Source organism: Vigna unguiculata, chromosome 4 (assembly GCF_004118075.2).
Source record: "Vigna unguiculata cultivar IT97K-499-35 chromosome 4, ASM411807v1, whole genome shotgun sequence".
NCBI lineage: Eukaryota > Viridiplantae > Streptophyta > Magnoliopsida > Fabales > Fabaceae > Vigna > Vigna unguiculata.
In genome coordinates this window covers 28,014,856-28,159,034 of record NC_040282.1, presented here as the reverse complement: position 1 = coordinate 28,159,034, position 144,179 = coordinate 28,014,856, and the positions used below count along the sequence as shown (strand labels likewise).

Genomic DNA, 144,179 nt, shown 5'->3' with positions numbered 1-144,179 from the left:
GGATGGAGAGGTGTTGGTATTGGTGCTGCCGGAGATGTTGGACTGTTCCAACGAGCCCGAATGGTGCAACCATGGAGGTTTCGGCAGCGGGACGAGTGGAGAAGAAGGAGGCACGACGGAGGTGCGGTGAAGGAGACGCGGTGGCTGGTTCATGGTGGCATGGGAGATGCAGGTTCGAACCGCTGGCAGTGCGACGGTGGCGGTGTTTTCCGAGGATGGTGCGTCGGGGGCTGTGTCTGGCGAGCTGCAGCGGCAGTCGGACGTGGACCGGTGGCGATGGAAGACGACGGCTGTGGAGTGTGGTGGCTGCGGAGTGGGTTGGTGCGGAAGAGAGAAAAGGAAAATTAGGGTTAGGGTTTTGGTTGTGGGAAGGAAAGAGAGTGATGAGGTGTCACGTTTTGATTGGTGATTTGAGTTAGTGGAGGATTGATGATGTGGCAAACTATGAGTGGTTATTTTAGTAAGTGGAGGATTGCCTCGTGGCGAAATCTGGTAGACTAGATTTTAAGTGACATTAGGGGTGCAGCTTAGTAAAAAGGAGGGGTGCAGAACAGAAATTGAAAGTCCAATTACAGAAGGGGTATGAACCTGAAAACAGGGGGTGCAGTTAGCTCCAGAAATGTCCTTGTTTAGAAATATATAATCCAATTGGGAAAAAGAGGTGTAAACATGAGAATTCGGGGTGTATTTAGTACCTGAACTATTCCTCTCCAAAATTCTTATTTTGGGACTTAATTTATGAATTAAAATATTCATTATTTACACTCTTAAGGACCTAAATTAAATTACAGTTGCATTATTAAACTCAAGAATATCCAATAATATAGTATGCAACTAAATACAATTTTTAAGCACAAAAATAATATTAAATTCCCAAAATTTAATTATTGAATGTGAGACAAGGTTCGACTCATCATACCTTCCAGGCGGTTTGGAAGCGGGCAGCGCCTGGCAGTACGTGTCCCCCACCAGGTGATTTTACTGCAGCAGTATTGGTGTTGTTGATTCTGTATGCGTGATCTACGAGGCTTTTGCTGGTGTTCCTTGAGTTGTGGCTCGGAACGTATCCCTTGAGTTATGACTCGGGATAGGGGTTAAGCACGTGGCATTCCTTGAGTTGTGGCTCGGGATGGCGGATGAACACGAGGAACTCTTGAGTTGTGGCTCGGGTTGGCGAGTGTTGCCGGTGTGAGTGTGCTGGTTGTGGCCAGTACAGATGGGTCCAGATAGATTGCCCTCCTCAGTACTTAGCTGACGAGTTTGGTAGTCTTGGGACGTTGCAAACTATTTCGCATTTGGGAACTCCACCTGGCGTTACAGTGTATGATCCTTAGCAATGGTTTCCCGCACGTGCTCTATCGGTTGTGGCCAATAGGTATGGCAGCAAGTCATCTCGAAGTACTCACTAGAAGATGTAGAACATGAATAACCTGGTTGTGGCCAGGTGGTATGAATTAAAAGGGATGGAATTCATTTGGGATGGATGTGTTGCCTATATATAAATTTGTTATATATGTGTATGCCATTTTATATGCTTTATCTGTTAAGCTCACCCTATCTGCTTGTGATTGGCGATGATGGTGTACGTGGTACACGTGAGCAGATGATGTTGATGCAGGTGGTTCTGGTGGAGCTTAGCTGTAGAGAGGGGATAGCTCGGGAATCTTTTATTTTTATTTTTATTCGTTTTGAAATAAGTTGTAAACCCATACGGGTATCTGTTTTATAACATTCTAGTTTTGAGAATTATGGATTTGAGTACTCTTTATTTATTTAATAAAGTTTAACTTTTCCCGCGTTTTGGGAAAAGAGGTATTATTAAATGCGACGTGTTTATTTATTTTCTTTATTTTATTAAAAATTAGTAATATCCTAGCGGGATGTTACAACAAACACGAGAAAAAGCACCTTTTAAGACTCTATAGAAAATACTTGAACATTTAACACCAAGTCTTAAATCATGCATACACCAAGAAAGATATTACCAAATTTAGGCATGGAAGTAATTAACTAATATCACCCAATACCCAAATATGAAAACTAGTAGCATTGTTTTTGTGAGAAAGATAAGTTGATTTTGGACCATTCAAAGATGGCTACAACAAAACAAGGATAGCACATGAAAAACACCATATTCCAGGACAACCAAAGCTCTAGATACTAAATGATGTAGGATTATCTTGATTCCTTTGAAGATGAGTGAATATGGTGTGAGTTAATTAAGAAAGCTACATGAAAATTCTCCTTGGACATTAAGATAGAAATGGAATGCACATAGAATATAAAAGTCGAGACCAAAATAAGAAGAAAGAAAGCATAAAAGATGGAAAGACTACAAAGGGATGAATGTGAAAAGCACACCACTACAAGGCTAGGCTATAAGCCATGGCAAACTTGAAGATGAATGGATGGTGCCGCCAATTGCCATGTGAATTGAGTTTGTTGCACTAGTGTTCTCAAAGCACGACTTTGCCCACAATTTCCTTTCAATCCTACCCACACTACTTCTCTACGAATGTTGATTCTATAAGGATCAAGTTACTTCCAACGCATCACAAGAAATTGGCACCTAAAATTCACAAAAGTGACTCAGAAAGTTCGCCACTGCTATATAAGACACGGGCTACAGTTGCCTAAACAAGTAGCAAGTTGCACCAAAATTTCCTACCTCCACTGCCTGAAATTTCTTTTTCTACACTGCACCACAAAAAGCCACCTCCAGCTTGGTTTTGCACCGCTATGGCTAATGAAAACAACACTTCAAGCACCACATTTCAAATAACCAACAACTTCACATTCCAACTGCTCCACACAAGACAAATCATCTAAAGTGCACCAACAATGCGTGACTACTATGAAGACGTGTTCCACTGCTTCAAGCAACAACACCACAATATGCTTCAACCAATTCACCATGTTGTGTTCACCAATTTAGTGGTCAAATCCAACCATGTCAATGAACATTATAGGTGTCAATCGTTTGCAGGTTCACCAATTGAATACTAGACAAATTTCTTCACTGAGTCAATGACTCAAACACTTGGGTTGCATCATTTCAAACACAAACTAACCAGGCCAAATTTATTGCAGCACCAACTTTGAACAAGTTACTAACATAGACAAAGAATATAGAAAGCAAACCACACATCAAACGTGAACGCAATACATACCACATTCACTCCATCTTAACGAGCCAACCAACGAAGAAAAGCGGAACCTACTTCAACTGCACCCTTTAAGCTATGGAGAAATCGAACCCTTGAATCAACCTTTTGCGGTGGTTTGCCTTTCCAAGTCAACATTTCATGGACAAATCAAAACCCTTACAACCTGTGCACGAATGATGAAGGAGAACATAACACTAGAACCAAACGTGAAACAAATGGAGGACAAGAATCCAAAAGAATTTGAAAGAGAATCAACCGAACTCTAATTACCAAATGACCTAGGATAGTCTCAGATACGGGGTTAATTTGGGCTTTGAACGTAAAAGGGGGTAATTGGGTATAAACCCCAAAACGAATGGGGAAAATTGGAGGATGTCGATTTAGGGAAAATTGGAGCACGTCACTTGGGAAAATTGAATGACAAAAGTAGTGATATAATAATCCAATAATATTCATCAAACATAATATTCATCAAACAAAGTAGACAATTTTCTTAATATTCAGGGTTTGGCTTTATTAATTCCTTTAGTTATGATATCCTTTCATATCTACACATAAAAAAATGACATGTTTTACTTTTTATTAGTTTTTTGCAAAAATTCTGCATTGTTGCATTGCAGACTTTGCATTCCTTGTCCCCTACCATTCTTTTCAAAAATAGTTATAGCAAGATCCAATAATATTCATCAAACATAATATCATCAAAGAAAGTAGACAACTTTTTTAATATCCAAGATTTGACTTTTTTAGTTTCTTTGATTATGAAAATATATGACAATATAAAAATATGTTTGACAATTTGAAACCTATTTTTATAAAAGAATAATATTCATCAAAGTAGACAATTTTTATGGTACCAAGATTGGATTTTATTAATTATGAAAAATTGAGAATAGATTGACAATTTGAAACCTATTTTTATAAAGAAATAATAAATTAATTTCTTTGGTTATGAAAATATATGTTAACAATTTGAAACCTATTTTTATAAGAAAATAACAAATTAATTTCTTAGTTATGAAAATAAATGTTAACAATTTCAAACCTATGTTTATAAAGAAATAATAAATTCTAAGTTGCATAGAATTGTACAATATATTTGAATTTTTATATTGTCAAACAATTCATAAAATTTAATTGATTGTATTAATATCAATAATTAATTAATAATTGATAATCAATAATTAATTAATAATGAATTAAATATAATTTTGAATTATTAATCAAGAAGTAAATTATTTCTATTATGATTTGAAATCTATTTATATAAAAATAATAAATTAATCTTTTAGTTATGAAAATCAAAATATGTTGACAATTTAAAACACATTTTTATAAGGAAATATTAAATTCTAAATAACATAGGATTGCAGACTATATTTTAATATTAATATTATAGTCAAATTATAAAATTTATAATTTTATTGTATTGATTGTATTAATAATTTATACACTATTAAACATTCTCATATTATATGGAGATTTTTTATGTAAATTTGTTAAAAAAACTTGCAAGAAAATATTTTTTTCTGTCATTTTTTCTAAGAATCTTAATTAGCAGGTAATTCTTTTGTGGGTAATTATTTTCTACAAAATTATAAAATTTGCAAGTATTTCCTACAAAATTTGTTGTGAAAAGTGTTTTATACAAAATGTTTTGCAAAAAAAAATTGTAGCAATTTTTGCATTTTTTTCACAACAAAATTTGTAAGTATTTCCTACGAAAAAAATTTCAAAACAAAATTGACAAGAAATATGAGTTTTTTAGTAGTGATAATGAATATTGAATTAAATATAATTTTGCATTACTAAATATATGAAGTAAATGACCTCTGTTATGATATCATATCATAACTTTTGTTAATTCATTAAATTAATATATGACTAAGTATATTTTGATTTAATTCAAAAACTGATTTTGCATTATTGAATAATAGGTACGATACATAAAGCAAACATGACTTTATTTAATGTTTTCATACAATATATCTCAAAAGTTAGAATAAGAGGGAGAAGTGACAATAATATTTTATTCTTCAAATCACATGTCAGTCCAATCCATTTTATTATTTTCAGTCCATTTGCAGCAAAATTTACAAATTCTAAAAAGTTTTACACATAGGAAGGATTGTTCATGCTTCAAAATTAACGATAATTTTTCATGCTTCTCGTTATTAGAAGCACTACCCAAAGTCAATGATACAAACCATATAGCAATGATTATTCATGCTTCAAACTTAAAGGTATTGTTCACGCTTCTAGTTATTAGAAGCATTACCAAAAATTAATGATACAAACCACATAGCAAGGATTGTTCATGCTTCAACTTAAAAGAAGTAGTACCCATAATTGGGACTACACAAAACAAAGTAAGAAAAGTACAATCTTAATCAGCAAATGACTCCATAACATTTACTTTGACATTAATATCTATCTTTTCCTTTTGAGCTTGAAATAGAATGATATTGCCCTCCTTGAATTAATTGAAGGTACAAAAGTCTTTCCACTCTTTGCCAATCTTGGTTGCCTTCTTAGAAGAATTTCTTATTAGCAACCTGCATTTGATGGTCTTTTGGCATCCACGAAGTATCAAATGCTGAAATCTACGTTTACGAACGAATTTTGCAAACTCTACAGTTATGCCCTAAACAAATTTAAATTTAACAATGAAAAGAATTCATTTTAAGAAAACTAAATTAAATTCATTAAAAGGAAACAATTTACCAGATGGCTTGCTTGGCTTTTATACTTAGTCAAAATCACACAAAAAATGACCCTTCTTTAAAGCTAAAATAGTTTGGTAAAGAAATTCTAGGAACCTAATCCTGTAGAAATACCTCTAAACACAATTGTTTGGATATTAGAATTCCCCACGTATCTCAACAATATGTCATGGTCAGCTTCCAAATTAAAGAAATCCCTATAAATAGTCCAATCTTATGTCTATCTAGGGTTCTCCAAATTCATATTATATGTGTCAATGTGATTATTCCCTTTCGTGGATTCCAAATACCATTGAGGACCTAATTCTTCGACAAACCACTACACCATTTTTCACTTTAACCAACAACTACAAAAGTGTGGTTAGAAGTTAAAAAAGTGTGGCCTAAACTATAGGCAACACTTTGGCAACATTTTTGTCGGCATGGAGGATATGGTTGTGAACTTAGATTATAGGCAACAGTTTTGTGTACTAAGGCCACACAATTTACAAAAATGTTTCCTTATAATGTTAGAATAAGCCACACATTTTAAATGTTGCTTATTGTTTATAGACAACACTTTTTGTATGTTGCTTGTGGTTTATATGCAACATATTTTGAAATGTTACTTATTATTTTTAGACAACATATTTAAAATGAATGTTTTGAAATGTTGTCATACCTCTTTAATTGTTGTCTATTCTTTATAGAATACTTTTTTAATGTGGTCAAAAAATATATATTATACATCATAACACTTTTGACAACATTTTAAAATGGATTTAGAAGATAAATGTACATTTAGATTGATAGTTTTAAAATTATAATTTTTCATTCAAGCAATTCTTATATTATTTTGCGTTATTTATTTATTTAACATGTTAATTATAACATATTACAAATATAATGATTACAAAACATGTAATATATGTAAGAATTGAATAAAAATGATAAGAGTTCGTAAACATTAAAACTAAGAGTTAAGAGTGACATATATGTAGTCCAATGTATATTGAAATGAAAATGTTATAAGCATTACAACTAAAAGACTTAAAAGATAACAAAAAAGTTATAACCTTTGCTTTATAAAATCTAAATGTTCTTCAATAAATTATACTTCCATTTGTCATGCAGTATTATCTTGAGGTTCAACCTGAAAAAAGTAAACAAAAATTGAACAAGATTAATCCTTGGAAATTTAGTCCACTCATTAACCATCACCTTTAATATAATACATAACAAATTATAGTTTCATTAACCAATTAATAATTGAAATGCTTAATTAAGTTTTACATGAATTAAAATTATAGTTCCATAAAGCAATTAATAATCTATAACATAAAAGTTAAACAACATAGAATTTAAACTGTGGCTCACTTATGATTTAAAACAAAATTAAAATGCATTTCACAACAAAAATAAAACTAACATGCTGCTTGAGACAAAAAAGAGATGTCTCACAATGTGTAACGTCCCATTTAAAATATAACCTAATTAAATGAAAAATTACGCAAAATAGTAATAGAAGCAAGGTCCTGCAGTATAGACACTACTCCTTATAATTAGTCAGATTCAGCGGATGCTTGCACTTGTGGTGGCCTTTACTACTCTATCGAGCTGCTCTACAAAGCTAATTGTTATAATGTTTCATCCCCCACACACAAGGTTAGCCCTTAAAGTGTTCCAGGCCTCCTGCTACTCTTACCACTCGACTCAGTACGCTCTATGTGAAACTAACTGACTCTTTAGAGTGTCAGAATGCAATCCTTACCTTGAATCCTTACTAAATTATGTAAATGAGGCACCATCATGAACTCCCACTAACAGAGGTCATGGAATTACGTCTTGACCAATTGAGGCACCACCATGAGGTCTCACCTCGAGACTCATGGAATTACGCCTTGACCAAACCAAAATCATGTTTCTCCAACCAACATAGATCCATTACACATACCAATTCCATGTCATAGTTATAACCAACCATCCCATTCATGTTTCATGCAAAGATCATACCAAAACTCATTACTTCAGCCCATACAATCAAACCTTACATGCATATTCATATACGTCATACTTTAAATAAGGTAATCTAAACCAAGCTCACAATTAACAACCAAAAGCATGAAAAGAACAACCATGGAGCAATACCTGCGCCAGTCTCGCTCAAGCTAGGGACCCTCGCACAGGGAAAAGAGGCCTTTCGCTCAAGCTACAGGTCCTCGCTTAGGTGAGACTGTCAATAGAGAGCCCTGCAAGACTCACGAGTTCTCGCTTAGGTGAGCCCTCCTCGCCTGAGCGAGGCCACCCCTCGCCCAAATGTGAGCTTCCTCGCTTGAGCTATAACTGCAATGACGTGCCTCAAGCTCTCACGCGTTCTCGCTTAGGCGAGCCCCTCTCGCTTGAGCGAGATAGTACCTCGCTCAAAACGAGAGCTCTCCGCCTGACCGAGAGCTCGAGTGCGAACCTGGGCTCTTTTCAGCTAGTCTCGCCTAGGCGAGACAGGCCCGCATGGGCAAAAACATAAGATCTCGTCATTGTTCTCCTTGCAACAGCCATACATACGTATCCAAACAGCATAACCAGGAATTCCACATGTCCACAGTAGCATACAATCCATACAAAACATGAAACAAGGCTGAAAATTGGTAGATTTACGGAAAGTACTAAAGACCCTAGCTTCCCTTACCTGGAAATAGCTAGCAAAATACTCTGACGCTAAACCGTGCGAACATCAGCTCTAGGAACAGACTGAGAAGCTGGAAAATAGAGGAATAGAAGGAAATAGAGTTACCTAGAGGAACCTTAGCTAGAACTAAGACAACTGTGTTAATAATAGGCAAGTACAAGGTGAGGGACAACTTACATGGAGAAAGAACTGAGTTCAAACTTGCTTGATCAAGGTGGTACCAAACCTTAGCAGAGAGTTCGCAGTTGCTCTAGGAGAGAATGAAGAGGGCTGATTTTTGAAAGTGAAAGGAATGAGTGGAGTTAGGGCAGTTTAGGGTCCTTATCTCCCTATAGGCCAACCCTAGCCCCAACTGATTTGGGGCAGCCCTTAAACATTGGGGCAGAAATAATAAGTTGGCCTTACATTCTCCCCAACAAGAAAAATTTTCAACCTCGAAAATAAAGACTCACCAGGAAAACAGATGTTGATGTGACTTCCTCATATCCTCCTCTAACTCCCAAGTAGAGTCACCTGTCCGCTGGTCCCAAATGACTTTGACAAGACTGACTGGTTTTCCTTGACGTTCCTCTACTCGGTTATCCTCTAAAGCCACTGGTGGTACTTCCATAGTGAGATCCTCCCTGATAAGGGCCAAGGAACTTAGGAGAAAGCTTCCTTGAGCGGAGAGCCCTTCCCACACCAGTGGTTCGGGTCACCCTCAAAAATACATGATCTTCAGCCATGAATTCCAAGGGTCTCCTTCTGCGATATGCATATGCCTTATGCCTACTCTGTGAAGCCTGCATCCTATCCCTCATTATTTTCACTTTCTTAGTGGTCTGCTCCAACAACTCTGGCCCAACCAATATTGTTTCCCCATCCTGATACCAACATAACGGAGTCCTACACTTCCTGCCATATGGCACCATGTCAATGCTTGCATGAAAATTGTTGTTGTAGGTGAACTCTATCAGAGGTAAAACGTCATCCCACGCACCCAAGTGATCCAGTATACACGTTTTCAACAAGTCCTCAAGCGATTGAATCGTTCTCTCAAATTGGCCATCGGTCTGAGGATGATAGGTTGAACTCATAGCTTGCTACCTAAAGCACTCTACAAAGTCTGCCAAAACCACGAAGTGAACCGCGGATCCTTGTCTGATACAATGCTCAAAGGTACTCCATGTAGCCTCACAATCTCCTTAATGTACAGTTGATCCAACTTGGCCATAGACATTCTCATATTCATTGCTAAGAAGTGATCACTCTTGGTTAATCGGTCCACAATAACCCAGATCGTATTGGGGCCTCTAAAGGTCCGTGGCAAATGGGTTACAAAGTCCATGGCTATGCTATCCCATTTCCACATTGGTATTTCCAAAGGTTGTAGAATTCCACCAGGTCTCTGATGCTCCACCTTTGCCTTCTGACATGTCAAACAGGCGGATACAAACTAAGCTACATCCCTCTTCATACCTTGCCACCAAAAGGTCTCCTTGAGATGAGATCTTGGTACATCTTAGTCATGCCAGGATGCAAACTAAGATGACTCTTATGCCCTTCCTCAAGGATCAAACTCTTCACCTCAGCATCATCTAGTATACACACCCTACCATGGAACCTCAGTATACCATCACTTCCCAAGGCAAAATCCTTTGCCTCCTCTGATCCAAGTTATTCTCTAACTTTGTTCAAACCGGCATCCAACAACTGTCTTTCCTTGACTGAGTTCAAGAAGTCACTAGATATAGTCAGGGTACTACACCTAATGAACTCTTATCCTAACTCCACTTGCAGCTTCATGTCTCTCAATTTCTCTAGTAGTTCTACTTTCTTGATCATAAGGTGTGCAGTATGTACTGTCTTCCTACTCAAGGCATCTGCCACTACGTTTGCTTTCCCCAAATGATATAGCAGCTCAAAGTCATAATCTTTCAAGAATTTCATCCACCTCCTTTGTCTCATGTTTAGCTACTTCTGATCAAATAAATACTTGAGACTCTTGTGATCGCTGAATACCTGGAACTAAGCACCATAGAGATAGTGTCTCCAGATCTTCAAGGCAAACACTATGGCTACCAATTCCAGGTCATGAGTGGGGTAGTTTATATCATGCACCTTAAGCTTCCTCGAAGCATATGCCACCGCCTTCTTCTCTTACATCAACACACAGCCCAAACCTAGATGAGAGGCATCACAGTAAACCTCAAACGGTTTACCAACATCTGGGATAACCAATATCGGAGCACTCGTCAACCTTTGCTTTAGCTCCTGAAAGCTCCCCTCACACTTATCCGTCCAAGTGAAAGGTAGGTCCTTCCGGGTAAGCTGTGTCAGAGGCGCCACTATCTTAGAGAATCCTTCTATGAATCTCCTATAGTAGCCAGCTAGACCCATGAAGCCCATGATCTTTGTTGTTGAGTTGGGACTCTCCCACTTAACCAGTGCATCAACCTTCGCTGGATCCACCGCTATCCCCTGGGCGGATATCACATGTCCTAAAAATTATACTTCCTCCATCCAGAATTCACACTTGGACAACTTGGCATACAATTGTTTCTTTCTCAGAAAACTAAGCACCAACCTCAGGTGTTCTGCATGTTCCTCTTGAGTCTTGGAATAAATGAGTATGTCATCTATGAAGACTACGACAAATTTATCCAAGAATGGCTTGAAGATCCTGTTCATGTAGTCCATGAACACTGTCGGAGCATTGGTCACACCAAAAGGCATAACCATGTACTCTTAGTGTTCATATCGGGACCTGAAGGCCATCTTCTGTACATCATCATCCTTCACCAATATCTGGTGATATCCCGACCGTAAATCAATCTTCGGGAATATCGATGATCCATGCAACTAATCCATCAAGTCATCAATTCTCGGGAAGGGATACTTATTCTTCATCATCTTGTTCAGTTGCCTGTAGTCCACACACAAACGTGAACTCCTATCCTTCTTCTTCACCAACAACACTAGTGCTCCCCAAGGCGAAGTACTGGGTCGTATGAACTATTTCCCCAGTAACTCCTCTATCTGACTCTTGAGTTCCACCAATTCTGCTGGAGCCATACGATATGGAGTCATCGACACTGGACCGGTTCCAGGCACCAGGTCAATCGAGAACTCCACCTTTCTACTGGGAGGCAATCCTGACACTTCCTCCAAGAACACATCTCCAAACTCGTGCACCACAAGTATAACTGTCGTCTTTTCCTCCGTCCCACTTTTTCCATATGGGTGAAAATAATAAAGCACTACGCGCCGCCTTGAATCTTCTTCATCACCCCTTGAGACGACACAAACTCAGGCTCCTCTAATGTCGGGAACAACAACCTCTTCTCTCAGAAATCTATAAGAATGTGATTGGTAGAGAGTCAATCCATCCCCAAGATCACCTTCAACTCTTGTAGAGGTAGGCATATCAGATTCACCTTGTATATGCGCCCTTCCACCTCCACTAGACACCTAGCGCACAAGGCCGACGTCGTGACCAAACTCGATGCTGGAGTAGATACCACAAGTTCACACTACAACTCACACACCGGCAGACCTAACCGTCTCACACATGCATCTAACACAAAGGAGTGTGTCGCTTCAGAATCATACAACACACAACAATCTTTTCTAACTATCACGCAATGACCCAAAATAAGGTTACCTAAGTTTGTGGCCTCTGCTCCTGTCATAGCGTAGACTTTGCCTGTCGCCTGAGGTTTGTTGCCTCTGTTCCTCTACTAGTGTTGAGTCGGGGCTTGAGCCGGGGTACACGTCACTACTCTGGCAAAAGTGGGACAATCTTAGCCAAAATGGCCTTCCTTGCCATAGTTATTACATCTGCGGTAACCTTCCATATGTGGGAAAACACTCCTCAGATGAGGGCCTCCACAACTAAAGCATTGGACCTTGTTTTGCTGGAGAGAAAAACCCCTAGACCCTTGAGACTGATGGTGGGACCTATCATAAGGTTTCCTCCTCTCCTCATGCCTCGGTTTGGACCCAGATGGTCCACCAATCCTCTAATGTTGTTGTGGGCGCTGAGTCTCTACCTCATTCTTCATTTTCTCCATCACTCTGGCCTTCTCCACTAGGGCAGCAAAATCCTTGATGGACAGTGGAGCTACCATCAAGCGAATATCTCCACAAAGACCATTCTCAAACTTTCGGCATCTTCATTCCTCAACAAGTGGAAGTGTATAGAAGCGGCTGAAATGCTTGAACTTCTCAGCATACTCTGTCACTAACTTGCCTCCTTGAGTCAACTGGAGGAACTCCACCTCCTTGGCGTACCTCACAATGTCGGGAAAGTATTCAGAGAGGAACTTCTCCCTAAAGGCCTCACAAGTAACTAGTTCCTCCCTTTTCTTCCTTGATGGATTTCATGTTGATCCACCAATCCTCTGCCTCACCGATGAGCATGTACACCACGAACGACAATCTACTCTCTATAGGGCACATCTTCGCATCAAATATTCTATCCATGTCCTTTAGCCATTAGTCTGCGGCATCCAGACTAGTCTTGTCATTGAATTTCACCGGGTGGTGATTCAAAAAGTCCTCCAAACTGCACTCCCATATTGGAGGTCGAGGCTCAAGGCCGAAGACAAGGGCAGTTGTCCTGTTCTCCAATTGGCATAGAGCCTCCATATGCTGTTTGTGGGCATCCTCAGCAACTACTCTAATAACCTCCATCTGCTGCATCACCAGTTGTTACTGTTCCAACAATGTTGTCTATCGATGCATTGATGCTTCATGTTGTTGCATCATGGCAGTACTTTGCTAAGTCATGGTTGCCACCATTGCTTTTATCCCCTTGGCGATATCTGGTACATCGCCCTGACAAGATTGAGGAGTTCTATGCAGAGGTGCCATAATCATTGGCACATAGGAAAACCATTAGTCAGACTTGATAAGACAAAAACTTAACTAAAGACACTTAGAAAGACACAAGGAAAGCTAAGTAGACACCCAAGTCCACAGACTCTATGGAATGACCGCTCTAATACACTAAATGTAACGTCCCATTTAAAATATAACATAATTAAATGAAAAATTACACAAAATAGTAATAGAAGCAAGCTCCTGGAGTATAGACATTACTCCTTAAAGTTATCCAAAAGAAACCAGAATAGAAATTTTGGCACACCACAATACTAGTAACCAAAATAGTGTAAGGGGTCGACAGTGTACAAAATAAAGTGCAAGAGCAAGATAATACATGGGCCATAGCTAAAAGAAAGCTTGAATCCAACCCAGAGAGGCTACGCAGTGAAATCATTGTTTCCCTGTTGACCACAGGGAGTTCTCGCATCTGCTCACATCAATAAATTGATGATCATCACAAAAAGAGAAAACCACGCGCATAACAATCAAACAAGAAAAGGGTAAGCTAGAATAAAACATGATTCATCATACAGTCACTTACAATTTCATAGTCCAAGATGCACACATCAATTGATCATGTTATAACTTGCAAACATTACACTAAGACTCATGACACGACTCATCCGGATACATATAATTAGTCAAATTTAGCAGATGTTTGCACTTGTGGTGGCCTTTACTACTCTATCGACCTGCTCTACCGAACTAATTATTATAGTGTTTCATCCCCCACACACAAGGTTAACCCTTAAAGTGTTCTAAACCTCCTACTACTCTCACTACTTGAGTCAGTACGCTCTATGTGAGACTAACTGACTCTTTAGAGTGTCAGAATGCAATCCTTACCTTGAATCCTTACTAAATTATAAATGAAGCACCACCATGAACTCCCACTACCAAGGGTCATGGAATTACGTGCTGACCAACTAAGGCACCATCATGAAATCTCACCTAGAGACTCATGGAATTACGTCCTGACCAATGAGGCACCAACACGAAACTATCGTGGAATTACGTCCTAACCAAACCAACATCATGTTTATCTAACCAACATAGAGCCATTACACATACCAATTCCATGCCACAGTTATAACCAACCATCCCATTCATGTTTCATGCCAAGATCATACCAAAACTCATTACTCCAGCCCATACAATCAGACCTTACATGCATATTCATATACGTCATACTTTAAATAAGGTAATCTAAACCAAGCTCACAATTAAGAACCAAAAGCATGAAAAGAACAACTATGGAGAACATCTCGTGCTAGTCTCGTTCAAGCTAGGGACCCTCGCTCAAGCAAAAGAGGTCTTTCGCACAAGCTACAAGTTCTTGCTTAGGCGAGACTGTCAACAGAGAGCCCTGCAAGACTCACGAGTTCTCGCTAAAGCGAGCCCTCCTCGCTTGAGAGAGGCCACCCTTCGCCCAAAGGTGAGGTTCCTCGCCTAGGCTTCAACAGCAGCAACGTGCCTGAATCTCCCACGTGTTCTCGCTTAGGCGAGCCCCTCTCGTAAGAGCAAGATAGTACCTCACTCAAAACGAGAGCTCTCCGCTTGAGCGAGAGCTCGAGTGCGAACCTGGGTCTGTTTCTACTAGTCTCGCCTAGATGACACAGGCCCGCTTGGGCAAAAAATCAGATCTCGCCATTGTTTTCCCTGCAATAACCGTACATACATATCCAAACAACATAACCAAGCATTCCACATGTCCACAGTAGCATACAATCCATACAAAACATGAAACAAGGCTTAAAACAGGTAGATTTACGGAAAGTACGAAAGACCCTAGCTTCCCTTACGTGGAACTAAGACAACTATGCTAGAAATAGGCAAGTACAGGGTGAAGGACAATCCAATTATACTACTCTTTCCATTTGATAATAGCAAATTACCCAAATTTAAAATTTCACCTAAATCGGACGGTTAACGAACCTGGAAATGCGGTTTTACGAAAACTGCGCAAACTAGAAAAAAATGGTGGCGCCTAGCGCCCAGAAGTGGAAGGTGGCACCTGGCGACCAGCCCCGTGCCGTCAGGCGGTGCATACTGTTCTGAGCAGTTTTTCCCCGATTTTTAGCACCAGCACAGCTCTTCTCTCTAACAATTCCTCCAATACAATTTCGCCCACACTTCCCATTATTTAACAATCCAATTATACTACTCTTTCCATTTGATAATAGCAAATTACCCAAATTCAATTTCCGCTAATTGATTCCCTAAGCAACAATTCACAATTCATCAATCCTAGAGCCTCCTTACACTGTTTCATTCGACTATGCTCGAAAAATACATTAATATCCCCACTGTTTGACATCACACCCAACCTTTAGAGAGTAAGGTTAACTTTCCCTCCTATCAGATTCGACCCAACACCCAAAAAATACCAAAAACGACCAATTAGCTCGCGTCGCTTGGCGGTTCAGTTAATACCGCCAGGCCTTCCATCCAAAAACCCAGAATTGGGTAAAAATTCTATGCATCGCCTGGCAGTCGGGAATGTACCGCCAGGCGGTTCCTCACACAGGAACCCAAAAACACGAAAATCAGATGAGTCGCCTGGCGGCTATGCATAGCCCACCAAGCGGTTTCTGGAATTTTTCTAGAAACACAACAGTTCATGAAGAAAGAGATAATACTCATGCAATTCATACTACAGATCATGCCATTATTCACCCAGAATACAAATAACGAGAAAAACTCCCCTAACCTGGAATTTCCTTTACTTAAAGTTTGAATTGTGAGTCTTCCCTTGAGCACCAATGCCCTCCCTTTGATTCCTTCCAAAAAAACTCTTCTGTTCACACCAGAATCACAATTTTCTCTCTGGAATTTCACTCCTCACAAGGTCCTCTCTAATGGCAGCCTCAGAAACCATCTTTCTCTCCCTTAATTCACTTTTTAATTAGGTATTGAGGGTGATTAATGGCCAAAACGAAAATTATCTCATTGATGGTGGTAAGTGCCATTCAAGCACAATTATAAGATGGTTTTTCAGCCCTTACTTGGCTGCCCATTCAGCTAGGATTTCCTCTGCCCTTTCACTTTCAAGCCAAAACTAATTTTAGCAAAAAGAAAGTTTACTTTGGTTCTACCAAAGTTTGAGCTCATAGTCAAACCAATGTCATCCTAATGCACAACCACTCAACCAATTCATGTTTCATGATAATTCTTGTAATTATAAGGTTTTATTATCACTCAACATGGTCATGCACATAATTAAAATAATAACAATTAAATAACACGTAAATGGCACTCGAACCTAAGTCCTCTCACATAATCAAAGTACTCTCAACCACTTGAGCTAGTACCTTTCCACATCATAACAATCTCCATTAAATACCATAAAGGCTCCCCTACCCGTATTTATTAAATAATTATTTATTTAATTATTTAAATTTCACGAGTCTTACATTCTCGCTTAGGCGAGCCCCTCTCGCTTGAGAGAGATAATACCTCGCTCAAAACGAGAGCTCTTCGCTTGAGCGAGAGCTCGAGTGCGAACTTGGGCCTGTTTCTGCTAGTCTCGCCTAGGCGAAACAGGCCCACTTGGGCGAAAACATCATATCTCGCCATTGTTCTCCCTGCAACAGCCATACATACATATCCAAACAACATAACCATGCATTCCACATGTCCATAGTAGCATACAATCTATACAAAACATGAAACAAGGTTGAAAATAGGAAGATTTACGGAAAGTACTAAAGACCCTAGCTTCCCTTACGTGGAAATAGTTAGCAAAATACCCTGACGCTAAACCGTGAGCACAACAGCTCTATGAACGGACTGAGAAGCTGGAAAATAGAGGAATAGAATGAAACAGAGTTACCCAAAGAAACCTTAGTTGGAACTAAGACAACTATGCTAGAAATAGGTAAGTAAAGGGTGAGGGACAACTTACATAGAGAAATAACTGAGTTCAAACTTGCTTGACCAAGGTGGTACTAAACCCTAATAGAGAGTTCGCAGCTGCTCTAGAAGAGAATGAAGAGGATTGATTTTTGAAAGTGAAAGGAATGAGTGGGGTTAGGGTAGTTTAGGGTCCTTGGCTCCCTATGGGCCAGCCCTAGACCCAACTGATTTGGGACAGTCCTTAAACATTGGGGCATAAATAATAAGGGAGCCTTACACAGTGCATGCATGGTTCTTCTGATCTCACTTTCTATCATATTACAACTAGAAAACCAAAAGGGTGATTTTCTTTATGAATAATCCAATTAAAAATTGGCATAGGTAACAAACTTTAGCACAATGATGATCACTATGTGATCCACATACGTCTTTATTAAGCACAAATAAACTATCAAAAAGGTTTGTGGCTTACTTGAATAACTTCATCATATAGATCAATGTTCAGAACACCAAGGATGAAGCAATATGAAACACAAATATACTCGAACAACTTCCTCATGTACAGGCAAAACCCTCACCAATAAATTATGCATAATTCAAGGTTCCAAATATGAAATTTCTCAAACCACAAATATATAGGTTATTAGGATATATCTGTATATGTATTTCAAGAATCAGTTGATAAAAAGACTTGGAGAAGTTCAAAATTTGACAAACCTGGAGAACCCAATGTGCACAACTCAAGAACCCTGCAACTCCCAGTACAAAATCATAGTGTGCTGTGAATGGTTCAACGATCTGAAAGATGAATTTAAGAATTAAATCCAACGTTATTTAGAAAGACTAACAGGCAAAATTGGGTGATCCGATCGCTATATATTTAAGAAGACTAATGGGCAAAAGAAGTAATTCAATCAGCAGAAGCAGCAACATCATTTCAAACAAATGATGGATGAAGTTATAATAAAAGGATTTGGAAAGAATAACTTTTTTTTTATAAAGTTAACTAATTCAAGAGCATGTTATTATGGAAATTGTTTCTCTCCTTCAAAACAATTTTGAGAGTGGATAATTTTCAATTTCTGATAGACAACATGCTAAAGTTGCATAGAAAGAGGATTTCATAAATTAAGTATGTATCTCATCATTTACTTTTTCTGAGATATAATATTAGCTTTAGAAAATACAAAGTAAAAGAACAAAGGGTGGGTGAAATTAATAGGCAAAAGCAAAATTAGATACAATTACGTATATTAAATAGCTAGATCTTTATCAAATGACTTGCACCTTATTCTTTCTACAAGCTTTGAATTCCTCCTAGCATTCCAAATAAAATGGTCCTTCAAAAGTTCCTTAGCACTTGGCCTTTGGGATTGAATCCATTAAAAGGGGGAAATAAGAACCTGCCAGATTAAGTACACCAATTCGACTCCAAGCTAGTCTAAAAAGCTTCTAATTAGGAACAAATAAATGATACATCATATCAAGTTGATACCAACAAATTTAATAAGGAAAATATAAACAAATAGTTCTATTATCCCTTTTACCGTTAGTCCAATATAAACAAATTTAAATAGGAAAAATATAAACAAATAAAGTTTGACTAGATTGATACTAAAGAACACAACCTGTGGAAGATTCTCTCGGGGCATCCTTTCAAGAACTCTCGAATAAAATCAAGGTGAAGAATAGAACCAAAGAGAAAAATTACAGAAAATATATAAAATAAATATATTACAACATTCTCGTTATATCCATTACTTTCTCAACAACCTCAGACGCCATCCAAAATGGCGTTCCTACAAATGTATGTTATGATAAAAGAAATATCAGCATATCTTGCCTAAGATGAAGAGTAATAATTTAGAAATTCAAGTGGTTTTTCAACTACACAAAGCCATAATTTAAACCAATTAATTAAGCTATATGTAAATGGAAAGAGGATCTGCACAATTTGAAGACCATTGCTAAGAAAAAGAAAAGCAAACTAAAGTTGCAATTAGAGGAAAGATAAAACAGTGAATCGATTAGGCAAATGAAAATGTAGAACACCAGCAAAATTATAAAATTAGGTAAATTGAGAAACTGAATTGCTAAAGTCATCGTACCTGCAATGAACACGATATATTCTATCAAAATTGAGATAAGTGATCTTGGAATTGGATCCAACAATAGTGAGAGAATCCAACCACTCGAAATTCAAGCCTATGATATCCATGGAAATTGATAAAGGGAAACTGAGAAGAAAGAATTTGATAAACAACAAAAATATGGTCTATATAACTAAAATCCAACAATTTGATAAACAAAGATATATAATTATGGTTAAGAAAAAAATTTCAGAGTTCATTAGTTAAACAATATGAGGAATAAAATTTCACAAACGTGTATGATCTAAGAAAAATAAATGCATTTTGGTCACGAAAATAATTTTTTTATTTCAACATTATTTGAATACCAAAAGTAGATTTCTTAGTTGATTATTGACACATACATGTGTGTAAAAAAAATCTTGATTATTGCCACATATATAAATATAGTTTAGAAATTAAAAAGAAAATAAAAAATTGAGTTCATTAGTTTATGACGACTAAAATTTCACAAACACTCTTTGTCTGTGATGTAAGAAAAATACATGCATATTGGCCACAAAAATAATTTTGTTATTTCATCATTATTTGAACAACAAAAATAAATTTCCTAGTTGATGATTGACACATACATATGTGTAAAAAACACAAAACTTGATTGCTAACATAAACATAGTTATGCTTCAGAAAAAAAAAAATCTGACTTCATTAGTCATACAAGGAATAAAATTTCATAAACATTGTCTGTATGTGATGTAAGAAAAATATATGCGTGTTAGCCACGAAAATAATTTTGTTATTTCATCGTTATTTGAACATCAAAGTAGATTTCTTAATTGATTATTGAAACGCACATAAATTATTATTTCAAAAACCTAAATAAATAAACATAAAAATAAAATACAGTTAATTTCTAATTTCAAAAATTAACAAAAAAATAAACATAAAAATAAAATGCAATTAATTTCTAATTTCAAAAACCAAAATAAAATAAACATAAAAGTAAAATACAGTTAATTGGTAGAACACGAAATAGAAATTTGACCCATTTATTGGTTACACTATCAACCAAATAATGTTTTAGGTTTCAAACAAAAAATTACTTCCCAAAAAAAAATCATTTTTATTTAAAGGTTTTTTTATTAAAAAAATGCGGGATTATACGATAAATTATTTAAAAATGTAGGTGGGATAATATTCTTTAAAGTTTAACCTTGAAAAAATGATGAATTAATTGTTCTTAACTTTAAAGTTTAATTTTAAAAATAATTGATTTAGCTAGCATAGATTTAGTGTTGACAACTATGATGCACCGATACTTCAACTTGAATCACGTATCGTGTCCGATACTTTATGATATTTTAACGATACTTATCAATGAAGTATCTAATTTATAAAGTAGTAGTACACTACAATAAAATCTTTGAATAGTCCCCAAAATTAGTAACAAAAAATAATTAGTCACTATATAGTGACCAAATTGACAACTAAAATAGTTCCAACAAAGTATAATCAGTCTCTAAATTGATAATTAAAATAGTTTTAATGATGAATTGGTTTTTAAATTGGTCATTAACATTAGCTACAAGGTTTTGACTACAAAATAATTGGTCTCTAATTGGAAAATTTGGATTCATACATTAACAATCACATATTTATTATGTTTGTAAAAATTATTGTACACTTTTCATTATTCATATATGACGTATCTATCACGTATCGTATCCTATTATTTTAAAAATTAACGTATCGACGTATCGGATACGTGTCGTATCCGATACACATATCGTATTTGTGCATCATAGGTTGACAACATCAAATTATATCAATACTTATGCAACCAAGAATTTCTAATTTCAAAAAGCTAAACAAAATAAACATAAAAGTAAAATGAAAATTTGAAATAGAAATAGGAATATAATATAAAATGCCCAATAAATATAACAAACAAAAACATAAATATATTAAAATGTTTTGTTAATCACAACATAGTACATAATAGTACATAAGTTCACACTTTTTCTCAACATACAACCACATAAGTTAGTTTTCAATGTTAATATTTCTTTAAGGACAAATTATGTTTTTTTTTCTTTTTTTTTGAAAAAAAAAAAGAGTAACACAATAGATTTATACTTCAATGTTTTAGTTTCTCCAAGTGTACACTTTCAAAGTCTTAGAACACCTAAAAAGGAATCACTTAAAAACAATATCAACAATTGCTTATTCAAATAATAATATTAAATATAATTAAATTATTTTACAAATAAAAGGAACAATAGAAATAGAAATACAATAACACATAACAATTGACAAAAGTTCAACCCACTACATATGACAAACACCAATGGAAAACAGAAAAGTTGTCTTAATGAAAATAGATAACACGATTGAACACAAATTTTATCTGAGATTACAGAACTAACTATTCAATCTTCTCAATCTTAACATTTCTTGTCAACATCTTTGTTGGTTCTCAAGTGGGTATTCACCAAAGTCCCACATCGAGTAATATGAAGAAGAGAGTAGCAGAAAAATACTATAAAAGTAAAGAGTTGGTTTTGGAGTTGTCACCACAACTCAATAGGTCTCTTTGATGTATGGGGGACTTAGGTAGTTGTGTGTCATGGGAAGGTTTGCAATTTTTGCCAGAAAAATTAAACTAGGAAGGGTTTGCAATTTTGGTCCACAAAAATTGCACTATGAAGGGTTTGCAGTTTTGGTCCATAAAAAATTGTATGAAGGTTTGCAATTTTTGCCTAAAAAATTGCACTTGGGTGATAATATTTCTTGTTGAGTGTTTGTCGATGTAGGTCTTGAGGTGTCGAACCACATTAAATTTTCTGTGTGCTTTTATTTATTTTTTTTGCTCTTATTTATGGGTGTGCTTTCGCTTGAAGAGATTATTTTTAGTGCGCGTGATTTCCCAACAGTGGTATCAGAGCTGAGGTTCTGACCAAGGTTTTCTAATCAAGGGAGGAAGAGGAGCAGTTTAGCATACCAACCAGAATCAACGTCCTTTGAAGAGAGTGGAGTTCATGATGCTCCCAGATCTTCGGAGGAGGTTGCAAATGGAGCTCTCAAGATTTCCAATGGTGATGATTTGCATGGCTATCGTGATGCTTTGTCAACAATGTTGCGTCGTTGTGTTGTGGGGCTTGACCAAGGTGGCGCTATGATGGATTCTCCTTGAATATCAGTGAATTGTTAGGGACAGAGATGTGAAAGTTGTCGACAACAAGTCTGATGTGCAAGGCGGTGAGGGTCGTTGATTCGAAAGGTTGTCATAGTCAAAGAGTCCATGCAAATCACTAGTAGGAAGAGCAGTTCAAGCAAATTTGTTGACAGTGTGTCAAATGTTAGTTTCATAGCATGTGAGACTTTTGGTGAAGGGAGGATATGTTGATTCTCAAGTGGGTATTCACCAAAGTCCCACATTGAGTAATATGAAGAAGAGAGTAGCAGAAAAATACTATAAAAGTAAAGAGTTGGTTTTAGAGTTGTCACCACAACTCAATAGGTCTCTTTGGTGTATGGGGGACTTAGGTAGTTGTGTGTCATGGGAAGGTTTGCAATTTTTTCCAGAAAAATTAAACTAGGAAGGGTTTGCAATTTTGGTCCACAAAAATTGCCTTATGAAGGGTTTGCAGTTTTGGTCCATAAAAAATTGTATGAAGGTTTGCAATTTTTGCCTGAAAAATTGCACTTGGGTGATAATATTTCTTGTTGAGTGTTTGTCGATGTAGGTCTTGAGGTGCTGAACCACATTAAATTTTCTGTGTGCTTTTATTTATTTTTTTGCTCTTATTTATGGGTGTGCTTTCGCTTGAAGAGATTATTTTTAGTGCACGTGATTTCCCAATAGTGGTATCAGAGTTGAGGTTCTGACCAAGGTTTTCTAATAGGAAGAGCAGTTCAAGCAAATTTGTTGACAGTGTGTCAAATGTTAGTTTCATAGCATGTGAGACTTTTGGTGAAGGGAGGATATGTTGGTTCTCAAGTGGGTATTCACCAAAGTCCCACATCGAGTAATATGAAGAAGAGAGTAGTAGAAAAATACTATAAAAGTAAAGAGTTGGTTTTGGAGTTGTCACCACAACTCAATAGGTCTCTTTGGTGTATGGGGGACTTAGGTAGTTGTGTGTCATAGGAAGGTTTGCAATTTTTGCCAGAAAAATTAAACTAGGAAGGGTTTGCAATTTTGGTCCACAAAAATTGCACTATGAAGGGTTTGCAGTTTTGGTCCATAAAAAATTGTATGAAGGTTTGCAATTTTTGCCTGAAAAATTGCACTTGGGTGATAATATTTCTTGTTGTGTTTGTCGATGTAGGTCTTGAGGTGCCGAACCACATTAAATTTTTTGTGTGCTTTTATTTATTTTTTTGCTATTATTTATGGGTGTGCTTTCGCTTGAAGAGATTATTTTTAGTGCGCGTGATTTCCCAACAGTGGTATCAAAGCTGAGGTTCTGACCAAGGTTTTCTAATAGGAAGAGCAGTTCAAGCAAATTTGTTGACAGTGTGTCAAATGTTAGTTTCATAGCATGTGAGACTTTTGGTGAAGGGAGGATATGTTGGTTCTCAAGTGGGTATTCACCAAAGTCCCACATCGAGTAATATGAAGAAGAAAGTAGCAGAAAAATACTATAAAAGTAAAGAGTTGGTTTTGGAGTTGTCACCACAACTCAATAGGTCTCTTTGGTGTATGGGGGACTTAGGTAGTTGTGTGTCATAAGAAGGTTTGCAAATTTTGCCAGAAAAATTAAACTAGGAAGGGTTTGCAATTTTGGTCCACAAAAATTGCACTATGAAGGGTTTGCAGTTTTGGTCCATAAAAAATTGTATAAAGGTTTGCAATTTTTGCCTGAAAAATTGCACTTGGGTGATAATATTTCTTGTTGAGTGTTTTTGGATGTAGGCCTTGAGGTGCCGAACCACGTTAAATTTTCTATGTGCTTTTATTTATTTTTTTGCTTTTATTTGTGGGTGTGCTTCCGCTTGAAGAGATTATTTTTAGTGCGCGTGATTTCTCAACAATTTTCTTATGCAATTTACAATTTTCTGGCAACAGAGAAGTTTCACCATCTATTTTAAGTATAACAACATTGAAATTGGAAGTCAACTTAATGGTTAGACTCTCGAGATGAGTTGATTCATTAGTAAACTTGGTCATCAAATCCTGAAAAATAACATTCCAATTTTGTGAATTCAGTATTTATAAAGTTTTGCAAACTATAATTCCATAATGTTGAAATACGTCTACAATTTTATCACAGGAGATATCATTAGTTGAATCCTCGAGTTTCTCTAATTCTATACTCTTAGGGTATTGATCGTTCAATATTAACATTAACATTGAATAACAATAAACAACTTCTTCAGAATAAAAAACATATCTAAGAGTTTAAAAGTAATAAACATCTTACCACACACTTCAATAGGCCTTCCCTAAAGCTTTCAATGGTTTATTGTCCATGCACAGCTTTTCAACTCTGTGAGATTGATCAAATTGGAACTATGGTCAATCTTGCACTCAACTTTCAAAATATAAGTCTTATCAATGAGGTCTTCGAACTCTTTAGGCATATTTCCATAGACAGTGTTCTAAATAACAAAAGTTATTTAACTAACTCAGATGGCAGTAAAACATGTTTTAATTAATTCAAAATGCAATAAAAGATTTTTAATGTAAAACTGTGTTTTATAAAACATAAAATGTAATGGATTTAAAATTAAAGATCATAAAAGAAACCTTATCATGAGAGTCAATTATCATAACAATCAAACATCACAAAATTTGTAGAATCAGTATCATCAATTACACGAAGTTTGACTTTATACATGAAAAAAAAAACATTCCAAAAAATAAATATTCATGTTGATATTCAAATTCATTCATATATAATATAAAAATGTAAAAAGTGGAATAATCAAGTTTTGGGCAGTATTTTAATTACCTGGGTGTAACCTTAATAATATGCTTATTACACTTCTCACATAAAAAAAAATTGGAATCGGGGTTACAGACACTAGTCATATACCACCAATCATCCTAATCCAAAATGTGTTTAATTGTGGCCATTACAACAAAAGTATTTTCTTGTAACATGGATAAAAAACACAATGAAACAAATTTTGATTCATTTAACTGAAAGAAACAAAACAATAACATTATACCTCTTTACAATCTTTAAGCCCTTCAATGGAGCTTTGACAATTGAGTTGCATGAATTCATCTTCAAGGCTTGCTTTTGAAGACACAAACAACAGTGTGAGAACTTGTGAAGGAGACTCAATATTATCCTACATTGTAACATGGATAAAAAACACGATGAAGGAAATTTTAATCCATTTAACTGAAAGAAACAAAACAATAACATTATACCCTTTTACAATCTTTAAGCCCTTCAATGGAGCTTTGACAATTGAGTTGCATGAATTCATCTTCAAGGCTTGCTTTTGAAGACTTAGACAATAGTGTGAAAACTTGTGAATGAGACTCGATATTATCCCACATCCTATAATGTACAAAATTTATTAGAAAATCTATGAAACTATGAAACAATAACCATACTATAATAAAAAAAATCATCAAAAGTTTAGTTACCTTTTTTTCAACTTGGTGGCATCTTCACCATCATAGTTAAATATTATCTTCGTACAGTTCATACAACTTCGAAGATAAACATTATCTATAAAATAGTAACAAAATAATATTAACTCATAAATACATCAATTTATGTCTATACTTATTGAGTTACATACCTTGGAAGACCTTTACTTTGCAATAGTGTAGAGCAATAACAACATGTTGATCCTCTCCAGATCCAAGAAATTCATTTAACTCTTCAACATATTGAAAACATAAAGTACATTTCATTTAAAACTGTTATACAAAAAAATGGGGTTTAATAAAAAGTTGCAATAACTGATAACAAATTTACATGAAATAATAGATCTGAATGACAAATAACAAATAATCATGTTACCCACTAGCTTCAGTAAAAATAACATTTATCTTCATCTTCCGACCACCTTTTAACAACTTTCTTTCAATTCCAACACTAGTCAAAATTCCAATTTTATCTACATAAAACAGTAAAAAATTGCTTATTTCATATTTCATATTGTATATCATTTAAAGAAAGCAGTAAACATAATCTTAAACTTACCAAATAAATAGTCTGTATCAAAGCCATGAGCATTGATGGTAGAGAAAGAAATATATTTAGTGTTCTTTTGGGCACTAAGTTACACCCAATTAAAACAACTTTCATACTAAATTGAAAGTTTATTTAATAGTTGCGATTGATTGTTTTATAAAACCACATTTACAAGAAGCATTGAATGATTGTATACAGTAGACCTTATTCTCACTGATATTTTATTGGAATTTGTATATCAGTGTGCATCTTACCGAGGCATGGATCATGACACTGCATTAAAAATTTTATATATGAGATTGTAAGTTATAATAGTGTTGAAAAGTAAAATATTTGTGAACGATTTGTATTGCATTACTTCTTTGTTATTGAGGACAATCTTCATTGAAAATGGATATTTGCTTTTAGTATAATCTTGAATAAACCATAACCTGAGAACTCTTGCAATAATATTCCAATTTTCCTTCTCTAAGTTCACTTTTGCTATGGAGTGAGATTGTTTCTGCACAATAGACGTAATGAATAGACAATAGTCAATTAGTGAATGGAAGACGCTAAAGTGAAAAATAGAAGATGCCCACAAATGTATATATAGAGATAGTGGTATTGAATATATTAATGTAGGCAGCAACAATAGTCTTGTCCTTTCAATTTAGTTTTTGAATTCATATACGTCTCAACTCTTTCACTAAACAGTTTGCCAAAAATGTGACAAAAGCAAGCATCCCAATGATATATTAATAGCATTTTGAATATCTATATATTAGTTAAAATTGGAAAATACAACATAGAACTCAAAATACAAATAGGAATTAGACAATGCAGACAACACAAAAAAGCAACCATTGCCACAATATAAACCAAAGAACACACAATGCAACGAGATATGCAAAGTAGTTTCTTCAAAATGGAAACAATATGCATAAATTAATAAAGTGAAAACACATATGTGAACCAAAAAAAAGAGAAAAATTACATATTGTGTAGAAAAAAAAGGTAAAAATTGTAAACATCGGCCTAAACCCAAAACCTAAGAAACGTATAATTAACAAAAAACAAATTCCCCCTCAAAGAAACATGATAGATTTAAAACCCAAATATGAGTTTAAATATAAGCGGAAATACAAATATCACGTTAATCGAACGGATCAAAATGAAGGAATTTTCAAAGATGAAAAAGTAAAATATGTAGCTAAACCATAACAAAAAATTGATATGCGAAAACCTGAAAAAAAATAAAGTAGAGATTGGAACACAAATTTGTAAATGTGAAAGGAAGAACTCAAAATGTTGCATTGATTGGCAGTTTGAAGGTGAAAGCAATCACCATTTGTGAGAGAGAATCAAACCTAAATGAGAGCATTAGACTATCACGTGAGAAAGAAAAGGCTTCATTTGTAGACTACATCTCTTTTGTCTCTTGACTTTGTAGAAGATGATTGACACGTGTAAGAACTAAATGTTGTCAATGTTAAAATGTAGGGTGTGTATCAAATTGATCCACACTAAAACTTATAAGAGAAATAGAGTGACAAATGTCCCCATTTTAAGTGTGTTCTAATTAATACTTTTAGTTAATTTTTTGAATTTTTTTGTTTAACCTTTAAAACTTTACTTTTTATTTTTGCTTAAAGTGTACTTACTATTCATACATACCACGGGCTTCTCTTTCAAAATAATATATTTGTATTATTCATGAAAAATTTGATTCATGGTTGTTTAATTTTAAATTCATTATTTAATTGTCGTTCTTTTATCCTACTTCTTATCTTAGATTTTTTTCATAATTCTTTATCATTAGTTACATTGTTTAAAACTATTAGAGATTATATATATATATATATATATATATATATATATATATATATATATATATGTGTGTGTGTGTGTGTGTGTGTGTGTGTGTGTGTATGTATGTGCGTGTGTAAACCTATGCATTTAATAAAACCATTCCCTAATTAAATACTTTTACCACAAAATGGCTATGCGTTTTATTCAAAAGATTGTGATCTTATTATATATGTTATTCTAATGGTAGGTCCTTCATATATGAATTGGGGATAATAGATACAAATAGAAAACTTTATATCATGAACTATTTCACTTTGTGGGAGAATAATTTTATCTTCCAATAGGTGGAAATGGAAACTAAACAATGTTGTGTTTTTGGGATAGTGGTAAGGAAAACCAATTTTTTTAGCATAAATCTTATTATGTTATGATTTGTATTGCAGTTTTCACTATGCATATAAAAAACCTTCGATTAGTGATTAGTTAATCACTAAGAACCTGGGTCTCCTTGATTAAGGAATTACAATCATAAAGATAATTGTACCGTATGGGCAAATCAGCCAGCTAAACGTCGATCGACATCCAAAGTAATTTGCATGACGTCGATCGACAAACAATAGCTTCCCTATAACCCAACTAGTCCTAAACACGTACAAGCCTGTAGAACAGATCTTGTTCAACAGAGGGTTGCGACAAGATGACAAATGACCAACTTCCCCTTAACATGAAAACCATTTCGCAAATTATGGAAATAAGTGTCAATTAGCAGTTAGTCGCCAACAGCCCCGAGTGGATGATTCGTTGGTCACTAGAGCGCCAATTGTTGGTCATATGAAATTAAGCATCAATGAGCTGGCAGTCGCCAACGACACTGGGTGGATGATTCGTTGGTCGCCAGAGCGCCAACTGCTGATCATATTGAATTATGCGCTAACGAGCGGCCAGTTGCCTCAACGGCGACAACTGAATGGGACGTCGATCGTTTAAGTTGCGATGTTGGACATATGTAAATATCTATTAGAAAAAACAACATTGGATATATGTAAGACAGCGTTGCACAGCCAACAATGCCAAACGATTATTGAGATAAACAAGTTAGTTGGTGGTTAAGGATAAATAGGTTAGTAATCAAGTTTTTAAAGCAATTGGGCCATGATTAGGACAACCCTAATCAAAGGCCCACATAGAAAACTATAAACAAAGGTCAAAGGTAAGGTTGTTGGAACTTTTCTCTTGCATTTATTACATCCAATTGTTGTTGACTTAAGCATTAAAGACTTTTTAGCAGGTACATCGATCGATAGGAGAACTGAGCGAACAATAGGAGTGCTGAACGAATGACTAGAGTGAAGACTTGAAGACTGGACAAATCATTTAAGTAACTGTTAGGCCCCTACACCTGAAACAATAATCAAGCCAATAACTTAAGTGGTTGGTGTCTTCTCTTAATTCTAGATTAAGAAGTTGGAATAGGTCATCAAGTACAACTTAATTCATCAATGAATTTTAGAGGCACAACATTGTATTCTATAAGTACAATGTAAAATTCTCCTATGTTATCCTTTGTATACTTTGAGAGTAAAGGACTTGCTTGGTTTTACTGTCTTTGTGTAGTGGCCTCAGTAGTCTAAATCTTGTCATGGCTATAGAAGTTGGAGTTAAGTACTTAGTACATTGAAAAAAATTCTCTTCAAACAAAAGTTTATAATTTCTCTAAAATAAAAAGCTAGTCCTAGCATCTTATAAACTTCCTCAAGCTTATAAAATTCTTCCTTTTACTTTTTTCTTACAAATCTTGCACTATATACTTAAAAAATATTGACAAATAATGATATTATTTTCACTTACCTTTGTGCCTCTTATACCTCGTCTTGCACGAAGGTGAACTTGAGTGGACTAAGTTTCGAGAGTCTATAATATCCCTCCAGTATAGTGAGTAAAAACCCAAGATGTGAGATTAAAATACAGAGAAAAAATTCAATTTCCTCAACCTAAAAATAAGAGGGAAGTGGTTTAAAGTAAATTGTAAAATAAGAGGTCTAGACAAGTGAAAGGGAAAATGAGAATAGAATATTGAGATTTATTGAAAAAAGACAGTTACAAACATCACATTTTACAAGTAAAAGATCGCAGTTCAAAGAATGGGAATTCAACAAATGATAATTAAAATCACCATATTTTACATCGTCCTTCACTCATTTGAATTCAACCATTTTTGTTCAAGCAATAAAATTACTCAAAATCAAAGGAATTAGACCAACGTAATAACAAATTTTTGGCATGAACTTAACCAAGTTGAGAGGATCACTTTGCTCCACTAATCCAACCAAAATTGATGATAAATTCATAAAAGGGAGAAAACAAAGAGCCTTTAAAGTAAACATAAACTTACTATATTTAAAAATATGATTGATTAAAAATAATTCCTAGTTCTTCAACTACTCCAATGTGTGATTAGATTATGAAATAAATTTGGAATGATGGAAATGGAAAAAAGTTAAAGGAAAAGAAAAGAATTTGATAAGAAGAGAAAGATATAAAAAAAAAGGAAATGTTAAAGAAAAACAAATTGTAAAAAAAGAGTGAGAAATATTAGAAAGAAGAAAACAAAAAGAGAGAAAAGTAATAGGAAACAAAAATATACATTACATCTAAGTCCCCACATTATTTCCTTGCCTTCCCCTCTAATTCTAGGTAGATTCACCTAACTCATTAAGTTATTGGTACTTGTTGGTGTTAAACCATTTTTTTTTTTTTTTGCTTTGACACCTTTCTCAATAGTTTATCTTATTAAAACAATAAATGTTATCATAATGTCAACTAAAAGTGTTGTCATTTTTGTGACAATTCAATTAGCATGGTACTATTGTAATAAATTGTACCTTTTACGTGTGTTGTGCATGTTAGTGTGAGAAACACGATGACCATTTGTACTACATTGCCGACCAAATTGAAAAACAAAGAACTCTCCTCTTCTTTTGCAAATATCATGTTTTTTTTAAGTTTCGTGGTTATTTTTTCTGTCTCCCATTTGACTATCATGATGCCAAATGCCAAATAAGGCAACATGAACTGTTATTCATTATTACACTTTAGTACGTTTATTTGCTTAGTATTAATTATCTCGTTTGATTAATCCTTTTACTTTTCAAAGAGATTGTCTTTGACGTGATATTTTAACATTTTTAGATTTAAATAATTGGAACTTCAACTCCATTTTAACTTTACCACTTAAATTATTGACACCTTTGAACCCAAATATTTTGTGATGTTAGCCCTTAAGAAAATCCCTACACTAATTCAAATCCATTAAAAATACTTATTAAAATAAGGTATTAATATATATATATATATTTCTTAATTATGTTGTTACAACTTTTAGCTCCTAATATCCTGAAATATCTTTAAGACTTAATTACTTATTCAATTTTTTAATTTGTAAGTTTAATTTATTTTGATCTTCTTATTATTTTTAAGTTTAAAATAATTAAAAGACTAAATTGAACTAAAATATAATAAGAGATCAAAATGAACGAAACCAATAAATTAGATAAATAAATCACTAATTAAGTCTATTTTTAAATATGTTTGTAAGGAATTTTTTTCATTGTTAAGAAATACTAATTTTTGTTAATTACGAATACTAGAAATTATGATTTGTTTCAAGTTATGGTTTTATATATGTAAAATTATACTTTAACTCTCATAATTTTCTTTCTTATTGTAATTTAGTGTGAGTCATTGATTCTTTCAAAGGAATATATAGTACTATATTAATCAAATTAATTACTCACACTAAGTCACGTAAGAGAGTAAAGAGATAGAAGTCAAAAAATGAGAGTCATAATATTATTATTGTTTATATATTTGGAACATAATTCACAGTAATAGGAAAGTCATTTCTTCACAAGTTTTAAAATATGTTTGGTTAATTTTTTATATTCCTAAGAATGTCTTTGAAATTACATATTAATTAAAATAAAAAAGGAATCGGAGTTAGAAAATATATTAATTTATTCCTATGAGACTATAACTTACCCACCCTTAATGTGAGAATAAAATATGCACATGGAGATCTAACTTTCTTAGAATAAAATATATTAAAAAGTGTTTTGTATAATTTTTTAATAAACATAAGGATAAACAGTCCCATGGTAAAAAAAAAAGCAAAAGATTATGTGAAATAAACGTAAGCTTGGGAATAACATAAAACGTAAAGAAATATTACTAAAAATATTCTCACAATTTTTCATAAAATCTAATAGTAATTTTTTATTTAAAAATATGATTTAACATTAAATTATTTAAAAATATCAATATGTCCCTTTTTTCAATAATATTTTTTATTTTAACTTTTAATTTTTTTTAATGCTTGGACAAAAATTACTTTTAAAAAGTTTGTTTCCTAAAAATATTATTATTTTATATTTAATTAAGTTTTAATTTTATCCTAAATTTAAATATTTTTAATTGAGTTTTTATTAAAAAAAATATCTTTTTATTCAATCAAAATATCATTTTGATTTTGATATTAGTTAGAGTGACATGGTTGTTAGTTTATATTGTTATTGCTTAAGTATCTTTGTAGAAAAAATAATTATTAAAATTTAATTCCTCTTAAATTTGAGTATTTTTAATAAAGTTTCTATTAAAAAATTATTTTATTAAGCGTAAAAAATATTGTATATTTTTCAATTGAATTGATTGTTAATTAGAGTGTCGTGACTATTAGATTTTCAGTTTTAATTATAATACTACGAACCTGGACAATGAGATAAATAAAATGTTAAAAGCCTAATTTTATTTAAAAATGACATTGTTTGATTTTAAAAATTAAAATCAAGTCAACTATCTGGAGACACATAACAATGATATTTAGTACAAAGAAGTAGGGTTTCACAATTTCATATAGTGTTTTCATTAAGATTGAAAATTAAATGGTTTTAATGATTTAATTAAAAAATATAAAAAAATGAACACTTTATAAAAAATTATAATAATAACTCAATAAAAATTACTTAAATTTAATTATTTACATGTACAAACATGTAATCAGTGACCATCAAATTTTGTAAAATAATAATTAGGATTAAATATGTTTTTGTCCTAAAGGTTCAGGTTAAGTAAAATTTCGAATTAGTTTCTATTTAAAACATTTGACTAATTTTCATATTTAGAAATATGTAGATTTAGTCATTCTAACCAGATTTTGTTAAATTATATAATGTTCCAAGCGTATCATATTATTTGAATTGTTTATACCGTTTGATCCATTTTTGCTTGAATGTTAATTCAAATATTATTCTAAAATGTGTTTCAAATGTCAAATAAATTTAACAAAAAAATTGATTAAAATGACTAAATCTACGCATTTCTAAAGATGAATGATTGCACTGATCAAATTTTTTGAAGAGGAATTAATTCCAAATTTTACGACTAAAAACCTATTTAACTCTAATAATTATATCATTATATTTAATGAAAAAATTAAATAAAAAATCAATTAAAAAGTATAAAAATTTTAATATTAAATTAAAATCATTTTTTAATAAAAATTAATTAAAAGTATCAAAATTTACAAAAATTAAATTTAATTAAAAATATTTTTAGAAAGTAAGTCAAGCATACGTACCTTCTGAACACTTTTCAAATAAAAAAAATTGAATATGTTTTGGTCGTTTAATTTTAATTAAAAGTTGGAATTAATTTATTTTGGAAATTTTATTTTAATTTAGTCTCCAAATTTTATAAATATTTAGATTTAATTATTTTAATCAAATTTTATTAAATTTATTTAAAATTTTAAACGTGTTTTATGATAGTATTTTAATTGTTTATACTATTTGATATATATTTGTTTTAATATTTGTTAAAAAATTTGATAAAAAATTTACGTATTTTTAAAAATAAAAAATTAAATTAGTCTAAAATTTAAAAATAATAATAATTTTTACTTAAAATTAAGAGAGAGAAAAATCGTAAAACACGCACCCTAACATTCTTTAGTCCTATCAAATAAACCGAGTTTGAAATCAAATAAATAAATATAAAAAAAGCATTTAAGAAGCAAGATTGAAAAGAAAATGTTCTGTAAAAGGATTAACACGTGGATCTAATTCTTTGAAATTGGGCCACATGCCTTTATATTGAGCCCACCAGTTTTGAATTATAACTTCGATGATTTAATGACGAAAGCACTCTTTTTCACCATTATGATGAATGCACTCACGTTTGCCATTGTGACCGGAGTCGTTTTCAAAGAAAATAAATATATCACCATTCTTATGCATATTTAATTGGTATACTATTTTTATTTCATTTTCATTTTCATATATAATTTCTTACTATTTTTAATATCTATTAACTAAGTTTTACAAAAAAAATTATGGTAAAAAAATTGATATTATCAAATATTTTCAATTAGATAATATTAGGTATCATTGTCATGAAGATTTTATTAAAAAGAAAAAAAAAAACATAGGAGATCATACCAAACTCATGATAAAAATATGTTGTACACATAGATAAAAAATAGCTATGATATAAGAAACTCAATGCAACACTAATAGAAAACTAAAGTTCAATAATCAAATTCCTTATCATATTAAACCCTCCCACAAACCACAAAAGACCTCTAAAACTTATTATAATTTTTTAGAAACTTTTGCTTTAGACGATATAGTATTAACTTTCCTTGGCCTATTCTAAAGAAGAATTGGCAATGTAATTCTTGAGTCTTTATTGTTGTTCCTAGAGATGGCAAAGAAACTCGTCCCTATGAGTATTGCTCAAACTCATCTTCGTTTTGACGGAAAATCCCCGCATTGATTGGGTATAGATATGAGTATGGAGAATCTCCGACTTTTTCAATTGGGTATGGGGATGTAAATTTCAGCCTCGTCCTCGTCCTCATACCCACTATAATACTTATTCCTGCCGTATCCTCATCCTCGTTTAAATTATTAAAATATTCATAATCAAACTTAGTAACCTTATATATATATATATATATATATATATATATATATATATATATATATATATATATATATATATATATATATATTACTGCACATTTTTTATATTTTAATTCTTCTAATTATTTGTTTTTCATGAAATTCATTCACATCTCCAATATATTTTTCATCTTATCATAATCTTTATCCAATTATGTTCAATTGATGTATGTTAATTAAATATTTTTTATGCTTCACATTTGAATATTTTTATTCATTTCTTTTTTAATATTCTTTTTATTGTATATTTTCTTTTCACATGAAAATGTTTAACACTCTCAATTCAAGTGTTTAATAACATAAACTTTTCATTTAGTAGGTAACACAAAAAGTTTATCTTCTTTACTTTATTATTATTAATTTTTGTTTCATTTAAAGAACTTTTTGGTTTGCTAAAACAATTTTCATTATTTTTCAACCATTGACTATGTTGATATTTGAAAAATTTTCTTAAATCTCTAAGGTATTTTTCATCTTATCATACTATAATTATATATTTATTTTCCTTTATGTTGTTTCATTTAATAATCTCTCAAATTGTTTTTAAGACACATATTTGAAATTTTTTTAATATTTTTATTTGTTGTTTACTTTTATCATGTAGAATACTATTTTGATATATTTTATATAACTATTTTTTTATTTTCTAACTTATTACCAAACTGTAATTTTGTCACTATAATTCTATAAATAATTTTTATTTACTATAATATAAAAATTTAATATAATTACTATGATTTTTTCATCACCGTCTAACATATATTAAAATTCAAAAGATATAAGATCTATATTAAATTTTTATTATTATTATTAGTTTAATCTTTATTCTTTGCATGATTTTGATTAAGTAATGTATGACAATTTTTATTAGTGTATAAAGAAGAGATTCATTATAACTTAAAATATTGAAGTAAACAGACATTTAAAATATATTTTAATTTGAATATTTGTTTTCCTTTTATATTTTTTTAAAAATATTTTTAAATTTTATCAATTAGGTTTCATTAATATTTGCAAATTTAATAAATGTTTTGATTCTCATGAAATCTTATTTGCTATTCTAATTTGAAATATATACAATTATAATTTATTTCTAAATATTTGATATCGAAGAAACAACCATTCACTTAATATTGAATATTTGATAATATTATGTTTCTTTTACCGTAATTTTATATTATTTTTTGAAAATTAATTAATTAATATTGAAACAGTAAGAAAGCGGGTATGGGTACGAGTATATACGTGTTACCCAGTGGGGATGAGGATGAAATAAAAGTTTGATACCCATTGGATTTGGATATGGGGATGGGGATGAATTTTTTTATGGGATTGTGAAACATGTCCCCACCCTACCCCGTTGTCAATGTTCCAGCCACAATATATATACACAAAGATTACATAACTAGCTACCTCAATCTTGTTAGTCACATTTAAACCATTCCTAAATATAATATGTACAAATTGTCACAATTATAACAGATTTTATAATTGTGGTAACAAAATCAATTATAATAACAGATAATATTTATGGAGAATATTAGGGAGTATCAACAATTATCAAGGGATATTCCATTACCCCTCAAGTTGGGGTATATGGATTACAAATGCCAACTTGGAAAGAACACATTCAAATTGAGTCTTCCCTAAAGCCGGTGTATCACACCTAGCCAGTTCCGCTAGCATACCAACACATATCACCCTTGACCGACAACTCATATCGGACAAGGCTGGGGGACTGGTGTACCACACCTAACCAAACTCAATCAAATAAGTAAACAATGCATCAAGGCAGCCAAGTATTCAACCTAGGCCGAGTCAGTCTAACTTATACCGGACCTGGTCAATTTAACCATATAAATGATAACCCTCACGAACATGCCAGAGACAACCCAAGTGCACGACCTGGGCCGCCATGGTCTCGAACTTAACTGAACAAAGGCTAAAGTAACAACAAAGTGGCCAACACGGATAGTACGCGGCCAAGGACGACATCTGACAAGCCAAGAAGTAAACGGATCAGACCGCTCTCAAAGACTTAGTAAAATGGAAGCCCCCGCGTTCGATGGGCCTTAAGAGCCTGGGTTAGGGGCCAGGCCCACTCATAGCCCAGGCTAGGGCCCAAGCCAAGGCCCGGCCCATTGGATAATCAGACATCATTAATGCTCTATAAATACGCATGGACCCCACAAATTAAAGGTACGCATTCATTAATCACTGATTTGACTTTCTGAGAGCTTTGGAGACTCTTCTGCAGGTAAACCCTCTTGGGTTCAAGCTGGCATATATCAACTGGAGAGAGACCAACTGAGGAGATAGCAGACTACATGGTAAGGTGACACCTGTACTTAACTCATCTTATTTGTTCTTCTGCAGGAACAACCTTAGTGAAGATATCTGCTAGTTGAGCATGAGAAGGCACATGACTGGTAGCAATAGTTCCTCGCAAAAGTTCATCACAGACAAAGTTATGTGGTCATGGAAAACATGATTAGCAACAATGTAAAGAGTAGATTGATTATCACAATAGAGTTTTATAGGGCTATGATGATTGATACCAAACATGACAAGCGTTCCTTCAGTCATTTTAACTTACAAATGGTAGTAGCCATAGAACGATATTCTACTTCTACGAAAGAATGAGACATGGTGTGTTGTTTTTTAGTTTTCCATGAGATGGGTGAATTACCAAGAATCAACCAACCAGTAAGAGATTTTATGGTCAAAGGACAATCAGCCCAATCTGATTCACACCAAGCATAGAGTTGTAAATCATAGTCAACACTTAACAAAATTCTTTGTCCAAGATTAGCCTTCAAAAAATGCACAACACATAGGGCAACCTCCCAATGTTCTTATCGAGGATGTTGCATGAACTATGCAAGTGTATGCACATAATAAGAGTACATGCTTATTAATAGACAGGTAAATTAATCTTCCTCTCAACCTTCAATATTGTTCTTGATTGGAACAAGAGCACCTTCAGCTAAAGATAGGCAATGTTAAGGATCCATGGCAAAGTCAATCGACTTAGCTCCTAACAATATTGCTTCAGATATAATATCCAACGCATATTTACATTGACACAAGAAAATTCTACTAGAGTTACGAGCCACCTTAATGCCTAAAATATATTTCAACGGTCCAAGGTCTTTCATATGAAAACATACACACAAGTATGTTTTGAAGGCTTTGATAACAACATCGTCATTTCCATAAATTACGAGATCATCCACATGGAGTTGCACATTTTTCTGTTGTAGTGTAAATAATGAATGATCAAAAGTAGATTGTGTAAATCCATAGTGTTTAAAAGCACCAGCAAATTTTGCTAACCAACATCAAGAAGCCATACAATGACTTGAGAAGTTTAAAAACTTTGCCTAAAGTTCCATATCAAAATCCTAAAGGAAGTTTCATATATACCTCTTCTTCCAAGTACCCATGCAAAAAAACATTGTGAACATCCATTTGATGAAGCTCTCAATTTCTAACAGGTGCAATAACTAGAAAGGTGGGCATAATTACCATCCTTGCAACAAGAGCTAGGGTTTTAGTATAGTCAAGTCCTTCAACTTGGTTAATTCCTAGTATCACTAGACGGGCTTTAAACTGCTCAACCGAACCATTAGATTTATACTTGATTCAGTAAATCCACTTGCTCCCTATAGCTTTCTCCAACTTGCCATAATATGAAACAATGGTCATTCCTTTCTGTTTGCATTCAATCAAATCTGCTTTAAGTTGTTGTATATTTGGCCCATCAGATACCGAGAAGCATTCCTTGACATTTATCCACAGGTCATTCGCTACTTCCATGTTCAACATCGTTGGACACAGTTTGGGTTCAATGTTATTCATTATCCATGACACCAACAAAGAGTTATTAGTTCACCAATCTTTAATATCTGAAGATTTTTCTGCAGGTTTTCCGATTGTTCCATCTACGAACTCAAACTTCTTCCTTGTTCTTAACGCATTTCTCAGAGATTGAGCTCATTCATCATAATTCTCCACATTCAGTTGAACATGTGTCAAGAGGCTTCCTCGGTTGTCTGCAACAATTATATCATAAGGTGAGATTGTCTTTCTCACTTTCGCTATGTTTGTCATTTTAGTAATATCAGAGAAAGATCTAGTACCATAAAGAAGAATTGGCAATGTACTTCTTTCCTCTTTATATATACAAAGATTACATAACTAGCTACCTCAATCTATGTTAATTACATTTAAACCATTTCTAAATATAATCTATATAAAATGTCACAATTATAATAGATATTATAATTGTGGTAACAAAATCAATTATAATAACAGAACACAATTATAATAACAGAGAATATTTATGGAGAATATTAGGGAGTATCATCAATTATTAAGGGATATCTCATTATACTCCAACCAGGCTTCCTTATAATTTGAACCCGCTCATCATCCTTCTCAAAATTAGAATTTTCCCTCTCATCAAGCATATTAACCTATTTATAGACATTTTTCATTTCTCTATAAAACGAGCATCCATAGATGCCAAAAAATTAGGATCTGCCTCAAAATTATAATGAACTGAATTTAAATGTTGTAAACATTATAAACTATCAACAATGGGAACATTGTTACGACAAGTGTATCGGTCGCATATAACAAGTAATAAATATCATTCTATCCATGAGGACTTGTGCAACACATGACAACTCTCACATTCAATAACCCAATTAGATGATAAAGTTCACATAAACACAATGGAAATTATTTTTGTATTTTTATCAAACAATTGGTGTGCAATAAAAATTTAACATAGTGTCTTTACAATTTGTCAAGATTAGACTTGAACCACTTCATTCTCATGCATTCTAAATTATCTCAATTCCATATTCATGTTAAAATCAATTCACAAAAAATACTCAAATCTTATTCCCAGAGTCTTTGAGCCTATGATCACTTATCAAATTTCAATCCTTTAAATCCTCAACAAGTGAAATCATACATTAGTTTCAAGAGTCTAAGATTACTAATGAACCAAGTTCTATTCCTATATACAAGCATCCATTAGGTATTTAATTTTAACTATAGATTCTAAAGGTATTTCACAACACTTGAAGAATCATAAATCAAGCATGAGAACAATCCACATCAAGCATGAAGCATGGAAATCAAACACTAACTTGAATAGGAAAAGTATATATATTTTAACAATATAATTTTACATAAGAATCATTGTTTTACATCTAATCTCAACAAATAGAAATTGCTCTCCATGGTGGAGAACCTAGGGTTTTACAAAATTAAAGAATAGAGAAGAAATTGGAACTATAAAGTAGAAGCAATCCCTCTCCCAAGGTTCTTGATAACTGCTTCATGCTCCAATTGTGCCTCTCATTTGCATCTCTGCCTCCAATTTTGTAGCCCATCATCCTCTCCAACCCAACACGAGTAAAACCTCCATTGATGAAGAATGAGATCCAAGAAGGAGAATGGAAAGTTTCCCAACACCCCTAGCAGCCCCCAAGCACCTAAGATGTTTATATTTGTGCAAAATGAGGAATATCCTAAAAATCTCATAGAAACATGATTAAATAACCATATTCGCATATCAAAGTCGATATTCTCGCCCAACGAGTCCTAAAATTGACGCTCTTTGACTCGTAACTCGCTGGACGAGTCATATTTTCACCCAGTAGCTCAAATATTATTGTTTTATGCTGTCATTTTTTTCCAACGAGCCACCAACAAGCCCAACGAGTCAGCCTAGCACCCAATGGTGGGTTTTTGGCCTTCTAGTGTAGCCTAAGGCAATATATACCTATAGGTGAGTCCTTTCTCCATGTTTGCAGTGTTGAGTGCGATTATAGTGCCCCCCGATGTAGGTATTTATCTAAAAATCAATCTTTCTTGTCCAATCATGCTTCCTTAAGTTCCAGTTTATTTTCCTCCTCCAGAATTGTTTCCTATTGACTTATTTCACACACTCATAATAGAGATTAGAGATTAAAAAAAAGCATAAAACAACTAAAATACAAAACATTGCAAAATTTGAGGACTAAACAAGTAAAAGCTATGGAGAAGTTGATTTTATTTACAAAACTAAACACCAATAAAAAGTAGAAAACAATGTTATCAAACTCCCCTACACTTAAAACCTTGCTTGTCCTCAAGCAAGAGATAACTTGGCTTAGGAAGACATCTACTTGACAAAGGTCGAACAACTTAGAAGCAAGTTCACACAATCAATTTAGATAACATTCATGAATGATCTCCTTTCAAAACTAAGTCAAAGAGAATATGTGTAACTTGTAACTCCTTAATTATGGCGCTCACTATATAAACATCACAAGAATAAATATACATTCTTTAAGAGAGATTAACAACTTTGGAGAAAATGTTCCATTGGCATATTAGCCAAGGAATCATAATGCACTGGACACACCACCACCATTAAAAACATCTATATTCTTAACTATGGAATATCCATGCATAACAATATCCAGCACACATGCTACCCCATAGGATCCACTACAAGATCCACCACAGATTCAACCATAGGCTCCACTAAAGTCTCAACCATAGACTCCACCACGGGCTCCAAAACATACTGCGTAGTAGGCTCCAAAATAGACTCCACAACAGGCTACACAAAAACATACACAATCTTTAAAACAAAACCTAGAGAGTCTTTATTCTCACCCTGACACTAACCACCTTAGGACGATAAAGTTGTTGTATTTTTGCACCAACAATTTTTTCTCCACCAGAAGTTACATTGGCATCTTGTTGTAACTGTCGACAATTTGGTAGATCATGAACCAAACTAGACGACATTATCAAATATTCAATTTTAGAAAAACTCTTCACATACCAAACTAATCGAAATGTAGAGAGATAATGAAAATTGTTTTAGTAAAACCAAAATTCTTCAAATGAAATAAAAATTAAGGATCAAAGAAAATGAGAAAGATAAGTTTTTTATATTATGCGATTGAACACTTAAAATTGAGAGTCAAATGTTTTCATATAAAAGAAATAAAAATATTAAAAAGGAGGAAAATATTCAAATAGGATGTATAGAGACTAATTAATTCAATGTAATTGATAATATATTATTTGAACATAACTTTATGATAAGAATAAAGTAGTTTAAAGATGTAAGTGGATCTCATTTATATAAAAAAGTCAAACAATTAAAAAAATAGAAAAAAAGTGTATTCTCCGAACAAAAGTTATAAATCTAAAAGCTAAGAGAATTATATATATATATATATATATATATATATATATATATATATATATATATATATATATATATATATATATATATATATATATAGGTTTACAGTTTTAGATATTATTCTAAATTCAACAGTACATTTTAAATAACTTTTTAAAAATTATAATTTAAAATGACTAAATTACGAAGAAAATGAATAAACATAGGAGGAGGACAAGAAAATAAATACTTTTAACACAAATATCAACTATATTAAAGACTGTTAATTCAAAATATTATAAATTATCGCAATCTGACTTTCATCATGAAATATTAACTATCGCATTCGTTAAATAATTACATATCAATAATATTCGAAATTATTTTAATAATTAATAATATTTAAATTAAATGTAATAGAAGAAGAGAAAATTATTATATATATATATATATATATATATATATATATATATATATATATATATATATATATTATGGTGGATGTGAGATAAAAAATAAGATGAATATTTATATATTCATTTGGATTCTCATATCCAATTATAAGAATAAAATATTATTCCTATTTATATTTATACTCAATTGATGAAGGATTTTTTGTAAAAATAAAAATAATATTCTTATGAACGAGTTTATTTATTATACTCTCCGGTTTAGTAAGTATTTATGTAAGAAAATATAAAAATATAAAAAATAATTAAAATGGTTTTCTTTTATGAAAAATAAAATCGATAATTTCTCTAAATTTTTATTTTTAATTTATTTACAAATTAATTTTAAGTTATAAAATATCAATTTCGTTTTTCTGTCTTATTTTTAACTTTTAAAATTTCTTAACAAAAGAATTCAATAAATAAACATATTGATAATCCTACGTTTGACCATTAAAATCCAATTTATAGGTTCCTAGGTCATTTTAAAATCTAAATCCTATAAGATTTTCATTAAAATATATTAAGATATAAAATTTAATTTTAAAAAATATAAATTAAATTTTAATTTTTTGACTAATGGACACGAGTGAGAAATATTATATATACATTCAATCCATTTATAAATAATTATTAAAATATTTAATATTCATGAATATTTATTATATGCAGATATTAATTATCAATCATAAATTTTATCTAATACTTACATATATTTTTGTCATCCTTATCGATAATTATTAATTTCTTTAAATGATATATACTTTCTTTATCTTTGTCTTAGAATTTAAGTCTTTGTAATTCTTCCATTGTCAATAATATTAAATCTACGGTATCCTTTATATTAAATATTTAACAATAATTTATATAATATACCTTTTTGTTTATCTATTTCACTTTATCATTAAATATATTACCTATTATATATTGTACTTAAGATCTTTTAATAAAGAGTTTAATTATATAAAATCAAATATATTAAACATGTATAATTTAATTGAAATTAAAATATAAATAATTACTATTTTTTAAATCTACATGAAACATCTCTTCTCATTCTTTTATTAGTTTATTTTCTGTTTTTTTTTTCCATTATATTTTAATTTGTTTTTTGCTTTTATAAATTAACACCTTTTATTACAAATTTTATATTCTATTTAAAAAATATATAAAAGTAAAATATAAAAATAATTTGAATAGAAATATGTTATAAATAGTATATATTTATAAAAGGCTTAATCAATGTTTAAATGACTTGTAAATTCGAATATTGTTAACTAAGTTCCTATCAAATTTTCTTGGTTTAAGGTTTAAGGAGTACTTAAAATTTTTAAACTTTTTAATTTAGTCTGTATTTTTTAATTTTTTTCATTAATTAGTTTATATGAGTGTTATATTCTTTCATCATCTTTTAATGTGTTAAGAAATATAAAATTTTGTATTTAAGGTATAACAATTAATTTAAGGGTTAAATATGTTTTTGGTCTTTTAACTTTCAGTGAATTTTGGAATTAGTCAATTTCGAAACTTTTGATTAATTTAGTCCTTCATCTTTTGAAATGCATGGATTTAGTCCTTTTAATCAAATTTTGTTAAGTTTATTTGACATTTCAAGTACATTTCATAATAGTATTTGACTTAACATTAAAGCAAAAATGTGTCAAACAGTATAAACAACTCAAATACAATACTGAAATGTGTACGAAACATCAAATAAACCTACCAAAATTTGATTAAAAGGACTAAATCCACATATTTCAAACGATCAAGGACTAAATTAGTCTAAAGTTTCGAAATGGACTAATTCCAAAATTTACTGAAAGTTAAGGGACCAAAAACATATTTAACCCTTAATTTAAAACCACTAGTGGCTTCTACATAATCTCAAAATATTTTTTACATTAACCACATAACCTCATATTTATTAACACTTAAAGACAATTAAATAAGATAATGAAACTACATAACCCCATATTATTAACACTTAAAGACAAATAAATAAGATAATAAAACAAGATAGCACATATGTTGTAAGAAAAAAAAGTAAAATAAAAGAAAAAAGTTTGAGTACCTAAAAGATAAAAAACAATAACAGAAATTCAATAAAAACCTTTATGAGATATTTAAAACTTAATTAAACCTTCTAAAAAAAATCAACATAATAAAAAATAAAACTTACAAAAACAGAATTTATAAATTAAAAATTTTGAGTACCGACTAAAGTGAGAAAATTGTATTAATCCTTTTGATATCATTTAAAGGAAATAAAAATGCATTTTTTTTAACAAATTTAAGTCATATACATAAAATCAATTTCTAAATTTATATGTAATTATTTTATTTATAAATTTTAACTTATATATATTATGTTATAATAATTTTATTATTATTTTTAACAAATTTATAATTATTCTTTTAAAATAATTCGTCTATTCGTCGATAAATCTGTCAATTAGATCAATTTAAATCCATTTAGATAACATTCATATCAAAATTAACCCCAACTATTCGTTTAATTTAATTTAATCTATTTTACAAGTTATTTATATTGTTCTCTCGAATTAGACTTATTTTCTCATACCAAAATATTTTATATAAATTATCAGGCAAATAATCGTTCTGATTTTATTTTCCCATTGTGGATGGAGTGAAAAAGTAGAAGATATATTTTGCCAAAAATCACAATCCATGATGATGAAAATAATTGGACAATAAAACGTTATTTTCCATAAACAATAGTCACGTGTTGTAATAAAACAGTATTTTACCCAAATAAACAAGTCATACTTCCAAAAACTGACCATGATAAATGTATCTTTCAAAAAAAAATAATACTCAAACCATGTCCCTCTTACTAATCTTTATTAATTATTACTAGTTGAAATTTTATAAATAAAATAATGTATTATAAGTATTTTATTTTCTAAAATTGTAAAATTAACATGGAAACACCTAAAGTCATCATACTATCGTGCTAAATTATAAACCAGATATATTATAAAAAATTAAAATAAAATAAAAATTAACAAAAAGAAAAATAAATCAATTTTACAACAAAAGGTAACTTTATGAAAATAAATATATGCAATATATTATAAGAATCGAAAATATATTTAAATTAAGAGGATATTTAAGTAGAAGAAAGGAAGACTTTTTGTGTTTGGGAATCATACTCCTAAAATTCATATATTCAATAAATTGTGATTTCTTGATAATAATAATAATAATAATATTATTATTATTATTAAAACATAAGAATAAGTATTTTCAAATTATCGATAAGCTAAAATCTTCTCTTACACAACACATTCACACAAAAATTATATCTAACCACCTATTTTAATCAAAGAGCTTTTGTCATTTAATCTTCTTATTACCTTATCATGATCTATGCAGAGCCCGAGAAATAATAATATATGGCTCATGGACTTTTCATCACGTTTTATTAAAGTGATCTTTGTTTGTTGCGTTAAATATATTTATTATTTTTTAATTTTTAAGTTAAAATTAAAATTATTTTATTTTTGAATTTTTTTGGTCTAATTTATTCGACGTGAATTTAGTTTCTTAATCAAATTTTATTAAATTTATTTAATATTTCAAATATATTTTTAACTAATATCAAAACGACAAAATATTTAATAATATAAACAATTTAAATAATGTAATAACTAAAGTGACTAACATTCGTTTAAAATATTAATTAAATTTAATAAAATTTAATTAAAATATCTAAAATTGAAAGACTATATTATATTAAAATTTCAAAATAAATTAATTTTAATTTTAAGTAAAAATAAAAAAATTAAAACATATTTAACTATTTTCTTAGTATACAAATGTTGGTTTTATAAATAGGCCATTTATGAAAAGAACAAGATTATTTCCGTAAAATTGTTCCATGAAGTTATTTACTTATGGTTATTGTTTATACGCGGAGAAATAACCTTAAATGGTAAAAACCATGGTTGAGAAATTTGATGGTAAAAAATTTGATGAAGATAAGGTGAATGATAGTTATTATTTTGGCCACCATTGTTAGGGTATTTGCTGACTTTGATCCACGTGGTGTGTCACGTTGATGTAGTTATCCAAGTTGTGCTTGGAATTATTACCAAACTTTTACTAAAATATTGTTTTGTTGACGTTGACTAGGATGTTGCTTGTGAACATTTCCTACTTTTCTGGCAAATAGGTTTAAACTTTTCTTTCCCTTTTTTCTTCCCATCATACCTATAAATACCCTTTATAACAATTGCAGTATTGCACCGTCTATTTTCCGCGTCTTCTCTATCTCTCTCAAAAACATTGAAATTTTGTGTTTGCTTTTTTCATTCTTTTGAACTGTGTAAAGGGAAAAATGAATGCACTTGCAGCCACCAACAGGAACTTCAGGTTAGCCTCTAGGCTCCTGGGATTGGATTCCAAGCTTGAGAAAAGTTTGCTCATTCCTTTCAGAGAAATCAAGGCAAGAAAACCTGCAAATCGTTTGTTCTTACCATGTTTTTGTCTCTGTTTTTCGCAGTACAGTGTTGAAGGGTACAAAGCAGTTTTCTTGAAGAAACTACACCCTTTTCTCTGCATTTTTTCAAGATTTGTTGCAGCCAAAACTTTCATGCATTCATAAATGATGATCATATATACCTCAATCTGTAGTTGGTTCTTGTTTGCTTACTGTTTGAATGTGATGAAACTGACTTCATCCATTGACCTACCCATTCCTCTGTCAAGTTTTTTGGTTAAAGATTCATTCTTTGTGAAAACTCTTTTGTACGGAAATCACCACCTTTTCCTTGATGACTTGTGTGTTGTGCTGACTGTGTCTTTGCTAGATACGCATGACAGAGATCAACAACTAGTGTTCTAAATCTTGTTGAATGAAAATGATGCAGGTTGAGTGTACCATCCCTAAAGACGATGGCTCTTTGGCCACTTTTGTTGGATTCAGGATTCAACATGATAATGCCAGAGGCCCCATGAAAGGAGGAATCAGATACCATCCTGAGGTGAATTACATTCTGACTTCCAAATGAGCAACAAATCTATATTGAAAACACAAACTAACTATAGATTTTTATCAATAACAGTGTTGACTTGTCTTTTACCTTGTATGTTAGACCTTTTCTGAAGAGTCACATGTCTTTTAATTCTATCAATGTTAGAAATCCAAATATGAATCTAAGTTGTACATTGAGTAAAAATATGACAATTGAGCAGAACAAAGGCATGATTCCATTAATAACCAAAGCAGCAATTGAATTGGCCTAAAAGTGTTCTTATGATCTGTTTATAGGTTGTGAGTTTTCTCATTCAATTATATGTTTTGGCTTGAGCAGGTTGAACCAGATGAAGTGAATGCTTTGGCACAACTCATGACATGGAAGACAGCAGTAGCAAATATACCATATGGTGGGGCCAAAGGAGGGATAGGATGTGATCCTGCAGAACTAAGTGTGTCAGAGTTAGAGAGACTTACCAGAGTTTTCACACAGAAAATTCATGATCTGATTGGAGTTCAGACAGATGTACCTGCACCTGATATGGGAACAGGACCACAGGTGAGTACAACAATTATGCTTTGAGAATTGTGCTCATCTATATGCTGAAAAATTTATTCAATACAAAACACTAACAAATCACACTCTTTCTGTATGATCTTAATGCAGACTATGGCATGGATACTAGATGAGTATTCCAAATTTCATGGCCACTCTCCTGCAGTAGTTACTGGGAAACCTATTGTAAGTTGATTAAGCATTTATATTTATCATTTTAATGGCCTTTGAACTGTGCTTAAGGACTAGGAAAAAAAAAATTCTACCACTTTCTTTATAGTTATATTATTAGTTGAGTTTCATGTGAATTCCATTAAGCAAGGAGGGTTCCACTCCCTATTTATTCAGTCAAACAAGAATTTTAACCAGTAACAAAGAGTGTGCTTAGAAATACGTGTGGATTTTATCTCCCAAAACAATTCCCATCTCTAACATTTTGTTTGGAAACAGGATCTCGGTGGATCTCTAGGCAGAGATGCAGCCACAGGTAGGGGAGTCCTCTTTGCGACTGAGGCTTTGCTTAAGGAGCATGGAAAGAGTGTGTCTGGACAACGGTTTGTCATACAGGTATTACTTGTTTTTGTTCCCCTTGATTTTATATGCAAAATGAAAACAGCATTCATTATATATTAGGGTTAATAGGTTTTTGATCCCAATATTTGAGAGGTTATTCAATGTGATTTCTTAATTTTGTTTTGTTCTCAGATCAGTCACCATTTTATTTATTTAAAAGGAGACAATGTGGTCCCTTTTGTTAAATTAGTCTTGACACCATTTGGAAAATGACCATGACATGTCAGTGATTTTAGGCTTCTCCAACATTTTACTCTCTCCATTTCTACTTCTTGCACGTCTTTCTACTTTCTCTAGAGGTAGTCGTGGAGGTGTGATGAATAGAAACAGAGAGGGTGAAGAGTTGGAGAAGACCAGAGTGTGGTCAACTTAAAATGGTGTCAACACTAATCTAACGGAAGGATCGCATTGATTCCTCGAATAAAATGAGGATTGAATTGAAGAGAATTTTTTTTTTGAGGAATCACATCAAATAAACCCCTCAAATATTGAGACAAGAAACCTATTTAAGTGGAGTGGAGCCTCTAACATCATGCATAGTTATGTCCACAACAATGACTGATAGACGTGTATTATTTAAGTGTGAAAATTCTCCAAGAAAAGTTCATCAATTCTTTCCTAATAATTTCGATGAATATGAGATAAGATCATACAATTAACCCTGCTGTGTGTCTCTTCAGGGTTTTGGAAATGTAGGGTCCTGGGCTGCCCAATTGATCAGTGAGAAAGGTGGCATAGTTGTTGCTGTGAGTGACGTAACTGGGGCCATAAAGAACAGTAATGGTCTTGACATACCAAGTCTACTCAAGCATTCCAGAGAAAACAGAGGAGTGAAAGGATTCCATGGTGGTGATGCTATTGATCCCAAGTCAATATTGGTTGAAGACTGTGATGTTCTTGTCCCAGCAGCTCTTGGGGGAGTCATCAATAGGTGCTTTTACTTAACTACAAAATTCTTGTGTGCTTACTAATTTCACTGTATTTCATCACATCTTACCTTGGAAGCAAAAGTAAAAATGCACCACAAACTTTTTCTTTAGTAATTATCTTCCACTTTAGTCATTGTGATGATTTAATCTTTAACTTCACAATTTTTTTCACTTTGGCTTTGAAAAGTGTTGTAAAATACCATTCACTTTATTTCCAAATGTCAGTGAAGAATGTAATATAAAAGGACCAAAGTGAAGTTTTTCTGTGTTACTTCACAAAGGATCTTGACAATCTTGCTTGTTGCATAAATTTATTGCCTGCAATACTCAAGCATCCTGAACATCTATATGTTTTCTTAAGGATATCTATAATGAATATAATCTTTTAAGCTTTTTCTCTAACTGTTTTTATATGGATGAAGGGAAAACGCCAACGAGATTAAAGCCAAATTTATTGTTGAAGCAGCTAATCACCCAACTGACCCTGAGGCTGATGAGGTTAGTTTTCATTGTATTCTTTCTTCTATTTCATATAAACAAAAAACAAACCAGTGTAAGAGAAACAAGAGAAATTATGCAGTTTTTAACTACTAACACATTTTGCAGATCTTGAAAAAGAGAGGGGTTGTGATCCTGCCAGATATTTTTGCAAATTCAGGAGGAGTGACAGTTAGCTACTTTGAGTGGGTGCAGGTAACTATTTTGATCCTTTACTGTTAATTCTAATCCGTTGTTAGTATTACTTTTTGTTGACATTAGAGTTAATCAGCAAGATATTGTCTGTAGTCTGAAATTCTATTTTTCTTTTACAAGATGTATGAAAAGATCGAAAGAAAAAGATGTATTTAAATTATCCTTAGTACGTAACTTTTAAGCGATGTAGGACTATTCAGATACCGGAAGACTTTCTAATCATATTTGTCTAGGGTTTCTAAATTGTCTCTGCATTTTTTTCTTTCATGACAAAACATTGTCAAATAACTTGGTAACATGTGTGGTTCCAAATTCACTTACAATTATGTTGATTGAGTTGATGAAGGCATTATAAGATTAACTAAGAGCAAATGATGATTATTGTGTAATGCACAGAACATACAAGGATTCATGTGGGATGAGGAGAAGGTGAACAATGAATTAAGGACATACATGACCAAAGGGTTCAAAGATGTGAAGGACATGTGCAAAACCCATGATTGTGACCTTCGTATGGGGGCATTCACTCTTGCAGTTAACCGTGTGGCAAGGGCCACTGTCCTTAGAGGTTGGGAAGCTTAAACGGCAAGAAAGGGCTTCATTTTTTCAGCCTCAGCAACATGTTACACAATTCTAGCTCATGTCTCTGTCTCTGAAATTGAAAGAGAAAATTCAAGAAATTTATACCCATTTCATATGTTTCTTTCTTAATCTTTTTTTTTTGTGGCAATTGTTGTAATTTTATCATTCTAAGTTTAATAATGTTACGTTTATGAATGGTTTATTTATGCCTTAGATATGTTTCTAGAGTATAATCAGTATGTGATCATTGCAAAATTTATTAATCCGAAATAACAAGTTCCAAAATTTTGAGTCTCTTTGTTTACCCTTTATAATATCTAAAATGACCATTTTACCCTTTATTGGAAAGCAACTTTCAAATCATTAGTTATGAAAATGTTATGGAGCAAGTTTTTTGGAATGTTAGAAACATGGTTTCTAAAATAGGATATTTGGAAAAGGATGTCCAGAACATGCTTTCTAGAAAACGTGAATTGCATTTTAAAAAAGCTTTTAAAAATAAAACTTTTGGAACAAATTTTCTAAAACATATGTAATATTTTTTAGATAGGGTGCAGCTAATAATAAGGGGGTGCAGGAATGAAAAGCCTCATAAGTCTCCTTCAACGGATCTAGACTTCATTTAGGGGTCCAAAGTATTTAGGTCCACTAGGTCTCTGTGAAGAATCATTTCAGAAGGTTAAATTTCAATAGTTATTTTTTCAAGAAATTTTATTTTATCTAATCCCTAACTTCGACGTTTTTCAAGAGATTAAATATTCCTTCAGCTTTCAGAAATTTTCCCTTTTTCAAAAAAATATTATGTAAATAAACCTTTTGCTCATTTATTTATCCAACCGAACCTTTTTGTCTAAGAAATCGGTCTGGAGAAATTTAACTTCTCCATTTTCATTTCATTATTTGGGATCAGAAAACTGGTCGGAATTAGCATATCTGAAAATTTAATTTTAAGCTGTTTTAATAAGTTAAATTATTCAATTTATTTTAAAAAACAGATAGAATTTATTCAATAGGATTTCTCGTTTTGGAATTCGCATTATTTTCAAAGTTATCTTTTAAATAAAAGTTTTTCTAAATTAAAATAATTATTTTATCATTTTTTATAATGTGGTAACTCTTTTAAACTTAACCACCTTTTTAATCATAAAACTATCTATAAAATAAATAGAAATTATTTACAATAAAATTATAAAAAAATTATTTAATTTTATAATTATAATAACAATATTTTTTATTAGCACTAGCATATATACAGACGCTGTACGCATTTTTTAAATATATGTAATATTATGTTAGAAGGTGATGATAATGTAATATTATTAAGTTAATATATAAAATAAAATTATATTTATTAAAAATAAAGTGAAATATATCAGAAAATATGAGACTATCTGTTGAAAAATAGAGAAAAAGAGAAGAGCAGAGATAGACGATTTTATAAAAAAGTTTGTAAAAGTAACGGTCAATTTTCTAAAATTTAATAAATAATTATATTTTAAAGGATAAAATTGGAATTTTGAAATATGAACACAAAAGAGAGAATCCTCTTTATATATTGTTATAGATAAAATAGAGTAAATAGTATATTTAATATAAATTTAAAAGTAATTTAAAGTATTTAAATGATATTAGAAAATCTTTTTAACGGTGATAGAAGATGAATACGGGGAAGAGCATGGTTAATGAGGCGTTTGAGGATCATTGCTTTAGGGATTTGTAATTTGTTATGAGCTTTGGAAAGTGGTAAAGAATTTGCATAGCTGAGTAACTTAGGGACCTTGTTTATGACGACGCCACAAACCACCACAACGGTGGCACCACCGTGCATTCTACGCCGGAAGGGAAGGAAAAGTTGAGTGAGAAACGAAAAGGAGAACCTTATGATTCCTAAGAAACAACAACATAGTGAGACATGACCTCTTCCTCGGAAAACCCAAACCCATAACTCAGAAAAGACGCTGTGTGGAACCGTTGGGTCATATTCTCACCTGCCCAAGCCAAACGACCCTCCGACTTCAAGTCCAAATCCCCCACCGACTCGAATCCGAACCAACAATGCCCCTTTTGCATCGGCCACAAGCACAAGTATGCGCCCGAGATCTTCCAGGTCCTGCCCCGAGACTCGAATTGGAAAATTTGGGTCATCTAGAACCTCTACCCCACTCTCTCCCCGAACTCCAACATGCCCTTTCTGGTTTCCTATAGACCAGGTTTGGGTTCCACGATGTAGTCATAAAAACTCCAGTTCACCTGGTTCAGCTCAGTGATTTGCCTCCTTTGGAAATTGGCTGAGTTTTTATCGCTTATACCGAGAGAATCCAACAGCTCACGAGCCATAAAGCAATTCAATACGTGTAGGTTCGTTCTCTTAAGCCTCCCAGTTTTCACAATTAGCACCTAAAAGGTGTGACCTTATGTTTCTTTCTTGAAATTTATACAGTCAAATCAATTGGGAAAATACTTTTGTGAATTTCAATGCACATTGCTGAATTTAAATGCTCAAAAGGAAGATCGAAGGAATTACTGAAATATTTTGAGTTCTTCTAATTGTGGTTCATTCTTGCACTTTGTTTGTAAATGTGTATTTCATCATGCAAAACTTGTCTTTGATATTATTAGTGATAAGAGAACTAAGGATATGTTTTGACAAACGTTTCCCTAAATACTTATAGGGAGACAAAAAAATACCAAAGGAAAACAGAGATATGTTTCTCAATTAACTTATGCAATAGCTAATTAAACATCAAAATTTAGAGACATTATATGAAAAATAAATTACAGATTACTTTATGCATAAGATAATTTTAATTATAGAGAAACTTATTTCATTTTCTTTATTGTTGGTTACCTCTCTAAAATGTTTGTCGTAAAGTTGGTCAGAAGAGGTCCTAATTGGACTACAAAATTACTCATTTAAGAACCTTAGGCATAAATATCACTGACTTCAACGTTTTAATATGTGGTCACGACTGTACTAAAACTAGGTAGGTACAAATGCAACTGATAGCGCCACCATTGTGGTTACAATAAAGTTGTAGAAGGTCCAAAACTACTTGGGCGCTGCTGACTATTTTTTAGAAATTTATCCATAGTATATATTTGAGGAACTAAGTTCACTGTTCACTCTATGGGTAGAAAGTTGTATTAGATTCAGAATTATGTAAATTATGATTTAAGAATTAGATTAGAAAATTAGATTCAAAACTAAGTGTATCTATATTGGTCTCTATATTGTTCTTCAATTAGAAAATTAGTCTCTAACATATTTTTGGTAACTAAAATTGGTTATTATTTAAGAATTTTCTTGTAATTGTACTTTATGATAACAATAATTTATATTTTTATGTTGACAACTTTAGTACATGTAGTTTTATTTTGGATTCACACAATAACGATCATATATTTATTATGATTTTAAGAATCACTGCTCACTTCTCGATATTCATATATCACGTATCGTATCCTATTATTTTAAAAATAAACGTATCGACGTATCGGATATGTGTCGTATCTGATACAAGAATCGTATTCGTGCATCATAGCTAGCCATCAAACTCATTTTGTTATAGTTATATCTATATGAGTTTTTCTGATGAAAATTGTTTTGTGAAAACTTGATTTGTTGAACCCTTTTAGAAAATTTTATGCCTTTAACTCTTTTGTTTTGACCATCATAAAAATAAGAGAGATTGTTAAGAAAAAGTCCAACACTATGATTTTTATAAAGCATTGAAAACAAGAATGCATAAAGAATGATAATGCTTCGTTTGAAAAATGCAAATGTTTTTGTCTATAAGATGAAATAACATCCTACAACCTTGTTACATATGATAAACATTTATGGACTTAGACAATATGCACATAAATTTTAAGCTAATAACATATTCCATGGATATTTATAAGTTTTTTCTACGTTGCAAGGAGTGTTCATTTTTTATGTTTAACCAAGAGGATCCACTTTAAAGGTAATGTCACATAAAAAATCTATAAAAACTCGAGTAAAGTTGTTTTGCTTCACAAACTCCATAGTTTACATTGTCAACATTGGAAACGACTATCTACTCAATATGGATTCATATTTTACATCATTTGAAGTAAAGACACTCTGACCAAGACCTGGTAAGTCCAACCAACTATCAGGATATTGTTTGAAGAAAAAAAATGAATTTAATGCATGCATGAAGCACATTTAATAACTTTTCCACTATAAAGCTCATCAAACATAAGGAAAACACTAAAGTGTTAAAGTAAATGATACGATCCTATCCAAGAAAGAGTATGGTCGTTTCTGAATAATTTTTGATACCCCTATATATAGGCATATAAGTTTAAGAAAACCTGAGAACCCTACAAGAAGGCCCAAGCCCAAAAACATAAAAACATAAACTAATTTATAAAAGAAAGCCCAAAGCCCAAAAACATAGAACATAACTAATTTCTAAAAGAAGATCCAAACGTTCATCTTCAAATTCATGTTCAAGTACTTCTTGTATGGAATATTGGGATAGTCCTCTATCATTCCCTCCTTCTTGAAGAGAATTTGTCCTCAAATTCGTACAACTTGAAGTTTAAGAGATAATCCTCTATCATACCCTCTTTCTTAAAACGAATTTGTCCTCAAATTTGTCTCACTTGAAGATTCTTTATCATTCTCCCCTATTTGGAGAGAATTCGACTCGAATTCTAGAAGGTCATATGCACAAACACAAATTCTACTAAAATGGGATTTGGATTGATACGATCCTATCCAGGAAAGACTATGATCGTTTCTGAATTTGAATCCTCAAGAGGCACGACACGAATAAATCAGAGAAGCACGCGGAATAAGACAAAGATGAATGATGCCACAATCTACCAGATTGATAAGTGAAGTGAAGATTCCCCACAAAGATGTTAATCTTTGATAAGAATCGGAGGTCTAAGCCAAGAACAAAGAGAATCCTCTTTTTAATGAAATCAAATTCAATATATGACTAAAAGTGTCTACATTTTTTTTGGTACCTCTATATATAGGCACATAAGTTTAAGAAAACCTAAGAACCCTACAAGAAGGCCCAAGCCCAAAACATAAAAACATAAACTAATTTATAAAAGAAAGCCCAAAGCCCAAAAACATAGAACATAACTAATTTCTAAGAGGAAACCCAAAGTTTACAAACATAAACTAATTTTCCTAAAAACTACCCTTCAAATGTGCTTCAAGCCATGATCTTCATATTCTTTGAATTTCATATTGCTTGTAGCATCAGGAGCTTGAATAGTTTTGATCTTTCAATATCTTGCTCCTCGCCCTTGTCATAGGCCTTTTAAATTGTAAAGGTTCATCTTCAAGTTCTTCTTGTATGGAATCTTGGGATAGTCCTCTATCATGGATCATGTAAGAGGCCAATCTCTTATTATCAAAGATTTTGGAGGTCTGCCTTTAGGTTCAAATACCCACCTGCACAAATCATCAAACAATTTTAAATTAAAAGATACAATGCTCAAAGAAAAGAAAAGGAATATTGCGCAAACAAACAACTTTGATCTTTCTTTTCCTTTTCTCGCTATTCTTTCTCTTTTCTCTCTCCTTCTTCTTTCTCTTCTCTCTCGCTTTTTTCTTTCTCTTCTTTTTCTCTCTTTTCTTTCTCGTCTCTTTCTCTCTTTTCTTTCTCTTCTTTTTCTCTCTTTTCTTTTGCTTCATTTTCTATAAGTGTTTCCTTTTCATGGGCTTTTTTTAGCTTATACTCTTGCCTTCTTTTTAATACATCTAATTTTTGCATTGTCCTATTTTCCTCCTCTCTCAAGTATGAAATGTAGTTCTTAAGGTCTTCATTAGTTATGAGACTTACATTCCCATTAGGACATTGATGAGTTTCATGCCCATAAGCTTCACATTTGGAACATCTTAGTGCACTTGTCTTTGGCAATGATTTTCTATCAAGATTATGCTTCCTTTTAATACTAGCAATCTTGCCATTTGGCTTTATAATTCTTGATTCCAAGGCATTGACATCCTCTACCAAGGCCTCATAAAAACTAGGTGTATCTCTATGTGTTACTCTCTTGGTACGTTCAAGTCCTCTAACCAAATGATCCTGGTTAGGAGTAGGATAGTTTACACCACATATTAAACTAGTTCCAGAAGGATGCCTTTATGGAAACATGTTGCATTACTCAATATTGTTAGTGCCTACAAGAAAATGTTAGGATAATAAAATATATTTAGGACCTCACCACTCTTTTAAGTGTTTCACTCAAATTCTCACTTGTGTATCACACTTATAGGTTTTTTTCTTGAATGTACTCTCTTGCCTTTTATCACTCAAATTTCCTTTAGGACTTGGCAAAGAACTCCAGTAGCTTAAGCAAAGAGTGAACAAACAATGTGAAAAAATGTTGTGAGATCTAAATCTTGACTCGGGAGATCAAAGAAAATACAAAACTCTAGACAAAACTTCAAGGAATTTTAAAAACACAAAACAAGAAAATTAAAAGTAGAAAATAATAGGGCTACCAAAGAGATTTAAAGGAGACAACACGAAGACTCTACGAGAAAGACTGATTGCAACTAGATATCAATAAACCACAAATAAAATTGCAACAAAAAGTTGTGTTGAACTCCCTTTTTTTTGGATCCTTTTTTTTTCAATATATATTTGTTTCCTTTTGACTTTGATCCACAATTTTTGTTTTGTTGTATTTTTTTTTTGCAATTCAACACAAAAACAAAACTAAACAATTTATCCTTCAAACCCTCATACTCATGTAAATTAAAGTAACTGCACTTGCAAATCCCAAACACAAAAACAAATAATTTCCACAAATCAAATGTAGAAATACACAATTTAAACCGAGAACAGAAAAAAAAATGCAAAATAAAAAAAATTCAACCAAATTGGAAACAACCTTATGGATTTTACTCCTTACAATGAAACAAACAAAATTTAAAATAAAACACAGAACAAGCAAACATTGAAAAATTATAGTTTTTTTTTCATATGACAAAAAAATAACATAGAAGAGGAAATTCAAACTAGAACCTTGCTTTGATACCAGATGATACGATCCTATACAAGAAAGAGTATGATCGTTTATGAATTTGAATCCTCAAGAGGCATGACACGAATAAATCAGAGAAGCACGCGGAATAAGACAAAGATGAATGATGCCACAATCTACCAGATTGATAAGTGAAGTAAAGATTCCCCACAAAGATGTTAATCTTTGATAAGAATCGGAGGTCTAAGCCAAGAACAAAGAGAATCCTCTCTTTAATGAAATCAAATTCAATATATGACTAAAAGTGTCTACATTTTTTTTGGTACCTCTATATATAGGCACATAAGTTTAAGAAAACCTAAGAACCCTACAAGAAGGCCCAAGCCCAAAACATAAAAACATAAACTAATTTATAAAAGAAAGCCCAAAGCCCAAAAAACATAGAACATAACTAATTTCTAAGAGGAAACCCAAAGTTTAAAAACATAAACTAATTTTTCTAAAAACTATCCTTCAAATGTGCTTCAAGCCATGATCTTCATATTCTTTGAATTTCATATTGCTTGTAGCATCAGGAGCTTGAATAGTTTTGATCTTTCAATCTCTTGCTCCTCGCCCTTGTCATAGGCCCTTTAAATTGTAAAGGTTCATCTTCAAGTTCTTCTTGTATGGAATCTTGGGATAGTCCTCTATCATGGATCATGTAAGAGGCCAATCTCTTATTATCAAAGATTTTGGAGGTCTGCCTTTAGGTTCAAATACCCACCTGCACAAATCATCAAACAATTTTAAATTAAAAGATACAATGCTCAAAGAAAAGAAAAGGAATATTGCGCAAACAAACAACCAAATTATAGGTATGACTTTGATCATCCATAAAAAAAAATAGGACTACCAAAAAGAGTTAAAGGAGACAACACAAAGACTCTAAGAGAAATACTTATTGCAAGTAAAATATAATTAAACCACAAATAAAATTGCAACAAAAAGTTGTGTTGAACTCCACTTTTTTTTTATCCTTACTTTTGTTTTTCAATATATAGTTGTTTCTTTTTTACTTTGATCCACAAGTTTTATTTTTATTTTTTTTATATAGTTCAACACACAAACAAACTAAACAATTTATCCTTCAAACCCCCATACTCATGTAAATCAATGTAAGTGCACTTGCAAATCCCTAATCACAAAAATAAATAATTTTCATGAATCAAATGTAGAAATAGAAAATTTAAATGGAGAACCAAAAAAATATGACAAATTAAAAATTCAACCAAATTGGAAAAAACCTTAGGGGTTTTACTCCTTACAAAATTCTAAGAATAATGAAGTAAACAAAAGTTCAAAACAAAGCACAGAACACACATACATTCAAAAAATTTAGTTTTTTTTTCATATGATGGAAAAAAATAACATAGAATAGGAAATTCAAGTCAGAACCTTACTCTAGATACCAGATGATACGATCCTATTCAGGAAAGAGTATGATTGTTTCTTAATTTGAATCCTTAATAGGCACAACATGAATAAATCAGAGAAGAACGCGAAATAAGACAGAGATGGAGGATGCCACAATCTAGCAGATTGATAAGTTAAGTGAAGATTCGCCACAAAGATGTTAATCTTTGATAAGAACCAGAGGCCTAAGCCAAGAACAAAGAGAATCCTCTCTTTAATGAAATCAAATTCAATATATGACTAAAAGTGTCTACATTTTTTTTGGTACCTCTATATATAGGCATATAAGTTTAAGAAAACCTAAGAACCCTACAAGAAGGCCCAAGCCTAAAACATAAAAACATAAACTAATTTATAAAAGAAAGCCCAAAGCCCAAAAACATAGAACATAACTAATTTCTAAGAGGAAACCCAAAGTTTAAAAACATAAACTAATTTTCCTAAAAACTACCCTTCAAAAACATACATTAGTTTTTTATACCTCTATATATAGGCATATAAGTTTAAGAAAACCTGAGAACCCTACAAGAAGGCACAAGCCCAAAAACACAAAAACATAAACTAATTTATAAAAGAAAGCCCAAATCCCAAAAACATAGAACTTAACTAATTTCTAAAAGAAAATCCAAAGGTTCATCTTCAAATTCATCTTCAAGTTCTTCTTGTATGGAATCTTTGGATAGTCCTCTATCAGTAAACAAGACCCTAAATCTAATATAGTTTTGATGATAACAAGACATTCACTTTACCCAATAAGGAAGTATTGATTAGATATGAATCATTAGACGAGTAAGAGAGAACATCTAAAATTGACATATATACTTGAAGTGTTTAATGAACGTGTTTTGAAAAATAAAATGCATTGCCCATATATGATTTTGCATGTATTTAATTGTTAATAGTTAAGCTTTGCAAGTATAAACTAAGATGGAAGTCATGCACATGCAATAAACCAAGTATTAACATTAGACGAGTCTAAGTAGTAGTGAGTTAGTGCATTAGACGAATTCAACCAAAGAAAATCACCAAGTGAATGCGTTAGACGACCTAAGTCACTAAGTGACCTAAGGTGTTAGACAACTTAGGACCACCTAAGCCATCAAATGACCAAAGCATTAGACGACTCACACAATGTAGACTCAATGGAGTTTAGTGCATAAGTTTTCTACTTATTAGGTGACTCAGATTGCGTTGTATTATTTGGCTAAGTGTCTTCATTCTTTAATCTCCAACTGATCACTTGAATTAAAATAATTTTTAAAATATAATCACTTGAAATGGATAATTAATTAAAATGAGCTATAACTTTCAAAGAATTATCTTGTGACAATTACACTCCAAAGGAAGAAATTTTTCAAAATCAAATGGTCAAGTCATATGAACATTTGGAAATAATATATCTTACTTAAGATCAAATTATTTGATTGACTGAACAATGTTATTCATTTAACAATTCAAATACAATTGTGTAAAGTTTCCTTAACAAGACAAATATGAACGTTGAAGAAAGAACAAAATTCAAATCAAGCTCATGTTATACAAGTAAGGAAAAAAGATATATCAAAGAGAATAAACTAATTCAGAATCAAAGTCTTGAAGAATGATGTTTAGTATATGATCTATAGAATCAAATTGAAGAATTGATGAAGTTATTCCTTATCAAGAGAAATCATGAAGATCATGATAAAACATTGGAATTCCAATTCTCAATGGCTATGAATGCAACAATTATATAAAGGACATAAAGCCATACAAGAAGACTAATGAAAATGAAAAAGATGACAAAACTATGAAAGAGCTAGAAATCTCTGAAAAATCAAAGTGTTGATTGTCATATCAATAGTGTTTAGTGAGAAATTGGGTTGAACGCTTATACTTTGTAAATCCTTCATAAAGTGAAGTTGAAACCTATGAACTATATTGTACACTCCTAATGTGAGAGTGATTCTTGTAATTGTTCATTTTAGTGGACATTGCTTAATCTCAAGGGGAGATTAAGAAAGATACCTAGAGAAGTTGATACTCGGTGTAGCCTGGAGAGAATTATACTTGTGATTCCTGAAGAGGTTGAATCATATTGTAACATGGAAAGGGTGATACTTGTTACTAGTTAAAGGTGTTGATTAGTGAAATATCTTTAAGCATGTTGCGTAAGATATTGAACATAACCTTAATGGTAAGGTGAACCAGTGTAAATTCTTTGTGTTTTTCTTCAGCGCCTATATGAAGCCATCTAAGAAGAAGATAGAGCTCAAATAGCAAAAGTGTTGAAACACTGCTAAAATCTTGTGTCCCAAAATTAGCTTTGTAAGTATAATGTATATGTCCATATTTAGCTAACTGGTAAAATGTATCTAAACTTGTAAACGTCAAAAGATGTTACTAATCTCTAGTAAGTGAACCCTATGATTTATTGATCTTAAAGACATTTTATTTGTCTTAAGCTAATAATGACCTTTGAAAGAAATCTTGATTTAATCCAATATTGACTTGTTGAAAGAATACTTGTGTTAAACCAAGAATGACTTATATTTTAAAGAATTGAGGTTAATCCATGAGTGGTTTGTTTTTTGAAAGAATACTTGTCTGGGTTAACCAATAATGACTATGATCTAAGAGAATACTTAGGATTTTTTATCTAGGAATGACCAAGTGTCAATGAATACTTTATAGGGTTAGCCAAGAGTGATTACTATTGGTACTACTAAAGCTAAGTAAGATTTGGTGAATCCAACTATTCCTTGAAGATTCTTGAAGATTGAAGACTTATATGTGTGTTGTGCTGATCAAGATTGGTTTAGTGAGGTTTAGAAAGGAGGGTGTGAGAGGTTGTGGGTTCAACTCCCCCCTCTAACAAAAACTAACAACTAACAATTGTTGATAAAAAAATAGTGTATTATGCTCATGAGGATTGAATCTAAGTTCCTTTTAGGATGTTTGATCTTTTATTTACTATAAAGCTATTTCAAATCGTTTTAGAACTTATCTTGGTGATAGAAAGTTTTAATTAAATTGATTAAAAGATGTTGTTAATCTATTGAGATGTTCTTATTTGAATTTGGAATGACTATAAAAACAAATTTAATTGATTATATGTATATTTTTTAATTAATTAAGAGTACTTAGAGTCTTAGGTAGTTTTGTGGGATTATTTTTAATTTGTTAAAACAAGTTTTTAATGAATTAATTTTTTCTATGTTTTTAGAAGATTTTGAGTTGTTCTATTTTAATATGTTAGAACACATTTTAGTCCATTAATTTCATGAGGAAGTGAAATTAACATCTTAAACACAATTTTATTTCATTACAAATAATAGCTTAAAATTTATATAACTTTCTCACTTTTATTACTTCTTTTGATATGATTTTTGAACTTATATTTCTAAAATCGTTTTCATTACTAAGAGAAAGTTATTACTAAGTTGATCAACATATTTTTGGAGCTTTTTTTAAGTGATTTCAAGATCATTCTCTCGATGTAAGAGAAACATAGTATTTCATATGTATTGACATCTAATGTTGTGTTTCAATTGTATTTGTTTCAATGTATTATCTTAGTTTTATGTTGCGTTGCTATATTCGGATAGGGTTTCAAGTCATAGAGTTAAACATTTATATAAAAGATTCTGATCAACAATTTAAACACTCTCATGATTTTAGACTAATGAAGATTCATCTTTACCTTAAAAGAATCATATGTAACACCCAAGTCTCTAAGCATGTAACTATTCCTAAAATCATCTTAAGAAAAAAAGGTAAAGAGAAAGTTACTCTAGAATAATTTTTAAGAGAATAAGAGTATTCTATTTTTCACCATAATATTTAAATTGAATTCTCATATATTAAGTGATGAACAATTTTTTCTTAAATTTATACACAAAGATATATAAAAAATGTTTAAAGATATAGTTTCTCTAAAATGAAGCTTAAATAATTAACCTTTTCAATTTATAAGTTTTTTACTTAAATATTTATTAAAATATTCACACTTCATTTCATTTAAATCACTTTCACACTTGAACTGTATTAAGAATGTATTTTTTTAAAACTAGATGGTAGAGGATAATAGTTGATAAGTAAATCTAAATCAATAGTTATTGACACATTTTTAATTTATAAATTTTCATGCATTATATTAAAACTGTTTGGTCGAGCTAACTAATACATTAGTTTGAAAAATATAAAATCACATAAAACATTAATTATTTTTTTATTTTTAAAAATTGATATTTTTATTTCTCAATTTTAACTAGTATATTACACAATGTGTTTTGTTTTACAATTCTAATGTTTATTTTTTTATATGATGACATTGTCTAATGAAACATTACTTGTTCGAATTTTTAAATTTTTTTTAATATGGATAAATAAAATTAAAAGTAATAAAAATATATTAAAACATGATAAATATTTATAAAAAGATTATGTAAGTTACACGTTACTTGAAATAACTTAATAAAGTAATAACTCTTAAAATAAATGACTTTAAATACCTTAATAAATATTCTTAATTAATTTAATGAGGTTATAAATGAGTCAAATAAACGGACAAGAGAATAAGATGAATATTTAAAATCTCTTTATCAGTTAAAATACTTTTTGTTGATGAATATTAATTGAAAACTTTATTGTTTTAGAATAATATTTTACACTGATAAAATGGCGTTTTTAGTTTTCTATAAAAACGGGTCAACTCGAGTCATATCCCTTATAAGAAATCTATCTGTTTTTTAATTTCTTTAATTTGAGATACAGTACTCTTCATCATTTCTTCCTTTTGAAAATAAAAAGAAATACATATTAGAATTAAAGAGACTAAAATTAAATGTATCTTGCTTATATTTAAGAAAACATATCATGATGAAAACATGTATAACTATTATAATAAAAAAATTTAAAAATATCTGAACGAAACATAAATAAATATGGTTTTAGAAATGTATATATATTTTAATTTAATTTTAATATTTGAGTATGAAAAAAAAGTTTTAAGCATAAAAAAATTGGTACGAGAGAGGTTTATGGGAATTATTGAAAGGGGGTGGAATTAGAATTTTGAAAAGTCACGCAACCAAAAACTAGCAGGTTTATATATACCCTAGTTAGCTCCTTTGCTTATTGTGAAACTAAAACCCCAAACCAAAAACGGTGCCTGCGGCGACCCCTTCTCCAAGCTTCTCTTTTCGTTATACATATATATTCATATCTTCTTCTTCTTCTCTCTCGCAATAATCTTCACCTTCAATTCGATCATGGAAACCCTCACTCCTTCCTCTGACACAAAAAGTATTCTCTTTCTCTCTGTTTTGCAAAGTTCTTTCTGATTCAATTCTGTTGTTTTTGTGCATGACTTCTGTCTCTCATTATTGTTTCTTGCTTTTGAAGTGTTTTTGTTTGGGACTAGAGTGTGTTTGTGATGTAGAATTATTCCTCTCTCTGTGTGGTGTGTGGTGGATTTGATCAAAAGTAGGTCTTGCATGTGTGGAATTACCGAAGTAAAACTTATTTTATTGTTGTTGTCCGATATTTGTGAAATTTGGCAGTAATACCCTAGATAGTGGTGGTGAATAGTTTGAATTTAATGTTTAGATTATTAGAAATATCATTTGAAGGGTTTGAGAGTGCTTTTACTTGTGTGACAGTGTGTTTGTTGTGCCGTTCAAATTTTCGTTTTTATTTTGAAGAAAAACAAATATTTTAATCTTTTAAATTTGGTTACTGGAAATGCTTCTTTTCTTCTTTTTTTTTGTGTGTAAAGGTTGTTTCCATGACAAATGGATCTCAAAGAATAGCAATGGTTTTGGACACTGTTTTCTTGTTTTTCTTTTATGAAAACATGTATACGCTATTGTAATTTAAAAATATAAAAATAAAGTAGGTTCGTTTGACATCTGGACAACCTTTCCATAAGACGATTTGTAGATGCCGGTGTTGAGCTGATGAAATTTTTCCATTTTTGTTTTTTATTGTAAGTTTATTTTTGTTTGTTGGAAAAACTTTTTAATCATGAGTTTTCTCTACCTTTTTAATGCAGAAGCTGAAGATTTGCTGCAGAATTTATCCTTGGACTCTGAGCCCAAGACCACTGGAGTTCCGGAGTCTGCAAAGGTTTGTATTTTTACTATAGAATCGATACATTAGAAACTTTCGATTTGTGGTGCGATAACAAATTCTTATAGTCTGCTTCTATACAGAGTGGGCATGCCGTAGCTAAGGCGTCCAAGCCATTTAACCTGAATGCAAGCTTCACTCCAAATGGACATCCGTCTACTGCTTACTATTATGGAGGTAAGGTAAGCTGTTATAACTTCAGAGAATGACGTGGGAGTTGTTGATCGAATAACTTATACTTCTAGAAAATTGATGGTGACTATAAGATTCTGTACAGGTTATGATGGACAAGGTGATTGGAACTCTTACTCCAGATATATGAACCTTAACGGAGGGATGCCGCAAGTAAGTAGCGCCTATAATGTTTACTACTACAATTTTGCGAAGCTGTGTTATAATTTTAACTGAGAATTCTGACTAAGTTCTATTTTGTGCTGGCTAATTTCTGCTTTATGTTTTAGTTAAACTTAATACCAAACTATGAAAGATGAATGCTTTCTAATTTCTAAAACCATGCATGATATCATCGGGATGATATTAAATTATTTTGCGTAAACATTTTTGTTTCAAATTTTAGGTAATCTAGCTATAGTTTTTATCACTTTGACGAGCTTAAAGTTATTTGGGCTAACTATAATTACCTTCCCTGAGGTTGATACTTCAATATTGACACAATCCTTTTTAGGATATTACACCAATTTCCTTTGCCTTTTAACGGCATAAGTAGTGTGGTTGAACTTTCCCTAACAAGGAGGGTGTAAATTTTATAATTCTTATCCTCTACGGAGGTAAGCATAATTAGCCATAATCATTTCCTTTTGCTAATTTTCTTAGATGTGTGATTGCTTATCTTTGTTCTTGCACTTATTGTTGTAAGTATATATGATTTGCTTCTTAATATTTAAAAAAAAATATAGATTTATTGAATTGTTAAACGCGAGACAATCTAATAGTGTGATTTTTTTGTGTCTAATGAATTAATTAACAGGGTGTTTGGGGGGATGGCTCTTCTTATTTGTACCATCAAGGTTATGGTTATACACCATATGGAGCACCCATGCAACATGATGATAAGTTCTATGGGCTGCAACAGTACCATTACCCTTCCTACTACCAGTCTCCAACTTCTGCTGATGGGTCTTTTGCTGCTAATAAAATCAGTGCTCAACCAGGGAAAATATCAAGTGCAATCAGTGATGAACATACCCCTTCATCTGGTGTTATCAATAATGGAAGCAGTGTTGGTGTGGTCAACGAAGATTCTACAAATAACAATGGGTTGAAGGATTTTTTGTCAAGTTCCAAGCCCTCATTGTTGAAGTCAAATGATTCTACTTATCAGAGGGCTGGTTTTCCTGTACATGCTCCTTTGCCAGGACATCAAGATCCAAGAGTAGTTCCTCATGGGAATCAACCCGCGTTACCTTCAGATGCCTTGATCTTTTCTGATAAAAAGTCTAATGATGGAGCAAAACTTGGATTATCTTCTCCAGCTGTGCCTGTCAAGAAAACATCCTCTCAAAGGAATACTGCTATTCCTCAGCCTCTTCAACAATCTATGGTATGGTTGATCTGTCAAGCCCATCCTGTTTCTCTTCTTCAGACAGGATTTAAGTATTTAAATGCATTTGTTTTCCCTTTACAACTTTAGCTTGCATTTGTATTCTATACTTCTTCTGTAAAAAGTTTTCGTAGAGAATATGTTTCGTCATCCAACTTTCTGTTCATATCATGTCAGGCAAACCCAATATTCTGGTCCAGTTTGTTGAGGGAGTTATAGTTAGAATTCTTACGGAATTTGCAGGTAGTCCATTGGAGACAGGGAAGAGGGAAAATTGTCGGACTCTTGAAATCCTTAGAAGAGCAACTAGTATTCATTCCATCTCTCCCAATTCCTGTTCTGGATTCATCACTTGTCTGTGGCCATGTGTGATTTCACGAAGAAATTCCTGTCTATTTTGTCATTCTTTATAGAATATCAAAACCAGTATCTATCATATTGGTCATATATATGATTGATTATTTGGGTTTGGAGGAAGAGATCTCAGACTTTGAAAATCCTTAGAGGAACAAGTAGCATCTTTCCCTCTCTCCCTATTCCTAACTTGGATTCACCATCAATAAATTTCTTTGTCTGTCATTCTGAATAGAATCAGTATCTATCATGTCATGCATGATTTTGGGTATAACATTTCTTGTGGTTATGCATGTTCTGATAATTTCTGCTTAATTATCCAGCCGCATTATCATGATGTTTTCTATACAACTTGTCCTATGCTTGATAGCTTGATTTTGGTTTGTGCACAATATTATTATTTATAATAGTAAAATGAAATCAAAACTCACTCTTAAACTGATTCTTCGGTGCAGAACTATGGTTCCATACATTCATCTGGCCTAGAACCTTTCTATGGATTCATTAATGGGATATACCCAAGCAACACAATGTACAACCAATTTGGAAACGCTTATAGAGCAAATTCTCATATTGGACCTGCCCCCTATGGTTTTAGAATGGGGTCTGTTGATAACAAGCTTAAAGCTGCAAATGGCCGTGTTCATGATCATTTTAAAAGAAATATGGATGGTTTTGGTGAGCTGAATAAGGGACCAAGATCTGGCAATGGTTCTGATGATAAAAGTATGAAAGGTCCTGGACCTGTCACAGCATTAACAGAGGGACAGAATCTTCTAATTAAAAGTGATAATAAAGAAGTGCTTCTCATTCCTAATAAGAAACAGTACGACGGGGAAGATTTTTCTGAGAATTATTCTGATGCAAAATTCTTTGTCATCAAATCTTATAGTGAGGATGATATTCATAAAAGCATAAAATATAATGTTTGGTCAAGCACCCTTAATGGCAATAAAAAGCTGGATGCAGCATATCATGAAGCCAGGGAGAAGCCTGGTGACTGTCCTGTATTTTTGCTATTTTCGGTGAGTTGCTGACTTTACATGGCAATTAGTTTAATTCCTATGCTTTATGGGTTATACTAAGCCTCGCGCTGTTTCTTGATGGACAGGTCAACACTAGTGGACAATTTGTTGGTTTAGCAGAGATGGTGACCCCAGTTGATTTTGGTAGAACTGTGGAGTATTGGCAGCAGGATAGGTGGACTGGTTGCTTTTCTGTGAAGTGGCATATCATAAAAGATATACCGAACAGTACGTTGAGGCACATTACTCTAGAAAATAATGAAAACAAACCTGTTACCAATAGTAGAGACACTCAGGAGGTATTCACTCAGTAGCTTGTTTCATTCCCTTGAATCTCTTCCCCTTTCAACTCGCTGTACTCATCTAAATCCTTCTGCAGGTTAAGTTTGAGAAGGGTATTCAAGTTCTAAAAGTCTTCAAGGAGCAGTCAAGCAAGACGTGCATTCTGGATGATTTTGGCTTTTATGAGACTCGTGAAAAGATGATTCAGGAAAGAAAATCTAAGGAACAACAGTTTCCAAAACAGGTAAACATACTAAGAACAAGTTTTAGCGTTTGAAATGTTTCTGCAATTTTTTTCTGATATGTTTTTTTATTATTACTATGCACCTTTTAAGTGGCCTCTTCTGCTCTGATTCAAATCCTTTGTGCTATTGTAGGTTAGCAAGTCTCACGATGAAGCCTTGACTAATGAATCAGCTACTACAGGTGAAGCAGCACAGAAGCAGAATCTGGTAGAAGAGAATGGATCAACAACACAAGCAATTGAAGACTGTTCAAAGAAGTGTTAAACCTGTGACAGTGGTAGATTGTAGAGTGGTTAAAAATTAAAAATGTAGTTGAGTTCCCCCACCCCTTTTACCAATCGTTTTTCCTGCACTCCTTTCTATAGTATGGAGCGAGTTTTTGTGTTTTCGAATTGCTAGTTATACCTGCTTATTTTGTTTGACCTTGGTATTTTAGTGAATGTAGCCTTATTGCATGCCTCTTTTTGAAGAAAAACTATTAAGTCGAACATAATGAGGTTAATTAATTTCGATATAATATAGTTTTTAATAAATTGATCAAATTAGAAATCAGTTTTATTACTTAAAATTTATCAGTTTTAAATTATATGATAATTCATTCTTTATAGAACGAAAAAAGTTTACACTTTTATTTAAAGTTTATCTATAGTCAAACACCTTCAAAGACCTAATCATTTCTTTCAGTCTGTGCTGCTCGGTGGATCGAAAGTTGATTTTTCTTAGGTCTTAACGAAAAGGAATTTATGTTCTTTTATAAGGAATACACTTTCATTTACCGAAAAGTTTGCTAAAATACAATAGAAGAATTTTATACTTATTGGTGGTAGTATTTTGTATTTGCTATAAGTCGATATTAATCCTTTGCGGTTTCTGTTGCCCTATTCAACTAAACTGGTATTTAGATAATTACTTTAACAGAAGTTATAATAGACTCAATTTTACGATCTACAAATGTTTTTATCAAAATATGTTTTTATGACTTTGTTTGATAAGCAAAAGTTTGGAGAAGCAAGAGTTATTAAGATGTCTCTTTTAAAGCACTTTCTATTATGCAAGTTCAGTTTTTTTTTTTTTTATTATTTGTTTTAGGAAAAAACTATATGAACCAAGTCTCATAAGTGATGTTGTGCATCATAATGATATTTAGAGAAGAAATATACAACTAATGCTAATTAAATAACAACTAACGTGTTCCTAACTTTGACTGTGGATAAACAAAAATTAAAGAAGGAAAAGTTTACTTTGTTGGCTTAAAAGAATTTGCAACAACTCTGATTCCAAGCTCGTGGATAACGAAGAAAGTGATCAAACTTAAATAATGATTTGATTATAGTTTTTTGTTCAATTTTTTAATTTGGTTCTACTTTTAATTTTATTTTTAATTTAGTACTAATATTCGTTAATTTTATTCAATTTGATCCCTTTTAATAACACTGTTAAAATTAATGGATTGTAAACAGTAATTACCACGTATCATTTTGTAATTTTGTGATTCTTTTTACTTTTTTAAAAAATAATTTTTTTATTTTAAAAAAAAGTTCACATGTCAAGCTTATATCATGTCACATGTCATTTTTATGATTTTTAAATCTTTTTAAAATTAAAAAAATATATTTTTAAAAAAATTCACATATCAAGTCAATATCGTATTCAATATTGTATTATGTGTCTGAGTAATTTTTTATATTCAATTTAATCCTAATATTCGTAAGAAAAATTTAACAAAAATCACAAAATAACACGTGACACAATCCATTAACTATTTTAATGTTATTAGCGAAAATGATCGAATTAAATAAAATTGACAAATATTAAAATAAAATTTTTTAGATTAATGTTATGTGTAATTGTATCTGTGGGAGTGTTTAGGTATTTAAGTTTTGGTCTTTGCTTTTCACACCTCAAAACTGGTCGGGCTGTATTAGGGTTTAGAGAGGCAGTGTGACACAGTGCGGCCGCAGATATTTCATTTCATAGTTGAAGAGGGAAGTTACCATTTCCAGGGTTTTAGGGTTAGGGTATTCTCAAATTGCAAGAACATCGGTTTTAACATTCAACCCTATGGGATTCAATCCATGCTCAAGGAAGGCCACAAACACCTTTCTGGTCTCGATGAGGCGGTTCTCAAGAACATCGACGCCTGCAAACAACTTTCCGCTATAACTCGAACTTCCCTTGGTCCCAATGGTAACGATCGCACTTACCTTTTTCTTTTTTTCTTTTTATGTTTTTTTAACTCATCCCCGAGTGGATGTTGCACTTCAGATTCCAAAAGTTTGGATTTTTATAATGTGGGTATGTGTACGTTTTCATGGTTGTTGATCTAGAGTTTAAACGAGATGCAGTACTAAGAGTAAATGTAACGAGGTGGCTATAGAAAGAGAAGTTTCTGTTTTTCGTTTGCTAAGGGAGTTTTGCATTTTGGGTTCTGGGAACGTTTTTTGTGTGTTCGTGAATGAATCTGTTGCTGGTTGGTGTTCACAGAAGAAAGTGTTTGTCTGGATAGATTTAGATTTTTGTAATATTTTGTTTGATCTGCCTCAGCTATGAATAAGATGGTTATAAATCATTTGGACAAGCTTTTTGTCACGAATGACGCTGCGACAATTGTGAACGAACTTGAAGTTCAGCATCTGCTGCCAAGATTTTGGTTTTGGCCGGGAAGGCTCAACAAGAGGAGATTGGGGATGGAGCTAACTTAACTATTTCATTTGCTGAGGAGCTTCTGCAGGGTGCTGAGGAACTTATCAAGATGGGTTTGCATCCGAGCGAGATAATCAGTGGATACACTAAAGCAATCAACAAGGTTTTTTGGTTTTGATTGGAGCCTTAGTGATTCGTCTTTAAATGTTGTATTGATGTTGCTGCTCTCTCTCGATCTAATTCTTTGTCATGTTTCAGACTGTTCAAATATTGGATGATCTGGTTGAAAGGTTCGGAGAATATGGATGTTCGTGATAAGGAGCAAATTGTTTCTCGAATGAAAGTAGCGGTTGCTAGCAAGCAGTTTGGTCTAGAAAATACCATATGCTCACTTGTTGCTGATGTGAGTGCATCTGGATCCATTTTACTGTGATAAATTGCTTTGGTAGCATAATACTGTTTACAATCCGACCTTTGTTTAGAAAATAGGCATGCATCCAAGTATGTCTGAAAAACCCGGCAAATTTTAATGTGGACAATATTCCGTTGCAATGCTCTTGGGAGGGGGCTTGCATAACAGCACAGTAGTTCGAGGATTGGTGTTGAAGAGTGATGCTGTTGGGACTGTAAAGCAAGCAGAGAAGGCAAAGGTGAGCTTTCTGTGTAGATTTTTTTTGGTTTTATCGATGAGTCTCGTATAAATTCATTTGTTGTGAATTAGTATCTTAATTGTCTCCTATAAATTCATTTGTTGTGAATTAGTATTTTAATTGTCTGACTATTTTTTTTGGTTTTGTTCTCTAACCTTTTTTTGTTTTATTTTAAAGTTTAAAATGTTTAACAAGTTAATTCTTTGTTAGCTCCAGCCAACATTCTAACACCTCTAATTAATAGCTCTGTTAATGATGTTTAGTTGTCTTCTAATTTAGCTTAACATGGTTTCGTGTTGATCTTACTCTTCAGAATGTTCAACAATTTGTCCATTCTACGACAAAGAATTTGAAACATGGGTGTGCTACACTCGAGGGTTAAACCTTGAAACCCATTAAAATATTGGTATTTCATTGAACCACAAAACCTAATTTCTCGCATATAAAAGATATAAACAGCCCATTGTAACACTGCTGTGAACATACACAATCAAGCCCTTTGCAGCAATTGAAAACACAATCTCCATTTGAAAATCTTTTCGATTTGTACAGTGATACAATTATTTGTGAATGTCGTATTTCAAAAGAATTAAATAATCAAATGAAACAATATTTTAATCACTCTTGTCATCTAATCTATCTTTAGAAGTGGCCATTGTTGACATCTTGAAACAAATTCTAGTTACCATCTCACCATATGCTTTCTCCTCTATTCCACTTTTTTATTTTACTCATCTTTGTTGTTTTCATTTGTTGTTTGTTGCCACTTTTCTTTTTATAATTTTTGCTACAATTGGGAATTATTGAACTTGATTTCAACTTTGTAGAAGCAAACAAATACTGCATTTGAAATTGTACTTATGGATTATTTGAAGGTGTGTTGTTACCTATTTTTAACTTTTGCATATAAAGTTCAAGTATCTTTGTAAGTATGTGAATACCTTCACTTTTAAACCTTAAAGAAGGGATACAAAATTTTAGCCCTAAATTTACTTTTTCTATTCGCAAAATCACGTTTTGAACTTGCCTCTTTGAGTAGTCCTTTGGAAACACTTCAATTCTTAAGCGGCTTAGTTAGGAGGCGCACATTAATCGGATTCAAATTCTTGTTTGGATCCATTCAGAGAAAGGCCTTTTGAAGGGACTCTGATTTTGTTATGGATTGTTCCTCAAGCAGCCATTCACATCTTCTCAATCAATCAATTGTTTTATTTTTATTTTTTGTTAAGAGAATTCTTGTAGTAATTTTTGTACCAAGAGAAATAATTCATAGATAGATGTGAACTTTGTGTGTAAAGCCTCCACCAGAAAGCTGAATGATCGTGAAATGTTAGGCCATTCGGTTCGCACGGAGGCTAAGAGAAAGGGCTTGACCCAGCGTATCTTTTGAAGGAAATGAACAATTTATTTTTTTTCTTGTTCGTTTCTCATCTAAGATTCAACATTTACTTTTTGATTTTCTCACTTTTGAAACCTTTTTTATGGTTTTCCTTGTGTTGTTATTTTTCTTTTTTCTTTCTCCTCGGATGCATTCTTCGATCGTTGTGTGTAATTTTATAACCATCATTTCGTATTTCGTGGTATCAAAGCTATACTTTTCATTTACGAAGGGTTATCTTTTGTTTGTTAAAAGTGCGACGTAATTCCTGAGAAATCCTTAAATTTGATACAAATACAAGGCCATGGGTGAAACCGTTAGCGTTGCTCTTGAGGGTTGTCGTCCATTTTCCCCTTTGTGCTTTGTATAGCCTTTTCTTGTTTTTTTTTTTCATTTTCAGTGTTTAAGTTTTGGTATAGCGCGAAGAGGTCACGGTGATGACCACATAAAATTCAAGCTCAACAGACCGGAATGCACGGTTTTCTCATTTTTAGATTACTTTGCGTGTCGATTATCCCACTGGACTGAGTGATCTCTTTCGTTTTTTAACAAATCAAAATTAAATTTTCACTTTTCAATTAAGCTAAAATTAATATTATTGTTGTTACTGTTGTTGTGGACGTATGTTGGGGAAAGAGTTTTCACGATGAAGATAGCGAAGCTCCCTCTTCCAAAATTTCAAGCTGAGGAAGAACGCTGGCTGAATCGAACCATAAACCTTGTGGCCACCACTGAGTGATCACTTTCCCTTTCTGTTTAGTTTGTTTTAATGTGTCCTTTGCTAAATTCATTATTTGCTCACGTCTGATTCTATCCCGTGTCATCAATTTGTGAAAAATTGGCCAAGTGAGCAGTGAATATGACGGTGGATGCGTAAGCGAAGTGGAAGAGGCTATGTGAAAATGATGTGAAGAGTGTGACTGAAGGATGATTTGAAGGTGTGTTGTTACCTATTTTTAACTTTTGCATATAAAGTTCAAGTATCTTTTAAGTATGTTAATACCTTCACTTTTAAACGTTAAAGAAGGGATACAAAATTTTTGCCCTAAATTTACTTTTTCTATTCGCAAAATCACTTTTTGAACTTGCCTCTTTGAGTAGCCCTTTGGAAACACTCCAATTCTTAAGCGGCTTAGTTAGGAGGCGCACATTAATCGGATTCAAATTCTTGTTTGGATCCATTCAGAGAAAGGCCTTTTGAAGGGACTCTGCGTTTGTTATGGATTGTTCCTCAAGCAGCCATTCACATCTTCTCAATCAATCAATTGTTTTATTTTTATTTTTTGTTATTGTTTTTAACATGCCTTCAGAATAACCGAACGACGAACAAACGTAGTTTGGTTCAGACAGAGGCGCATATCAATTATATCAAATGCCGAAATCGTTCGATTATTCGAATAGGTTCGACGATGCGGAACGTGATGTAGACATGTTCCCTACCTAGTTACATTTTGATATTCATATTTCCTTAATTTATTCTTATTATTGATGGTTAATTTGTACTAGAAAGTGAATATTTTTCCATTGAAATTGTTGGATATTCCATTCACTGACTTGGCAATGTTAAGAGAATTCTTATAGTAATTTTTGTACCAAGAGAAATAATTCATAGATAGATGTGAACTTTGTGTGTAAAGCCTCCACCAGAAAGCTGAATGATCGTGAAATGTTAGGCCATTCGGTTCGCACGGAGGCTAAGAGAAAGGGCTTGACCCAGCGTATCTTTTGAAGGAAATGAACAATTTATTTTTTTTCTTGTTCGTTTCTCATCTAAGATTCAACATTTACTTTTTGATTTTCTCACTTTTGAAACCTTTTTTATGGTTTTCCTTGTGTTGTTATTTTTCTTTTTTCTTTCTCCTCGGATGCATTCTTCGATCGTTGTGTGTAATTTTATAACCATCATTTCGTATTTCGTGGTATTAAAGCTATACTTTTCATTTGCGAAGGGTTATCTTTTGTTTGTTAAAACTGCGACGTAATTCCTGAGAAATCCTTAAATTTGATACAAATACAAGGCCATGGGTGAAACCGTTAGCGTTGCTCTTGAGGGTTGTCGTCCGTTTTCCCCTTTGTGCTTTGTATAGCCTTTTCTTGTTTTTTTTTTTCATTTTCAGTGTTTAAGTTTTGGTATAGCGCGAAGAGGTCACGGTGATGACCACATAAAATTCAAGCTCAACAGACCGGAATGCACGGTTTTCTCATTTTTAGATTACTTTGCGTGTCGATTATCCCACTGGACTGAGTGATCTCTTTCGTTTTTTAACAAATCAAAATTAAATTTTCACTTTTCAATTAAGCTAAAATTAATATTATTGTTGTTACTGTTGTTGTGGACGTATGTTGGGGAAAGAGTTTTCACGATGAAGATAGCGAAGCTCCCTCTTCCAAAATTTCAAGCTGAGGAAGAACGCTGGCTGAATCGAACCATAAACCTTGTGGCCACCACTGAGTGATCACTTTCCCTTTCTGTTTAGTTTGTTTTAATGTGTCCTTTGCTAAATTCATTATTTGCTCACGTCTGATTCTATCCCGTGTCATCAATTTGTGAAAAATTGGCCAAGTGAGCAGTGAATATGACGGTGGATGCGTAATCGAAGTGGAAGAGGCTATGTGAAAATGATGTGAAGAGTGTGACTGAAGGATGATTTGAAGGTGTGTTGTTACCTATCTTTAACTTTTGCATATAAAGTTCAAGTATCTTTTAAGTATGTTAATACCTTCACTTTTAAACGTTAAAGAAGGGATACAAAATTTTAGCCCTAAATTTACTTTTTCTATTCGCAAAATCACTTTTTGAACTTGCCTCTTTGAGTAGCCCTTTGGAAACACTCCAATTCTTAAGCGGCTTAGTTAGGAGGCGCACATTAATCGGATTCAAATTCCTCTTTGTATCCATTCAGAGAAAGGCCTTTTGAAGGGACTCTGCGTTTGTTATGGATTGTTCCTCAAGCAGCCATTCACATCTTCTCAATCAATCAATTGTTTTATTTTTATTTTTTGTTATTGTTTTTAACATGCCTTCAGAATAACCGAACGACGAACAAACGTAGTTTGGTTCAGACAGAGGCGCATATCAATTATATCAAATGCCGAAATCGTTCGATTATTCGAATAGGTTCGACGATGCGGAACGTGATGTAGACATGTTCCCTACCTAGTTACATTTTGATATTCATATTTCCTTAATTTATTCTTATTATTGATGGTTAATTTGTACTAGAAAGTGAATATTTTTCCATTGAAATTGTTGGATATTCCATTCACTGACTTGGCAATGTTAAGAGAATTCTTATAGTAATTTTTGTACCAAGAGAAATAATTCATAGATAGATGTGAACTTTGTGTGTAAAGCCTCCACCAGAAAGCTGAATGATCGTGAAATGTTAGGCCATTCGGTTCGCACGGAGGCTAAGAGAAAGGGCTTGACCCAGCGTATCTTTTGAAGGAAATGAACAATTTATTTTTTTTCTTGTTCGTTTCTCATCTAAGATTCAACATTTACTTTTTGATTTTCTCACTTTTGAAACCTTTTTTATGGTTTTCCTTGTGTTGTTATTTTTCTTTTTTCTTTCTCCTCGGATGCATTCTTCGATCGTTGTGTGTAATTTTATAACCATCATTTCGTATTTCGTGGTATTAAAGCTATAATTTTCATTTGCGAAGGGTTATCTTTTGTTTGTTAAAACTGCGACGTAATTCTTGAGAAATCCTTAAATTTGATACAAATACAAGGCCATGGGTGAAACCGTTAGCGTTGCTCTTGAGGGTTGTCGTCCATTTTCCCCTTTGTGCTTTGTATAGCCTTTTCATGTTAATTTTTTTCATTTTCAGTGTTTAAGTTTTGGTATAGCGCGAAGAGGTCACGGTGATGACCACATAAAATTCAAGCTCAACAGACCGGAATGCACGGTTTTCTCATTTTTAGATTACTTTGCGTGTCGATTATCCCACTGGACTGAGTGATCTCTTTCGTTTTTTAACAAATCAAAATTAAATTTTCACTTTTCAATTAAGCTAAAATTAATATTATTGTTGTTACTGTTGTTGTGGACGTATGTTGGGGAAAGAGTTTTCACGATGAAGATAGCGAAGCTCCCTCTTCCAAAATTTCAAGCTGCGGAAGAACGCTGGCTGAATCGAACCATAAACCTTGTGGCCACCACTGAGTGATCACTTTCCCTTTCTGTTTAGTTTTTTTTAATGTGTCCTTTGCTAAATTCATTATTTGCTCACGTCTGATTCTATCCCGTGTCATCAATTTGTGAAAAATTGGCCAAGTGAGCAGTGAATATGACGGTGGATGCGTAATCGAAGTGGAAGAGGCTATGTGAAAATGATGTGAAGAGTGTGACTGAAGGATGATTTGAAGGTGTGTTGTTACCTATTTTTAACTTTTGCATATAAAGTTCAAGTATCTTTTAAGTATGTTAATACCTTCACTTTTAAACGTTAAAGAAGGGATACAAAATTTTAGCCCTAAATTTACTTTTTCTATTCGCAAAATCACTTTTTGAACTTGCCTCTTTGAGTAGCCCTTTGGAAACACTCCAATTCTTAAGCGACTTAGTTAGGAGGCGCACATTAATCGGATTCAAATTCTTGTTTGGATCCATTCAGAGAAAGGCCTTTTGAAGGGACTCTGCGTTTGTTATGGATTGTTCCTCGAGCAGCCATTCACATCTTCTCAATCAATCAATTGTTTTATTTTTATTTTTTGTTATTGTTTTTAACATGCCTTCAGAATAACCGAACGACGAACAAACGTAGTTTGGTTCAGACAAAGGCGCATGTCAATTATATCAAATGCTGAAATCGTTCGATTATTCGAATAGGTTCGACGGTGCGGAACGTGATGTAGACATGTTCCCTACCTAGTTACATTTTGATATTCATATTTCCTTAATTTATTCTTATTATTGATGGTTAATTTGTACTAGAAAGTGAATATTTTTCCATTGAAATTGTTGGATATTCCATTCACTGACTTGGCAATGTTAAGAGAATTCTTATAGTAATTTTTGTACCAAGAGAAATAATTCATAGATAGATGTGAACTTTGTGTGTAAAGCCTCCACCAGAAAGCTGAATGATCGTGAAATGTTAGGCCATTCGGTTCGCACGGAGGCTAAGAGAAAGGGCTTGACCCAGCGTATCTTTTGAAGGAAATGAACAATTTATTTTTTTTTCTTGTTCGTTTCTCATCTAAGATTCAACATTTACTTTTTGATTTTCTCACTTTTGAAACCTTTTTTATGGTTTTCCTTGTGTTGTTATTTTTCTTTTTTCTTTCTCCTCGGATGCATTCTTCGATCGTTGTGTGTAATTTTATAACCATCATTTCGTATTTCGTGGTATTAAAGCTATACTTTTCATTTGCGAAGGGTTATCTTTTGTTTGTTAAAACTGCGACGTAATTCCTGAGAAATCCTTAAATTTGATACAAATACAAGGCCATGGGTGAAACCGTTAGCGTTGCTCTTGAGGGTTGTCGTCCATTTTCCCCTTTGTGCTTTGTATAGCCTTTTCTTGTTTTTTTTTTTCATTTTCAGTGTTTAAGTTTTGGTATAGCGCGAAGAGGTCACGGTGATGACCACATAAAATTCAAGCTCAACAGACCGGAATGCACGGTTTTCTCATTTTTAGATTACTTTGCGTGTCGATTATCCCACTGGACTGAGTGATCTCTTTCGTTTTTTAACAAATCAAAATTAAATTTTCACTTTTCAATTAAGCTAAAATTAATATTATTGTTGTTACTGTTGTTGTGGACGTATGTTGGGGAAAGAGTTTTCACGATGAAGATAGCGAAGCTCCCTCTTCCAAAATTTCAAGCTGAGGAAGAACGCTGGCTGAATCGAACCATAAACCTTGTGGCCACCACTGAGTGATCACTTTCCCTTTCTGTTTAGTTTGTTTTAATGTGTCCTTTGCTAAATTCATTATTTGCTCACGTCTGATTCTATCCCGTGTCATCAATTTGTGAAAAATTGGCCAAGTGAGCAGTGAATATGACGGTGGATGCGTAATCGAAGTGGAAGAGGCTATGTGAAAATGATGTGAAGAGTGTGACTGAAGGATGATTTGAAGGTGTGTTGTTACCTATCTTTAACTTTTGCATATAAAGTTCAAGTATCTTTTAAGTATGTTAATACCTTCACTTTTAAACGTTAAAGAAGGGATACAAAATTTTAGCCCTAAATTTACTTTTTCTATTCGCAAAATCACTTTTTGAACTTGCCTCTTTGAGTAGCCCTTTGGAAACACTCCAATTCTTAAGCGGCTTAGTTAGGAGGCGCACATTAATCGGATTCAAATTCCTCTTTGTATCCATTCAGAGAAAGGCCTTTTGAAGGGACTCTGCGTTTGTTATGGATTGTTCCTCAAGCAGCCATTCACATCTTCTCAATCAATCAATTGTTTTATTTTTATTTTTTGTTATTGTTTTTAACATGCCTTCAGAATAACCGAACGACGAACAAACGTAGTTTGGTTCAGACAGAGGCGCATATCAATTATATCAAATGCCGAAATCGTTCGATTATTCGAATAGGTTCGACGATGCGGAACGTGATGTAGACATGTTCCCTACCTAGTTACATTTTGATATTCATATTTCCTTAATTTATTCTTATTATTGATGGTTAATTTGTACTAGAAAGTGAATATTTTTCCATTGAAATTGTTGGATATTCCATTCACTGACTTGGCAATGTTAAGAGAATTCTTATAGTAATTTTTGTACCAAGAGAAATAATTCATAGATAGATGTGAACTTTGTGTGTAAAGCCTCCACCAGAAAGCTGAATGATCGTGAAATGTTAGGCCATTCGGTTCGCACGGAGGCTAAGAGAAAGGGCTTGACCCAGCGTATCTTTTGAAGGAAATGAACAATTTATTTTTTTTCTTGTTCGTTTCTCATCTAAGATTCAACATTTACTTTTTGATTTTCTCACTTTTGAAACCTTTTTTATGGTTTTCCTTGTGTTGTTATTTTTCTTTTTTCTTTCTCCTCGGATGCATTCTTCGATCGTTGTGTGTAATTTTATAACCATCATTTCGTATTTCGTGGTATTAAAGCTATAATTTTCATTTGCGAAGGGTTATCTTTTGTTTGTTAAAACTGCGACGTAATTCTTGAGAAATCCTTAAATTTGATACAAATACAAGGCCATGGGTGAAACCGTTAGCGTTGCTCTTGAGGGTTGTCGTCCATTTTCCCCTTTGTGCTTTGTATAGCCTTTTCATGTTAATTTTTTTCATTTTCAGTGTTTAAGTTTTGGTATAGCGCGAAGAGGTCACGGTGATGACCACATAAAATTCAAGCTCAACAGACCGGAATGCACGGTTTTCTCATTTTTAGATTACTTTGCGTGTCGATTATCCCACTGGACTGAGTGATCTCTTTCGTTTTTTAACAAATCAAAATTAAATTTTCACTTTTCAATTAAGCTAAAATTAATATTATTGTTGTTACTGTTGTTGTGGACGTATGTTGGGGAAAGAGTTTTCACGATGAAGATAGCGAAGCTCCCTCTTCCAAAATTTCAAGCTGCGGAAGAACGCTGGCTGAATCGAACCATAAACCTTGTGGCCACCACTGAGTGATCACTTTCCCTTTCTGTTTAGTTTTTTTTAATGTGTCCTTTGCTAAATTCATTATTTGCTCACGTCTGATTCTATCCCGTGTCATCAATTTGTGAAAAATTGGCCAAGTGAGCAGTGAATATGACGGTGGATGCGTAATCGAAGTGGAAGAGGCTATGTGAAAATGATGTGAAGAGTGTGACTGAAGGATGATTTGAAGGTGTGTTGTTACCTATTTTTAACTTTTGCATATAAAGTTCAAGTATCTTTTAAGTATGTTAATACCTTCACTTTTAAACGTTAAAGAAGGGATACAAAATTTTAGCCCTAAATTTACTTTTTCTATTCGCAAAATCACTTTTTGAACTTGCCTCTTTGAGTAGCCCTTTGGAAACACTCCAATTCTTAAGCGACTTAGTTAGGAGGCGCACATTAATCGGATTCAAATTCTTGTTTGGATCCATTCAGAGAAAGGCCTTTTGAAGGGACTCTGCGTTTGTTATGGATTGTTCCTCGAGCAGCCATTCACATCTTCTCAATCAATCAATTGTTTTATTTTTATTTTTTGTTATTGTTTTTAACATGCCTTCAGAATAACCGAACGACGAACAAACGTAGTTTGGTTCAGACAAAGGCGCATGTCAATTATATCAAATGCTGAAATCGTTCGATTATTCGAATAGGTTCGACGGTGCGGAACGTGATGTAGACATGTTCCCTACCTAGTTACATTTTGATATTCATATTTCCTTAATTTATTCTTATTATTGATGGTTAATTTGTACTAGAAAGTGAATATTTTTCCATTGAAATTGTTGGATATTCCATTCACTGACTTGGCAATGTTAAGAGAATTCTTATAGTAATTTTTGTACCAAGAGAAATAATTCATAGATAGATGTGAACTTTGTGTGTAAAGCCTCCACCAGAAAGCTGAATGATCGTGAAATGTTAGGCCATTCGGTTCGCACGGAGGCTAAGAGAAAGGGCTTGACCCAGCGTATCTTTTGAAGGAAATGAACAATTTATTTTTTTTTCTTGTTCGTTTCTCATCTAAGATTCAACATTTACTTTTTGATTTTCTCACTTTTGAAACCTTTTTTATGGTTTTCCTTGTGTTGTTATTTTTCTTTTTTCTTTCTCCTCGGATGCATTCTTCGATCGTTGTGTGTAATTTTATAACCATCATTTCGTATTTCGTGGTATTAAAGCTATACTTTTCATTTGCGAAGGGTTATCTTTTGTTTGTTAAAACTGCGACGTAATTCCTGAGAAATCCTTAAATTTGATACAAATACAAGGCCATGGGTGAAACCGTTAGCGTTGCTCTTGAGGGTTGTCGTCCATTTTCCCCTTTGTGCTTTGTATAGCCTTTTCTTGTTTTTTTTTTTCATTTTCAGTGTTTAAGTTTTGGTATAGCGCGAAGAGGTCACGGTGATGACCACATAAAATTCAAGCTCAACAGACCGGAATGCACGGTTTTCTCATTTTTAGATTACTTTGCGTGTCGATTATCCCACTGGACTGAGTGATCTCTTTCGTTTTTTAACAAATCAAAATTAAATTTTCAATTTTCAATTAAGCTAAAATTAATATTATTGTTGTTATTGTTGTTGTGGACGTATGTTGGGGAAAGAGTTTTCACGATGAAGATAACGAAGCTCCCTCTTCCAAAATTTCAAGCTGAGGAAGAACGCTGGCTGAATCGAACCATAAACCTTGTGGCCACCACTGAGTGATCACTTTCCCTTTCTGTTTAGTTTTTTTTAATGTGTCCTTTGCTAAATTCATTATTTGCTCACGTCTGATTCTATCCTGTGTCATCAATTTGTGAAAAATTGGCCAAGTGAGCAGTGAATATAACGGTGGATGCGTAATCGAAGTGGAAGAGGCTATGTGAAAATGATGTGAAGAGTGTGACTGAAGGATGATTTGAAGGTGTGTTGTTACCTATTTTTAACTTTTGCATATAAAGTTCAAGTATCTTTGTAAGTATGTTAATACCTTCACTTTTAAACGTTAAAGAAGAGATACAAAATTTTAGCCCTAAATTTACTTTTTCTATTCGCAAAAACAAATTTTGAACTTGCCTCTTTGAGTAGCCCTTTGGAAACACTCCAATTCTTAAGCGGCTTCGTTAGGAGGCGCACATTAATCGGATTCAAATTCTTGTTTGGATCCATTCAGAGAAAGGCCTTTTGAAGGGACTCTGCGTTTGTTATGGATTGTTCCTCAAGCAGCCATTCACATCATCTCAATCAATCAATTGTTTTATTTTTATTTTTTGTTATTGTTTTTAACATGCCTTCAGAATAACCGAACGACGAACAAATGTAGTTTGGTTCAGACAGAGGCGCATATCAATTATATCAAATGCTGAAATCGTTCGATTTTTCGAATAGGTTCGACGATGCGGAACGTGATCTAGACATTTTGATATTCATATTTCCTTAATTTATTCTTATTATTGATGGTTAATTTGTACTAGAAAGTGAATATTTTTCCATTGAAATTGTTGGATATTCCATTTTCCCCTTTGTGCTTTGTATAGCCTTTTTTTTTCATTTTCAGTGTTTAAGTTTTGGTATAGCGTGAAGAGGTCACGGTGATGACCAAATAAAATTCAAGCTCAACAGACCGGAATGCACGGTTTTCTCATTTTTAGATTACTTTGCGTGTCGACTATCCCACTGGACTAAGTGATGTCTTTCGTTCTTTAACAAATCAAAATTAAATTTTCACTTTTCAATTAAGCTAAAATTAATATTATTGAAACTTTAACCTTTTTGAAATACAGATTAGACCATTCCTGAAGAGATGGACTCTATTTGAAAGAATTCGGTGACCATTACCAAGTAGAGGGTCCCGATCCGAAAAACTTTTTCTTATTGTTGAAATTTTAACCTTTATGAAAGACATAATAGACTATTCCCAAGGAGAAGGCCTATATTTGAAAGGATATGGTGATATTACCATGTAGAGGATCATGACTAGAGGACTCAGTGACCATTACCAAGTAAAGGGTCTCGATCTGAATTTTTTTTTTATTTGAAAGTTTAACCTTTTTGAAAGACAAATTAGACCATTCCAAGGGGGGCCTATATTTGAAAGGATTCAGTGACCATTACCAAGTAGAGGGTCTTGATCCAAAAAACTTTTCCTGTTTGAAATTTTAACCTTTTTGAAAAACATATTAGACCATTCCAATGACCATTACCAAGTAGAGAGTTTGATTTGAAAGACAGATTAGACCATTCCCAAGGAAAGGGCCTGTATTCGAAAGGACTTGATGATCATTACCATGTAGAGGGTCCCAATCCAAAAAGCTCTTTCTGTTTGAAATTTTAACCTTTTTGAAAGACGAATTTGACCAATCCCAAGGATAGGGTCATTGTCCGAAACAAGAACCTGAAGTTTGATTTTGATGAAAGCAAATACTACTTCAATGCCTAGTTAAACTTGGAGTGCCCAAGTGAGATTCACATGAAATGATTTGTTTATCCCTATTGGATTTTGTGTTTTTCTTTTTGAAATATTTTCTTTATATTGATTTTTATTGTTTTTTATTGTTTTTTTTAAGTATGATGCATGGATGAAATTTCTATTAGACCTTTGTTTTCTCAATTTCAATATCTCTTCCTTTGCCTTATTTACTTTGTTTTTTTCCTTTTTTTTCTTTAAATGCTCGTATTTTGGATTCCATTACCAACACCATCGTTAAATCCAATGCATGTTCAAAACACATTCTTTTGTTATTACTTCTATGTTCAAAATACAATGAAGGGATGACGAAAAAAGATAAAGAATCTGAGTGCCAAATGGGTAAACCATGAGTTCAATTTCCTTTTGTCACATCATACAACTTGTATTAGCTTGAACCCATGAATAGACAATATGTGGGAAAATTTTTGTAAGAGGTTGGATGGATGTTTGTGGGCAGTTTTTGCCCTTCATATCTTCCTTGTTAGGAGTGATCATGTCAATGTTGATGCATAATCATGGAGTATTCTTTCTTTCTTTTTCATTTTTTATTCATTTTTTTTGGGTGACTATGTCATCAACCACTTTCTTTTGTCCGTGAGTTAAACTTATGAGAAAATCAAGATAAACATCCTTGATAGTTGAGGACTTTTAGTGGCTTGTATTATGGCTAGAGGTAAAATGGGTTGTGTAGCTTCTAACACACTATTTTCATTCTCTTTTTTTTTGTCTTTTTCCTTAGTCCTATCTTTTGCTTAGATCGCCTTTATAGGTTTTCAACCTAACAAACATTTTTATTTTATCATTTCCCAAATTAAGACCTCAGCCTGTTGTCAGACATGGGTGTAGAAACCAAACTCTACCCAATGTAATATTCATGCTTTTTGTCTTGGGGTAATCTCTTTATTTTGAGGGTAATTGAATGAGCTATGGTTCAAGCAACATGAATGCATATGCTTCAACAAGAGATGAAAACAAGCCACCCGTAAAGGAACAAACCTTCTTTTCATTCTTTTAAACTTCATTTATTTTTCTGTCTTTTGAAAAGGCCATGCACTCAATGACTTTATTAACAAAGGATTCAACATACATGTTTTCTTTATTACTTTTCTTATTTTTCGTACTTCCACAAATTTTACTTTTTCTTTTGTTATTTTTCAATAATTTTCATCAAAAATATATTTGATTAACTTAATTAAAATTAAAGAAAAGAATAAAATTAACTAACCACCTATTCTTCAACCACTTTTTTATCAAAATTTATCTTCTCAGACAAAATTGGGTACTGACAACTAGTAATGTCTCCTCTTATAAATTCCCCAACAATATCCTTTGTTGGTGTTTCATGCTCATATCTTCCACTACTACTATTTCCCAAGTCTGTGTTGAATCATTTTTCCCTGTCTTGATGGCCACGCCAACAATACCCTTATATGAATCCTTCCTTCATTAAATGTTCAAGCTAAAATTTTAGCATAAAATTTCTATGCCGTGCCCATTTTTTTATGAAATGGACACCATGGTTCCTTGTCATGTCCCATCTGGCCTTGGGGAAAGTGATAGAGGTCGTACCCAACCAAATTAAAACAGATTAAATGCAGTATATGAAAGTTGAAACAATTCGTCTCCCAACGACCAATGTTCTTGTTCAAAGCTTTAATTTCCAGATCAACACACCAATACAACACAAGGGTGGGTTTGGCAGATTTATGAATGCAACGCACAATTGAAAACTTAAATGCAGATGTGTAAAATCGATGTAAAAACAACGTTGATTCCTTGCCTCAAATGAACATCCAGCAATCACGCATTACAACTCAAAATGGTTATATTAAATCTCTTGAGACCCGAATTAATTACTAACCGCAAATTAACTCGAACTCAAGTGCAATTAAGCAAAGCACACATTCATGAATCTGCTATAGTTCACTAAGCATGAACACACAATGATCCCACTCTGCAATTTAAGCAAAAACATAATGGTTTCTTCAATTAAACCTAAACGCAAATTCAGAATGGAGAGACTAACATAACTCCACCGAACAAAACACTAATCTCAAGATTTCAATTCATTATCTGCAAAGAATTAACACGTTAACTTAATTCCTCATGGAATCCGAATTAGGGATCAACATAAATTTTGATTCAACCATCCAAATGAGTGCAAATTGATGCAGAAAACCTAAATTGGTGCAGGAATCGAAAATGTGCAAGGAAAGAAAGGGGCAACAACAAAAACAAAAAAAAAATGAGAATACTTCAATATAAATGTTACCCAAGGTGTAGAAAACATGAATGCAAGTTCAATGTGCTGTCCAAGACTCATAAAACGTGAAAAGCGAATGGAAAACGTGAAAAATTAGCTTGTGCCTCCATGGGTCACCTTCCAAAGCTTAAAACATCAAAAATGGAGGTTGGATAGAATGTGGAAGAGGAAGAATGCGGCTACCTCCATGCAAGAAGACCTAATTTTCGTGGTCACCTCAAATCTGCCAGCATTATTTACAAAATTGCCATTATGAGCTGCAGAATTACAAAAATGTCACTACTGGGCCTCAAATGTTGGCCCATTCACTCAGATGACGTGGAAATGACGTGGAAATGATGTGGCGGCTCTCTTTAACTGAATATTGATGTCGAAGCTCCAAAATTGCTTAACTCAAATACCTAAAAATAATTAAAAACGAATAGGCTAAATAATGTGAAATTAGTCCAAATTCGAAACAGTGGCTCAATAAAGCCCAACAGATGAAAACATACTAAAGATGAACAATTAAGCACTGAACAACTGTAAAATGGGTACACAAAGGCTAGTGGAATGGAGGAAAATAATGACTCATCAAAATCGACCACACTTACCCTTTTGCACTCCTGGGCAAAATTAAAGAGTAAAGCAAAGCAAGGACATCACAAACATAACAAGAGAGACAAAAAGACACAAGACAAACAGACCCGACATAGACAAATGGAAACACATCCAACACAGAAGGATTCAAAGTTGCAAGGTATCCGTGAACATCATCCAAGCAATTCAAAACATGTCAAGTACTCAGTTCAGCTCAAAGAGAGAATTGAAAGAAATATAACCTCACGAAATATGCAATGTATCACTCAAATCTCTAGGCTACTGTTTACTCTCAAAGCACCCCTGAAAAACAAACATCAACAGACTTGGCAAGCCTCTAGAACCAACAACCAAACCAAAAACACATGCAGGTCAAGATTAGAAGGATTTTTCAAGGTTGTAATGGGGTTGAGGACAAGGTGTGGAACATATGGATAAGTAGCTAAGCAACAAAGGAAATAGAGGAGCAATTCCAAAGCAATTCCAAAGCTCCAAAATTTCCTAAGGTATCAATAATCATGGTTTTTTAGGCTAAGGGCTTGTAATGAGCTGTAGAACAATGAAAGGGTATGCAAGCTCAAAAAGGGGTATCAACGGAAACAGTTCAAGGTAGGCTCATCTAGCTGTAGGCTCATAGAACAAAATTGCCTAAATCATATCCCAACATGCATGTGAATCAATAAAGCATCTGAAAGAGTCAAGCCAAGACCGTTGTGCAAGCATTCAAGAGGCATATATCACACAATCAAAGAACAGAGAATGGCTCAAATTCTCACAAAGGGTAAAACAATTCCAAAAGCAACTTGACATGCAAAGAGAAACCAAGGATATCAGTCCACAGAATAACCAACAACTCATCCTCCAAGAGTGAAGTGAGTGTCTCAAACAGAAAACAAAAACATCACACTGATTAACACAAATTAACAAAAAGGAAACAATAGCAGACAGACCTGGACAAGTGCACTAAAAGTAAAGAAGGAGAAAGAAAACTCCTTGAATCATGGTGAAACATCAGTGGGGTCAAGCAGGGAAGTCTCCTCTACAACAGTATCTACCAAGGCAAGATTGCTGAGGAATGGCTTTAGACGATACCCATTCACTTTGAAGCTCTTATCGCTGGACTGACTTTTGATTTCAACTGCACCATAAGGATAAACATTAGTGACAACAAAAGGACCAATCCACTTTGATCGCAACTTACCCCCCATGAGTCCAAGTCTGGAGTTATACAGTAAAACTTGCTGACCAACAATAAACTCCTTTCTAGCTATGGAGCTATCATGGAATCTCTTGGTTTTCTCCTTGTAGAACATAGAGTTCTGATATGCCTCCAGACGGATCTCATCTAACTCGTTTAATTGCAGCTTCCTTTCCTCTCTAGCCTGATCAAGAGAGAAGTTGCATGACTTGATAGCCCAGTAGGCTCGGTGCTCTATCTCCACATGAAGGTGGCATGGCTTACCAAAGACAACCCGATAAGGAGACATCCCTATAGGTGCCTTGTAAGCAGTCCTGTGAGCCTAAAGAACGTCCTCAAGTCTATTGCTCCAATCCTTCCTGTTGGGCTGCATAATCTTCTCCAAGATCTTCTTAATTTCTTTGTTTGAGATCTCGGCTTGCCCATTAGTTTGAGGGTGATATGGTGTAGAAAGTTTGTGCACAACCCCATACTTTTGAAGCAAAACCCCCATGGATCTATTGCAAAAATGGGTGCCCTAATCACTAACGATAGCTCTAGGAACTCCAAACTTACAAAATATGTGAGACCTAACAAAGTTCATAACAACTCGAGCATCATTAGTTCTAGTGGCTTTGGCTTCCACCCATTTTGAAACATAATCGACAACAAGCAAGATGTAAGTGAAACCAAAAGAGACAGGGAAAGAGCCCATGAAATCTATACCCTAGACATCAAACACCTCACAAAATAGCATGGGTTGTTGAGGCATTTGTTGTCTCCAAGAAATGGCTCCTTCTGCTCGTTGGCATTCCTCACACGTGCTATAAATCCTCCACACATCTTTAAAGATGGTGGGCCAATAAAACCCCCAATCTAGCACCTTGCGAGCTGTCATCTGTGTGCCAATGACAAAATTTGAGGACCGAGTCAATCTCATGGTCCAGAATGCATCTCCTGGTAACCTGATCACTGCACATTTTCCACGGATAGGGGTCATCCCAAATGTAATACCTAGCATCGCTCTTGAGTTTATCACATTAAGCTCTGGATGCTAGGGGAGGAAAAACAGAAGCAGCAAGATAATTCACGATGTTAGCAAACCAAGGTGAGAAAGAAGTAGAGAGTGTCAACAAACTTTCATCGGGAAAGTCATTCCGGATCGGTGAAGCATCATCAGTAGACCTCTCAATCCTGCTCAGGTGGTCTGCAACCAGGTTTTGTGCTCCGCTCTTATCACGGATCTCCAAATCGAATTCTTGGAGCCAGAGCATCCATTTTATCAGCCGAGGTTTTGATTCTGCCTTCTTCAACGGGTACTTAAGAGCTACATGGTCAGTGAACACAACAACAGAAGAACCAAGCAGATAAGATCTAAACTTTTCAAGTGCAAAAACTACCGCAAGGAGCTCCTTTTCTGTTGTGGTGTAGTTTGCTTGGGCAACATCTAATGTCCTTGAGGCGTAGTAGATTACCCTTGACTGCTTGTCAATTCTTTGAGCTAGAACAGCCCCCAATGCATAATTGGATGCATCGCACATCAGCTCAAACGGGGTTGTCCAGTCGGGCGCCTGAATGATTGGAGTGGTGGTCAGGGCCTTCTTGAGGCAATCAAAAGCCTTTTTGCATCCTTCATCAAAGATAAAGTCAACATCCTTTTACAATAAGTTGGATAGTGGAAGGGCCTTTTTACTGAAGTCCTGAATGAAGCGCCTGTAAAACCCTGCATGGCCAAGAAAAGAACGAACCTCTCGCACAAAAGAGGGGTAAGGCAATTGTGAAATAATTGAAATCTTGGCAGGGTCAACTTCAATGCCCTTTTTTGAAATTATGTACCCCAATACTATGCCTTGTTCTACCATGAAATGGCATTTCTCAAAATTGAGAACAAGGTTATATTGGATGCACCTATTTAAAACTTTGTCCAAACTTTCTAGACATGTATCAAATGAGGACCCATACACAGTAAAATCGTCCATAAACACATATATGCATTTTTCAAGAAAATCACTGAAAATGCTAAGCAGACACCGCTAGAATGTGTCAGGGGCATTGCATAGGCCAAACGGCATCCTTCTATAGGCAAAAGTGTCAAAGGGGCAGGTGAATGTGGTTTTCTCTTGGTCCTCAGGTGCAATGTGAATTTGAAAGTAACTAGAAAAACAATCAAGAAAGCAATAGTGTGACTTACCTACCAAGCGCTCAAGCATCTGATCAATAAAAGGCAGAGAGAAATGATTTTTCCTGGTTTCTTGATTTAGCCTTCTGTAGTCGATGCAAACCCTCCAACTGTTTTGCACCCTTGTTGGAATCAACTCCTCTTTCTCATTCTTGACTATAGTGAGGCCTGTCTTTTTTAGAACAACATGGATGAGACTGACCCACTGACTGTCAAAAATGGGGTAGATGATCCCAGCTTGTAGAAGTTTGGTCACCTCTTTCTTGACAACATCTGAGATGACAGGATTGAGTCGCCTTTGTGGCTGTCTCACTGGCTTTGCTCCATCTTCCAAAAATATCTTGTGCATGCATGTTGATGGGCTAATACTAGGAATGTGAGCCAATGTCCATCCAATTGCCTTCTTGTGCTTTTTAAGAACATGCAACAACCTCTGCTCTTGTTCAGCAATGAGGGAGGTGTAAATGATGACAAGCAGTTTGTCCTCCTCTTCTAAGTAGACATACTTGAGGTTGTCTGGCAGGAGTTTCAACTCTGAAGTACTGGATGCTGGCTGAATATCAGGAACCAGAGGAGAGGGAGAAACAGGTTCCACAACATGTACCTCAACATAACAATCAGATGCATATGTACTTCCTACAACATGGTTAGTGCAATCTGACTGTATAACATCAAAATCATATGGTACAGCACCCAGTGAGTCAGAATCAACATCGAAATCAAAATACGAATCACAATCAACACCAATGCATGCAAATTCAGATAGCTCAGACACATATGAATGTTTTAATGCATGCAAAGAGTGGAAATCAGAAATAAGTTCATCAACAATATCAACATGAAAAACAGAGTGATCCTCAGAAGGATGTTTCATGGCATCTAGAATATTAAAACGCATCACAATATCATCAAACTCCATGGACAAAGTACCTGCATGGACATCAATCTTGGTTCGTGCAGTTTTCATAAATGGTCTGCCTAAAATGATTGGTGCAGAACCATGTGAAAACCCCTCTTCCATATCAAGAATGTAAAAATTAGCAGGGAAAATCAATTTACCAACACGAACCAAAACATCATCAACCAAACCTGCGGGGTGGGCAACACTTCTATTTGCCAACTGAATCACCACACCCGTAGGTTGCAGGGGTCCAAGAGAAAGAGATTTAAAAATAGACAGAGGCATTACATTTATTTAAGCACCAAGATCAAGCATTGTATTTTCAAATTTATTGTTACCTATGATGCAAGGTACACAAAATGTACTTGGGTCCTTGCATTTTTCAGGAATCTAAGGAACAGATTTACCTATCAATGCTGACACATTTCTCCTCATGCTGATCTTTTCGTTTCCCTTTAGCCTCCTCTTGTGCATGCATAGTTCCTTCAAGAACTTTGCATATCTCGGAATTTGTTTGATGGCATCCAACAGAGGTATGTTCACCTCCACCTTCCTGAATGTTTCTAAGATCTCCTTGTCAACCCCTTCCATCTTCTTGCTTGGAATGACTCTTGGAGGGAAAGGAAGAGGTATGGAAGGTGCAACTGCATGAGCATCACGCTTTCTCTGAAGTGTGGCAGGGTGGACTTCCTTTTGAGGTGTAGGCTCAAGAGTGGGAGCTTCAATGTTCTTCCCATATCTCAATGTAATGGCACTCACATTTCTCGGATTCTTCACCGTATGTGATGACAACTTTTCAGAATTCTAAGCATGTGCTTGGTTTAGCTGAGTGGTCATGTGCCCCATTAGATTTGTCAATGTCTGAATTGAGGCCCTAGTCTCCTGCTGGAATTGCATATTTTGAAGAGTCATCATCCTGAACAACTCCGACAATGAAGTAGAAGAAAAAGGTGCAGGTGCTGCAGCAGGAGCTGGTGTGGGTATAGGTGGAACCGGAGCAGCTTGTGCAAGTGCAGCTCTTTGTTGTGGAGGTGGCTGCACATTTTGAAATTGTTGGTTTTGCTGTTACTGGTTTCCCTGGTTTCCCCATCTCAAATTAGGGTGATTCCTCCATCCTGGATTATCTCTGTTTGTTGACAAATCATGGTGGTTTTGTTGTTGATGTTAGGGCCTATTGGAAAATATTAGCTGCATAGGCCTAAGGAGTATCCACTGGTGTAGAAGAAGAAGCAGCAGCCTATTGTTGCAATGTTGGGTAAGAGTCTGTAAAATGATCAACAAATGTACAAAGGGCCACAAACTCTTGCAGCTGGAGCTCTCTGATTAGAATCAAGTTGGTTGACCAGCGTGGTAAGAGCATCAATCTTACTCTCCAACTTCTTCGTGTATTCAGTTGCCCCTACATCATGTACTTCTCTAACAACTATGGCATCACTCCTTGTGCCAAATTGCTGAGAATTGGAAGCCATGTTCTCAATTAGTTGCCTGGCTGCAGCTGGGGTTATGTTACCAAGAGCACCACCACTTGCGGCATCAATCATATTTCTATCCATATGGTGCAGGCCTTCATAAAAATACTGTAGAAGGAGATGTTCAGAGATCTGATGGTGTGGGCAGCTTGAACAAAGATTCTTGAACCTCTCCTAGTACTTATAAAGGGTCTCCCCAGATTGTTGCTTGATGCCAGAAATTTCCTTCCTTATGGTTGTTGTCCTTGAAGCAGGGAAGAACTTGGCAAGGAACAATCTCTTCAGGTCATCCCAACTCGTGATGGACCTGGGTGCAAGTTAGTACAACCAGTCTTTCGCATTGCCCTCCAACGAATGAGGGACAACCTTCAAGTATACATGGTCCTCCTGGACATCTGCAGGCTTCATGGTGGAACACACGACATGAAACTGCTTCAAGTGTTTGCACGGGTCCTCACCTGCAAGACCATGAAACTTTGGCAACAAGTGTATTAAACCAGTTTTTAACACATATGGAACTTCCTCCTAAGGGTATTGAATGCATAAACTATCATAAGTGAACTCTGGTGCAGCGAGCTCACTCATGGTCCTCTCATGAGGTGGAGGAGGTTGAGCCATGTTATCAGTATGAAAATCAAAATGCTCAGAATAAACATTATGCTCAGAATGCAAAGAATGAGGAGTGTTAGGAGTATGATGAGAATCAGAAGAGTCAGGAAAAGTCACTGAATATTCAGCATGGAAAAATGGATTCCTAAGATGCCTACGCCCTCTATGGAATGTCCTATCAATCTCAGGGTCAAATGGTCGTAATTCACTTGGGTTTCCCCTAGTCATGCACGAAAATACATTATTCTAGTGATATTGGCATAACATAGGGTATATCTACAAGTATACTCAAACGAACTCCAAATGACTTGAAATTTGGTAGGAATGTCCTTTGAGTGCTCAAACAGAACCACACAAAAAAATCAGATCAAAACTCAAAGTACAAGTATTTTTAAATTTTTTTCAAAAGTGGAAAAAATGAAGAAAAATCACAAAAAACATTGTTGAAATGTAGAAAACTGCATTTTTTGGAGAATCTGAGTTTGCAAATGGGCAAAGTGGATTTGGACAAGGTAGGAAATTAAATTCCACCCCAAATGCATATAAATAATAGTGATTCTGATAACCATAGCAAAAGTTATGGTCCTCTGAAGTTTAACTAAAAATCAATCCAATTTTTTTTTAATCTCTCAACTCAGACCATACTAACTGCTCTTGCTATTTTTTTCTCATCAAGTTCAATGTCTTAGAAGTGGGGGGGGGGGGAATTTCAAGTCAAAACAAGCACCGTAGCTACTAGAACAAAAATCTAGAAGTTAAATGCCAGAATCGGACACTATTCATGCACTATTCACTATTCTAGATGACATTATTCATGCGCGCCGCGACACTATTCACTACACTACACAGATAACACGCACACCACACGAAAACACACAGAAACATTACCACAATCAACATATACCAACTCAACCACACTTGAACTACACACACATACCAAAACACGGAACACAAACACACTGAAAATTTTACTTTGAACAAAAAGATTGGTCCCCGGCAACGGCGCCAAATTTGATAAAGGTTGTACCCCACCAAATTAAAACAAATTAAATGCAGTATATGAAAGTTGAACCAAGTCGTCTCCCAACGACCAATGTTCTTGTTCAAAGCTTCAATTTCCAGATCAACACACCAATACAACACAAGGGGGTTTGGCAGATTTACGAATGCAACACACAATTGAAAACTTAAATGCTGATGTGTAAAATCGATGTAAAAATAGCGTTGATTCCTTGCTTCAAATGAATGTAACATCCTTTTTTTTTAATAAACTGTATTATTTATTTTAAATAAAACACTTAGAAAATCTTCTATGTTTACTAATGTTTTGTATTTTATTATGATGTAGTTTAAACATTAAAAATATTATTAAATAGGTGTGTGTAAAAAAAAAATATATATATATATATATATATATATATGAAGAATTTCCTAAAAGAGATAAAAAAAATAATATAGAAAAGAAAAAGAAAAAAAAGAAGAAGAAAAGAAGAAAAGATAAGAAGAAAAGAAAAAAAAGAGAGAAGAAGATAAGATGAAGAGATAAGGATTATCTCTTCATTAATGCATGTAATCATGATTTTGAAAGAAAAGATAAGCACATGGCTTGCTTATATATATATGGGATGAGGTTACGTAAAGGTAAGGAAAGAAAGAAAGAAAGGAAGGAAGGAAGGAAGAAAGAGAAAGAAAGGAGAGAGAGAAAGAGAAAGAGAAAGAAGAGAGGGAAAGAGAAAAATAGGAAAGAAAATTTAGAGCAAAGATTCAAAGAGATCCTAGTCTTCTACAATTATTATTAGTGTGCTCTTCAATCAATAAGGTAAGGGGGAGTGAGGTTAAGCTCTTATATATTAATTTTGATAAGCTCATGGGTTTTATATTAATCTTTTATTTATTTTGACTCATATATTATTATATTTACTTTCATTTAACTTATTTTCATTTATTATCCTCTTATATTTATTTTATTTAATCTCCAATTATATACTAATCCTGTTTATTTATTTATTTTATTTAATCTCCAAATATGTATTGATCCTGTTTATTTATTTTATTTAATCTTTAGTAACGCACTGATCCTATTTATTTTATTTTATTTTATTTTATTTATCTCCAGTTACGTACTGGCCCTATTTATTTATTTTATTTTATTTATCTCCAGTTACGCACGGGTCCTATTTATTTATTTTATTTTATTTATCTCCAGTTACGCACTGATCCTATTTATTTATTTTATTTTATTTATCTCCAGTTACGCACTGGTCATATTTATATATTTTATTTTATTTATCTCCAGTTATGCACTGGTCCTATTTATTTATTTTATTTTATTTATCTCCAGTTACGCACTCGTCCTATTTATTTATTTTATTTTATTTATCTCCAGTTACGCACTGGTCCTATTTATATATTTTATTTTATTTACCTCCAGTTACGCACTGGTCCTATTTATTTATTTTATTTTATTTATCTCCAGTTACGCACTGGTCTTATTTATTTATTTTATTTTATTTATCTTCAGTTACGCACTGGTCCTATTTATTTATTTTATTTTATTTATCTCCAGTTACACACTGGACCTATGTATTTATTTTATTTTATTTTTATCTCCAGTTACGCACGGGTCCTGTTTAATTTATATTTTGTTATTATATTTACTTATAACGTTCTAATCTTTATCTAATTATTTATTTAAAGTTCTTGCTTTGATTCTTATTTTATCATTATTTTATAATTAAAAAAATGTGAAGTGAAAGTAAATATTATTTTATTCAGTGAGCTTGAATATAAGAAAAAATTACATGTACATTTTATTTTGTTTTATATTCTTTGTGTATGGTTTATACAATGACATGATTTGATAGTCATCACATTTTATGACCTTTGAAAATATCCAAGAGTATGTCAGTTAAGTAAGAGTTAAGTCTGGTTTCAATAAGTTGAGATTAAACCAGTGTCAAAGTGTTTGTATTTGGGAAGTCAGAGTTTGGTACACTGCGGGATGAAAGGCAGGGACCATGGTGGGGTCTAAGGAAGTTTTACCAAGTAGGTGAATATCTGGATAGTTCAGAATAGCGCCCTGGACTAGGATATTCATAGGCCAAACTTGGAACTATCCGATACCTGCTCGGCATCGCCAAGGTTAGGTAGTGAGTATATATCTCTTTTGTGAGCCGATGAATGGCTAGTATTCTCGAGAAAGAAATAATTATGATTGTACCAATATTTTATGAGAAATACTCAACTACCTAATCACTTCCCAAAGCAACTTTTGATGTTCAGATTGGATCATCAGAAGTGGAATATGGATCCATATGTCTGGTAAAACAAGATCAAGTTTGGTGGTTATAGGTCCAAATCTAGGCCCCCGGTGTCTGCATTGTTTGTTGAGTTTATTAAGATTGATATTTAAGGCTTATAAAGACCTCACTCCTTTCATATTTTTTCTTTCATATGTACCTGTTGCATGAACAGAAGATGAACCTGCTCAGTGAGAGTTATTCGGGATATTGTTGGTGGATCTTCTGAAGATTGACTCATGGATAATTTCTATTAATATCTTTAGGAGATGTTAAAAATATAGAAAATCTTCTATTCTGATGTAGGACTCTTAATATTTAACAAATATATATTTTTGTAATATTTCATGAACAATTACATAGATGCAAACTACATATATGAATATGAAGTTATGTTATTATTAATGTTCTCTCAAGGATAATCTCTAAAAAAATTGATTCCATATCTTTTTATCAAATAATAATTATTTAGTATAATAGTCGGGGTGTCACAATGAACATCCACCAATCACATATTACAACTCAAAATGGTTATATTAAATCTCATGAGACACGAATTAATTACTAAATGCAAATTAACTCGAACTCAAGTGCAATTAAGCAATGCACACATTCATGAATCTGCTACAGTTCACTAAGCATGAACACAATGATTCCACTCTGCAATTTAAGCAAAAACATAATGGTTTCTTCAATTAAACCCAAACGCAAATTCAGAATGGAAAGATTAACTTAACTCCACCGAACAAAACAATAATCTCAAGATTTCAATTCATTATCTGCAAAGAATCAACACGTTAACTTAGTTCCTCATGGAATCTGAATTAGGGTTCAACATAAATTTTGATTCAGCCATCCAAATGAGTGCAAATTGATGCAGAAAACCTGAATTGGTGCAGGAATCGAAAATGTGTAGGAAAGAAAGGGGCAACAACAAAAAAAACAACCAAAAATGAGAATACTTCAATATAAATGTTACCCAAGGTGTAGAAAACGTGAATACAAGTTCAATGTGTTGTCCAAGACTCATAAAACGTGAAAAGCGAATGGAAAACGTGAAAAATTAGCTTGTGCCTCCATGGGTCACCTTCCAAAGCTTAAAACATAAAAAAATGGAGGTTTGAGAGAATGTGGAAGAGGAAGAATGTGGCTGCCTCCATGCAAGAAGACCTAATTTTCGTGGTCACCTCAAATCTGCCAACATTATTTACAAAATTATCATTATGAGCTGCAGAATTACAACAATGTCACTATTGGGCCTCAAATATTGGCCCATTCGCTCAGATGACGTGGAAATGACGTGGAAATGATGTAGAAATGATTTGGCGGCTCTCTTTAACTGAATATTGATGTCCAAGCTTCAAAATTGCTTCACCCAAATACCTAAAAATAATTAAAAACGAAAATTAGGCTAAATAATGTGAAATTAGTTCAAATTTGGAACAATGGCCCAATAAAGCCCAACAGATGAAAACACACTAAAAATGAACAATTAAGCACTGAACAACTGTCAAATGGGTACACAAAGGCTAGTGGAATGGAGGAAACACACTTTGCTTATGAAGATGGTGATTCTGATTATGGTCATATGGATGTTACTCATCTTGATATTATTATTTTCTTTGTTAAACCAAATGGAAGTATTGATCACCTCATTGGTTATGAGAGTGTTAAAAAAATTGCATATTGATATTTATGTTTATATGAAGAATGAATGTTGACACTAACACCAACAATGAGGATATGTATCTTATTGATAGTGCAACAACTTAAACAATTCTCAAAAGTAATAAATTTTCTCTTGTTTGGTAATGCGAGACATCAATGTTATATCATTTATAGTACTACAAATATATTTGAAGGCTCCAAAAAAGCTATTATACTTCTACCAAGAAGTTGAATAGAAACTTATTAAGTTTCAAGGATATTTGTCTAAACGAATATCATATTGAGACAAAAAATGAAAAATATATGAATTATCTTTATATCTCTATGATTGAGTTGAAAAAAGAAAGTGTATTGGAGAAATTAACAAACTTCTCTTATGGTTTACACATATATTAGTATAATGAGATACATGTCGTGGTAAACCAGAAGTTTACAAATCAAAATGAATGCCTTGTTTGGTATAATCAGTTGGATGGTTTGTACTGATAAGTGCCAAAATTCAGTAAAGATTCATAGAAAAGTCTGACACTTATGCTTTTAACTTGTGTTCATTTGATTTTGATTCCCCTAATTAAAGTAAAATGAGCTTTAGTCACATGTTTCAAAGTTTTTGTTGAAAAGAAGTCACTTGATCCTTGTTTTGTGTAAATTTCAAGTAAAGTAGAGCGGAAGGAGGAAAGAACTCAAGAAGAGTGAAGGAGAAATCAAGAAATATTGAAGAGAAGGAAAAATGTGTGCAACAGGTCGCAAGTTGCTCAAATCTTCCGCTCAAGCCAAAACATGCTCGCCCAAGCTAAAGTCATCTCGCCTAAGCGAGACACTTGCCGCCATTCTCGCCCAAGCGAGTCTGCTCTCGCCTAAGCGAGGGTTCGTGCTGTATATATAATCTGGAAGTTCAGAAAGGAAGGCAGCTGGTTTTTGGAGAAGAAACTCATACCTGAAGATCTGGAGAGCTACGACCACGAAGCAGAACACAGTTCCTCATTTTCTTCTTCTTTTTCTTTAGCTCTTAGGATTTTGATGGCTACCATGAGTGGCTAATCTTCTTCCTTGGGATTGAAGGTAATCTACTCGAACTTGGATGTAATCTGGTGATATTTATATATAGCATTTTTGTTTTTACTCAATATTGGTATTATTGTTCTGTTCTTAATGCTTGATTCTATTTGATCAATAGATGATTTGATTTTGATTATTAGATCTGACTGGAAAGTGTTTCTGAAAATCTGATTTGAAAAATTATACTTGATATACTGTGATGCTAGAAATAGATCTCAATATATCAATTGCTTTTAACACTCGACCGTAATGCTGGATAGTTTGCTGAATATGTGAGAAGTCAATATTCAGGGAACTAATCTTATGAATTTTATACGCGAGGGATCAGTATAAATGATTTTTGAGTGTGCATCAATATTGGTATTTTCATATGTTATGTATATTATTCATCCAGATTATAGACAAGGGAGATAGATGAAATTCATTCCCAGTTTCTTTTACTAAATTTTTGTAAACTTTTCTGCTTTTACTGTATTAATTTTATGCAATAGTTAATGTCAAATCAAATTAAAATATTTGTACATATGCTGATTGAGATAATTATTAATTTTCACTAAATCCATTCCTCGTGGGTTCGACACTCCTACTTAAAATCATTATACTACAGTTGACTTTTGGTATGCTTGCCAAGAGAGCAACATGTACTACGCATATATTAGTACAATTAAAATGCATCTCATGATAAATCAAAGTTAATGAATCATAATGAATTCCTTGTCTAGCATGATCAGGTAGGTCATCCTGGATCTATTATGATACGAAAAAAAAAGTTGAAAAACTCATGTGGACACCCACTTAAGAGTCAAGAAACTTCTTCAAACCAATGAGTTCTTATGTATTATACGCTCACAAAAGTTGATAATCACTAGAAAAATTAGAAATGAGTCAATCTCATTTTCAGAACGAATATATGGTGATATTTGTGAAATTATATCTCATATTTTTCATGAGTATTGTATATAAATTGGAATTCAAGTTGAGCATCAAGTAGCACATGTTCATACTCAAAATAGACTTGCGAAATCATTACTAAAACATCGAAAATTGGTTGCAAGACCATTACTTATGAGAGCTAATCTTCCAATGGCTACTTAGAGATATGCAATTTTGCATGTTGCATTATTGATTCGCATCAAGCCAACAAGTTATCACAAATACTCTATTATGCAGTTGGTTTTTGGTCAGTGACCTAATATTCTCATGTAAGAATTTTTTAATGTGTTGTATATGTTTTAATTTCCCCACCAAAAGTGACTGTGATGGGTCCTCAAAGATGATTGAGAATATATGTTGGATATCATTCTCCCTCAATAATAAAATATCTTGAACTACCAATAGGAGACTTATTTACAATTTGACTTTTCGTCTGTCACTTTGATGAATAAGTTTTTCCAACATTAGGGGGAGAAAGAAAACATTTGGAAAAGAATATTGGTTGGAATGAATTATGTTTATCTTATCTTGATCCTCGTATAACAAAATATGAACTGGAAGTTCAAAAGATAATTAATTTACAAAATTAGTCAATCAATTACCAAATGTTCTTATTGACAGAAAAAAGGTAACTAATACATGTTGTTAATGCTTTGAAGATAGTTGATATTAATTCATAACACGCTTGAAGCATGGTAGGCCTGTTAGTTCCAAGGACATGTTTGAAGCGTGGTAGGCCTATTGATTCTAAAGATAAAAACTCTTGAATGAGAAAGGGAGCTAAAATGCAAGATGACCTAATCGAAAAGGTGGAAATCCTAAAAGATTCACTTGACATAATTAATTATTTGGTTCCAGAAGAACCTCAAGTACCTAAAAGTGTTGAAATTGATGAGATCTCAATAAATTATGTCATGAATAATATAGTATGGAACTAAAATGAAGTCAACATTGACGAATCGTTTACATATAATATCACGATGAATGTTATGAATGACAATGGAGATTAATAACCAATGATCATTGAAGATTGTCGACAAAGAAATAATTGGCCAAAATGAAAATATGCAAAGAAGCATAAGTAGATTTGTTTGTTAAATGAAAGGTTTTTGGACTTATAGTTCACACACCTAAAGGTGTGAAACCCATTGGGTATATATGGATTTTTTGCGCAAAAATCAAATTAAGAATGATGAAATTGTTAGATACAAAGCACAGTTGGTTACTCAAGGTTTTTCACAAAACCTGATATTAATTTGTGAAAAGACAGATTCACTAGTATTGGATGCAACAACATTGCAATATTTGATTATCCTAGTTGCACAACAAGGTTTGCATTTACATATTATGGATAATGTTACAGCCTATTTGTACAATTCTCTTGATAATCATATTTATATGAAAATCCTTGAAGGATTTTATTTGCCCAACAAGGCAAATTCTAAAGAGGGTTATTCAATAAAATTGAACAAGCCGTTTTATTGATTAAAGCAATCAGGACGTGTGTAGTAAAACTGTCTTATTGAGTACTTATTAAAAGAAGAATATAGAAAATGATCCTATTTGTTTTTGTATTTATATGAAAAGATCCAAAAATGAATTTGTCATCATTATTGTTTATGTAGATGACATAAATATCGTTGAAACCCCTAATGAGCTCACAAAGGCAATTGATTGCTTAAAGAAAGAATTTAAGATGAAGGATCTTGAAAAGATAAATTTTTTGTTTCAGATTACAAATGGAGTATTTAAACAATGATGTTTTTATACATCAAGAGGCTTATATAATTAAGGTGCGTAAAATGTTCTAAATGGACAAGTCACATCCATTATGCACTATAATAGTTTTGAGGTCGTTAGATGTTGATTAATGCTCTTCTTAGACCTCAAGAAAATGATGAAGATCTTCTTGGTCCAGAAGTACCATATCTTAGTGTTATAATAACACTAATGTATCTTGCTAATTATACTTGACGTGATATTGCATTTGCTGTAAATTTGTTAAGCAAGATATAGTTTTTCACCTACAAGAAGACAAAGGATTGGAGTAAAACAAAATATACTCTATTACCTTAAGAGTACTACGAATATGAAATTATTTTATCCAAATGATTTAAAATTGGATCTAATGGATTATGCAGATGCATGTTATTTATTATATTATCACAATGTCACAATGGTTGATCACAAACAAAATATTTATTCACATGTGGTAGAATAATGATTTCATGACGATATATTAAGGAGACCATAACAACATCATCGTCAAAATCATGCATAATTTTTAGCATTACATGAGGTAAGTTATGAATATGTTTAGTTAAGGTCTATAATTTAATATGTGCGACAAACTTGTGGTCTATCCTTAAGAAGAATGGAATTAACAACCATATATGAAGATAATGGTGTACTCTTTTTCCTTCACTAGGTTTTTATCCCAAAGGATTTTTCCTAATAAGGTTTTAACAAGACACATTCTCTTATCAATGAACACCCAATGGGGATTGTTATGAATTAATGGTCGTCCATTGATTTGATACAGTTACTCATATGATTGATACTCATATGATTCATTACTCTTTATGTAAATATTTGTATTAATTATTTTATTTGTATCTTTTATGGGTTACCATGTTGTATCTATAAATATGACTATTCCTATCAATAATAAGACATAATAGTTGCTTTGTATTCTATCATTCTATATTCTTCCTTCTATTCTTTATTCTTCTCTTCATTATTAGCTTTATTTTATAACATTTAACAAATAATAAAACTTGTCTACTTTTTCTATTGTTGTAAAACTCATATCGAGGACATTTTGTTATACATTTTATTATTATTAATTCTATTATTAATGTTATTAATTGTAGTAACAAAAGTATTATATTATTAGAAACATAAATATTTGAATCAATTAATTGTTTACATTTTCGAATTTTTATTTAGAATAGTAGAAAGTTGGAAAATGGAAAATGAATATGGAAGAAGGGTGGAAACTGGAATATGAAAGAATATAAAAATATTTGGTGAAAAACATTCATACATTAAGACCAATTTCAAATTTGTAATTATTTGCAATAAAAATTAAAATTATTCTACTTTCTAGTTTTATAAAGTTTATTTATCTATTTTGAAATAACATCAATAAAATATACATAAATGAATATTGTAAAACCCTAGAAAATGGTATTTTAGAAATGATATTGGTTTAAAAATAGTGTGACTCGATTATTTTAATATTAAAAAGTTTTAGTATAAATAGATTTTTTATAAAGGAGTTTCATTATTTTAAAACACATCATCTCTCTAGAAACCACTTTTTCTAGAGCTCTCTGACTTTTCTCTAAGAGTTTTGTCTTTCTGGTCGTTTGATTGAAGAACTGAGACTGTAGGATTGGTCCTCTTGGTGAGCTCTTCAGTTTGGACCGATCAGTTTCTCTGTTCACGTAAGTTAAGTTTCTGCTCTCTTTTTGGTCTTTTCTGTTTTTTGTTGCATGTAAGCCATTTTCTACTTGCGTGCGTCGTTTTATTTATCAGTATGAGTCTCTACTGATCAGTGATCATAATGGTATGTCCTGATCGTTCTTCTAATGTTTCTATGTGTAAATAGAGCATCTTGTGAAGTTAGAGACATTTGACGTTTATAGAGTTGTTTTAGCAGGATACCAGGTAAAGGAAGCTAATTTCTCTGTCTTAATTCATAAACCTATTAAAAATGCATATTGTGTGTTTAATTTGTGATTGTTTGGTGTATCTAATATGCGGGATTGCTTGTGATGTTGAAAACTATGAAGATGTGTATTTTTCCTATTAATTGAGAATAATTGGTGGTTTAGATGTGTTTTGCATTCAAATGGTATGAATAATTGGATAGAATTGATGTTTAATAATTGAATGATCTTTGCACTGGTTTTGGAGTGGTATGGGTTGGGTGAAGATGCATAAAACATGTTAGATAAGTTTTTTGTATAATTTTGCAGAGTTGCACACTCGTTGGACGAGTGGTACTCGCTGAGCAAGTGAGCTGATCTACAAAATTATGCAGAACACTAATTTGCAGAATTATGCAGATTCACAAACTCGTTGGGCAAGTGCTACTCGTTGGGCGAGCATGGGCCAGTGGCTGGGCGATTGCTACTCGTTGGGTGAATTTCCAAGTCAGGAACTTCTAGCTTGGACTAGTGGCTGGGTGAGTGCTACTAGCTGGGCGAGTGAGTCAGAACCTAAAACTTTTTTTTAGTTAAATTTAGTGGTATTTTAGTTATCATAGAAGCTTTGTAATTATTATGAATGATGCGTATGTGATGAGATTGTTTATATTGAGACTGAGTTGAGATTGGTTGATGCTAACCCAAGGAGCATTAACAATGATTGCGGTAGTGTATGCGTTGAGGTATGGACTGTCTTGGCAGTTATCTTGATGCTCTAATAACCATTCAAATTCTCAAGTAAAGAGGAATGAGATATGTGGTGAAAGGAGTAGGAGGTCCTAGCCTAAGGGTTTTTCCTTGACCATTGGTGTTAACGGACTTACCTTGTATGTGGTAAAGTTTTCACTCTTAATTTGTCGCTCTGCAAAGCATGAGATGTCACTACAAGTGCAGAACTGACTGGATCTGACCTCAATGCATGTATCCGGATTAGTTGAGTCGTAGTCTATAAATATATGTATGCGAATATCTGCTTATTTTGTAGTTGTTATAGATATCAATATTATATCGTTTGAGAAAATTCTTTAAAAGTCATTAGCTTACCCTTCTTTTGTGTTTTTGTCTTGTATTGTTTGTTTTCCTTTTGCGATGATCACCTATTCGGTGGGAGCAGTGGTGGTTGTAGTTTCAGAAGCACCTCTTGAGGTTGAGGAGCCATCTTTTAGATCGGAAGGAGGTATCAGTGAGAAGTTATTATAAGTGGTTAACTTATGTTTAGAGTTAGAAATGTTTTGTATGGATAATTGATATATTTATATAGTCCAATCATTTGTAAGATTGTATTAATATACTTTATACATTTGTTTATATGTTTTGAACACTAAGGTGGAACTAGGGATGTCAACGGGGCAGGTAGGGTACGGGTAGTAGTTCCCCCGTACCCTACCCGCTGAAAAAATATTTGCCCCGTACCCGTACCCATATCCGTCGGGTATCCGTTATGCGGGTACCCGTCTATTTTTTTCATATCCGCGGGTATCCGCGGGTATTTACAAAAATATTTAAAAAAATAAATATTTAACCATAATTAGTGCTTAGGTCAACAAGTTTCCTTTCTCCGATTGATTCTTGAAAAACAAACAAATAAAAAATCACTACCAATTTATATTGTAGTTTATTTTTGAATAAAATATTAAAGAAATTACTAACTTCATCAATGTCCACCTCTTGCAACATTGTATAAAGTTTCATGTTGTCCAATTTTAATCTAGAAAAGCCTTAAAACATAAGAATTTCAGTAAAAATTTCTAACAATCACTTAATTAAAATATCTAAGTAAAAGTGTTAATTTCATTACCTTCCATGTTGGTCCGTAACCAGTTTTAGAGACACATCAATACCTCCACAGTATATGGAAGTAATTTACTCATTTGTGGGGTAAGAATCTGACCACCATTATTGGATGAAGACTCATAATGTTGTTTACTAATATATATATATATATATATATATATATATATATATATATATATATATATATATATATATATATATATATATATATATATATATATATATATAAGGTAAAGTTTAGCGGGTACGGATACTATGATACCCGTACCCGCCCCGTTAACATGCGGGTATCAAAAATACCCATACCCGCGGGTAGCGGGTATCCATTTTTAATATCCATTTCCTACCCGTTGTGGGTTTTATCCGCGGATACCCGCGGGTACGGATTTTTTTGACATCCCTAGGTGGAACATCCTATTTTATTAGTTTTAAGCTGCTAAAATTGGGATGTTATAAATATAAATTAAAAAAATCACAATAATAAAATAGATCTGGTAAAATATTGATTGTAAAATAAATTTAAATTTAGTTCATAAGAATTAAAAATACTATAATAAAAAAAAATATATGTCAATATCATTTTAAATCAGTTCTTCGTTCCATTAGTTAAATATAAATATATAAGATTTATGTATATTTCATTCTTATATTATTTTATTAAAACCTAATAATTTTAATTATATAATAAAATTCATGTTTGTACCTTATAATATAATAAACCTATATTTTTTATTTTTTAATTTGTATAAAAAGTAGGATTAAATATGTTTTTGGTCCCTTAACTTTCAGTGCAAATTGGAAATGGTCCATTCTCGAAACTTTGGATTAATTTAGTCCGTCAACTTTAGATATGTGTGTATTTAGTCCTTTTAACCAATTTTTTTAAGTTTATTTGATGCTTCAAACGCATTTCATGATAGTATTTGAGTTGTTTACCTCGTTTAACTCATTTTTGCTTCAACGTTGGTTGAGAAACACTTATAAAACCTCAAATAAACTTAACAAAATTTTGTTAAAAGGACTAAATTTACCCAGCTTTTAAAGATGAGAGATTAAATTGGTCTAAAATTTCGAAAAGGAACTAATTCCAATTTTGACTAAAAATTAAATGATTAAAAATATATTTAACCCCGTTAATTTTACATATTCAAAGTATTAATAAACATTATTATAAATGGGATCTGATGTCAAAATTTATAATTAAAATTTAACTTGAATAATGAGTAAAAAATATTTATTTTTATTTATATTACATTTTAAAGTAATATTTTATAATTAATGTAAACCCTCTTTTTTTTATTCTGCCATAATTTTAAAGGGCTGCCCTTAATCTAATGGGCCTAAGGGCTGACCCATAGGGTGTCCAAGACCCCTAAGGCAGCCAAACCTCCTCTCACTGCTGCATTCTTGCAAACACAGTTCCCTCACACCCTCTCTTTCTCAACAAAACGCTCTGCTAGGGTTTGGGATCTATCCAAGTTCAACTGAGTTCAACCTCTTTCTTCCGCTCACGTAAGTTACTTTCGATGCATACTATTCCCTTTTAGTTTAATCTTTGTGCTTGTCGTTAGGGTTCCTCGTAATAATCTCGTGCTCCCTCTGTATTGAGATTTTCAACTCTTAAACCTGCTTCTGGAGCTGTAGTGCTTATTCGCTTAAGTGTCGGAACTTTCCGCTAGCTTATTTCCAGGTAAGGGAAGCTAGGATTTCACGTTATTTCTATTTTATGCGATTAATGTTTTGTGAAATATGAGAAAAGATTAGGGAAAACGCTAGTTTTTGGTATATTTCTGAGTTAGGGGTTCAAATATTCATGAAACTGTGATATTTGACGTTATTTATCGTGATGTGTCGTGCAGTCGCTGGGCGAGTTGACTTGGTCGTTGGGCGACTATGTATTTTTCTGATATGCGCAGTTTTAGTAAAATTGACTTTCCCGACTCATTAACCGTTGGATTGAGCTCAAATTTTGACATTTGGTTCATAACATGCTATTTTATGGTTTGACTGATTGGATCGTCGATTAGATGTATGTAGCTTTAGAAATGTGTCACGCATTACTGCAATGATTTTGGTTTTGTGATAATAAATTTTCTTAGGAATTTTGGTGTAAGAATTATGGTTGTGGGTTGTGCTTGATTGTATGGAATTACAGGTACTTAAATGTTGGCACTCATTTATTTGGGATGAATAATATTTTGTGATATATGTATGTCTTGGTATGCATTTATAAAGTATGAGATGAATGAATTTGCATGAGTGATGTGATTCATGGATTGTGAATGATGAACTTGGATAAATCTCGGCATGCGATTTCAATGAAATGGTTGGTTATATATGTGGTCATGAATTCGTTATGAACAATAATGTTACATTGATGACATGGTATTGGTTTGAGGTGAAGTTCTATATCCCCGAATTGGGAAGAATGGGATGGTATGAAATCAGCATGGAATATGAATGAGGATGGGTTACAAAGGATGGCGTGAGGTGTTAAATGCATGATCAATATTATTTGTTTGTTTGGAATGTGATTGGTATGTTGTCAGTACGTAAATCCACAAGTCTCTAGGTGAGACTTCTTGGTCGTGCTTTAGTGGTCGGGACGTAATTCCATGACCCCTGTTAGTGGGGATTCATGGTGGTGCCCCATCTATATAATTTGGTAAGGATTCAAGGTAAGGTTGCATCCTGACACTTTAAGGAGTTAGTTAGTCTCACTTAGAGCAAACTGACTCCTATGGTGAGAGTAGTAGGAGGCCTGAAACTCATTAAGGGCTAACCTTGTGTGTGGGGGATTGATTCATTATAACACTTGTAACACATAGCTCGGGGGTGAGCAGAGGTATCCACCACAAGTGCAAGCATCCGCTGAATCCGACCAGATTATATGTCATCCGGATGAGTCGAGTCTGAGTCTAGTGTATTGCTTGAGAAGTCATAACATGATTAGTTGATGAATACCGTTTGGATTGTGTAATAGCATGTGATTACTTGATAAATTGTTTCTACTCTAGCTTACCCTTTGTTTGTTTGATTGCTTTGTATGTTGTTCTTCTACTTTTGCGATGATCATCAATTTATTGATGGGAGCAAATGTGAGAGGTACTCGAGGTCAACAAGGAAGAGATGATTTCGCTGCTTAGCCATCTGGGCTGGATTCTACTGCTTTGGACTTTCTTTTTTTGGGGTTATGACCCATGTACTAGTCTGTCTTTTAATTTCTTATTTTGATTACTGATGAACATTGTATTTGGTTTAGTTGTGGCATAGTTGTGTGCCTTGGTTATTGTATGAAGTAGTGTTTAAACTCGAGGACTGTGTTTTTGTATTATCCTGTGTGACACTTCCTTTAATCATGCTTATAAATTAAATGGGGGTGTTACAATGTTTTCAATTTTTTTTCTAAATATTATTTCATATATTATTTCTTAATATTTATAATTAAACTTATAAAACAGTGGATGGACATTTTTTTTCCTAAATATCTAATCAGCTTTTTAGTGCAAATATTAAAAGTAACATTAACATTTGTGTCAAGGTTTATTAGTTAAAGTGGTTGAAAATACATATCATGTGAAGTGAATTTTGGAATGAATATATTCTACATAAATTACTTTATATAAACTACTTTTAGTACTAAATTAAAATTTAAACACGGTTCTACTATGCAAAAAAAAAATGTTCTGAAATGTTAAAATATTCACTCCACAAAAATTTTACAAAATATCAACAAAAGTCTTCAAAACAACTAAGAAGAAGGCTGAGTTCTCGCTTTACAGAATTATTAGTTGCTTCATCCCAACACTCTAGAGTGAATATCATAAAAAGAGTCAATTAGATGTTGGTAAATAATCAAATCAATTTCACTTCTATAATAGATTGAAGTTAAAGTAGACACATTAGTAGAAATAAAGTCAATTTCTATATATTTACAGATATATCCTAGCAACATCCATTTCTCGGTCAAACTTGATTGAAGAGAGGCTACTTGAGAATGCTCTGCACTTGGTGCCAATGATCTGAATCAAGAAATGTTGTTTCTCATATTAAAAGGATCTTGTTCATTTATAGCATTAATATGAAGAAAAGGAGAGTAATAAAGTCTATATTGAGCATTTTGCGAGAAGAAGAGGCATGGCCCCTGTAAGTTAGGAATAACATTGATTTACTCAACATAGCAAACTTTGATTGCAATACTAAAAAATATAGTATCCACAACATCATTGTCCAATAATAGAGAGATTAGAGGGTTGCTCTACACTTGTGAAAGGTAGATAAATGCTTATTATTCCAAAGCTTGCAAACTTATTTGTCTACTTGATTAGTATGGTGGTAAACACAAGCATTATCAATAAAAAAAGGTAGAGTTCAGTATAAATTTGAAGAAAACAAAGAACCTAGAGTCTTGATTAAGAAGTTGAAAAATAGCAATACCATAATTAAAAAATTGCACTTTTAAGAGAACCCTTAAAATCAAAAACTACATTTTCATTATATGCAATACTAAAAAATATGAATAAAGAGCAAGCCAAAAAGTATATTAGATTTATCTGCAAAATTATTGTTTACTTAATTCGAAGATAGCAAATACTGGTCATCTAATAAAGCAAACATTTAAGTAGTGTCAAACTTTCAATTCAAACATTTCATATATGAAGAGTAATGAGTTAATGTCGTGGATTTTCTTCTTTTGTTCAGAAGGAAAAGCAAGTGCCAACTTAAAAACCACCTGATCCATAACATATGTCATTACTTTAAGGTTTATGACACGGTTCCTATTCCCCCAATTGAAGCTCAACAACAAAGAAACCAACAACAAATAAGTGTTTCACCATCGAAGCCTTGCATTCTGAGACAACATTAACCTACAATTAAAATCCACACTTGCATTACATTTATCCTACCCAAAAAGAGGATTTCATCATCAAAATTTGACATTGATGAAAAACTTCAATAATCCAAATGAAACCTCAAATGTAGAAATTTGACTTCTATAGAAAGAGTCACTCACCTCTTTCTTTCAAAGAGTTTGTGCTATTAATGGTCCAAAGCATGAGTGTGCCAAATTATTTTCTACTTGTTCTAGCTTTTCTACTGTAAGAGGAATATTCGAACTTATGCACTCATACTGAAAAAACACACCAACATAAACAAAAAAAGTTGAAGGTTAATTATAAATAAAAATAGGCAAACAACAAATAAAGAAGAGAGACTTCTTTACATTGGAGACCAAAATCCTCAATCTTATTCAAAGAGATAGTTTGAAAAAAAAAAGGCTTATACAAAAGCTTGTACTCTCCAAGGTAAGTCCTAAAAGCCACAATCTAAATCCTTATCGTCGAAATAGCCATCCCACCACATTTTCCAACCTTCTAGGTTGGTAAAGAAACAATTAAATCAAAATAAATTCAAGTAAAGAAGATGAAATTCGAGAAAATGAGAAAAAGGTATCAAATGAAGAAGGCATTGGTCAAAATAATGCTAGGTTTCAAGAAGAATGAAAAGAAAATTCAAATATACACAAATAATGGTTTACCTTTCAAATTTCATATTCAAATGGACGTGAGGGTTTGATCTTACTGGATCACCTAACCATTATGATCCTGAATTTATTTCATGTATGAAATGAACTATCTCAACTAAATAGACAAATGTAAACCCTCAACAAATAATATTGAACCGTTAAAACCCTAAACACATATATATAAAGGACTAAAGCCATATATACACAACAAAATTTTTGAAATTTGAATTTCAATTTTGAAAACCCTGATAATTTACAAGAAAACGACATAAAAGCGAATAAGTTGAAACTCTAAAAAAATAAAACCCTTACAAATTTGATAAAAAAAAGGGGGACACCAATGCAATGAAGGAGTACAAGCGTACATATTTGGTTTAAAAAAAGAGGGTTTACGAAAAAAGGAGAAACCGAACCTTCAAAATTTAAATCATACAATGAGTGACTCCTATTGCAGCATTTGGTCAAACCTACAACGGAAACTGAAAGATCAAAATAGCAAAATGCAAAAATAGTATTTCAGATTCATAATCATGCAAAAACAGATAAAGAGAATAAAAAGTAAGAGAGAAAATGAAAGCGCGGTTGAAAGAAGGACGTAGTACAAAGGAACATTTCCTTCCATAACAATGAATGTTGACCATGTGAGCAGAAAATAGAGAGAAATACTTCCTACAGAAGCTTGAATAAGAAGGGAGATTGAGAAGGTTCATTTTTTTCAATCATATACATTAATAGATGTAGAGAGCTTTACTTTTTTCAGAGAGAGGGTAAACATGAAACCCTTAAGTCTGTATAAAGAGAGTTTTGTTTTTGCTTTCTAATAAAGGACAAACCTGATGGTGAGAGGTTAGACTTTAACAGGTAATAGAGAAAAGTTTCAAAATTTAAAAATTTGGACACGTGTCACTGTTACACAACATCATGTTCTTGTATTTTAGAAAGCCACCTGCACAAAATTAGAGTAGTAGAAATTTATACTTTTAATTAAATTTTTGTGTGCTGTTTTTTGTGTTTGATAATAAAATTTTGCACCTATTTATATATTTTATAAATAAATTTGTATATTATATAGATAAATTTGTGTATTTGTGTTTCTATTGTTGTTTTTATTATACCGAGTTAAAATTTACTATGTTTAATTTATATGTCTATTTAAATAAAATATAACGGTTATTTTTTAAATTTGATATATAATATATAATTTGAATGGAAATAATGTCAAAGAAAGATTAATAGTATGGACTAATGACGTGTGATGTTATTTTAAATGGACGAGTAATTTTGTTTTTTATATTTTTTTATTAGTTTATAGGAAACAAAATAATAGTTTTGAAGTTTAAAACTTTGAAATTTTAAAATTTTAAAAAGGATAAAATAAGAAATGATATGTATGCATGATTTATTATGCAAATATAAGTAAACAAAAAATATGTATAATGTAAAATATTTAATATTATCACTAAATTATAGATGGACATATTTCATAATTATATTATCTTTCATATAAATTACTTGAAAAGTTATATCTACTATAATTTTTAATTATTAACTATATATATTACCGATAAAATAATTTTGTTGTGCTTATCTTTTTTATGTTCTATCTTTACTTTAGAATTACTAAATAATTTCTTTATTTTTAATCTATATTCAATTTAGTAGCGGAAATTGGAGAAAATATCTAGGTGCCAAATTAGATTATATATATATATATATATATATATATATATATATATATATATATTAATTAAAAATAATTATTTCCTTTATTTAAACTATGCAATTCAAACTTTTCAATTTTTAATCTTTCTAATTTGTTGAATTCACATAAATGAGTATTCTAATTTTTATTTCGATTCAAGACTATTCAACTAATTCATTGTATGTAGTTGAAAATACAAAATATCAACATTTTATAATGTTGGGTTATACTAATTTGAGAAAATATAATTAGGGTTCATGCCAATTTCATACAAAATATTTCTAAAATCATAGTTAGATTAGAGTTCATAATAATTTGGGGAAACTTAATTTGGGAGAAATATCGTAACGGAAGAATCATAAATCTAACATACATATATCATACTAGGATACTTATTGAGGAGATAGTGTGAGTATGCATTATTTGTTCTTTGTTCTCTAATTTTTTTTTTCCTAATCTGTCTTTTTTTTTTTATTTCACACTTTTTTGATGACTTGTCGTGAATAAACCTTATAACCAGATATAAAACCTTAATCTCTTTAATCCAATTATTAATCCATCAAATTAATTTTTATTTTACTTTTTAAACAATAAAAATATATAATATATATATAACTTAATAAAAATAATATAAATTATATATATATAATAAAATTAAAAGCTTGGAGAAGCCATGACTCCCCTTAGTCTCAGGCAAGGTCCGCCAATGATTCAATTTCTAAATATTATAAAGCAAACAAAGAAAAAAAAACTTTTTTAATATTTTCTATTTATTGAAAACAAGGAACAAAATTAAAATGACATATCAATTTTATAATTAAAATGCTAAAATATAATTTTGATCCCTCTATTTTTTTAAATTTGTAACTTTGATTTCCCCATTTTGAAATTAGGTTCCTAATTTTTTAGAAAAAATAATCATTTTGGTTTCCTCGTTTTAAGACACTAACTACTACTTGATGATTCAAATTTGACATAGCCTGAGTAGATTTTATGGTGATTACATTGTTTTTAAAATGAACTTTCACACAATATTTATTTTTTTATTTTTATTATATAAAGTTAGTCCCATAGATTGAAAAAGGAGAGAAAAACATTTATGTTGTGTTTTGTGTTCGTTTTAAAGGAAGTAAATTTGCTAGGAAAGAAATAAGACTTTTTGTGATGTTCGCTTAAGGGTATCTCTCCAGATGGCAGAGCGAGGATGTTAGGAATCCATCAAATTTGTAATTGCCAGCATAATGCAAAGATTTGGTGGGATTGGGTTGGGGTATTACATATTTATCCCTCTCATCTCTCTCCGTTGCAAACACACTCTCGCTGCAACCATGAGAAGTGTCGTGGAGAAAACCAGATCCGATCTCATGGTTGAAGGATTTGATCCCATTGTGCTGGATGAGATACCTGGTCTTGGATTCGATAGCTGGATCAGATACGTGCTCTTGGATTCGTTCCAGGCTGTATTGGATACAATTTCTTTTTATTAATTTTTTTTAGTTTCATTTGTTGTGTTTAAAAAAAATTAACAAATTAATTTACAATACTAATTTAACTAAGGGCTAAATGGTAATTTGATTATTACTTCTACTAAAACATATTTTTTAATCTATCACATCAATCAAATCTTTCTCACACTTTCACAAAAAATACTTATAAATTTACTCACCATCATTTCTAATTTTTTTTAAAAAAAATAACACAAATTTCACTCTTAAATCAATTCAAACCTATCCACTCACTCTCTCTCAATCACTCTCTCACAAGTAAACACAACATCAGTTAAAGTGTGCGCCAAAAAAAATTTAAATTTCAAAATTATATTTTTAACTACTGGCTTAAAAATCATGAATCTTGAAAAATTATAAGACTAAAATATTTTTATTTTAAAATAAGAAGACAGAATTGTCAATTGAAAGTAGTAAAAAAAGGAGGAAAATTACATTTTAGTCACAAAATTAAAATAATAGAAAATAGAGACACAAGTAATCATCAATATTTAAAAAAAAAATACAATTTTTGTGTTGTTAAAATTTGATATTATTTGTTTTTTTGAGGAAACTCATGTTATATATTATATTTTAATTGTATTTGTGCGATTGTTTATGCATTTATTAGTTTTTCTTTGATTTTCTCCATATTCTTCCACTCTCTGCTTTTCACCTCAAAGCTTGTTGGGCGGTATTAGGGTTTAGTGAGAAAGTCCGAGGCAGTGACACAGTGTTGCTACAGAGATTTCATAGTTGAAGAGTGAAGTTACCATTTCCAGGGTTTTAGGGTTAGGGTATTCTCAAATTGCAAGAACATGGGTTTTAACATTCAACCCTATGGGATTCAATCCATGCTCAAGGAAGGTCACAAACACCTTTCTGGTCTCGATGAGGCGGTTCTCAAGAACATCGACGCCTGCAAACAACTTTCCACTATAACTCGAACTTCCCTTGGTCCCAATGGTAACGATCGCGCTTACCTTTTTTTTTTGTTTTACGTTTTTTCAACTCATCCCCGAGTGGATGTTGCACCTTCAGATTCCAAAAGTTTGGATTTTTATAATGTGGGTATGTGTACGTTTTCATGGTTGTTGATCTAGCGTTTATACGGGATGCAGTACTAAGAGTAAATGTAACGAGGTGGCTATAAAAAGAGAAGTTTCTGTTTTTCGTTTGCTAAGGGAGTTTTTCATTTTGGGTTCTGGGAACGTTTTTTTATGTGTTCGTGAATGAATCTGTTGCTTGTTGGTGTTCACAGAAGGAAGGGTTTGTCTGGATAGATTTAGATTTTTGTAATATTTTGTTTGATCTGCTTCAGGTATGAATAAGATGGTTATAAATCATTTGGACAAGCTTTTTGTCACGAATGACGCTGCGACAATTGTGAACGAACTTGAAGTTCAGCATCCTGCTGCCAAGGTTTTGGTTTTGGCCGGGAAGGCTCAACAAGAGGAGATTGGGGATGGAGCTAACTTAACTATTTCATTTGCTGGGGAGCTCCTGCAAGGTGCTGAGGAACTTATCAGGATGGGTTTGCATCCGAGCGAGATAATCAGTGGATACACTAAAGCAATCAACAAGGTTTTTTGGTTTTGATGGGAGCCTTAGTGATTCGTCTTTAAATTTTGTATTGATGTTGCTGATTTCTCTCGCTCTAATTCTTTGACATGTTTCAGACTGTTCAAATATTGGATGATCTGGTTGAGGAGGGTTCGGAGACTATGGATGTTCGTGATAAAGAGCAAATTGTTTCTCGAATGAAAGCAGCGGTTGCTAGCAAGCAGTTTGGTCTAGAAAATACCATATGCTCACTTGTTGCTGATGTGAGTGCATCCGGATCCATTTTACTATGATAAACTGCTTTTGTAGCATAATACTGTTTACAATCTGACCTTTGTTTGGAAAATAGGCATGCATCCAAGTATGCCCGAAAAACCCAGCAAACTTTAATGTGGACAACATTCGCGTTGCAAAGCTCTTGGGAGGGGGCTTGCATAACAGCACAGTAGTTCGGGGAATGGTGTTGAAGAGTGATGCTGTTGGGACTGTAAAGCAAGCAGAGAAGGCAAAGGTGAGCTTTCTCTGTGTTGAATTTTTTCGGTTTTATCGATGAGTATCCTATAAATTCATTTGTTGTGAATTAGCACTTTAATTGTCTGATTCTATTTTTAGTTTTGGTTTTGTTCTCTAACCTTTTTTTGTTTTATTTTAGTCCTCACTTTAAAGTTTAAAATTTTTAACAAGTTAATTCTCTGTTAGCTCCAGGCAACATTCTAACACCTCTAATTAATAGCTCTGTTAATGATGTTTTGTTGCCTTCTAATATAGCTTAACATGGTTTCATGTTGGTCTAACTCTTTAGAATGTTCAACAATTTGTCCGTTCTACAACAAAGAATTTGAAACAGGGGTGTGCTACACTCGAGGGTTAAACCATGAAACCCATTGAAATATTGGTATTTCATTGAACCACAAAATCTAATTTCTCGCATATAAAAGATTAAACAACCCATTCTAACACTGCTGTGAACTACACAATCAAGCCCTTTGCAGCCATTGAAAACACAATCTTCATTTGAAAATCTTTTCATAGAAGTAATAGATTTGTACTGTGATATGGTTTTGTGTGAATGTCGTATTTCAGTGGAACTCAATAATCAAATGAAACAATATTTTAATCACCTTGTATCAAAAGTGTAATGATCTAATCTAAGAGGCCATTGTTGACATCTTGAAACAAAGTCTAATTACCATCTCTCCATATGTTGTTCCTTCCTTTCACTTTTTTTTTTTTTTTTTACTCATCTTTGTTGGTTTCATTTGCTGTTGCTACTTTTATTTTTATAATTTTCACTACTAGGGGCATTATTGAACTTGATTTGAACTTGGTAGCAGAAAACAGATACTGCATTTGAAATTGTATGCGCTAAGTAGCAAGTTTCACGCGTTTTTTTTTCTATGGTAAGAAACAAGGACCAAATAAGCCCAAAATATTATTTTGTCATCCTAACAAAATATTATTTTGTCTTAGATGCAATTATGTTACTATAGAGGTCTACCTGAAGCCTCCTTCATTGTGTCTGCTATCAATGAGTCTGCTATCAGTTCTGAATATCTTCAAAGCAAATGGTTCTCCATTTCATTATCTCCAAACCAAGTGGTTCTCCATTCCATTATGTCCAAACCAAATTGTTCTCCATTCCAGGACAACACATACTCTTGCTTGAGATTAACCTGATTTTTATGAACATCAATTCTGTATGCCATAAGATTAGTGGCAAAAGGCAGTGTCATTGACAGTGTTGACAAAGTTATTACTAGAATTGGATTTGGATGTATTTGTGAATGAAAAGGACTAAGTGTTTGGGTGTTTAAATGTTAGAGAGCCAAGACAAAATAAATCGGGTGAGAGGACTTGATCATTATTAACATGTTAAAAATAATAAAAAAAAGGAAACAACAATATAAACCAACATAGTAAGCCAAGTTATTGAGTTGTTATTGCATTTATAAAAGTCATAGAATTGCATTGACAGTGTTGACAAAGTTATTTCTAGAATTGGATTTGGATGTATTTGTGAATGAAAAGGACTAAGTGTTTGGGTGCTTAAGTGTTAGAGAGCCAAGAACAAAACAAATTGGGGGAGAGGACTTGAGCATTATTAACATGTTAAAAATAATAAAAAAAGGAAACAACAATATAAACCAACATAGTAAGCCAAGTTATTGAGTTGTTATTTCATTTATAAAAGTCTTAGAATTAGATTTATATTTATGATATTCTGCATTGTTTAAAATTTGTGTGGAGTTTTCAATGCTTTTTTAGTTTCCAATGGTTTTTGTCTTTGACCAAAAATTTTGGCTGGTATTTGATGTGAATTTATGAAAGCAATTTCTTTAGTAGTGTTCTAGGGCATGTTGAAACCAACTCCTATGATTACGCATTATTTAGTCATATCCTTTTTGGGTTCATCTGAGGCTTCAAGATTTAAACTGTATAATGGGTTTATAATTTTGCAAGGCTAAACATACTTCCTATTCTAAAAAGGGATTTAATATAAGTATGGATTGGCTAATTTTGAGATTATTTAATCGAGTATTACCTACTAATATGATTGGTGTTGTGTCATGCATATTGCAATTATATGCTTCAACATTGAAGCTCTACTAATTTCAATGAAGTTATTTGTTCTCTCACTTTTTGTTGAGATGCATATTTTCCTGTCATCATGGAGCAAGATCTGTTTCTATAATCTCCTACATTGATTATATTTAATAATATAAATCAAGATATGAATACTTTTCTCCCAATGAAAACATATTGGCAAATTTTCAAACTGTCTTGTGCTGAGTTCTTTTATCTGTATTGTTTAAGGTTGCTGTGTTTGCTGGTGGTGTTGATACATCAGCAACTGAGACTAAAGGAACTGTTCTCATACATTCTGCGGAGCAGGTATGTCAAAATGACTAGAGTTTTGAATTTGATCACTATCTTCTACTTACTGTTTTATGTAGTTAAGTTTTTTTAATTGTGTGCATATATTGTGTCCGATGTTATAAGCTGGAGATCTAACTGTGTCCAAAATAAGAAGGTTGGAAGTGATTGGTTGGGTACTATAGCTAAATCCTAATGCAGTAATGACAATCGTAAACTTGTGTTATTGTTTCTTTTTACCAAGTATAAGTTTTCTCTGCCGATTATTTGGAAGGCTCTAATAAGGTATTATTTTGGGCCATGTCATTATTGTCTTGTAGGTTTTGTTTGGTCATATTGCTGCTGAGGTTTATATGTTCATTTATCGTGATATTTTGGGCGTGGCTATGCTTTATAGGTTTTACATATTCTTCTAATTGTTATTACTCAAAACATATAAAAATCCTAAAAGGTCTGTTGTGCTTGGTCAATGCCTGATTCAAATTGTTATAACTTAATGCATACTAGCATGGAGTTTCTCAAATTATACTTTTATTTGTGCCTTCATCTATTTTTGTCATGCTGATATGTTTTGAAGTGATTTGTGGCCAGACTTTTTTATTGGAAACAATTTAATGTTTAAATTTAAAGTTGTAAGACAATTTGGCAGTAACTTTTAGGATAACCTGTTATTTTGATTCTCAACTTCTGTATTAGGAAATGGTTTTATTTATTATACCTGATGCTGTACCGCTAAAGGGTCCTTTGGATTTTATAGACCCTGATTTTTCTAATGTTTTGTTTTCCTAAATTATTTGATGCTTTGCTAAATGGATTTTTGCTCTCTTCTTTCTTATTTATATAGCTGGAAAATTATTCAAAATCTGAAGAGGCTAAAATAGAGGAGCTCATCAAGGCAGTAGCAGATTCTGGGGCCAAAGTGATTGTCAGTGGAGGAGCAGTTGGAGAAATGGCTTTGCATTTCTGTGAGCGTTACAAGTGCGTTAAGTCTTTTATCCCTTTTTGATGGGTTTAGTTGTTTCTCGCAATTGAGTTAATATGAAAACTATTAATGTTCGAGTCTAGATTGTTTTCTAACTTAAATATTATTGCATATAGGCTTGTGGTTCTGAAAATCAGCTCGAAGTTTGAACTACGTCGATTTTGCAGAACTACTGGTTCTGTTGCTATGGTTTGTGTTTTTGCTTATTTGGTTATGTGAAGATGTTTTGTGCTTTTTGTCTGATCAATTTTGTTTTCCTGCCATAGCTGAAACTCAGCCAACCAAATCCAGATGATCTTGGATATGTGGATTCTGTTTCAGTTCAGGAAATTGGTGGTGTCAGGGTATGTTCAGGCCTGAATGAGCTGTCATTTCTTGGTTCCATGTTTCTTGTTTATATTAGTTTATGTGAAAATAATCTATAATGGAAAATACACTGGTTTATTCCAAGTATGGCGTGCACTTAGTTGATTGGCTTGATTCTTTTTGTTCTTCTCATGTCTAAGTATGACAGGCATGACAGGCAACTTCCTCTTGTATTGATATGCAGGTGACTATTGTAAAAAATGAAGAGGGTGGAAATTCTGTGGCCACTGTTGTTCTACGAGGAAGTACTGATAGTATACTAGATGATCTTGAAAGAGCAGTGGATGATGGAGTGAACACTTACAAGGTAATTTCTAATGTTCTGGAATTTGAATGATCTTGAAGAAGTAATTTTCTGTTATTGCCTATGATGGAAATCCCATATCAAGTGGATATATGAACAGATTATAGCAAACAAGTGGGTGCAAATCTCACCTTATAAACCAAAATTTACTTTTTCTGTTCGCAAAATCACTTCTTGATCTTGCCTCTTTGAGTAGCCCTATGAAAACACCCAAATTCTTAAGCGTCTTAGGAGGCACACATTAGTAGGATCCAAACTTGTGTTTGGATCCATTCGGAGAAAGGCCTTTTGAAGGAACTCTGTGTTTCTTATCGAAGCAACCATTCAAATTTTCTGAATTAATCAATTGTTTTATTTTTACTTTTTGTTATTGTTTTTAATTGGCCTCCAGTCTAACCAAACGGTGAACAAACATCGTTTTGTTCAGACAGAGGCGCATATCAAATATATCAAATGTTTAAATTCTTTGATTATTCGAAGAGGTTGAGGGTGTGGAATGCGATTTCAATGTTCCCTACCTACATATATTTTGATATTCATATTTCCTTATTTTATGTTTATTATTTATAGTTAATTTATGCTTATTATTAATGGTTAACTTGCTACAAAGTAAGTTTTTTTCATCAAAATTGTCGATTATTTCATTCACTAATTTGGCAATGTTCGGAGAATTATTATAATAATTTCTATGAAGAGAATTAATTCATAGGTAGATGTAAACCTTGTATGTAAAGCCTCCACCAGAAAGCTGAAGGATCGTTAAATGTTAGGTCTTTTGAAGGAAATGAACATTTTTTTTTATTCTTGTTCTTTTCTCATCAAAGATTCAACATTTCTTTTTCTATTTTCATTTTTAATCCATTCAATTTTATGGAAAGGTCTCACTTTTTACATCTTATTTTATTGTTTTCTTTATTTTATTATTTTTCTTAATTTTGTTTTCTTTGGATGCATTCTCCATTCAAAATACATTGCAATTATCTTGTTATCTTTTTTAAACAATCAATGCCAAAATCACTTATAACAAACCGTTTTTTTTAAGAAATAAAATTAAGGTTTATTTTTGAGGTTGAGTTGACCTTCTTCTATCAATCTTGTAAACTCAGGTCTGCAAGCCTGCAAATCTCAGGATTAATATTGCTTATTACATCTTTTTGGAGGCACTTCTTTTAAAAACAATTTAATGCTTTAGCTAATTGAAATATGCTGTTTGGAGGCACTTTTTTTAAAAACAATTGAATGCTTTAGCTTATTACATCTTTTTTGAGGCATTTTTTTTTAAAACAATTTAATGCTTTAGCTAATTGAAATGTGTTGTTTGGAGGCACTTTTCTCAAAACAGTTGAATGCTTTAGCTTATTGGAATATGGATTAATCCATTTCCATGCAATTATGTATCAGGCCATGTGCAGGGATAGCCGTATTGTACCTGGAGCTGCAGCCACTGAAATTGAGTTAGCTAAACGGGTGAAAGACTTTTCCTTCGGGGAGACAGGGTACTTTTTATTTTCCTTTTCAGTTTCAAACAATGATTATAATTCTTGGGGATACATTTATTTGGGTTTTTTTCACACACATCCTTCCATTCAGTATAATTACCTGAGGAATTTGTTTGTATGATTTTGGCTTTTGGTAATGCTATTACTTATCTGGTATAAGGCTATAAATATCCAATTATTATTTTCTAAAAATTTTACATCATTTGCTGAATTCTTAAGCTCTAATAAAATTTTAAAGGCCTTTTGTGGATTGTGTGAGCGGGTTTGTTAATGATATATCTCTTAATAGGCAGAGGAATTTGATTATTGAGCTTTAGTTTTCTATTAGTGTTCCATTGATTTACCTTTTTCCATCTATGTATTTACTTAATTTTTCATAATCGATATCTTTTTTCCTATGTTTGAAATGTATTTTTATCATGGGTTTGGTGTTGTCCCCCTATGTTTTTCTGTTCTTTTTCTATTTTATTATTTTCTTAATAAAATCTTTGTTAAGGCAGTGATGTCTAGCATGAGCATATTTGGAAAATCTATCTTGAGCACAAATGTTTTTAATACTGCAATTACTATGTATTGTTGTTTGGAAATAGTTACAATTTCTGGGTATAGTTACTATGTCTTATGCTTCAGGAGTATTGTTTAACATATCTAAAGGGGTTAACTTGTTTGAATAGGTTAACTCATCTTTTTGTATTGCCTATCTGGCACTATGTAAAGATCATCGTATCTTTTTATATTCTAATGATAGAAGAATTGATACAAGTTAATGAATCAGCTAAAAGATAGTTAAGCTCTCTAAGACATTTTTTTTTTCATTTTTTCCTTTCTCAAGTATTTTTTTCCTTGGTTATTTGGTATTTGACATTTTAATGGAATTGACTAAACGTTTGCAATGGCTTTGTAGGTTGGATCAGTATGCTATAGCAAAATTTGCAGAAAGTTTTGAAATGATTCCTAGAACTTTGGCTGAAAATGCTGGGTTAAATGCAATGGAGATCATATCTTCGCTGTATGCAGAACATGCTTCTGGAAATGCCAAAGTTGGCATTGATTTGGAAGAAGGTGTTTGTAAGGATGTTTCAACCTTGGGCATTTGGGATCTCCATGTGACTAAGTAAGCTATATTCTAACACAGCATGTTTTATATGGTGGCAACCCCAAAGTTTGAGCGAATAATGAACTGTCTCTTCACTATTGTTATATAGATTCCCTTGATAAACTTCGTCCAATAAAAAATTGTAGACATTAAATGCTCCTATCGTTAATGGAGTTTATGCATTCTTTCAACTTCTAAGATTGAAACAATTATACGGAATCTGAAATTATCTTCATATCACCTGAAAGATCAGTTTCATCTTATTGTTTTTTCTGTTCAGGCTCTTTGCTCTTAAATATGCTGCGGATGCTGCATGCACTGTACTACGAGTGGACCAGGTAATCCACTAATGATAATGTTTTTGCCAGTCAATTCCAGATTCCCCCGTAACATCTCAGAAAGCATATTTTAATGAGGGAAACAAGCTTTGAAACACGTTTTATGGTTAATAAATATAAGTTATGCTAATAGTTAGTTATAGTAGTTCAGCAGTTGGAGTTGTATGATTAGAGAATTGACTTAAACAATTGTAATCTTCATCCATTTCATCAATTGAAAGTTCCCGTCTCTTCCATTGTCTTTCTGACCTGTAATCTCCAGAATCAGAAACTATGTGATTCTCACCCATCTGATAATCTTCCAGATCAATCATGACCCTAGCAGGCTCTATTTTCATTTAACGAGCAGTGTTATTTTTAAGACAGGAATGCTTAGTATTGTTTCATCAATTATTAGGCCCACTGCATGCAACACTTCACTATCACATTCATGGTTTTTCCTTAGTACCCTATTACCTTAACCAGAGTGTAAGTGAGGTACTGTAACATACGAAGATTGATTGTCACTTTTGTCTAAATTATAGTGGGCAAACTTCACTTTACTAGTTGGTTTTGTTAGGTTGAGTTAGACATTCACTTTCTAGGATGTTGATTTTAACTTGGGAGAAGTTTGATTCTTTTTACCTTGATTCATCTTATTTTCTTAGTATGTGTTTGTGGAAAAAATTATCCGGACTCAACATAATATTAATTCAGTGCAAAAGCTGATATGTACATCATGGGCACCCGATACTTTGCTATTTACAGTTGCCCATAGGGTATGGTATCATTTCAACAAAATAGAGTGCTACCGGTTGCTCTCGTCTATTCAAAGGATTGATTTTTAATTTGAGTTAAGTTTATCAGCAGCACTAAGGATTTTAGGCTGGCAGTAGTAAGCTACATTGTCTTGTGTTTAAGTAGTAGAAAGAATGTAATGTAATGACAACTTGTGGTTTACAAAGTGCAACAATTAAGGAATAAATGGCTATGATGATGAGCCTATAAGGCCTATGCCATGAAGATTATTGACAATTGCATATACAGCTTATGTGAAGTTGGATGTAAGATTTTAGTCTATTTTTTCTTGAAAAAAATGTGGATATGAGCCGTGATATATGATGTAACAATATAGAGAGAAATGAGAGGTTTCAAATAGTTTTAATATGGATGTTTCCATATATCATTGTTTAACTTTCAAAGTGTAAAGTTGGGGAGTATGATTTTTATTTATTTTTCTTCAGATTATCATGGCAAAACCAGCTGGTGGTCCAAGGAGAGGAGAGCAACCTGCAGGTGCAGATGAAGATTAGGTCCAGTATTGTGGGAATTGATTATTTATCTTGGTCATGTTTGTATCTCTACATGATGGCTCGATGGCTCGAATTTGACTTAGGCAATGTTTTATTTTATTTAGACTTTAGTAGTGGTGGTGTTCACAATTTTGAATTTTGTTTTTGCCATGAAATACAAAGAGGTGTGTTCTGTAAATTTACATATTTGTAGTCTTGTTTGTGAGTGGCGATATTAATTTACTGAGAATTATCACCCTGGCCTTTGTTTGAGATCTTATATATGTAAGTTTTTCTGGGTATCAGGTCCCTGGTATCAAATCTGTTACTCTTGAAATTTATCCATTATTGAGCTAGAAAACTTAAAAAGTGCAAGAGAGGCACTTGTAGGTTATAAAGAGGAGACAACTTGAACTTGTTAGGTTTTTCATAGTGAAACCTGCTGTAATTGTGTAAAACTAAAAGCAAACAGTGCCTAAATTTATTTTCTTCTCAATTGTTGTGGTCTTCTGTACGTAAAACATAATATTTTAAGTTAGAATCTTCTCTTCACTTGAGAAATATTAAAGAATAGATGATGGATTTTATAGTGGATTTTCCTTTGCTAGGATGTTATATTTATAATAATTTTGGGTATATTAGACACAATGTATAAGAGTGATGGAAGAGAATATAAAAAGATATATCTAAGAATTAGGTTTACTAAACACTTTTACTATAAATTATAGGCTTAAATATTTATTTTATTCAAATATTTATTTAATTTTTTTTAATTTAGTTTTAATATTAATTTTTTTTAATTTGATCTTAATATTTGTTTAATTTTTATATAAATATTATATTGATAATTCTATTAAAATTTATATTTTTATTAAATATTTTTTGTTTAGGATTAGAGTTGATTTAAAATTTGAATGAAAATTTTGAAAACAGAAATTAAAATAATTGGTTTAAATATTTAAGAGGTTAAAAATCATGTATTAAAAATTACATAAATATTATATTAATAAGTATATTACTTTATATTATTTTTAACTTTCTAAAATTTTAAATCATTGTGTTATTTTCTTTTAAAATTTTCATTTTAATTTTACGTTAACTCTAATTTTAAATTAAAAGTATTTAATAAAAATATGAATTTTAATAAGAATATTAGTATAACATTTATTTATATATAGTTTAAAATTAAGGGGGTAAAATTGCTTAATTTGTAAAAAAACCTAGGACCAAATTAATGAATATAACAAATTAATCCTATCAAGCATAATAGCTTGACACATGAATTTTTCTTTTTAAATTAAAAAAAATAATAAAAAATCAAGAAAGTCATGAAATGACATGTGATGGTTCACAATTCTTTAATTATTTTAATGATGTTAATAAAAAAGATCAAATTAAATTGATAAATATTTTAACTAAATTAAACAAAAAATAAATTAATACCAAATTGAAAAAATTGAACAAATATTAAGACCAAATCAGTATTTAAGCCTAAATTTTATATATGACTATTTATTTTAATACTAAGCATTCAAGTTGTATGTGCAGTTTGAAAACAAATGACAATTAATTTTAATGTGTTTATAGTTATTTCATGAAAATGTGGAGAATAGTTTAGTTATGAAGTAGCTTCAGGAATTACTTAAAACTATTTATTCTAACATTTTTTGTCAAGTTGAAACCTACAATTTGTGTGTATTTATGATGCACAAATACGATACGTGTGTGATATGTTGATATGTTTATTTTGAAAATAATAGGATATGATACATGATATACCCAATTGAAAAATGTAAAATAATTATTAAAAACATAGTAAATATACGAATCCAAATTAAAATCATATTTATTAAAGTTGTTAACATAAAAAAAATTATAAATTATTGTTATTATAAAAGTATTATTGCTTTATAGATTAGATTTTTCATTGGTAAGTACCGGTAAAGTATCAAACTTGAGTACGTGTCAGATATACATGACCAAAATTGAAGTCTCAGTGCATCATAAGTATGTACGGTATGTACTAAGTTTAGAACAAATAGATTTAATCTAAAGTTCTCTTAAGGATTTTAGTAATACATATGAATGTCGATCATTTGATCTGATAAATTCAATGCATATTTGTTTGGATAGCAACCTTTTACTTAAAAACACAAAAATATAATTCTCGAAGGAATTATTTAAATATATTTATTCTAACACTTTTTTATCAATTTTTAACTTACAATTTGTATATGCTAAGTTTAGAACAAATAGATTCAATCTAAAGTCCTCTTAAGGATTTTAGTAATGCATCTGAATGTCATTATTTGATTTGACAAACTCAAAGTAGATCTGTTTGGATAACAAATTTTCTCTGAGAGTCAATTTCAATGTATTTAATCTTTAAAAGGAACATTGGTTTGGAAAAAATGTTATGAGTAATTTGGTAATCAAAAATATGTCTTCATCAACTTTATTTCTCAAAAATCTAATTCTTAGGGGAACTATTTTACCATATAAGCTCCTAGGGGAGAGATATTATTGATCTATAATTAGCTTCAATAGATTGGGAAACATTTTGTTTCTTATTTTTCTAAGAGATAATATTTTATCCAAGAAAAACAAAATATCCTATGGTAAAGTGTCTTTTCATAGGAGAATCAACTTAATCAGTGTCACAATATCCAAAAAATTGGGCATTCTCTTTATCTCTATAAAGTAATCCTTATCCTGGAACCTTTTTTATATATCTTAAAATATGATGACAACATTCCATTGATCAATACAATGATTTTGCATAAATTGACTAAACACCAATTATGAAAAGACATAAGGTCTAGTAATTTTAAACAATCTTCTATATTTTTCCTAGTAAGAAAACTTCCCATGTTCTGACATTAGTTTCTGAGTTGGATACATCAATCATACACGTCTATTTTAGGATGACAAGAACATATTTCCTTCAGGAGATTAAAACTCATGTTTTATTTGGGTACTTCTACATCCAAAAATATTTGAGATTTCCAAAATCCTTAGTCTAAAAATGATTGCATAGGTGTTCATTTAGCACCACCATCATCTCTTGTGATAACTATATTGTCAACATACACTCTCAAGTACACACATTTTATAGGGGACATGTGACAATAAAATGAGTGATTTGCCTCACTATGTTTCAACTCAAAGGATTGAACAATGTAGTTGAACTTTCCAAACTAAGCATGTAGGCTTTGATTAAGACCATATACAAGTGGTGCAACTTACAAAATGAACCAAACTTTGCCTAAAATCTCCATCACTAGTGCAGAATGGGGTTTTTAACTCGCCTTATAGGCTTCGGTTACTGCGGGACCGAAGCCTATAAGGAGGCGGTGGCATTTTTGAAATTTTTCTCAGCATTCTGCCTCGGGTCCCAAACTAACCGAAGCATATAACCCATCTGTGTCACCCAGATTTACAAAACTGCCACTGACAGCGCACGCTTTGGCCTCGGGTGACAAAAAAACGAGGCCTATAACAGAGATTTGGCCTCGGGTGGCGAAGAACCGGGGCCTATACACTTCCATTTGGCCTCGGGTGATTGACAACCGGTGCCAAAATGCGTGCCCTTTTTTCTTCTTCTTCTTCCCCGCCGCAGTCTCCATTTCTCTCTTCTCTCTCCCTGCAACCTAGCCAGCCCTTTTTTCTTTTTCTCCTTCCCCGTCGCAGTCTCCATTTCTCTCTTCTCTCTCCCTGCAACCTACCCCTCCACCGTCGCTGGTTCGTCCTCGCCGCTGGGTCGCTGCCGCCGCTGTTCGCTGCACCTCCATTTCCTCGCCGCTGGGTCGCTGCCGCCGCTGTTCGCTGCACCTCCATTTCCTCGCCGCTGGGTCGTTGCCGCCGCTAGGTCGCTGCCGCCGCTGGGTCGCTGCCGCCGCTGTTCGCTGCAGCCGCTGGTTCACTGCAGCTCCATTTCCTCCACCTCCATTTCCTGATTCCTTGATTAAATTTTATATGTAGTTTTTAGGGTTTGTTGAAAAGGGTGGCTGAAATGCAAAGTGGAAGAGGGGCTGAAACCAGATCTGGAAGTGGATGGTAATGAGGATGATACCACAGAGGGATTCTTCCAACTGCAGTGGTGCTCGAACGACTTACCACAACTGCAGTGGTGGTCCAAAAAAATGTCCCCTATGGCCTCGGTTCTTACGTTACCCAAGGCAGAAAAAGCGTTTTACGGTTCCGGTTAACACCCGAGGCCAAAAGTCATACCTTTTGGCCTCACCCCAATATGCCTCGGTTCTAAAACCGAGGCAGAATAACAAAAACAACCGGGGCCAAAAGCCCATTCTGCACTGGTGCATGTAGAGTTCCTCCTTAAGATTGTCATGTAGAAAAACATTCTTAATATCTAATTGATGAAGAGACTAATGATTAGTGACTCCAATGATAAGGAAAAGTATGACAATAGTCATTTTGGCTACTATAGATAAATTATCATTGTAGTCGGGCCTATAGATTTGATTATATCATTTTGCTACCAATCTAGCGTTGAGGCGATCAACTTCACCGTTAGACCCAACGACAACCAATTGCATTCTTTCCAGATGGAAGAAGAACTACCTCTCATGTACCATTTTATTCAAGGGCAAATATTTCATCAATCATGGCTTATCGCCAATTAGAATGATCAAGAGTCTCTTTCACAATTTTAGGAATCATAATAGAAGATATAAAAGAGATAAAAAGAATTAGGAAAACAACAAACTATAATATCTTAGAAAACTTGTTTAGTATAGTACATGCGCTGACCCAAATGGCGGCCTAACAAGGCCTAACACGATTCAACACCTACCACGTCTTCCCACACCCACTAATCTTAGATGCACAATCCTTACTACCATCCAGTAAGATCTTATATCCCAAATATCTCGATAAAAGTGATATATCCAGTACTCTCAGCCCAAGTTCAACAAACACTATATATATATATATATATATATATATATATATATATATATATATATAGCATGTTTCACTCGATTAGGACTTACTTTTTTCTACTTTTCTTCTTTATTACATAAATTCATCTCATACTCTTACTTAAGCATCTGAGAGTCTTTTGCAGGTGGAACTTTCTTCCACATGAACACCAGGGCCATCACTCGGATCCCTCTGCTTGCACGTGACATTTCTGATAAGAACAAGTATGTATATTTATAGGCTTCACTCCCATCCTTAAAACCCTAGATAAACTTAAGACATTTTATGTGATTTTTCTAATAACCACAAAATATTATATATGTATTTTCCTACTGTAATGTTTCTATCATTTAGAAAATTTTTAAACAAAAATAATAATAAAGCACTATATCTTATAACAAGTTTTTAAATTTTTCCTAATTATCATAATTTTAGAGGGTCTTACATTTCTCCCAACAAATAAAATAGATGGAGTATTTTGGTTCCTATAAATAGAGGGTCTTCATTGTTGTGTATCTTCATCGGAATCATCCCTTGCTCACATGTAATATAAAATACATTACATAATCATTGTAGTAAAAATTAGAGAAAAACACACATAAAATGGAAGGGTAATCTAAGATAGCAAAGCCAACACATTTTCTTAAAAACAAAGCTCACAATTTGGTTAAAGTTCAAGGACTTTTTGAAAACAAATTAAAACTTTTCGAATAATCCTTTCCTTTATAAAACCAATAAAACAAATAAATAAATAAATAAATAAAATATTTTCACTCAGATGCAGAAGCAATGCCCATAAAGGGCAACCTCCCTAGCTATGATGAAACACATCACCCTAATAGGGCAACTTCCCTAGCTATGGTGGAACAAAACACCTTCAAAGGGCAATCTCTCCGACCAAAAGTGGAACACATCTCCCTTACAGGGTAGTCTCCCTGACTATGGTGGAATAAAACGTCCTCAAAGTGCAACCTCCTTAACCAAAAGTGGAACACATCACCCTCGTAATGGCAACCTCCCCGACTATGGTAGAACAACTCACAAACATACATTCACAAATAAATAACCATGCTCACCTTTACAGAACACACCTTTTGAACCCCTGCACCCAAATACTCTTGCAATTTCATAAAATCTCCTTCTCATAACTTTAAACAGCAAATTGAAAATACCCATCAAATTTCATAACATCACTATTCTTAAATTCAAAACACATACATATAAGTAAGTAAACAAAATGCTAGCTTCCCTTACTTGAATTTAGTATGTAAACCTTCAAAGCTTCTTCCTATGTCACATTCTTTCTCACCAAGCTTAATACTCACTCACTCGTTTATTATGTATATTTATATGGTTCACTCCCGCCCTTAAAACCTAGATAAACTTAAGAGATTTGATGTTATCTTGCCAATAACCACGAAATATATATATATATATATATATATATATATATATATATATATATATATATATATATATATACCTTTTTGTTTTTGTATCTTAGAAAATATTTTAAACAAAAATAATAATAAACCATTATTTCTTCTTATAAATTTTTAAATAAATCATTTTAAAATAATTAATTGTCATCTCGTTTATTTATTTTTCCCAGTTATGATAATTTTAGAGGTCTTACAATGTTCCAAACAATACTAGTCTTATCCAAGAGTGAATGCATTCCAAAATAATACTCAATTCTAATCAGGAGCCACTATGGTCCAAATAATTCTTAGTTTTAGCCGAGAGAACTTGAGGTCTAAAAATTACTCGCTTTGTATTTGTAATGGTACTTTGCATAGTGAAAATTGATGAAGTTGATTAAGAACTAAATACAACCTTACATTACAGACAAACTAATGTAAAAACAATATAGTGTTCCAAACAATACTACTCTGATCCAGACTACATTCCAAAACACATTGAATTCTAACTAGGAGTCACTATGGTCCAAATAATACTTAGTTTTAATCGAGAGAGCATGAAGTCTAAAGAATACTCACTTTGCATTTGTAGCGATAGTTTGCATAGTGAAAATTGATCAAGTTGATTAAGAACTAAATATAAGCTTAGTTTACAAACAAACTTAATGTGAAAACATCAATTGTAAATATTTCTTTACTCTCAAACCCTACTATATTACACGTTGTTGATTTATCATCATACTTTAAAGAAGGAAAATGTGTTGAACTAGAATTGAGGTATAATAATATAGGAGTGAATGCATTCTAAAATAATACTCAATTCTAATCATGAGCCACTGTAACATTCTGGTTGGATATTACTAATTTAAATAATAAATTTAAGAAATATGACGAAAATCTCATTTATTATACTTTATTTCCCTAAAATGCGGGAAATTTTAAAACATTTATTAAATCAGAAATTTTCCAAAAATCCATAATTTATAAAACCTAATACAATATCCAAGCTCATAACTCAATAAAACACTGTTTACAAATTTTATAAAAACAATAATGATAAAACTCAAGTAAAATCTTTTCCAAAGCTAGCCCTCTTCGAATCTATGCCTCATCAGCACCACCTGCAATATCATATGCTTCCGTGTAACGAATTACACGATTATTGCCAAACATAAGCAGATAGGGTGAGCTAACAGATAAACATATAAATAATTCAACTATATATGCATGCACCCATCAAAGGAACTTTATCCTTTGATTCCATACCACATGGCAACCATCATGTTATCCATGTTCTACATCTTTAGATGATAATCTCAAGATACCCTTTGCTGCCTCCACCTATAAGCCACAACTTGTAGAACACGTGCGGGAAACCTGTTACGGACCACACTTCATAACACCAAATGGACTTCCCAATACAAACATAGTTCGTAATGTCTCAAGACTACCAAACTCGTCAGCCAAATACTGATGAGGGCAATCTATCTGGACCCATCCGTATGAGCCGCAACTCGCACACTCACACCGGCAACCCTCGCAAACTTGAGCCACAACTCAAGGAATGCCACGTATTTACCCAATATTCAAGCCATAACTCAAGGGATATCATTCTGAGCCACAACTCAAGGGATATCATTCTGAGCCACAACTCAAGGAATGCTACAACAAAGTTCATCCTTAAGGTTTCACCCAAAGCCTTGTAGACCATGCATATCCAAATCACCAAGCAATTACTTGACCATGGACCCAGGATATACGCTCGTGGCCTTGCCTCTACGAACCTCCCCGCTCGTAATCCAACTCTACAAACCTCCCCGCTTGTAATCTAACACATATGATCCAACAACTACAACCCTCCCCGCTTGCAACAGTCCTCAAGTGTGAGCACGAAACATACGAACCTCCCTGCTCGTATCCTCACACGAGAGCCTCATAATTTGAACCTCCTTGTTCATATTATCACATGTTCACCACCAACCATGAACCTACCCGCTCATGACACAATAAGCATCTCCTGGTCCAAGTCCCATATCACAAACACGCAAAACGCAAACCAAAAAGCACATTGCTCTCTGTGCTATCGTTTGGCGCTGCCCAAGCACCGGTAGGCGAAATCACAACGTAGACCGCCTAGCGGGCACCTCTCACCTCCAAGCGCCAGTCAGATCCTGACCCACTATTTTTAAGGCTATCGCCTTGCAGGTCACTCCTTACCGCCAGGCGCCACACGTTCCAAGGATATCCCTGATTGTCCAATCGCCTAGCAGCCTCCCATGTGCCGCTAGGCGCTATACCAGTAGCGAAACTTTACTGGTTTTAACACCCAAATAGAGTAAAATCAATCCTACTCTTATAATTATGCATATCCACAATCCAGAATATAGGCTTTCAGAAATCAACATGACTCACATGCACAATCTCAATTTAGATGGCTTTAACATACATGTACACAAGTATCACACATTAAAACATATATTTCGCCAACCAGCACACATTTTCATGGAACCACTATAAAACAACAGACACAACTCATGCTCCTTAAAACAATCATAGATCAGTCCAACCCATGTTATCTTCTACTTCTCATTTTCCCAACCTTTTGCATGTATACAATTCACAAACACCACATAAGCCACAATCAAAACTATATACTTATTCCACATGCCCCCGCAATTCCATTACATTTAAAGTAGGATTATCATGTTTCCATACTTGCCCAAAACCGTCATGATAATTCAACACTCAGTCATAGCGATATCATCAATAGTGACCTTTTTCACACACTTATAACATCAAACATTCGAGCTAACATATATAGATTTATATATTCAACATGGCTCAGCAAGCACTACCAAAAACATACTCATCAATCACACATTTATATATTTATATATATACATTAAAAAATCAAGGTTATACTAGCACTAAAGCACACTTAATCATTCAACCAATTATGAGTGACGTATATCTCCATCTGTAGACATCCAATGCAAATCTCCACCGTTCAAAGTGAAGAACAACATGTTGTGAATTTCATGTCAAAATTTCACATAAATTGGATGGTTAATGAATCGGGAAACATAATTTTACGAAAACTGCGCATACTAGAAAAATATGTGGCGCCCAGCGCCCAAATGTCATGAAATCTGGCGCCTAGCGGTACAAAACCAGCGCCCGACGATACTTGCTCCGCGAAAATATGAAAAACAACATTTTTATGAACATAACATCAACACACATAGCCTAGCGGTAACTCTTCACCACCAGGCGGTTCTTAACAGAAATCTAGTACAAATCACATGTATCGCCTGACGGGTCTTCAATGCCACCGGGCAATTTCTGGAAAATTCCAGAAACGCGAACAAAATTGCAGAATTTATAAGAATCAAAGGCTTCACATACAATTCATACAACGTGTAATTAAATTACAACATGTATTTAAGAGGTTTAACTCCCCTAACCTGGTACTCCTTACTCAAACTTGATGACTTTAGAGTTTCTTCCTTGATCACCAATGGCTTCCTTTGCTCTTCCTCAATTCAGCTCTTCCTCTCACTCGTTAAACACAATTTCGGACTCGCCCGGTTCATGTCTATTGACGAGGGATCTCAGATGCGCTTGACCGCAAACTCGTAGCATAGGTGAGAATTCTTCATCTTAGGTAATGAAGGTGGGCAGCTCGTCGTCTTTGAAAAAGGAATGGATGATTCTTGCCAAACTCTGTCATGCCCAATCCTCCTCACACCATCCTCATTGATCCAACTCAGGTTGGTATGCTTAAGTATATAGCTAGCCTTCTATTACCTTATTTCTCCAAATTTATGAATCCATAATTGTTGCCATTCAGTCTCTCATCATGATCAAGCATATCATTAAAAATAATAAACTATTAAAATAACATACAAATAACATACACAAGACTCTGAACCCAAGTCCTCTCACATAACTAAGTACTCTCAACCACTTGAGCTAGTACTACTCCACATCATGAACCCCAACATTAAATGTCATAAAGGTTTCCACTACCCGCATTTATTAAATAATTATTTATTTAATTATTTAAATTTTTCAGGTCTTACCGCCACTATGGTCCAAATAATATTTAGTTTTGCCGAGAGAGGTTGAGGTCTAAAAATTACTCGCTTTGTATTTGTAATGATAGTTTGCATAGTAAAAAATTGATCAAGTTGATTAAGAACTAAATACAATCTTAGTTTACAAGCAAACCGATGTATATAGTGTTCCAAACAATACTAGTCTTATCCAGGAGTGACTACATTCCAAAAAATACTCAATTCTAACCAGGAGCTACTATGGTTCAAATAATACTTAGTTTCAACTAAGAGAGCTTGATTTCTAAAGAATACTCGCTTTGTATTTATAGCGATAGTTTGCATAGTAAAAATTGATCAAGTTGATTAAGAACTAAATATAAACTTAGTTTACAAACAAACTAATATAAAAACATCAATTGTAAATATTTCTTTACTCTCAAACCTTACTATATTGCATGTTGTTGATTTATCATCCTACTTTAAAGAAGGAAAGTATGTTGAACTAGAATTGAACATACATCTTAACAATGAGTTTATTCACTTAAAATTATGTTTGGCTATCTTAATTAGATGCTAATCTTGCAAAAACATTTTGAGAGTAAGTCTATTAATTTGAAACATTATCTAATTGTGTTCATCATGAACTAATATTTCAAAATATTGAAAAAAGCTTTTATACACAATTAAACCATCCCCTTGTATGTTTTACGTGTTTTCATACAAATGCTTTTAATCTTACTAGATTTGCCACAAATTGCCAATGAGGGAAGATTAGAACTTGTTACATTGATTAATGTGCCTTTCGGTTCAATTTTGGGATTTCCAAGAACACCACCATTAAGGATGTGTTACTCGTATGCAAAACATAGGAAAGCACCAAGGATATTGTGGTAAGCAAGAAAAAAAATCAGATTGAGCTGAAAACTTTGAAGTTCATCTGAAATTATATCCAATTTTGTAAAGAAACCAATTACAGAAATATTACCATTCTTGATGGATAAAGGCTTTGTGTTGTAAATTGGAAATGCCTAACAAATATATGTAATTTGATTCTTAATCTTTTCCAATGTCAATAATTTATCCATCTAAAAGATGCTTTACTTGGTTGAAACTAAAATGAAATAATCGGTCCAAGTCATACTATTGCATAGGAATGACAAAGTGGGTCATGATCCACATACCTACCCATTAATCTACCAAAGTTTTACAGATCTAAAATAGGATGAGACAGATAATTGTTAGCCTTTTTTAAATATAAAATAAAAAGTAGGATATTATTTTTTCTATATTATATTACTTGAAGAATACTAGTATGCAATAGTTTTGTAATTTAATTAATTAATACTAACGTTCTAATTATTAATTATTATAAAATAATTTAATATGTAAATATAATAATTATTTTAATTTATTCTCGATTATTAATTAAAAGTATATAAATATTATTAGAATATATATTTAAAAAAACTAAAAAAGTAATGCAGAGAAAAAAAGTGTGAATGATAAAACTTTTTGATATTATTGATTAATGACAGCCTACTTGTTAAGGGGCAATTGCTTGAGTATATGCAAGATGGAAAATAAAAAATATAACATATTTCTGATATTATGTTCTGGGAAAATCAATTTTGTGTTTGGAGAACCATAGAAACTAGTGAAGTGAAGAAGGTTTGTAGTTAGCCTTATCGCGCTTCGCTCAAGCGAGTTTGTAGCTTACTACTACTGTTGTTGAAGACTTGATGCAGAGGAGTGAGCTTGGTTTCGCTAGAACCATATATATACAATTTTGTTCATACTCATCCCATTGATGTTAAACCAACTCTACCCTCTATGCTTACTTCTCCCATTTCCCTGCGTCCCTTCTTCTTCCTATGCCCCAAGTCCTATTCTTTTTCACGTAATTGCAAATTCTTACATCAAAATTTTCCCAAACCCTTTTCCAAAGATTACAAGGTGATACTAAATCCGAAGCTACTTGGTTATCCTCACAGTTCTTGTGCTGAAAAAGTAGTTTTTTTCTCTTTTCTCTGTGCAGTTACGGTGTCAAAATTTGAGTTTTGTTGCTTTCAGCAACACAGCATTGAGCTATAACTACAGCAGCGACGACGGGGATGCAAATGGAATTGATTTCCTGCACCTCATGGAAGAACGCGGGGTTCGTGCGAATTGCCAGACCTATTTGTGGCTTTTAGACGGGTGTTTGAGTTCTGGGTCGTTAACTAATGGTTGGAAGCTTCATGCCAAGATTCTGAAGATGGGATTTTGTGCAGAAGTGGTTTTGTGTGAACATCTTATGGACTTGTACATTGCCCTTGGTGATTTGGATGGCACAATCAAGACGTTTGATGAAATGCCTGTTAGACCCTTGTCTTGTTGGAATAAGGTTCTGCATAGCTTTGTTGCTGGGAAGATGACGGGTCATGTTCTTGGTTTGTTTAGGCAAATGGTGAGGGAAAATGTAAAGCCTGATGAGAGAACTTATGCTGGGGTTTTGAGGGCTTGTGGAGGTGGTGATGTTCCTTTCAACTATGTGGAACAGATACATGCAACGACTATATCTCATGGTTATGAAAATAGTTTGTCGGTATCTAATCCTCTGATGGATTTATATTTTAAAAATGGGTTTTTGAATTCGGCTAAGAAGGTTTTTGACGGTTTACAGAAGCGGGACAGTGTTTCTTGGGTAGCTGTGATATCGGGCTTATCGCAGAGTGGGTGTGAAGAAGAGGCGATTCTTCGATTTTGTCAGATGCACAAACTGGGAGTCTATCCTACCCCTTACATATTTTCAAGCGTTCTAAGCGCCTGTAATAAAATAAAGCTATTTAAGCTTGGAGAGCAGCTCCATAGCCTTGTTCTCAAGCAGGGATTCTCTTCTGAAACCTATGTTTGCAATGCCCTTGTGACATTATATTCACGTTTGGGGAACTTCATATCTGCTGAGCAGGTTTTTAATGCAATGTCGCAGAGGGATGAAGTTTCATATAATTCACTCATTTCAGGCTTGGCTCAACAAGGATATAGTGACAGAGCTTTAGGTTTGTTTAAAAGAATGCGTCTTGATTGCCTAAAGCCTGACTGTGTTACAGTAGCAAGTCTTTTGAGTGCCTGTTCATCCGTCGGGGATCTTCTGGTAGGAAAGCAATTTCACTCGTATGCTATAAAGGCTGGAATGTCTTCAGATATTATCTTGGAAGGCTCACTGCTTGATCTTTATGTAAAATGTTCGGATGTAAAAACTGCTCACGAATTTTTCCTTTCAACTGAAACTGAAAACGTTGTGTTGTGGAATGTGATGCTCGTAGCTTATGGCCAGATAGACAATCTAAATGAATCATTTAAAATATTTACACAGATGCAGATGGAAGGTATTGTACCAAATGAATTCACCTATCCAAGTATTTTGAGAACTTGTACTTCTTTGAAGGCTCTTGATTTAGGAGAACAAATTCATACTCAAGTCCTGAAAACTGGTTTTCAGTTCAATGTGTATGTCTCTAGTGTGCTTATTGATATGTATGCTAAACTTGGAAATTTGTATACAGCGCTGAAAATTCTTAGAAGATTAAAAGAAAAAGATGTTGTTTCCTGGACAGCCATGATTGCTGGGTACGCACAGCATGAAAAGTTTGTTGAGGCTCTTAACCTCTTTAAAGAAATGCAAGATGAAGGGATACAATCTGATAATATAGGATTTGCAAGTGCAATTAGTGCATGTGCAGGTATCCTTGCACTTAATCAAGGACAGCAAATTCATGCTCAAGCATGTGTCTGTGGTTATTCAGATGATTATTCAGTTGGTAATGCACTTGTTGGTCTTTATGCTAGGTGTGGGAAAGTACGACAAGCATACTTTACTTTCGATAAAATATTTGCTAAAGATAATATATCATGGAACTCGTTGATATCTGGTTTTGCACAAAGTGGACATTGTGAGGATGCATTGAGTGTATTTTCTGAAATGAATAAAGCTGCACTAGAAATGAATTCATTCACTTTTGGCTCTGCAGTTAGTGCTGCTGCGAATGTTGCTAACATTAAAGTAGGGAAGCAGATTCATGCCATGATTTTAAAAACTGGCTATGATTCAGAAACTGAAGTCTCTAATGTTTTGATCACTCTATATGCAAAATGTGGTACCATTGAAGATGCTAAGAGACAGTTTTTTGAAATGCCTGAGAAAAATGAGGTTTCTTGGAATGCCATGCTTACTGGTTATTCTCAGCATGGTTATGGATTTGAAGCCTTAAGCCTTTTTGAGGAAATGAAGCAGCTTGATGTATTGCCAAATCATGTCACCTTCGTGGGAGTCTTATCAGCATGTAGCCATGTGGGTTTGGCTGATGAAGGAATTAGCTATTTTCAATCAATGAGTGAAGTTCATGGTTTGGTGCCAAAACCTGAACATTATGCATGTGTTGTTGATCTTCTTGGGCGGTCTGGTCTTTTAAGCCGTGCAAGGAGATTTGTTGAGGAGATGCCAATTCAACCTGATGCAATGGTGTGGAGGACCCTTCTAAGTGCATGTATTCTTCATAAGAATATTGATATTGGAGAGTTTGCGGCAAGTCATCTTCTAGAACTGGAACCTGAAGATTCAGCAACCTATGTTCTACTTTCAAATATGTATGCAGTGACTGGGAAATGGGGTTGTAGGGATCGAACACGGCAAATGATGAAAGATAGAGGTGTGAAAAAAGAGCCTGGTCGTAGCTGGATAGAGGTTAATAATTCAATTCATGCATTTTTTGCTGGTGATCAGAAGCACCCTCATGTTGATAAAATATATGAGTATCTCAGTGATTTGAGTGAAAAGACAGCTGAAAAGGGCTACATTCCACAGACCAATAGCCTTTTGAATGATGTAGAACGATTGAAGAAGGGCCCAACACAAATTATTCACAGTGAGAAACTTGCAATTGCTTTTGGATTGCTTAGTTTGTCTAGCTCTAGTCCTATCCATGTTTTCAAAAACCTTCGTGTTTGTGGTGATTGCCATAATTGGATTAAGTATGTCTCTAAGATTTCAGATCGAGTGATTGTAGTGAGAGATTCCTACCGCTTTCATCATTTTAAGGATGGTTTTTGTTCGTGTAAAGACTACTGGTAAGATGGCAGAAGATTCACTACATTGCAAGAATCCACTTAGACTTGCAGGAGGGAACAAAATTTATGACAAGTGTTGCAGATTATTTTTCATTGGTCACCTATGCCATTGGTAAGAACTCTAACATGAAATAATGGATAGATTTTAGGACAAGAAAGTGACTTCATACTTTTAGAATAGTGTTCCTACAATTTCTACACCTTTACTTCATCTGAACCAGGTTATTGAGTACCTTGGTAGACTGTCTTGTATTGAATCAACACTATGGTAGTTATCCTTTTCAGTATGTAATGCAACCATGTTTCTGTATCCTCCTTTTCAGGTGAAAAATATCTGCAGTGAGCTTTCACTGCATGCACTTTTGACCCATTTATCATGCTTGGGGGGTTCCACTCACAAGGCTTGAGCTTTCTCTTCCATGATGAAAAGTAATATTCAAAATGGAGGATCATATGACAAGATTGGAGGTATTGCAATTGATTCTTGTAGGACAAGTTAAATGAATAATCAGCATTTGATTTCTATGAAAACAATTAACTGAATATTTCATTTTCTCATAGAAGTGAAAGTGACCTTCAAGAATACATTGTGGGTAACCATTTAATTTCAGATTGGTATCCAGAAGGTGAAGCTAGTGGAAAAACTTGGTCAGATTTTAGAAATAAAGATTCGTTTTTTCCTTTCCTTGGGGTTATGTGCTTCATTGAGCCTCAGTCTGTAGTCCATTGACCATTTTACTGCCTGTTTACCAACAATCAACACAAAACGGCATAATCTTGCCCTCATTTTCATGAAGATCAATTCTGTATGCCAGAAGATTAGCAGCAAGAAGACAGAGTCATTGACAGTGTTAACAGAGTCATTAATGGAGTTGGATTTAGAGGGAGTTGTTAATGAAAAGAACTAAGTGGTTGGGTTTTTAAATGTTAGAATAAAAATGAAGTGAGAGAGGACTACAACATCAACAAAAGGCCATCCTACAAAGCCAAGTTGAGAAGATGGAACAACTGCTATGACTTGAGGTTAACTTATTTAGTTCTTGCTGCTTTTTTATAACAATCTTATAATTAGATTCATACTTTGATACGCTGCATTTTCTGAAATTTGCGTTGAGTTTTCAGTGCAATTTACTTTTTTTTTTGTTTTTGCAATGGCTTGTGACTTTGTCTGACATTATTCGCAGGTATGTAACATGAATTTCTGATAGCACTTTCTTTAGTAGTGTTCTAGGGCATGACGAACCAACGTACTATCATTATTACTAAATTGTCTACATCTAGATACCGTATGCCTCAACATGCACTCATTATTATGTATTTGCATTTCATTAACTTTTAGCCCTTTGGGATCACTCACGACTAATGCATTGTTATTATATTCATGTTATCTTCCTGGATATCTCTTCTTCTGTTTCAATGTTGTGGTTCCAAAGTTAAGGTCAACATGTTCTAAAATCTATCTTGATCTCAGATGTTTTTAACCTAGCAAAAGCACCATATAGTTATTATGTCTCTATGCTTCAGGATTTTCAATTATTTTCTTCGATGCTTATTTGGTATTTTGACATTTTAATGGAATGGACTTGTTGAAAGAATTAATGACAAAATGGGTTATGGAAGACGGAATGGTACCATGTTGAGAAGGAATGTAATGAACTTCGTGTTGTGTACACATGAATATTCTTATTTATAATGAAGAAAATATACAATAATAAGAAACAAAACAATGTCTAATAACGTGAAATATTATTTGAAAGATATTTCCTTAACATATTATATCATATCTCTATTTAATGTAATCAAATCACAATCTCCTATAGGACTAAATGTTTGCAATGGCTCTGCAGGTTGGATCAGTATTCTACAGCAAAATTTTCTGAAAGTTTTGAAATGATTCCTAGATCTTTGGCTGAGAATGTTGTGCTAAATGCAATGGAGATCACATATTCTGTGTATGCAGAATATGCATCTGAAAATGCCAAAGTTAGCATTGATCTGAAAATCCTATCATATTTCCATTTATCATTTTATACCTTTCTAAGTGTAAATTTATGGTAGATGATTTTTTATTATATTTTTCTTCAGATTGGCGATTCAAGGAGTGGGGAGCAACCTGCAGGCACGGATGAAGATTAAGACTAAAACTGATTGTTTACCTTCGTCATGTACCATCATGGGATGTTGGAAAGCTCTAAAATCCCCATATTTTAGATTATTAGGTTGTGGAATTCAAAAATATATTCTAGATTATATAATTAAACATGTATTTTCGAAAATACGTTCTAGATTGTATAATTAAAAAATGTATTATGGATTATGTAATCCGTAATATATTTTCAAAAAATTTGAATTATGTAATCTGAAAATATAAAGACGAGATTGGAAATGTAAAGATTATACGATTAAAAATATAAATGTAAGAATAAACTTTGCGAAATATGAATTAATCGCTGAAATTGAATTAAAGAAAACAATTTAAAACTAGAAAAAGTAACGGAACAAAAGCTATACTGAAAACAGCAAACCAAACCATTGAATACTAAAATTGAGAAAAAAATAATTATAAAGGTTTGATGATGTAAAAATAAAGTTTACAGAATATGAACTAAGCTGAATTGAATTAAATTAAGGAAAACAATAAAGAACTAGAATCAAACACAACAAAAACTACACTAAAATCGAAAAAACTGAAGTAATCAGAAAAACTGTAAAAATGGGGAAATAATAAAAACTAGAAATAAGCGTAGAAGCTAAAATAGAATTACATCTACAGAAAAAGATATAAACAAAACAATAAACAAAGGTTAAGATAGACAACTTACAAAAGTACAATATAAAAATACGAAAATATAGAAGTTACAACTGTTTTAATAAGTATTTTTATATAAAACATTAATTATTAGTTAAAAACTCATGATATTTAATAATTTT

The 144,179-nt window shown here is 32.9% G+C and overlaps 4 protein-coding genes, 1 long non-coding RNA gene and 21 other non-coding genes across 39 annotated transcripts; all 26 read left to right on the top strand.

The window, feature by feature from the left end:
- Positions 1-47,241: 47,241 nt before the first annotated feature.
- On the top strand, positions 47,242-51,603 carry LOC114181080 (probable glutamate dehydrogenase 3). The gene is made up of 9 exons (XM_028067417.1): positions 47,242-47,454; positions 47,879-47,992; positions 48,323-48,544; positions 48,653-48,727; positions 48,992-49,108; positions 49,795-50,045; positions 50,466-50,541; positions 50,650-50,736; positions 51,133-51,603. Exons 1-9 carry the CDS (start codon positions 47,347-47,349, stop codon positions 51,316-51,318), a joined length of 1,236 nt encoding a protein of 411 aa, XP_027923218.1. The 5' UTR covers positions 47,242-47,346; the 3' UTR covers positions 51,319-51,603.
- Positions 51,604-64,865: 13,262 nt separating this feature from the next.
- On the top strand, positions 64,866-69,792 carry LOC114182079 (YTH domain-containing protein ECT3-like). Of its 2 annotated transcripts, none has more exons than XM_028068830.1 (9): positions 64,866-65,040; positions 65,789-65,862; positions 65,949-66,042; positions 66,143-66,210; positions 66,854-67,426; positions 68,236-68,805; positions 68,892-69,104; positions 69,185-69,331; positions 69,465-69,792. In XM_028068830.1, exons 1-9 carry the CDS (start codon positions 65,007-65,009, stop codon positions 69,594-69,596), a joined length of 1,905 nt encoding a protein of 634 aa, XP_027924631.1. In that variant the 5' UTR covers positions 64,866-65,006; the 3' UTR covers positions 69,597-69,792. The 2 variants fall into 2 exon arrangements, with proteins under 2 accessions (XP_027924631.1, XP_027924630.1); XM_028068829.1 differs by having other exon boundaries at positions 65,934-66,042.
- A 1,431-nt stretch (positions 69,793-71,223) lies between these two features.
- LOC114182763 lies at positions 71,224-84,211 on the top strand. Of its 10 annotated transcripts, none has more exons than XR_003604188.1 (4): positions 71,224-71,519; positions 71,877-72,138; positions 72,234-83,528; positions 83,993-84,211. It is a non-coding gene; the product is annotated as an uncharacterized LOC114182763 (long non-coding RNA). The 10 variants fall into 10 exon arrangements; XR_003604190.1 differs by lacking the exon at positions 83,993-84,211 and having other exon boundaries at positions 72,234-80,093; positions 81,273-83,841; XR_003604189.1 differs by lacking the exon at positions 83,993-84,211 and having other exon boundaries at positions 72,234-81,810; positions 83,227-83,841.
- On the top strand, positions 73,689-73,814 carry LOC114182834. The gene has a single exon (XR_003604269.1). It is a non-coding gene; the product is annotated as a small nucleolar RNA U19 (small nucleolar RNA).
- LOC114182828 lies at positions 74,431-74,537 on the top strand. Its single transcript, XR_003604263.1, has one exon. It is a non-coding gene; the product is annotated as a small nucleolar RNA Z107/R87 (small nucleolar RNA).
- LOC114182835 lies at positions 75,129-75,254 on the top strand. The gene has a single exon (XR_003604270.1). It is a non-coding gene; the product is annotated as a small nucleolar RNA U19 (small nucleolar RNA).
- Positions 75,303-75,436, top strand: LOC114182782. Its single transcript, XR_003604218.1, has one exon. It is a non-coding gene; the product is annotated as a small nucleolar RNA snoR138 (small nucleolar RNA).
- On the top strand, positions 76,148-76,254 carry LOC114182827. Its single transcript, XR_003604262.1, has one exon. It is a non-coding gene; the product is annotated as a small nucleolar RNA Z107/R87 (small nucleolar RNA).
- LOC114182772 lies at positions 76,846-76,971 on the top strand. Its single transcript, XR_003604208.1, has one exon. It is a non-coding gene; the product is annotated as a small nucleolar RNA U19 (small nucleolar RNA).
- Positions 77,020-77,153, top strand: LOC114182781. The gene has a single exon (XR_003604217.1). It is a non-coding gene; the product is annotated as a small nucleolar RNA snoR138 (small nucleolar RNA).
- LOC114182826 lies at positions 77,865-77,971 on the top strand. The gene has a single exon (XR_003604261.1). It is a non-coding gene; the product is annotated as a small nucleolar RNA Z107/R87 (small nucleolar RNA).
- Positions 78,563-78,688, top strand: LOC114182775. Its single transcript, XR_003604211.1, has one exon. It is a non-coding gene; the product is annotated as a small nucleolar RNA U19 (small nucleolar RNA).
- Positions 78,737-78,870, top strand: LOC114182786. The gene has a single exon (XR_003604222.1). It is a non-coding gene; the product is annotated as a small nucleolar RNA snoR138 (small nucleolar RNA).
- Positions 79,583-79,689, top strand: LOC114182825. Its single transcript, XR_003604260.1, has one exon. It is a non-coding gene; the product is annotated as a small nucleolar RNA Z107/R87 (small nucleolar RNA).
- LOC114182771 lies at positions 80,281-80,406 on the top strand. Its single transcript, XR_003604207.1, has one exon. It is a non-coding gene; the product is annotated as a small nucleolar RNA U19 (small nucleolar RNA).
- LOC114182780 lies at positions 80,455-80,588 on the top strand. Its single transcript, XR_003604216.1, has one exon. It is a non-coding gene; the product is annotated as a small nucleolar RNA snoR138 (small nucleolar RNA).
- Positions 81,300-81,406, top strand: LOC114182824. The gene has a single exon (XR_003604259.1). It is a non-coding gene; the product is annotated as a small nucleolar RNA Z107/R87 (small nucleolar RNA).
- Positions 81,998-82,123, top strand: LOC114182774. Its single transcript, XR_003604210.1, has one exon. It is a non-coding gene; the product is annotated as a small nucleolar RNA U19 (small nucleolar RNA).
- LOC114182784 lies at positions 82,172-82,305 on the top strand. The gene has a single exon (XR_003604220.1). It is a non-coding gene; the product is annotated as a small nucleolar RNA snoR138 (small nucleolar RNA).
- LOC114182823 lies at positions 83,018-83,124 on the top strand. The gene has a single exon (XR_003604258.1). It is a non-coding gene; the product is annotated as a small nucleolar RNA Z107/R87 (small nucleolar RNA).
- Positions 83,717-83,842, top strand: LOC114182773. Its single transcript, XR_003604209.1, has one exon. It is a non-coding gene; the product is annotated as a small nucleolar RNA U19 (small nucleolar RNA).
- Positions 83,891-84,038, top strand: LOC114182783. The gene has a single exon (XR_003604219.1). It is a non-coding gene; the product is annotated as a small nucleolar RNA snoR138 (small nucleolar RNA).
- LOC114182829 lies at positions 84,189-84,295 on the top strand. The gene has a single exon (XR_003604264.1). It is a non-coding gene; the product is annotated as a small nucleolar RNA Z107/R87 (small nucleolar RNA).
- Positions 84,296-93,771: 9,476 nt separating this feature from the next.
- Positions 93,772-93,878, top strand: LOC114182809. Its single transcript, XR_003604245.1, has one exon. It is a non-coding gene; the product is annotated as a small nucleolar RNA R71 (small nucleolar RNA).
- A 22,187-nt stretch (positions 93,879-116,065) lies between these two features.
- LOC114181955 (T-complex protein 1 subunit theta) lies at positions 116,066-126,043 on the top strand. Its single transcript, XM_028068649.1, has 13 exons — positions 116,066-116,395; positions 116,751-117,013; positions 117,109-117,255; positions 117,342-117,503; positions 119,807-119,884; positions 120,711-120,844; positions 120,965-121,037; positions 121,115-121,192; positions 121,399-121,521; positions 122,920-123,014; positions 123,922-124,131; positions 124,394-124,451; positions 125,675-126,043. Exons 1-13 carry the CDS (start codon positions 116,248-116,250, stop codon positions 125,741-125,743), a joined length of 1,638 nt encoding a protein of 545 aa, XP_027924450.1. The 5' UTR covers positions 116,066-116,247; the 3' UTR covers positions 125,744-126,043.
- An 11,720-nt stretch (positions 126,044-137,763) lies between these two features.
- LOC114181100 (pentatricopeptide repeat-containing protein At4g13650) lies at positions 137,764-143,620 on the top strand. Of its 4 annotated transcripts, none has more exons than XR_003603750.1 (6): positions 137,764-138,095; positions 138,178-141,360; positions 141,572-141,716; positions 141,860-142,271; positions 143,096-143,231; positions 143,334-143,620. XR_003603750.1 is itself a non-coding variant. In XM_028067446.1 (2 exons), the coding sequence occupies exons 1-2, from the start codon at positions 137,973-137,975 to the stop codon at positions 141,250-141,252; spliced, it is 3,198 nt and encodes a 1,065-aa protein (XP_027923247.1). In that variant the 5' UTR covers positions 137,764-137,972; the 3' UTR covers positions 141,253-141,362. The 4 variants fall into 4 exon arrangements, 1 of the variants encoding a protein (XP_027923247.1); XR_003603751.1 differs by having other exon boundaries at positions 141,810-142,271; XR_003603749.1 differs by having other exon boundaries at positions 141,572-142,271.
- The last annotated feature ends 559 nt before the right edge of the window (positions 143,621-144,179 follow it).

Coding starts and splice junctions, on each gene's coding strand:
- LOC114181955 (XM_028068649.1), top strand. CDS start 116,248: ATGGGTTTTAACATTCAACCCTATGGGATTCAATCCATGCTCAAGGAA. Junction 117,256..117,341: donor TATGCTCACTTGTTGCTGAT/GTGAGTGCATCC, acceptor TTTGGAAAATAG/GCATGCATCCAAGTATGCCC. Junction 121,522..122,919: donor ATGGAGTGAACACTTACAAG/GTAATTTCTAAT, acceptor ATTATGTATCAG/GCCATGTGCAGGGATAGCCG.
- LOC114181100 (XM_028067446.1), top strand. CDS start 137,973: ATGCTTACTTCTCCCATTTCCCTGCGTCCCTTCTTCTTCCTATGCCCC. Junction 138,096..138,177: donor CCTTTTCCAAAGATTACAAG/GTGATACTAAAT, acceptor TTCTCTGTGCAG/TTACGGTGTCAAAATTTGAG.
- LOC114181080 (XM_028067417.1), top strand. CDS start 47,347: ATGAATGCACTTGCAGCCACCAACAGGAACTTCAGGTTAGCCTCTAGG. Junction 48,728..48,991: donor TAGTTACTGGGAAACCTATT/GTAAGTTGATTA, acceptor GTTTGGAAACAG/GATCTCGGTGGATCTCTAGG. Junction 49,109..49,794: donor GACAACGGTTTGTCATACAG/GTATTACTTGTT, acceptor GTGTCTCTTCAG/GGTTTTGGAAATGTAGGGTC.
- LOC114182079 (XM_028068829.1), top strand. CDS start 65,007: ATGGAAACCCTCACTCCTTCCTCTGACACAAAAA. Junction 65,863..65,933: donor GAGTTCCGGAGTCTGCAAAG/GTTTGTATTTTT, acceptor AAATTCTTATAG/TCTGCTTCTATACAGAGTGG. Junction 67,427..68,235: donor AGCCTCTTCAACAATCTATG/GTATGGTTGATC, acceptor TCTTCGGTGCAG/AACTATGGTTCCATACATTC.